At 43.9% G+C, this 144,179-nt stretch overlaps 2 protein-coding genes across 2 annotated transcripts; both read right to left on the bottom strand.

Annotated features, from left to right (window-relative positions):
* Window positions 1-11,451: 11,451 nt before the first annotated feature.
* On the bottom strand, window positions 11,452-25,989 carry ADORA2A (adenosine A2a receptor). The gene is given in 4 exon segments (XM_029921761.1): window positions 11,452-13,240; window positions 19,670-19,998; window positions 20,000-20,251; window positions 20,953-25,989. Coding segments are annotated over 3 exon segments (1,293 nt in total). The 5' UTR covers window positions 20,057-20,251; window positions 20,953-25,989; the 3' UTR covers window positions 11,452-12,333.
* Window positions 25,990-35,072: 9,083 nt separating this feature from the next.
* On the bottom strand, window positions 35,073-129,889 carry SPECC1L (sperm antigen with calponin homology and coiled-coil domains 1 like). The gene is made up of 15 exons (XM_029922174.1): window positions 129,692-129,889; window positions 118,191-118,344; window positions 112,070-113,703; window positions 110,589-110,796; window positions 99,157-99,230; window positions 97,858-98,033; window positions 93,083-93,246; window positions 89,165-89,256; window positions 86,265-86,355; window positions 75,301-75,384; window positions 72,910-73,066; window positions 69,698-69,800; window positions 40,318-40,434; window positions 39,429-39,488; window positions 35,073-37,706 (listed from the first exon to the last, which is right to left on the bottom strand). The coding sequence occupies exons 1-15, from the start codon at window positions 129,842-129,844 to the stop codon at window positions 37,617-37,619; spliced, it is 3,357 nt and encodes a 1,118-aa protein (XP_029778034.1). The 5' UTR covers window positions 129,845-129,889; the 3' UTR covers window positions 35,073-37,616.
* Window positions 129,890-144,179: the final 14,290 nt, after the last annotated feature.

Genomic DNA, 144,179 nt, shown 5'->3' with positions numbered 1-144,179 from the left:
AAGAAGAGATGCAGAGAATGAAGTCTGGGAGGTTCCGAGCTTGAAACTTCTGTGTCATCTCCCCATAGAACCAGGATGAATCACCCTCCTAGCACATCAATGTAGAAACATATGCACTGAAGGGGCGCCTGGGGGGCTCAGTCGGTTAAGCCTCCGACTTCGGCTCAGGTCACGATCTCACGGTTTGTGGGTTCGAGCCCCGCGTCAGGCTCCGTGCTGAGAGCTAGCTCAGAGCCTGGAGCCTGTTTCGGATTCTGTGTCTCCCTCTCTCTCTCTGACCCTCCCCTGCTTACACTGTCTCTCAAAAATAAATAAAAAACATTAAAAATTTTTTTTAAACACACACTGAGTGTTATTAACCAGGGACCCAGAATGTCTTATCCAGTACTCACAGTCACCCAAGCTTTGCTCTAGAGTTTTATTTTTATTGGGCTTTTATTACATAGGCATGTTGAATTCGGTCCCCAGCCTTCTTCCCTCCCTGAAGGTCACACTTAAAGTACCACCACTTTCGAATTGTTGAATAACTATGAATGGCTTCAAAATATAGTTTAATTTGGCTTTCCCTAATTACTAGTGAGATTAAACTTTAAAAAAATTTTTTTAACTTTTATTGAATACATTTGACATGTAATATTGCATAAGTTTAAGGTGTACAGTTACTTAAATACATTAATAAATTATAAAATGATTTCCCATGTGGGGATATTTATCATATCACATAATTATGGTACAATATTATTGTCTATACTTATTACTCTATGCACTAGACCTCTATGGCTTATTTACTACTCGTTACAAGTACAATCATCTCTCCCACCCCCACCCCCACTCCTAGCCCCTGGTAACCACCCTTTTACTTTCTGTTTTTTAAAGGCTTACGTTTTTTAGATTCCACATATAAGTGTTATCATACAGTACTTGTCTCCCTCTGCTTGGCTTGTTTCACTTAAGCGTAAGGTGCTCAAAATCCGTAGCACATTTCCATACACAGACAAGTTTGCTTCTAACCTTTTTATAAAAAATTTGTTAAATGTTTATTTATTAATTTTGAAAGAAAGAGAGCATGAACAGGGGAGGGGCAGGCAGAGAGGGCGAGAGAGAATCCCAAGCAGGCTCCATGCGCTGTCCAAACGAACTGTGAGATCATGACCTGAGCCGAAATCAAGAGTTGGTCGCTTTATAGACTGAGCCATCCAGGCATCCCTGTTCCTCACCTTTATATCCCAATCCCTTTGTCTGTCTGTCTGTTCCTGTACATGCTATTGTCATTACTTGGGCTTTATACTTCAGATATTTGTTAGAGTAAATGTTCACCTTCGTTAGGAAGAAGATTATTGTGGGTTTCCTGACCCTTTTTCTCTTCACAAAATATTTTGGATCCAAATTGTCAAATTTCATAAAAAAATTCTATTGGGATTTCTAAGAGAATTGTACTTGATCTCCAAATTGAAACCTTGTTCTGTGAACAGAATTCATTCCAGAAACATGCTTGTAATGCTTGTAAGAAATAATGGAAACTCAGGTGATGCGTCCCACAACCCAAACATACTCACATAAAAATGATTATAAGACTGTAATGTAATACAAAATAATGAAGAAAATACAAAATGTAGAGAAAATAAACAAATTAGCCTGCACTTAAATTTGAAAACCTTTGTGGCCAGTGAGAGGGAGGCAAGAGAGAGGAGGGTTGGTTACCGTGGAGGCCGACTGTGCCTGTCACTAACGGAATCACTGCTCTCTATTGGTTCAGTGGCGTCTTTTTCTTTTCTTGCAACTTTAACAAAAAACCTATCGCAAAACACTTGCTTTTGCCGCCTTCTGAGGATTTCATGGAAATGTGCCATTGCATTGTCGTTAAACAGGTTCACACTGCACAGCCTTAGTCCAGTAATGCTTTTCTACAAAATGTTGCACTGTTTCCCACATTTTACACATCTTCCTAATCTCATTTGAAGTGAGGGATTCCTCTGCCTTTTTCTCCTCCTCCTACGCAGATGAGATGCAGATGTCGACTTCTCATAAAATCTTGCCATTTCGGCCACTCATATACCTCATTTGTACTTCTTGATGATTTCCTTCTTACCCTCCAATGTAATCATTTCCTTCTTCTTACTGCCTTTCTTTTCAATCTTTTTCTGCATGGGAGCCATTGTATACGCTTACGCAGGTGTCGACTACAGTACAGTATTCATAAACTCTTGTCATACACTGTATTTAACGGAACTGGCAAGAAGGCAGCAGAGGAGAAGGTCTGCATCTGCAGGCAGCCTGACCTAGAATGAAGCAAAGCATTCCTAAGCTTCCTCTTGCACGGAAAAGCAAAGGTGCTTGCAAGTGACAAAAAAATACACTAGTGCCAGTTGCGGGCATCTTCCAACGTTCTGGAAAAACAAACAAACAAACAACACTGATTTCTGCCAAACACCTTGGCCTGAGACCAAGCATCCAAACATGGGAGATGATCACCCACAATCCCACAGAAAGAGAGAGAGAGAGAGAGAGGGAGAGAGAGAGGGAGAGAGGGACAGAGAGAGAGGAACCATTGGCTCAGTTGTGATCGTGTGACATTTGGCATCATGTACTACTCATATTGCAGGACATTGCTCGTTTACCAAGTTAAAATTTATTAGCAATATTTGCTCGTTTTGCAGAATGCTCACAGAACAAGTTACTCCCAATCCAAGGTTTTACTGTAATTGTCTTTTACAATATTGACTCATCCTATCCATAATCATGGCCCATCTTTTCATTGATTGGAGTCTTTTTTGTGTGTATATTTGTTAGATTTATTCCAAGGTACCTTCTAGTTTTTGTTGCTATTACAAATGGTATCTTTTTAAATTACTTCTTACAATAGTTTTTGCTGGCAGATAGAAACACTATTGATTTTTTATATTGATCTTTCCAACAGCCTTGATGAAGTCTCATTAGTTCCATTAATACTCTAAAGAAATTTTTGGGGTTTTTCTATATAGATAGTTAATTCACCTGCAAATAATGTCAATTTATTTCTTTTTCTAGTCTTACATCTTTTCACGTCTTTTTCTGATCTCTAGGACCTTTAATATAGTATTATATAAAATAATGGGGTGCCTGGGTGGCTCAGTCAGTTGAGCGTCCGACATTGGCTCACGTCATGATCTCACAGTTCCTGGGTTCAAGCCCCGTGTCAGGCTCTGTGCTGACAGCTAGCTCAGAGCCTGGAGCTTGTCTTTGGATTCTCTCTGACTTTTTCCTGCTTGCACGCTCTCTCTCTCCTAAAAATAAATAAAACATTAAAAAAATTTAGAATAGTAGGTTTGGTCTTTACTGTCAAGGAAAGCCTTCTAACATTTCACCACTGAGTATGATCTTTGCTGTACAGTTTTGAAAACTATTTATTTTTTATTTTGTTCAATATTTAACTTTGTTGACTTAAAACACTTTTATATTTCTGGTTTGGTAAGAGTTTTCACTGTGAATGAATGTTGATTTTTTTTTAATGGAGTTTTTAATCAAAATCATTTTTGGCATCTATTGTTCTTTAATTTAGTAATATGAATAACATTGATTTGTTATCTACTGTTAAGCCATCCTTGCATTCCTGGGATGAACCCTAAATGGGTCATTATTTATATATTTTCTATACATTACTGGATATGTTTTGCTAATATTGAGCATTTTATATCTATATTCATGAATAATATTGACCTTAAATTTTCCTTTTCATGCTCTTCTTATGTACAAATGTAAATATACTATTTTTTTGAGGATTAGAGTCATTAAAATTAGAAGGAAATTTAAAGAGCATCCAGTTTGATCTCATCACCTTATAGTAGGAAAAACTGGAACTCAGAGAAAGGAAATACCCTTTCTAAAATGATATAGAGGCAGAAACAGAGTTGAGACTAAAGTAGATTTTATAAATTTCAAGTTATTACGCACTCACGATCTCATTTTATCTCCACAATAGCTCTGTAGGAAGGGTATTGCTTATTGCTCCCATTTGTGGATGGACTAACTGAGGTCTGGAGGGATCCCATCATGAGTTATGTGACCCAGCAGAGCTGAGACTAGAGCCAGGCTTCTGACTCCTAGACCTGAGCTCCCTCTCAAATTTCTTTTGTTTTATGTCCAACCCCACTGACAGATCCACTTATCAGCCAGAAATGAAGGAGACCCTGAGAGCTGCATCCAGAATTATGATTTTACAAGAGCCCAGCAACATTTTCACAGACATTTCAAGCAGATGGCCCATCTGCAGATAACCCTCAATAGGCAGGGAGAAGGGCTTCATGGTCCCTAAGGATTGTCTTGGTGGAGGGACACCCTCGAGGCCAGAATAACTCCAAGGTCTCCAAGAATGTCCTCTAATACAGAAATGAGTCCGAAGCCCTTAAATGGAATCTTTGTTACAGGCTCAGACCACAAGGTCCCTAAGGGGGACCCACAGAAAGGGGGCTCCAGGTTTCCTTTCATCCCCCTTCCCCCATCCTCTGGCCACCCCCACCCCCTATGTCTCAGCAAAGTGCTTCCTGCACCAGCGCTTTTGTTTTGCTTGTGCTATTTGTGTCTGCTTCTAACAGCTGGCCCCAGCCTGGCAGCCCCTAGCTCTGAGGATTATCCAATTATCCCATTAGCCCAGCATGTCCTTCCTTCCTCCAGAGCTATTAGCTCCCCATCTCCCTCTCCCTCTCTCCTTCCAAGGGTTGGTCCATAGCCTTCCCTCTTGCTTTCCTAGCCAGGCCTAGGGCTGGGTCGGTCGCCAGTCATATAGGCTCAGAGAATACCAGAGCTGGAAAGGATGCTCGTATCTACCCATCTGCCTCATCATTTTGCAGGGAAGGAAACTTGCCTGCCATACCCAAAGTCACATGACCATCATGACTGCAAAGAACTAAAACCCAGCTCTCTCAGCTTCATGGCTACAGTCTTCGTCACCACATCTGGTCAGCACATCTTATCAAGTGCTCACTATGGTTAGCCCTGGGATGGAGGAGCTACCATTCCCACTCCACTATCTGGGAATCTATGGTTGAAATTAGAATTTATGGTCTAGGCAGGGAGATAGAACATACACTGGTGAAAACTAGCACATTATCCGGGAGCTAAGTCATCCTTCTCAGAAGAAGAGATATTACCAGAAGTAGGGGACAAACTTCTGGTGCGTAGGACAGGCACATAGTGCTACAGGAAGTCAGAAGAAAGAGAAGAGGCTGTTAGCAGAGGGTTCAGAAAGACCTTGTGGAGGAGATGGTTCTTCAGGTGGTCGCTGAAGTATGAGAAGTGTTTAAAGTAGGGGAGGTTCAGAAGGGCAGCACTCCTACCAGAGGCCTCCATGAAAGGGGAGGGACTGGGCTAAGAGGGTGGTGGCTGTTCAGTTTGGGGAGGCAAGGCTGGAGAGTAAAACCATGGCCCCGAGTGCCATACCAGAGTGAGGCTTGATCTGATACACATTTAGGGCCCACTAAACATTCTGGAACAAGGGAGGGACATGACAGAAAGTGTACACTAGGAAGATTAATTGGACTTCGTTGGCTAAATCAATTATGACAAACAGAGAGAAATGCAGAGAAGTCAGTGTGGAGTTTATTCAAGTGGGTGAGAGATGATGAGGCTTCAGCCAATACCATGACTTGGTGGGTGGTTGTTACTAGGCGGTAGAATGGATGGAACAGCTTCAGAAGATGTTTGGAAGAAAAATTAGCAGGATGCAATATTTGGAAAGATAAAGTAAGGACCCCTCCCGCCCACTGATAGGATTAGGGAAGTTAGGAGTGGCGGTGGGAAGTAGGGGGTAGGAAAGAGGAGGTGGGTGAGGACACCCTGTGCTTTACCCTCTGGCACTCACTCTTCGAGTGAGAACGTTTTGTAAGTTTGCTTAACTGTGTGCTGTGTGAAACCATTTCTACCATATCTCCAGGCTCCTCTGGCTTTTCTAGCAGGTGTCACAGGCTGACCCATAAATCACATGTTACTCCCACCAGACAGCAGTGTGCTTCAGCTGGGGTGACACCACTGTCACCACAGGTAGTTCTTGTGGGAGGAATTCAGGACTTGGGTGTTTTCCATTAGTACAACCAGGTAATGGCCTCCCACCTATCTAAACGTAATTCAGGTGATCACTTTATTTTTTTATACTTTGTCATTCTCTCCTTCCAATTGCCTATCATATCCCCCATTCCTGCTTTCAGCTTTCAGGATCCTGAAACTGATGATCCTGGCCAAGAAAATGAGCCATCTTTCCCCAGCCTGTGCCCTCGAGGTTCAGGGGAGCCTCCTCAAGGGCCCGCAAGGATGTCCAGGCCCCTTCTAGGCCAGTGAGCTCTCCAAATGTGCTAAAGACCCAGCCATGCGTCTCCAACTGCTGCAGCTTGAGGGCCTCAGACATGACATGACCCAGGTGTTCCACCAGAGCTTCTGTGAGCCCCGGGACTCCCAGCAGGTTGCTCTAACCAAGTCCAGCCGTGCCCTTCAGGATAGCACGCAGCAAGCTTGTTTCCTCTTCCGGGCCGTTCACCCGCGGCCACAGCACTAAGTCTTCTCCTCCTGTTTTCAGTTTCCAGCTTCCAGACCCTCCCTGTCTCAGTCACCTTCCTTCAGCCACTTGTTAGTTTTGGAAGGTGGAGCTGAGGGACTGCCATCTCATGGTAGGCACAGTCACATGGGGTTTTCAGTCAACAGCCAGCCATGGTATCGAGAAGACGAGTCTTCTGTCGTGAGCTGGGAGTGAGCGCCCTCAGCCTTAGGTCCCTAGGGACTATGATGTGATGCCCCTTGAGGCTATGGTCACCTCTGTCTCAGGCATTTCCCATGGGGCTAGCCAGTGCTGAACTCAGCAGATGAAATGTCAATGTTGTTCTCACACAAACTGATTGATGTCTTCTCCCCACACATTTGCTTTTTCAAACTCCTTGTAGGACTTTACACTGATCTTTGCTCAATTTGATCAGTTCTGGCCCCTTGATGTAATTCTGAATCCTGATTCTGTCAGCCCAGACATTTACTCTATCCCTTCTCCCTTCACCTAACTTTGATAAGCTCCAGTTCCTCTGTATTCAAGACTTTAATAAAAATATGGGGCAGGGTGGGGCTGAAGACAGCAAATGATCCGTAGTCAGTTCCCCCTCCCTTGGTCATTTGCCAGTTCTCACACCTACTTCCTGGGCCTCATGGACACCAGAGGCTGGCTGCCAGGTGCCTGGTTTAAATTCACTCTCACCGCGTTTCTTCAGCTGGCGATGGCTGGGCAAAGTCGGTGAGCAGAGTGTAGAAACCAGGTGAGCAGCCCTCTTCCCCCCCTTCCATCTTTCTTCCCTTCTGGCCTCCTTTCTACTCTAATATCAAGAACACTAGATTCTTGAGGGATTGCTTGCCCTCTTGTGTTTTCTGAACTGAGAATTATTGTACTAATAATAACCCTGGATGTTTATGTCATATCTACCTTCCAGGGCACTTTCACATTCACTGTCATGTTTTATCTGAACAGCTCTGAGTTTTATCTGGCAGCTCAGAGAGGAAGTCAACGTTCTACGGCCACACCACCCTGAACGTGCCGATCTCATCTGATCTCAGAAGCTAAGCAGGGTCGGGCCTGGTTCATACTTGGATGGGAGAGGAAGTCAACCGCAAGGCCAGGGTAGAGGCTGGTACTGAGTCCCCATTAGAGCTTAGCGGAGCAGGGTGGCAGGTGGAAGGAGCGAGCGGAGGGACTATTTGGCATCTCTGACCTAGGCAGAAAAGAGAGTCAAGCTGCAAGACCAAGAGATAGCCTCGGGATGACTGCAGAACTCTTGACCTGCTCTTTCTAATCTCCCTGAAGGCTCTGCAACTGACAGAGCAGTTGTGACATCGCACTCTGGGCTTGAATCTTCCTAAGAGAAAACTAGATCGTTTTTTAAAGTCCCGTGTAACTTTAACCATTCCAAAAATCTCTGAATTTAAACCAGGCTCTGTCCCCCTCACACCCCTTACGAACCCAACTAGAAAATGTGGGTGGATTGAGAAAGAACAGAAAGGAAAGATCAAAACTCTGACAACCCTCTGACAACATTTTAACTTGAAAATTGCCTCTGTGTAGGCAGATGTAAATCAGGCACACATTTTACTCAGCTGCTTCTTGTTCTTATCTCCCACTGAACACCTTGAAACTATGAGCCCTGGAGTTGACTGCTGGCCTTTAAAAGTCCAACTCGATTTCAGCTGCCTGCTTCCCCAGTTGGATGACACTTGCTCCTCCCCTGAACTCTCAGAGCTCAGGTCCTGCTCATGGCCCTTACCTCCTATCGCCCTGACAGGCTGCATCTAGCTTAGTTTCCTTAGTAGGTTGTCGGCTCCCTGTGCACCCCTGGGCCCACCTCCCAGGCTCAGCATTCAGAAGTAGGTGCTCATTAAGTGGTTGAGAAGGGAGCAGAGTCAGGAAATAGGGTTCAAGTTCTAGCTTGCTCTGTCCTAACTGAGCCTCACTGAGAACTTAGCTGGTCATTAGATGCTAGTCTGATGGCTGATTCTGCAAAGTCACGCATGCGCGCGGGCACACACACACACACACACACACACACACACACACACACACACATCTCTTGGGCAAGGCAAAGAATTGTGGATGATTCCATGCAAAGTCTTTTCCATTGGTGGGGGGTAAAAATCCCTCTGTCAGAGGGTCAGTCTTACCTGTCACTTGCCCAGCCTCATGCTGATGACACCCTCCACCTGGCCTCTCTCTGCATCCAGCCCTTCTCCAAGCCTGACTGGTGGGAGGGCAGGGGGCTTATGGGAAGCCCTGCTGAGGTGCTCTTTCTCCTCCTCTGGTAAAAAAAAAGGTCAGAGCGGAGCATCTAGAATGGTGTTTCCCACACTTAGGCTCTGTGTCTGTGTGTCCATCCCTCTCCTTTGAGGTTGTCTGTCATCTGACATTCCCCTGCCCCCTCCTGGCTCTGCAACCTGACAGGGGCTGTCCCAACAGTGACAATTACTGCTAATGATGAGTGACAGCTGCAGTGAGGGGTGCCTGGGGACAGAGGAGGGGCTGGTGTGGGGGGGCGAGGAGAGGTGATAACCGGACACTCTATAGAGCACCCTCCACTTCTCAGAGTAAATAAAGGCCTGGGCGGAGGGGCTTGTCTCACAGCAAACCTCAGCCCCTCCTACGCCTTGCCTGCCCCTTGTCGGCACACCTAGAATTGAGACTCTGCCTCACTTCCCAGGCAGTTCTCTGGAGCCCAGAGCACTTTGTGTGAGGTCTCCCAGAGGAAAGGACTTTAACATAAGTGGGGAGAGCCACAAAGGTAAGGTTTTAAGCAGAGTGGTAAGTGGAGGAAGGAGAACTTTCCAGAGAGCCTGTCTCTCCTGAGGGTCAGTGATGATGAGCCAGAACCCAGCCTGAACCAGGCTTCTGCCCACAGCCCTCCCTGGGATCCCTGGCCACTCCCGCCATGGAAAGGGCTGGGCCGTCACAAAAATAGGTCTGTGTTGGGATCCTTGTGCTCAGGATGGGTCTGAATGAAGCATGCAGGCCACCCCTAGCCCCTCGGGCAGAGCATGGATTAGGCAGAAGGGTCCCCGGACAAAGCCGTAGGGCTCAGCGCAGCCCCGGTAGTGCCGCCAGCAGCCTGGCCCTGGGCAGACGCACATCTGCACTCCTCAGGGCTGGGCCAGGCTTCACACCTGCCTCTGCTACTGCGGGCACCTACTCCGGTTGAAGTAGGCTTTGCCCTTGTGTATGGCCGAATGTGCACACATGTGTTCTCTTATGGTCAGGGAGTGACACGTGTCTGTTCATGTCTCCACATGTGCTCTTATACTCTAGGCATGACTCACGGTGGGAGCCTGCATGGGGCGGTATGGAGGTGGGGTACTGGGCCCCATAGGGACCCGAGAAGGTAAAGTTTTCTGGGCTCTGGGGATCCTTTCCTGAGCCTCTGTACCTGTCCTTCCCCAGCCCCAAAGCCTGCACCTGTGTAGTTCAGCACCCAAAGCTCAGTTCCCAAGAAGCCTCAGTAAAGACAGGAGAGACCATGTTTGTCCTTCTCTACCTTTGTGGTTCTCTTTCTGGCCCCTTCCCACCAGCCGGTCATGAGGACCAATAGCATCCATGCTCTTGGCCTCCTTAGACCCAGCCCAGGCCGCTGCTCCACCTTAGCCCGGAGTCAGCACAGACCAAGGTGCGGAGGAGAGAGGAGGAGGCGGGCACGGACGGGATGGGCTTGTGCATCTACTTCAGTGCTGCTTAGCCCTGGCTGTCCGTGAGATCCTCAGAGAAGTACTGCTGCCTGCATCTGCTCGGTATTTCTGGGGCAAGGGGTCAGGCTTTGGTGCTTTCCAAAGTGCCCTAAGCATCTCTCCTGGGCAGCGAGTCTGGAGGAGCTCTGACTGATGTAACGGTGAATAGCTAAGCAAATCTGTTGGCGCAGGAATACTTGCGTGTGCAGTGTGTACTTATAAAAATATAAAGACATGCAGTGGGATGAAATGAAATCCTGGGAAAAGTAATCGTTTCCAGGTACAGGCAGCAGGGTAATAGAATTGGGAGGGATCAGATGCTTGCATTCTAGTTGTAAGGTTTCATTTCTTGAGCAGAGTGGTGGGAACCTGGTATTATTTCATATTTTTTGCTTTGGTTGAAATAGTTCATCATAAGAGCATGAATTTCATAGTCAAATCTGGGTTTTCAGGTTTATTTCTGCTACTTATTAGCTGTGTGACCTGGAGTACTTAACCTCTCTGTTCAAAGAAGTTGTTTACTCATCTGTATAACGGGGCTCCCGGGGCTGTGTGAGGATTACCTGTGAAATCCTAACACTCCCTAGAGGAGGCGGGGTGACTCCAGGGAAGGCAGTTGAGCCCCAGCCTATGTCTCTTTCCAGATCCCTTTATGGCCTCTCAGCTAAGGGGTGAAGCAGGGCGTGGGGTGAGTAGGGCACTGCTCTCAGAGGGCGAGGGAGGAGCCAGCCCCACACTGAGGGAATGTCTAGGGATAGAGGGGTCATGGCCCGTGGAGGGAGAGCAACTGGGGAAAGAGCCCCTCCTTGCACAGGAACACAGGTCGGGGGGCTGCTCATGGCATTTTTTAAAATGTTTTATTTATTTTTGAGAGAGCAAGACAGCATGAGCAGGGGAGGGTCAGAGAGAGAGGGAGACACAGAATCTGAAGCAGGCTCCAGGCTCTGAGCTAGCTGTCAGCACAGAGCCCGACACGGGGCTCAAACCCACGAACCATGAGATCGTGACCTGAGCTGAAGCCGGGTGCTCAACCGACTGAGGCCCCTGCTCATGGGCATTTAGATTCTGGTGCATGCAGACAGCCTTTTCCCTTGGAAGATGGGAGGCTGTGGAGGCACGCCCTAGCAGGCAGAGTGTCTGTCTGTCTGCACAGATGCACACACTGTCTCACACATGCAATCCACACTCACATGCGTGTGTGCCAGGCCTGGCTATGGAAGGGGGAAAGGAACTCAGACACCATTGTCATTGGACAAGCTTAAAACACAACATGGCTCATTTTTATTTTATCTCAGAAAAAAACATTCCCCTCAGAAGGAAAGGCAGTTAGATAGGGCCTCTAACTGGGCAGCTCTGAGCTCCTCAGGCACACCCCGTGGTGGGCCAGTCCCGCCCCCCCAAGCCCACAGTCGGACACCACTCCATTACCACTCCCTGTCCTTGAGCCCAGCTCGGTGGCCCTAAGAAATGGCCTGGGACTGATGGGGTCAGAAGTGCATGGCAGCTCACGGCAGCCAGTCAGGGCTGCCTGGGACCCCCTGGGCTGACTCCTGACGCCAGGTTAGCAGCAAGACCGACAACAGACCCAGCAACCAGGGAAGGAAGATAAGTTAAAAAAAAAAAAAAGAATTTCTTCATGTTTAACATTTTCTCCTGGAAAAAACAAAAATAAAAACACACCACCTCTGGGCACAGCAGCTCCCGAACCCTTGGAGGGAGAGAGTCTGGAGAGGGTGGTGTGTGTGTGTGTGGTAGGGGTCTGTCAGAGCCACCCCCCAGCCTCAGGGCTAGCCAGCCTGCTCTGCCACAGCTGCTCTGTGAAGTCAGAGTGGTACTTCTAGATGCTTCCAGAGTGGGGGACCGGGCCCTGCCCAGCCAAGATTCTCTGACGCTGTGGCCCTGACCTCATGGAGGCCCCCCAGCATGAAATGTCCACTTCCTCGGACTCCAGACCCTTCCTGCTGGGCCTCATGCTGCGCCAGCCAGGGCTCTCTCCTCTCAGTCCAAAGTGGGAACTGGCCACGAGGAGGGTCTGTGGGCACGTTCACTCTTCTCCCAATGTGACGGGTTCCATCCACCAAAGAGAAAGATTTCCTTCCTGGAGGAAAGGGCAAACTGAGTGGATCATCAGGACACTCCTGCTCCATCCTGGGCCAGGGGTCCCTCAAGCCCAGGGGACTCTGGGCATGCTCCCTTGAGCTCATGGCTGAGGAGCTCCACATCTGGGAGGCCCATGTCCCCGTGGGACTCGGGGGCACTCCCTCCACTCACCAGCCCCAGGGCGTAGCCATTGGGCCGCCGCTCGGGATGGGGGGCGCTGCCATTGGCCCACACCCCAGGAGGATGGCCGTTGAGGCGGAGGCTGATCTGCTCTCCATCACTGCCATGAGTTGCCAAGGCCCGGGCACTGGTGCCGCCTGCCTTGAAGGGCTCCCGCCGCCTCAGGACATGGCTGCGAATGATCTTGCGGAAGGTCTGGCGGAACTCACGGATGCGGTAAGCGTAGATGAAGGGATTCACGACGGAATTGGTGTGGGAGAGGATGATGGTCAGGTACATGAGCCAGGGTGGGGCATGGGGACACTCTGGGCAGAAGAAGGTAAAGCAGTTGATGATGTGCAGGGGAAGCCAGCAGAGGGCAAAGAGCCCCACGATGATGGCCAGCGACTTGGCAGCATGGACCTCCTTCTGCAGCGTAGACCGAGCCCGCTCCCCGGGCAGAGGGTGGCTCTCCATCTGCTTCAGCTGTCGCCGAGCCGCCAGGAAGATCCGCAAGTAGACGCCCAGCATGAGCAGCAGGGGCACCAGGACACAGGCAAAGAAGTTGTAGTACACCATGTAGTTCATGGGGACCACATCCTCAAAGAGACAGGCCACCTGGCCCTCCCCGCAGCTCTGTGAGTCATTTCTGCCCTCCTTCGGCTGGCTGCAGTTGTTCCAGCCCAGCATGGGGGTCAAGCCAATGGCAAACGACAGCACCCAGCAGACCGCAATGATGCCTTTGGCCCTTGTGCCAGTCACCAAGCCATTGTACCTGGGGGAAGGAGACCAGCGTCAGAAGTCTGAGAAACCAAGACAAGGGGAGCCTAAGAGTCAGAAACCCAGAGAGACACCCGGGCCTGATCTGCTGGCTGTAAGGTTTTGGCCCACTTGCTTCCTGCCTCCTAGACTCAGAATCCTCCTCTGCTCAGCAGAGGCCCAAGCCCTTGCCTCTTCCCACGGCGGGTAATGGGAGAGCCGGCCTCCCGGAAAGGAAACCACTGCACAGGCATTCAGACGGTTACCAAACAGTATGACAAATAGTCCTGGGACTCAGTTAGTTCTGTCTGAGGGAATTAGTTAAGTGAGAGAACCTATCACCTTCATGCTGGTCTTAGTTGATGCCAGAGTAAGTTTCCCTTAAAAGTGGGAATCAGCCTGGAGGGTCCCTTCACTGGCCAGGGGTAGAACCAGCCGGATCACACAGGCGATTCATGTCTCTTGTATTCCATGCTCATCCTTCCCCACTTGACGTAGGATCTCCAGAAGCCCCCAAGGAGAGGTGGTGCAGAGGGGAGATGGGAAGTGGTGAAGGTTCTGGGTCCAGGATCCTCTCTCCCTTCCGGAGTCACCCACAGCCCCATGGAGAGCCCTGAGATTGGTGTGTGTTAACATTTAAGAGGAAAGAATTGCATGAGGTACCGAGGTCCACGGGGGAGTGTAATCTACCTGAAATCACTAGAGAGCCAGACTGAGTCCTAGACTCTGAGCGTGACCAGAACTGCCAGCCACGAAGCTGGCCCCAAGCCCATAGAAAAGGTGGCAGAGATTTTTTTTTTGACACACACACACACACACACCCCAAGCTGGGGAGGGGCAGAAGGGGAGAGAGAGAATCTTAAGTAGGCTCCACACTCAGTGCGAGGTCTTGCCCTGAGCCAAAATCAAGAGTCAGACACTCAACCAACTGAGCCAACCAGGTGTCCCTGTGGCATAGATTTTATTCAAAGAATGGGCAATCAAAAAATTCTCTCTCTGACTGAAGAAGGTGACCTCAGTGATCTCTGAGGGACAACCATCTGTTTAATGGTTTTGATTCTGGTAACACCAGACTGCCCTTCCCTCTACCTGGCAAACCCTATCCATCCTTCACGTTCAGGCTAGATATCTTGCCAGAGAGGTTTCCTACCCAAGTGCAGCAGATCCCTACTCCATCTGGGCCCCTTCGGGGCAGGGCTTTCCTGCACCCATCTCTGCACTGCCAGCACCAAGAAAGCAACACACAGCAGGTGCCAAGGAAAAAATGTGCTTTCCTTAATGTCCAGAGTTGGAAGCATCCACAGAAACTAGTCCCTGGGTGGCAAACATAGGCCTACAGGTAAGAATGTGGGAGGCAGGCCGGCAGGGCATTTACTCCGGGTGTAAGAGACAGTGGACCCCGCTCAGCCCCTCGCCGCCCATGCGCAATTGCTTCCAGTGCTGCCAGGCCTCAGGAGGAGCGGGGGAGCTGATTTTCTGGGTAAAATTGCCCGTGGTTGAAATTTTGTCAACAAATTCAAATAAAGCGGGAAAACCTGGTGGCCTCTGACTTCTTATAATCCAACTGCCTCATTTTATAGATGGGAAAACTGAAGCCTAAGGAAAGGAATGGACTTGGCTTGAATATTTCAGGAGGCAACTCGGGCCAAGGAAAGTCTGTCAAATTCTGAATCTATGTCTGTTTGGAATCCCAAGAGCCACTGGGCAGGGCCACTCCCAGGAGCCCCTCAGCCCCTTTTAACAGGGGCTTGGGCACTGCCACAGGAGGCTCATGGACTTGCCCGTTTCACCCACGGAGAGCCCGCAAACACAAAGTCTTGGGCTTTTTATTTTCTTTCTTTCTTTTTCCATTTGATACTTACACAACACTTGCCGTGTGCTAGGTACTGTTTTTAGTACTCTACTAATTATAATTTATATAATTTCATTGAACAAAAGGCTGTTCTAATGTGGTTGTTTTTCCTGAGAAAAGGGTATCCCTCCTCGAGTGCCAGGGCCAGTGTGCTCCTGTTTCGCCATGTCCTGTCACCCTGCACTTCTGAGACTCAGTTTCCTCATTTGCAAAATGGGATTAAGAACCCAGGGCCTGTGAGCACAGACCAGTGAGGGCAGAATGTAAAATCCCTGGGTGGGGATTACGGGGCGGGGGACTGTGAGTCAGGGTAAGAACTCGGCTAAGCTGTTCACACAGGAAATGGGCTGCCCCAGGCAGAGTGAGCTTCCTATCATTTGAGGCAACCAAGCAGAAGCAGATGGCGTAGAGATGGTGTAGAGGACCCTGGCGGCCACCTGCTGTGGGGGTTTTCAAACTGTCCTCCACCAGCCGACCTCCTTGCCCGCATTCCCAGGCAATCACAGGAGGAGACTGCTGAGGAGGAAGGCAGCTTAACATTCACTGACTGAAGGAGCTGGTGGGGACACCAGGGCCCAACCCAAAGGCTTCTGGGGACAGTTTGAAAATCCCTGGTCTGTCCAGTTGTCTGCTTTGATGGCCAAGGAAACCCAAGAGGGGAAGTCTGGCACTGCGTTTTAAAAAGAAAGCCCCGTGTGGGGACAGAAACAAACACATACTAATAGCACTTGCCTTTGCCTGTAAAGAATACCTCTGGGCAGATTCCCAGCACCGCCTTCCAGCAAGGTAACTGAAGGTAGAGTGGGGACGAAAGGGACAGTCCTTCACCAGATTCCCTGTCGTTCTTTTTTAATGTTTTAGTATGTGCAGTTAATAACTTATTTTAAACACACACACATGGAAACATCAAATAGATTAATTTTATTATTCATAAGAAAAGCCCTTAGGCTGAGCTCCCTGGACCCAGGCCCCTGGGGAACCGGAACAGCATTAGGGTCCAAATGGAGCAACAGCCAAGCCACAGCTTGGCTCAGGGGCATCCCCTGGGCTGCGTCTCTGACTTACAGCAGTCATGTCTTGGCCTCCCGGGGCCCAGACACAGACCGTCCAGTGGAAGGGGTGCCAGAGGTGTCACAAGAAGTGGGTGCCGGAGCACTGCCCACATTTGGAGGTGCCTCTGCATCCTGCATCTTTCAGCTCACAGGCTGCGCCTTCCCGGGGACTTCCTAGTACCCATGTTAGGGACCCACTCTCTGATCCAAGGATACCACCCACAATTCTAAGCGGGGCTTCCTGTGCATTTTCCTTTTACACAGAGAAGGCAGCGCTTTCCTAAGTTGTCTAAAGGGGCCAGTGATCTACAAATTGAACAGCCGTTGACCCATGGATGAAACCCAAACTTCCTTCTGAGCACAGGCGGGCCTGAATCAGCCTCACGCCTGCCCTGCCCTCCCGTTCTGCTGTCTCTGTCACCTGTCCGGGCCCAAAGCCCACATGTTCCTTCCTTCCTCGGGGCCTGTGTCTAGGCTTGGCCTACTCATACCCATCCTGCAAGACCCATGCAGAGTTACCCTCCCTCCTGATCCTATCTCCCTTAGAAGCCAGGGCTGTTTTTTGTCCCCAGGCGGTGATTCACCACATACACTTCAGGTCTTTGCATCAACTACTGCCCCATATGTAGCCTGTTTCCCAAGGAGAGTGAGCGCTCACCAAGGGCTCATAATGTGAGAGGCAGGAGACAAGGGACGCCAAAGTCCCCTAGCATATGAAAACCTTTGTCTCTCACCCTGAGCTTTCTGTCCTCCTCCAGAAACACCAAGAGCTCCCATGTCTGTCTCTGGCCAGCTGCTTCTCACTGGCTTCCTGACTAGGTCCTGCCCTAGCCCACCACCAGGGTCCTGCACTTGTGAAGGAGCACAGATTTTTCTGAAACTGAATTCTTATAAAAAAAAAAAAAACCAGAGAGAGAGAGAGATGGGGAGAAAGGAAAGGAAGAGGGAAAGAAGGAGAGAGAAGGAAATTAATGGTGAGTGATGCAGGCCTGAGGCTAGGCATCCGGGGCAGCAGTCAGGGGACAGACACCTCGGAGCGGCCACATGGGCCTCCTGAGTAGAGCGGGAAGCAGCCTGCACAGGCAGGAGACCCCCAGCTGGTAGGGGACATGAGGGAGGCAGGAAGGGGCAGCCTGACTCAGGCAATGGCTTCAGATCTGCCAGGAGCTCTGGGTTCTCATTTGCCTTCACCTCATTTCCCCCTGTGCACATCTTGATCTCAGGAGCCCCTGTCTGGATACCTTTGTGCACCTTGTCCTCCCCCAGCCCAGGGCCCTTAAGGAACAGGAAAGTGGGAAGACGGAAGGGAGGCTGGAACTTTGTGAAGGGCCTGATGTCCCGCAACTCATGAGACACCTTTCCTTCTCCTGCTGTAGCCTCCTCATGAGTAACACAGGGTCGTCATATCCGCCCTGGCCACAGTGCTGGGCTGTGAGGATCAGAGGAGAAACTGCTCTAACATCCTTAGGCAACCGTGAAGCCCTCTGCCTGAGGTAGGAGATGAGCATCATCATCCTCATCCCTAATGGCTCTCAGATGCAAGAGATCCAGGCTGACCCCGCCGAAGCGTTATTAAGCATTGCTCAAACAGCCAAGGTCTCAGTGGAACTAGGTCCTCCTTTGGTGATACGGATGGGGTGGGGCAGGGCCCAGATCCTTTCTGAATCTGCTGCAGCTCACGAATGGGCTGAAGCCCCACTTGCTCCATTCCACCAACCTTCCCCCCAGGCCTTATCACGGCCATCTACCCATGGGACCCTCACAACATCCTTATGAGCTCAGAAGGACAGAAAAACCTATCCTCGATGAGGAAATGGGCCCAGGGAGGGACAGCTGACTTTTTATGGTCACATAGCATGTCCCATCCTCCTACATCAGGAATCATTCTCTTGACTGTTAGCAAAGAGAGAGATAAAAAAAGGAGTCAAGACTTTTGCAACTGAGCCCTGATATCTCCTTACAATGCCGCTGCCCGTTGAATCAGGGAAGGAGTGAAAACGAGGTCTCTGCTTCCCCACGGAATGTCCCCCCTAGGACTGGCCCAGGCCGGCCATCCTCAGCTTGGCCCCTTAAGTAGACACTAGTTCTCTGCCTTCTAGTCCACCTGGTACCCTGTGTTCCGAGCTGTTCCTCAGGGAGCCAGGACTCTGGACCCTGCTCTGCACCAGGAGGCTAGTCCCCTATTAAGACTGGCCAGAGTCTCCTCTTTGACAAGAGTCCTAAGTTCTCCTGTGACTAGAGCATCCTACAGGGCCACATGTGGCCTGGGCACCTCCCTTCACCAGAGCAGCATGATGAGGGTGCCTTCTCCCCGCTTAAAGCCCAGGTGACAGGAGTGGCCGCCTACTGCAGGTCTGGGAGACCGGGGCTGCTCTGTTCCCTAAACACTGGAGTCACAGTGGGTGACAGGCCACATTTCTTCCTAGGCCTAGTCCCAACTGTGCTACCAACTCATTGCGTGGCCCTGAGGGCTGGCTCCCTTCTCTGAGCCATCCAGAAGATGAGAGGAAATGACCTCCAAGGGCCCCTTGGTTGACACTCTAAATTTCCATTTGCTCACTGAGCCTGCTCCTCCTCCCAGCCAGGGTGCACTCCAGCCAGCAGTGGGCTGCCGAGGCCTATTCTGGAGCAGACACTTCACTTGTTGGGAGGAATTCACCACAGGGCCAGGTACCCTGGTCCTCTGAGACCTTCCTCAGGGTCTGCAGCCACCCAGGCTGTGGAACCCAGCTCCCAGATAGAGGGTCAAGGAGGTCCCCCGCCCCTCATCACCACCCCCCACCTCTGGGGGAGGAGAAAGGGAGGGCTCTACATCCTAGTTTCGTCAGTGGTAGGTGGGGGCCACGTTAAATAAACTCAGCCTCGGGGAAAGTCTTCATTTACACAACACAAGGCTGAAGTCATTTCACAAAAAACCCCTTCCATTAGCTGAGCACACAGGCTCTAAGACCATCAGTACTTGCTGACCCAAGGAGCACAGAATTTGCATATAGGTCTAAGTGACTCACTGTGGCATTCAGCCAAGTCACTTCCCCTCTCTGGGTCATTTTCCTAATGTGCACACTGTGTGGCTGGCCCAGAGGCACTGGGGCAGGCAGGCAGGCGGATTTCGGGTTCTTCTGAGGCCCGATGGTTTCCCCTGTGGCCCCGCCCCGCCCCAGCATCACGCTGTGTGAGAAAATGGCCCAGATGCACCGTCCAGGCCTGGGTCACACACATCTGCCAAGTCAAAGGGCAGCAGACTCAACCAAATAGGCTGGGGAAGACCGGGGAGGGCCAGGGTGTCTTGTGCCCACAGAGATCAGCTAGATTGGCATGATTGCTGGCCATGTGCCAAGCCCTGGGCAGCCCCAGACTGAGCCCAAGGACCCTGTCCTCAGCTCGACACACAGACATCACAGACTAAATCCTGACCCCAGGTTCACCCTGACCCTGGCTGGGCATAGGCCAGACCCTGGCACAGACAGCCTTTTCACAGATGGGAACCCCAGCACGAGGGAAGAGAGTATGGGCAGCCCACCGCCCACAGCCCCCAGCTCACCGGAGTGGGATGCGGATGGCGATGTAGCGGTCAATGGCGATGGCCAGGAGACTGAAGATGGAGCTCTGTGTGAGGACCAGGACAAAGCAGGCGAAGAAGAGGCAATTGTGGCAGGCAGCACAGAACCCTATGCTGATGGTGATGGCGAAGGGGATGGCGAGGACTCCCACAGCAATGTCGGCTGCTGCCAGCGACACCACAAAGAAGTTGGTGACGTTCTGCAGGTTGCTGTTCAGCCACACAGCCCAGCACACCAGCACATTGCCCAGGATGGCCAGCACAGCAATTGCCAGCTCCACCATGATGTACACCCAGGAGCCCATGGTGGACATGGCCGCAGACAGGCAGGGTCAGCAAGGACGCGGGCCAGGCCAGCTCACGGTCCATAGCTGCAGTGCAGCTGGCCCTGCCCAGGCCCCTGAGCCCCTTCTTCACAGGAGCCAAGAGCGTCCTTACTGGCAATGGGGAGGGGGGCTCCCCAAGGGCTGTTTCAGAGCCAACTCTGAGTCTCCGGAAACCAGGCCCTCTTCAGGGGCTCCGGCAGCATCTTGGCTCAGCTCGGCTTCACAGTCCCTGAGGCACCTGCCAAGGGAGAAGCCTTGTGAGGAGCTGGACCATGGGCAGAGAGGGCGAAGCTGAAGATTCCCATAGGTAGCCCTCAGCCCCAGCTTACCAGTGCCCTCCCTGCAGGCCAGGCAGCAGCCTGAGAACAGCCCACCGGGCCCTCCCGCTCCTACCCTGGACACAGAGGGCTGGTGGCCAGCCTCAGCCCTTGTTTTTTTCTAGGGGAGCCAGGAGTGTTTTAAAGTCAAGTCACTCATGTTGCCTGCACCCCCACCCTACGCTCAGCTTCTCAAGCCCTTTGTGGTAGCCCTGCCAGTCTCCTGGGTCCCTGAGCTCACTGCCACCCCCAGGATCCTTTCCGAAAGGCCCTCTCACCCCCTTGGGCTGTCCCAGGCCCACCTACCTTCTCTCTCAGCCAGCCTCAGTCTTCTCCATCCCCTAAGAGCTCTCCCTGGGAACCACCAGCACCTGCCTAAGCTGCTGGGTTAAGGAGCAGGCCTAGAGCTCCAATCCGGAAGGACCTGGACGGCCCGTCTGGTCCTGTCTCCCACGGCTGGCAGGTGAGCCCCTTGCCCTTGCTGGTGACGCCGCACAGTGTGGAGGAGCAGTCACAAAGGGAGCCCGCTCCTCAGCAGCCCCTGCCAGCTGACTGCACATCTGGGCGGGGGAACCGCCTCACCTCCCCCCGCCCCTCCCTCCTCCCACGTCCGCTCCCCAACCTGCTCCTCTGCCTGGCTGGTGCCAGGACAGACTGAATTCAGTGTGGTGCTGTGCAGAAAGCAGGGTGCTCAGCCACGACTTCCCGGGGAGCTGCAGGCAAGGATGTTTTTTTCTTTTCTAGCCTCAGTTTCCTCATTGATACAGTGAGGCAATTGGACCCCAGATAGCCTCTGGGGATCATTTCAGCTCTCACTCATGATTCTATGAGAAGGAAATAAACAGATCTTAAAGAGCTCCCCAGAGTGAAAATGTCATAGAGATGTGAGGAATTGCTGACCGCCCCCCCCGAAGCACAAGCAGAAGCAGAGGCCTTGATCTCCCCCAGCCCAAATCTCTCGTGTTCACCCTTGAGCTTGTGAAATGGTCTCCACATGCCCTACCAGCCTGGGGGCCCCTCCCATGGCTCTTGTCACACTCACACGTGCTGCCCAGCGGCGTCCCCTCACGCCAAATCCACCCCCCGCTCCAGGCCTGGGCCCTCACGGGGCCCCAGGTGCACATGGGCAGCAGCTGCCCAAAGCTGCCTTTCCGCTTCCCACACTTGGGCTCAGGAAACTGCATCGGCCCTCACCTCCTCCAGGACACAAGGGATAGATCAGGGCTGGTAACCTTGAGAGAAGGTCACTCGTGATCCCTGGCCATCTATTGCCAGGCTGCAGGAGATGGACACCAAGCTTCCTTCCTTCTAACTCCAGTGTGCCTCGGGCAGCTGCAACTACTTCCCAGGGGCCTTCCCCAGCCCACTAGCAGGCCCCACTGGAGCGCCCAACACCAGGAGGCAGGACAGAGAAAAAGGCAAAATCCTTGAAAAATGGAGGGGTTCCTGGAGCCCGCGGCCAGCCCAGGGGCTTCTCTCAGGCCTGGCAGGGGCCACCACCAAGGGACTAGGCAGAAACTCAACCATTCTGCACACGGGTATTTGCCAGTCAGCTGCTCACGAAGCATGTCACTAGCAGAGGAGGACCAGACCGTGTCCCCTTGTGCTCCTGGCCTATAGTCCAAGACAGCATTCACCCCTCACCCCCAACCCCAAGCTGCAGAAGCCGTGTGTCTAGGGTCTTGTTTTTATTCTCCAGAAGGGAAGTGACAGGGCCCGAACTACTTCCCGCCGAGGGGCCTCCCAGGCCCAGCACTAGCAGCAGGCTACTGTCCAGGCCAAGGAAGCCTCGGGAGACCCTGCCTCCCCCTATCAGTGAGCCTCCTGCCCTCCTAGCCCCCTAACCATCACCTGCCACCTCCTTCTTACCCAAACTTCAGCCTCTCCAGGGAAATTTGGATTGAGAGGCACTACAGCCTCTGTCAATAGCCTAGAAGCCTGCCTTGGCCCCAGACCATTGTCCAGATTCAGAGGGCACCTGGCCTGGGGGAAGTCAAGGTAGAACTACCAACGATCCGCCTGACCCAAATACGTACCACATTTCTGTGGAGCGGGGCTGTCCTACCCAGATGCCCCGAGCCCTACTGATGGGGTCACCTCCATGAGCCAGGATGCCTGGAATGGAAGGGCCTTCAAGAGGCCTACCCCAGCCCTCTGTTTGGTGAGGCTCTCTGGGCAGCCCCAGGCACCTGCCTGCAGACGCCCAGTCCTCAGGGTTTCCCGACCACCCTCTGTGCTACGGACTCTCACATTGAACATCACCTGGTACCAATACTCTTCCTGACTAAACCGAAGCTACCTTTCTACCATCCACCATGCCTGGGCACCCTCCCAATCTCCCTAGATGCAAGGGATCTCAGTGGTCACCGATCCTCCTGCCCCATGTCCTACTGCCACATCAGCCTGCGAGGGGCTAAAGACACACTAATGCCTCTGAGTCCTAAAAGGCTGCCGCCTTGCACATCTGGTTCCCCGTCTGACCTTCCTACAGTATTCCTGCAGGCTCTTCTAGCTGCCGCCAGAACATTCTGGGGTGAGACCAGCCTGGCCCCAAAGAAAACCTGGGCATCTGTCAAACCAGAGTGCTGGCCCCAGGCAGCTTAGCTGCTGCTCTCAACCCTCACTGAGCTGCTCTGTGGGAAGGTTGGGAGCTTCCCAGCCATAGGTGGGCAAATCAGTCTGGGAGGTGGGGGCACCCTGACTTGTGGCCTTACCAGACATTCACGTATAAATGCTCCCAGCACGGGCAATTTCAAGCTACTAATGTATGTATCACTGACAGGAAATGGGAATTAACACACAGCTCGAGACAGCTGTGCCACTGGGTTCCGGCCACCACCAAGCCACCACACCCTGTGCTCTCCCTGGATGCTGGGACTCTACGCCAGACCCTCAGCTCATGCAGCCTGCTTGGGAGCTCATGGTGTGAGGGCATGGGGGCACTGTGGTCATCTATGTTCTCACTGGCCCCATGAGCTCCATTTTGCAGATGAGGAAGCTAAGTCCCAAAGAGGTTAAGGATCTCTCCCAGCCTTACTGATACCAAGAGCATAAAAGGGTAAAATAGAGCTGAGGGAAATGCCCCTAGAAAACACAGCAGCAGGAAGATTTCTTGCCAGGAGACCCCTCTCTGCTTCCCTCCCTTCAGAGGCCTCTGAGAGCGACAGGAAGGTTGGAGGCCCAAGGGGAGGGGGCCAGGGGCGGAGCCAGGCTCTGGCAATTTCCTATCCCTCTCTGCTGGCTCTATCTAATTAATTCTTGAGTCATCTGTTGCTAGCCAGGAGGGGAAATTAAATGTTAATAATGTAATATTTCCCTGTGATTATCCCTTGTTGGGGACAGGGCAAAGGGCAGAAGCTGTCCCATACAAACTAGAGACACATGTTGGGAAACGTGCATAAGCCTTGAAAGGACAGCCCCATAGCATTCCCAGCAGTCAGACTCAAAACTGCTGCTGCTTCTGGTCTTCCTCCTTAACCCCACCGACCTGGCCACTTTAATTAAAACTCCACTTAATCAAAACCCACATACTTCCTGGCCCACTTCTGGCTCCTTGTAAGTCAGACTAGCGAGGCTTTCTGTACACATGCCCAGATGGTGGCTCCCCCGCCCAGAGCCAGCCTTCCAGGCAGGACCCTGCACCTCTGCCTCTGGGTGCCGCTAAAAGCAACAAAGCAAGCGCTGTGTAGGGACTCAGACCTCGCATAACCATGCTTGGCCCATTCCAGGGCCTGGAATCCTGGCCTGAGACTCTTCCACTGCTTTCTCATAGCAAATGTTATACAAATGCCTACTCTGTGCCGCGCAGCATCCCAGCTGCCAGGTAGGGGACAGGGAGCTCTGTGCCACATGCCGCTGAGCCTGGCCTTAGCAAGGTTCCGAGCTGATAGCAGGGGACTTTGAAGGAGGAGCTGTCCCAGGAGACTGCTGAGAGCCAGCTGCTGCCCTAGTGTGCAGGTCACTCCCTGTCTCCAGGGCCTCTGTTCCCACTTAAGATGACCCTGTAAGCCACCATTTCAAAGCACAGGAGAAAAACTCAAGCTAAGAAAGATAAAGCAGCAGCACCCAAAATATGGAGATTCATATGAATGATGAAGGTCATAATCTAATAATGCTTTTCAAAGACATTAGGATCTTCAAAGAGATGAAAAAAGGAATAGCACCATAAACAAGAAAGAGAACTTATGGCTTGTCTGGTAGAAATGGAACAAGAACAGCTGAATGAATAAGAGCAAGAAAGAATATAGAGTCCCCGAAATGAAAAGTCAAGGGAACGAGAAAGAGAACACAGTCAACACAATGCGCTTCAGGCGTGCACACAATTGAAGGGACAACTGGGAATCTGAGGAATGATCAGCCCTGAAGAATTATCTCAGAAACTTTACAAAGCCCAGCAGGAGATACAGGTGAGAGACACAGAAGGTGGACTGAAAAGAAGTATGGACTTCTGTCTAATGGGAGCTCAGTCAGTGCGCACAGGGCAACAAGAAGAAATAGCTAGACAGGCAGCTTTAGCTTCTGCTCCCAACCACACACCCTCCACTAGCTCTGCCATGACTGGTGTTTGGAGTGGCCCAGACCTGGGCACAAGCCTCCCAGAACCCCAGGGCCCTGGGACCTACAAAGCCCCATCAATTGGAGCAGGACAGGTGTCTTCTTGGGCTGCCTGGAGGTAAGCAGCCATGGACCACAGGTGCCTCTTGCCTCCCCACTTCAGGAACATGGTGCAGGCTGGGCTCAAAGTACCAGGCAGGCATCCAGTTGTACCCCCTCCCCCACTGCCCCTCCATGCGGCTGCTGTTCTCAGCTCCAGGAGGGCAGGATGTGGGCAGGAACCAGCAGGGTGGAGAGCCAGCTCCCTGCACTGAGTCTGGCCCCCCTAGAGCAGCCTCCACAACACCAGCCCCTGGGGCCACAGGGCCCTTGCCACATCTCCTTTCTCCCCACAGGGGGCCCAGAGTCCATCTCCCAGCCAGGCCAGGTACTGGAAAGTCTACATCCTCTCAGCGTGAGGTGGCCATTTACCCTCTCACTGGCCACTGCATCTGATGGCCTCCCTCCAAGAGGTCACCCCACACACAAGGTGCTGGGTGCCCACTCTATGGTGGAAGGAACTCAGGAGGGATCCCACTTCTGTTCCATTCACATTCCCTGAGATCCTGAGTAAGAGTCTTCCCTTCTATACCCTCCTGTGAGACAGCAACCCGGGAAGTGCTTAGCACCCACATCTCCCTGAAATGAACCCTCTAATGGTAGGAAGACAGGCACTATCATGCCAGAAAGAGATGTAGGGTGGGGGTGAAGGGGGCGGGGAGGTTCCTAGATGGCCCTAGTGGGCCCGGAGTGGAGCCCTGGGAGAAGGCCCCAGAAGGTAGAGGGTGGGAGGGAGGCAGACCCACTTCTGGGGTCCCTGGGAAGAAGGCATGATGATTCAGCCCTGGAGACTGAAGGAAGAGGGTAAACCAACTGCAGCATGGCCTGTGGGCTGGCCCAGATGCCACACGGCTCTGCCACTGCTCCTCATTCCACGAGGCATCTCCCCTCCCTCCCCCCGTACCTGGCTCACAATTTTCAAAGGTCACCAAGGGGCCAGATGTGAATGCCCCTGTGATGGATGGGCAGACCGAGACCATCAGCCCAGATACCAGGAGAGGCACCAGAGTGGTGCTACCCACCTTTCCCTGGTGCATGAAGGCAACCTTTCCTCCCAAGTGATAGCTGGGCTGGCGGGGGTAGCAGCAGCAGAAGTGGGGGACGGCACCTGTCCCTGCCCAGCAACTTCTGAAACAGGCCTGTCCTGCAGAAGAAGGTATGGGCCCAAAGCACTGTGGATGGTTTCCCAGAGGAGGGGCCATTTGGGCAGACTTGGACAGCAGGGAAGTGAGGGGGCGTGGAGGGGAGAAAGTCCAGGCAAAGACAACAGACTCTATGAGGCTCAGAGGCCCGAGGAAGTCCTAGAAAACTGGAGCACCCAGCTCCCACCTGCCCCCCAGCTGGAGTGACAGGCAGCTGGTCTTCCCCTGCACCCAGACCTTGCCGTCCCCGGCAGGATCTCATGGACTCCACAATTCAGGGGCCCTTTTCATGATTCTGTAGGCAAGGGCTGGGGGACCTTTGCCACTAAATGGCCCCTTCCTACCACCTAGAACTCCCAGGGCCTGTCCAGAAGATGAGCAGTGTCTTGGGGTGTGTGGGGGGTGCTCTCTGCATCCCAGGCCCAAGTTCCTGTCCATGCTGCACTTCCTCTCCCCATCTGACCCCAGCCCAGATCTCCAGGGTTCTGCCTTCGGGCACCACAACCCAATTACTCCCTCCGACCTCCAGACCATGAGGAAACCCCTCCCTTCTGTGACTGCCAGTGCTTCCCTGGGCCCGGGCTCCTTCCCTGAGGGTTCAGACTCGTTCCTTTTGCCTGCTCACCACCCGACTCCGTCAGTCTCCTCAGTAGCCCCTGACACACACACCCAGCCCCCTTCTCAGTATATACTTCATGCCATAGCCATCTCTCTGGTCATCCTGCCCTTAGCTTTCCGTGTACACATCTTTCGGTGCCCAGTTTGAGTTGCGGCAGATAAGACAAATGCCACAAGAAGGTTGGGATGGCTACTCCAGCTCACTGGGGTAAGGTAGCTCAGGAATGCAGTTGGATGCTTGCAGGGTGTGATGCCCTGAAACCAAGTGCTTGCTCCAAGCCAACTCCAATCCACGTGTCCGGCTGCCAACAGTGATCCCCTGTGGTGCCTCCAACCCCACCTCAAGGCCAACAGCCTCCCTCTGTTCCCTAACTAAAGCACAGACCCCAACCTGTCCTCTGGTCTGCCCTGCCTCTCTCTCATGCTCATCTCTTATTTACTCTCCACAACCCTGTACATCAAGCATTGTTCGTTCCATCATGCCTGTTATACAAATAAGGCAGATTCACAGGGGGCAGTGACTTGCCCAAGGCTGCCCAGCAAGTGCACCGAAGAGGCAAGAGCAGAGCCCAGGTCTGAGCATCGAAATCTGTGGTCCATTGGGCACCTTGAAGGCAACCTCTCTTGGGCCATGGGCTCCAAGGGAGCAAGACCACGGCGTTGTTGGGGGCCTATACTTCACAGACCAACATGAGGGAGGGCAACATGGAATCCCCCAAAGGTTGGCCAGGGCAGGCCTGGACCAAAGCCTCTTTCCTCCCAGCCATACCTGGGCTGTCCTCAGCTTCTCTGAGGTTATGAACAGGGAAGGTGGCTTAGCCCAGAACCTGATCTGCACTGAGGGGATTGGGATGGAGGGGCAGTGGCTGGAGGGAAACTAGAACCTGGGAGAGCCACAGACACCCTAAAGGACAAGGACAGAGCAAGGAGATGTTGACAACACTACCTGTGGACAAGCCACAGTGAGGAGGTCCTGTCAAAGACCTGCTGAGACCTGAAATGGTCCACAGGGCAGAGCCTTCCCAGCCCACCCAAGGCCTCCAGGACCAGCCACAACAGGACTAAGGAGGGGGCCCCTGACCCCACAACACCCTGCCTGGCCCACTGCGTTCCAGAGAGCTCCCCATCATGGCCCCCAGCGCAGGACAACCAGAAGCAACCATGGCGGGGAATGGAGGCAACATGGAGCCTTCTGGAGGGTGCTGAAGCTGGCAGTCCAGGCAGCTGGACAGCAGAGACCAAAGGGAGTGCAGCCTGAGCTCTGGGCAGGAGGCGAGCACGGGCCCTGTGGGTGGAAACAGGCCTGGGTGCTCCCTACGATGGTGAGGGACAGCTGACCAAAGGGACAGCCTACTCCTTCCCCAGGGGCCAGCCACAACTCCAGTCCTGGGGGATGGGGAGACCTGCCCTCCAGCTGCTTCTCCCCCAACAGATCCCTCGGCCTCCACCGTCTTCCCATTTTACAATATGAAAAATTAAAATCTAAAACGGCCTGGCAGTGCCAAAACTCAGAGATCTCTGCTCCGCGGGCCCGCGGCCCCCTCGTTGATCTTTTGGGCCGTCCTGCGCCAAATCCCTCGAGGGCCGCCACCATTCCCGCCATTCCTACCTCCGCTCAGGGCAGCCCGGCGGACGGCCAGGACCAGTCCGAGGCGTGTACCCACCCTGCCCGTCCTCCGGCCTCCCCTGGGTCCCTTAAGTCCCGGTCCCGCCACCAACTGTTCCCGGAACGCGCCTGCCTCGGCCCAGCGTTCCAGACTCTCCTCGCCGCGCCCCAGGCGTTCAGGATGCCAAGCGTCTACACTCGCCGTTCCTCCCCGGAATGCCGTCCCCGCCCCAGGCTGCTCCACCTGCGGAAGCCCCCTCTCACCCCCGGGGGGTCCAACCCGCCCTCCTTCAGGCCGCACCTCTGCGCCCCCAGCCCATCCCAGCTGGCCGCGTCCGACAGGTTCGCCGAGTGCCCTGGGGGCGACCAGCGGCGCCTGGACGGACCGACGGATGTTCTCCGCATGTCACCTGCGGATCCAGACGCCTGCCCCCCACGCCCCGCCGCCGGGGCCGCCTCACTCTCGGGCCCCCTCCCCTCCCCGCCTACCCGTGCGCACCTTCCGGTCCAGTTTGGGGCGGCCCGTTTGGTCCACACACCGCCCCTCGACCGAGTTTAGGACGTGCGCCCGCGCCTGAGCCGCCCCTGCACCCGCCATTCCAGCCCCCGTTACGGGGCAGGGCTCGGACCCCAGCTCTGTGAACTCGCTCTCGGGGCAGCGGGAAGAGAGGATCAGAGCGGCGGGGTACCCTGAGGGGAGGGGCCCCGAGCCACCCGTCCCTCCCCACCCCGCAGCCTCCGACGGCCCCCTGCCGCCCGCTTGCCCACCCGGGACCCTCGGGACCCCAGACCAGAGAGACCCCGCCTGACCTGCAGCTCGCGCGCCGGCTCCCGCTGTCTCCGCCGCGTCCCGGGCTAGGGCTCCGGCCGCGCCGCTCACGGGCGCCCCCTGCAGGCGGCTTTGAGACCCGCGCTGTCCCCGCCCCGCCCCGGCGTGCAGGGAAACCGAGGCCCAGAGTGCTCCCGGGGATCCGAGGAGCGGCCTACGAAACCCGTCGATGCCCGCGGTAGGACCAGGCCGCGACCGGCTGGACCGTACCGCATCCCCGTCCGCGGCCCTCGGCGAGCTCTTCCCTGCTCGTGACCGTCGGGCCACCTCCAGCGCCACACCCCCTCCTCCCCTTCCATGATGAGCCTCTGGCCCCAGTCTTTCTTCCCGCCAGGTGAAGCCCATTGGCCCCCTGGCCCGCACTCCCTCCAATAAAACTTGAGGGCTGCCCCAGCCGTTCTAGTCCTCCCAGAGCTGTGCTGCCCTTATCATTGAAGCTGAGATGGGTCAGTGCCCGCCTGTGTCATCCCTCTCCAGTGTCCAACTGTGACCCGGGAAGTACCCGTGCCAGCCCCTCCTCAAGTCTTTCCATGGCTTCACTGTTCCTGATAAAGCCCAGCCTCCTTCCCTTGGCATTCAAGGCTTTCAGCGATGAGGTCCTGCCTCGTCTCCAGCTTTTCCCTCCCTTCCTGAGTCCTGCCCCAACCTGGGGGTAAGGGCGGGCAGCAGTACCTCAGCTCAAAGGATGCATTTAGGAAGCTGGCCCCAATATCCAGTGACCCATCTGACTGCCCCAGCACAGATTCTGTGCCAGGGCCCCTCCTGTTCTTATAGCCTCTGGGGGCCCAGTTGGGACATGTCCCCCCACCTTCACTTCTCTGAGCAAAGTCTTGGGGAGTCACCTTAAGTGCCATACACCAACCTGGGATTTTAGTCCCTTGGGCTGGGAGTTCATCCTCCCCTCATCCCAACCCCACGGTTTATAGACTTCAAATTGGGAATGACCTCACAATGGCCTTAGCCCAGCCATACAACGGGACCCGTCTTCTACCCTTGTATCAGAACAGAGTAATTCCAATTCTGTGCACAGCAGGATGAATTGCATCAGAAGGCCAGGGACAGGACACTGGTGGCCAAGGGCTTGTGGGATTGCTTCTTAAACCTCCTGGGGCCGGCATAGTCACAGGGAAAAGCCCAGGAAAGGGGCTTGCCCAGGGCCAGACTGGACCCTAGAGCTGAGGCCCTGGCAGGAGCATGAGGTCTCCCACAGGAGGAGAGGGCAGGTAGGAGGTGGGAGTCCAGGCACAGCCGAGGAACTAGAAATCAAGGCCCATCACTTGCCTGGATTCAGCCTCCAATGCCTGGCAGCTTCTTCCAGCTCTTTCCCAAGCCTGGGCTCCTGTCCCCTTTCAGACAGCTCGGCTCTCCAGGGTCCTGTTTCCCCTCATATCCAGTATTAGGATAGGCCATCGGGGGCAGAGGAGGGTGGGCTGGGAGGGGTCAGGACCCCAATACAACTCCAGAAAACCCAAGACCTCATTGTGAGGCACTTAAGAGACTTTTCAAATTGGGAACAGGTTCTGGATGCCTTTTCAACCTCCAGCTCTGCCCTGTCTCTTCCTTGGCCCCCTGCTCCCCACGTTAGGCCTTTGTAGCCCAGCCCTCTTCCCACTCACCTCCTGTGAGGGGTAATGGGGGACCAAAGGAAGGAGCTCCCCCACCAGGCAGGGACCCTTCTGCTGGGACCGCACTGGTGCTGTTTTCCCTCAAGTCTTGAGGTTCTTCCCATAGCCTCACCTGTAAAATGGGAGTTTTGTTTCTGCCCTGCCACCTTCTGAGCCAGAGTCAAACTATGAGGTACCAGCTGGGGGCACTGCCTGGCCAGGGATCCTCCCCCATGCCCCCAGCTTCCCACCCTTGCTTCTGTGCCATCTCATGGGATAAACTACTCCTACAGTGGAGACGAAACCCTTCTGTGCACACCTGTTGGACCCATATTCATTCAAGGCCTCACACAACAAACCCGCAAGGCACAGCTTGCCTGCAGCCACCTTTGAGCCTAGAAGGGAGTATGCGGGTTCGTGGGGCAGAGACCAACATTCAGCCAACCCCAGGGATCACTCTTGTCCCTCTAGCCCCCAGCACGGGTCCTTGTGAATCTCTCCCCTGCCATTTCCATTCTGGGGCCCAGTACCCTTCCCACCCTGACCTCGCCACATGTGACCTGACCGTGCACACACCTGTCTCCACACCAGTCAGGCCCCATGCCCAGGGACTAAAGGCTTCATTTCTGTAGCTGGTCCTTAGGGCCAGAATGCCAAAGCCCTCAGAGTTCACCCCTGGGGCCCACTGGGCAACCCCCAACTCCTCAGTGTGGGTGCCCCAGGCCTGGGGTAGCTGTGTCTCTAAGCCAGAGGTGATTAGGCAAGACTTGGTTCCCCCACAGAGCCAGCTCTCTGGGGCCCCTGGGACTTGCCCACCATAGAATCATCACCAGGTCCCCAGCCTTGCCCTCCAGCAGTCCTTCCCCAGCCTGTTAGAGGCAGAGGGAGCCACTCCTATGGTCCTGTGTCATCTGTCATGTGCTTCTGTCCAGGTCTTCTGTGAAGTCATCGCCTAGACAGCAGACACCCAAAACCCTCCAGTTCAGTAGTGTCAGGGAAGCAAGCATGTGGGAGGGCTGTTCACAAACCCTGTCTCCCCACTGAGCAGACATGCTCATGGTTGACCCACAACTCCTCCGGGACTTCCAACATCCGGGGCCTGTGCTCCTGGCACCACCACAGTATTGGCCTTGTGCTCGCATCAGTGCTATGCCCTCCTCAGCCTAGAGGACACGCCTCAGGTGTCATGTCCACAGGGGAGGCCCTGGTCGGGATGCCCCAGGGAGTTCTGAGGGTGGGGCACAGGCCTGCTGCTCCTCAGGTATGGGGATGCCCTTGCCAGGCTCCACTTTCTACTTCTGAGCCTTGGTGTCCCTGCCCAGGTCCAAGCCAGGCTTTGAAGGCTATGGGAGCCCACCCTTCCTTCCGTCCACGTCTGGGCTCCTCAAGCCAGGCAGTGAGGCCAGCCGGGCTCTCTCCTGCTCCAGATTTCTGGTCTCAGACCGCTCACCCCCACCCCACCCCCACCAGCTTTGTTCCTATCCAGGATGCACCTGGGTGGCCTCTGGCCCCTGATTGTTTGCTTGGAGACCAGCTGGGCCACATCAGGGGAAAAGAAACGCCAGACCCAGGACAAAGCACCCGGTGGGTGCTGGAGCCAGCGTCCCTGTGAACAAGCCAGGCCACCCTGAAATACTCACCAACTTCTCTTTCAAATGGGAGGGGCACTGCACACTTCCTTGGGCTCTGGAATTGAGGAAGTGGGGGACGTTGCAGGGTTCCTGTCTATGCTTAAAGTGGGCCCCAAGAAGACAGAATCATGCCAGAGAAAACTCCCTGAGCTACCTGTAGGCGTGGCAGCCACAAGAGCAGTGCTTCGATCCTCCAGCCCAGTCCCCAGAAAGATGCCCCAGCCCACATTGGTTTCTGGGTAGCAGTAAGCAATCCCACCAGGAACTCCGTGCATCTGAGCTGATCTGGGCAGATCCATGTCATTGTGGGAACTGAGGTCAAGATAGGAGTGGGACTTCGTCCTGGGCTACATGGTGGACAGGGACCACATGCATGCAAGAGCGTGTCACTCATCACCCTAAGAATGGCCCTAAGCCAGGAGCCCAGGCACTGGCACGCAGGAGCTGCCAGACTATCAAACCAGTTGCCCTCTCCCCACATTTCCTGCATCCTTATCTCCATGCCCTGCCAGGCAATTCCCTACCCTGCTTCACAAAGAGCAGGGTGAATGACAGGAGGGACAAGGAGGGGCCTTTTTGGGGGGTCATCACTATGCAGAGGTAAGAAGAGCCCCAGTCTGTCACAAGTTGGTGCTACACCAGAGGGTGGAGGGAACCCAGATGTCCCAAGTCCCACTTAGTGCAATCTGCTTCCTGCCCAATGGTTCTCTGCTCTTCCCCAGCCCTCCTCTTAGGACTGCAACCCCCTTCCTAAGGACTCACACTCAATAATAAAGACATCCTCCAGGGACTTCTGGGGCCTTTCTTTGCTCTGGGTCTGGCTCTGATCAGGTGGCAGAGATGGCAGGCTGTGCCCAGTCACTCTCCATCCCTCTGACCTACCCTCACAGCCCCGTAGCTCCCAGCCCTATCTCCACACTCAGCCTGTTCTCCCACAGTGCAAGCCAGGCCCAGGGAGTGTGGAGCCCTGTTCTCCCAGACCCTCACCCTGCCTCCTGCACAGATGAACTAGCTGTGGCCCAGCAGAGTCCTGACCCGGCAGGCTCAGAGCTCCTGTCTAGTGCTTTCCCAGTGGCCCGAGGCAGGCCCTGACTGGAATCCACCCCTTATCTACCTGGTGCAGAGCACAAGACCTCTTATTATCTGCCCCATCCTCCACTTAAAGGACAACCTAAAACAACTCAGGGTAAACCAAGGGTGGGGGAAGGGCACCCCTGCAAGGATAGGGCCAAAGAACTGGCCACTGTGTGTCACCAGGGCATGGCCACCCACAGTCCAGGACCCCAGTCCTGTGAGGTTGTGGATGGATCTCTCCCCTTCCAGAGAAACTTGTTTTCCTGCTTCTCCCCATCAAAGCACCCCCCACCCCGCCCCAGAGGTTCTAGAAACTTCCCTTAAGTCAAAGTGGAAACAATCTCCCTGTCCCAGGGACAGGAAAAACAAGCGCTAAGTCTAGGGAAGCAGAGGCCTTGGGCTTAGCCCCACTGGGAGCCACCAGGCTCTGAGTAGGTTAGGAAGTTGGGTTACAAATGGACCCCTCTATGGTCCGCCTCAGTCTGCTCCTGAGGCAGCTGGCATGACAGGCAGGAGGGATGTTTGGGGGAGGGCAGCCCCCACACCTAAGGGGTAGCAGCTAAGGGAGCCCATGCTGTTCCTGTTGCCCAGGAGTCCTAGGTGGGGTCACCCCTCCTACTGATCACAGAACCACCAGAGCAAAACATACAAGCTCACCCTGGGCCCCACAGCTGGGGAGTGGGGAGAAGCTACAAACACACCCAGCTCAGTCCTGCATTCTGGAAGCTGGGCCCCAATGGACACTCATGGCTATAGCACTGTTTGGGGGACTCTCGAGCACTCACAGGACACATCTCAATTCAGACCATGGGCTCTGGGACTCCCCAGGTGTGCGTTCAGTTACTGGACAGATGCTGACCCTGGAGAGGGGGCGGTCTCGGGCTCAGGAAGGGCCCCCTAGGTCACCGAGTCCGCAGCAGGAGGCAGCCCCACAGGCCCCTCTGCATGTGACATATTACATGTGCAATGTGACTAGACCCGGTGTTGTTCTGGGCTGCACTCTGTGGATTCATCATCATTCTACACAAGATGCACAGGGAAAAAAAGCTTCACTGGTTTGGTTGCCTCTGAGTGGTATAATTATCGATTTTTTGTTTCTCTATAATTTTATATATTCTGAAAATTATCTCCAAGAAGATGGATTGCTTAAAAACAAAATCTCCCCAAACCAAGGCACCCCACCCCCACTCTGTTCCCAGAACAGCACGTCTGGGCGACAGCTTGGGAATGCTAGGGCTTCTCAGCCTGTAGGGTAACTTAGGCTGTGCTTCTGGGGTCTTGGTATCCTCACACAACCTCAGTGGTCCCAGGGCCACCGGACTCAGGCCCAGGTATTTGGCCATGCCTGGTGGCTGGCTCAGCAGCCTAGGGTGGGACCTATCAGACACCCTTCCCACATCCCTAAGGTCCTTCCCCACCCCCCACCCAGCTCCTGCAATGTTTCTGGCTTGTGAGCTGAAGGGGAGGAGCCTGGGCTCTGGTGCCCTCCTCTTGCCAAAAGCCAGTCCCAGGAGGCTTCGAGGGTCCTGCTCACACATGTCAGAGAATCAGGTGGAAGTGTTGAGCTAGAAAAGCCCAAGACTGATGTGTTTGAGCAATTTTAATACATTTGAGAATATGTCAAAGAACAAAATAAAAAAGTATGGTCAGTCAGCAGAAGCCCATGGTTGAGGGATACAGAAATGTAACTGGCCCTTTTGCAGTAAAGCTTGTGCTTGAAGGGCAAAGAGGCAAAATGACTACCTGGAGGCTTTGCATCAAGTGCCACTAAACTAAAAGCACCTCGCAGCAGCACTTTCAGGTATGTTATGACCACCTAGAATTATCCCATAAAGCCAACTTTGTTAAAAAGGATCCTATTAAAAAAAACAAGTCACGCTTCTAGAATCTTCTCACCTGTGGACCCACGTGCAAATGTGGGCGGCCCAGCCAAGCACCCCAGTACAGCTTCTTGTCAGAGAGGCAGAGATGGGTCCTTAAACAGGTGGGCCTTGTCCAGGCACTCCCTGCGGCCACCCTCTGCCCTGTCACTGACCCCACTGGCAGCACTGTGAGCAGAGCCCCACACCTACCAGCATGAGCTGCCAGAGCTGGCTTGCTTGGATAGGAAGGGACAGGTGTGTGAACTGCAGATCCAGGAAAATCTTTTCCTTCACACACACAAAAAAGTGCCCCCAACACAATAAATAAACAAAAGCATGGCCGCAGATTGGACACACTAGATCCAGAGAGCGGCACAGGCTTCCATGAGGGCGAATGAGAACAATAAGTGGGACTTAGAAAGACCAAGAAGAAAGGTATTTTAAAACAATTAGTTCTCACCTAGCAGTCCCTCATGTGACAGTACAGGGCAACCGTCAACAGAGCAACAGAAACCACAAGAGAAGCTTATTGGGGAGAATGGGCCAGGTGTCTCCCAGGCTCCTCCAGCGCGCCCCGGGCTGGACTCTGCTGACCTCTCCCTCTTTAGCTGAGAATGGGCATTTCACAAAGCCTCCAGGTGGGGCAGCAGCCAGAGCTGCCAGGTTAGCACATCTGGGCAGGGCTGGTGGGCACTTGCCAGCCACCTGGTGACTAGAGGCCAGCAGGCCACATGCACACACACACACAGCCCATTTCACAATAACCACATTCTAGGCTACAGATACATCAAATCCTAGTCTAGAGCACCACGCTCAAATGCACAGCCCTCGGCCCACGTGCTGGCTGTCAGCCTTCTCCGCATCCTGTGGCCGGGGCAGCAGTCCTCTTCCACCGGTGGCAACTCTTCCTCACGCTTCTTCGCAGGTGCCAAACACAGTTCTAGAAGCAATAGGTCTTGATGCTGTTCAAACCAACAGCTACTGTGTTAGGCACACACAAGACGTGGGGTCCCTGTTCCAAAGAAGGGCTGAGTCCCAGCCTGAGGGTCATCTCAACAGGACACCTCATAATAAGGCTTTGGTTCCACTGCACAGAAAAGGTGCCGGTGCAGCCGCCTGTCACTTGGAACTGGGAACAGGGTGTGGCAGGGGACCGACTCCATCCCTGGGCTGCATGTCATGGGCCCTGAAGACATCTGCTGTAGCTGTGGATGCAGTGGCCTCCAAGACCCTCCTTGCGAGGAGAGCTTAAGGCACTTCCTTAAATTCTTGCCTAGGAGGGTTCTGTCTGAGTGACACTGAGTGACTTTAAATTACACCATCTGGGCTCCCTCCAGCTGGGTAGCTTCTTCTCTTGAATCTTCCAACTTCATTTCTGGCTTTCACCACACTAATGTCCAGATTTTGTGTTTTAGCTCTATGTTCACTAAACAATTTCACTTTGGTACTAATAAAACAGGAGCTATTTCCCCCCAATATTGCTGTTAACAAAAAAAATTTTTTTTAAACCAGAACTCCTTCTAATTTTTTTGCCTAGAAACCTAATGACAGAGCTGGGTCTCCAAGGCCCTTTAAGGCTCAAGGACAGAGGCGCAACAAGGGGGACCCAGCAGCAAAACCAACCATTCAGCAGCAACAGACCCTTAGAGCTGGGAACTTAAGTTGTGATCAGCTGTTAGCTCAAATTGCAAACACTTAAATCACACTGGCCAGGATAGCCCTGTCACACGGCAGTGATGGCCATCCCACTGCCATGGTGATGCGCTCCTTAAAACCAAGCCCACATCCAGGGCTGTGGCCTGCTTGCCCAGGCACCTCTGCCAGGTGCCGACTTCCCTGCCCGCTTCTCCTGGTGTGCCAGACCTTGCACTTGCAAGGAGTCCAGAAGAGCTGCAGCTAAAGTTTTCACGAATGCCCTGTGAGCCTCCTACATCACTTCGCCCCCTTCCCCAAGTTTAGCTGTGCGGGAGCCGGTTTTTACACCCCGCAGCACTAATGTAGTTCAATATTCTCTTCAGAAAAAAACTCCGCAGCAAACAGCGTGTGTGGTGTGCGTTGAGCCGACACCGACCTCTGACCAGACAGGTCGTGTGCAAGGAGCCCAGTGTGAGCCGTAGGCCACAGACGCCTGAGTTCTCCCAATTCAGAGGCCCCGGCTGAAGGCTCACACACTGCGGGGCAGCCCAGAGAGTCGCTGAAAGCTTTACGGGGTGCATAGCTAATGGCGTTGGTGTCACTTGGTAATGGGGAGAGTCCTTCTGGTGTCCTCAGGTTTCAAAGTACTTGTAGATTGCTGTCACATAAAGCATCACGCTTTGCCAATCAGGCCGCTCAGTCCGGACCATTTCATTAATGTCCTGGCAGAGAAGGAAGAAACCTGGTTAGAATCCCAGGTCACCTCCCAGCTCATCCCAACAGTTCCATGGGCCCTTGCCCTGGGCAGGGCCTTGGACTTTGGGCTAAGCCTGATCACACCCAACAAAGGCCTGGCCAAGATGCCTGCTCCATCGCTACCCAAGGTGCCTGTGAAGTGTCCGCATGGTCCCTGAGCTGTCTGTCTGTGCCCGAGCCCTACCCCAGAGTCCCATACTGGGGTGCCCCTGCTCCTGGCCACAGCTGTCCAAGGCTGGCTTTGATCTTCCCTGGGGTCTTGTTCCCTGCCTACCTCTCTTAAACCCCTCCACATGGTGACTTCTGAGAGCCCTTCTCACCCGAGTCTCTGTCCTTAGAGTCTCTGTGGGCCCAGGGCTCCCAGAACTCAACTTTCCAATGTCCTTCACCATGACAACCATCTGAGATTATCAAAGACACTGTTCTCTAACTGTATCCTGCGGAATACCAGTGATCTGTGAGATGCCAGCTGATGAAACCCAGGACTTGGATACATGACTGGGAGGCCCCAAAAGAGATCCACTGTTGCTGAATAACATCTATGACTTTCCTAGGGAGTTGTGCTCAGGAGCACTGCTCTGAGAGGTTCCATGGGTGAGGGACATGGAACATGCTGCCACAGCCAGCACGACAGAATGGGCCACCCACTGGTGACTTGGAATAGAAAAAAGAAAGTACATTTGTTCAATGTAAGATCTTGACTAAAAGCTCTTTAGGGTGGGGAAACAGTCCTCTTTCTATAGTTAGAACTTTACATGTGATGTAAAATACCCAGATAATGGGAAACATTTCAGTAATGGGAACTTCTCTTTCTCTCTGTACAGATGAATGGAGGACACCCTAAACAAGCATATTTTTGTCAATTCAGAAAATATAACTTCTGGGACTTTACACGAACACTCCTGTGGGGTATATATGAATGTAAACACTTCTTCAAAGCCATCCAACTGTTACAAGTGAGGGTAAAGGGTGCCCTTGAGTCCCTGACCTAGTCCCACAGGACTCTTTGCAGAAATCTCTGAGGTGGATGCCCTAGACAACACCTCAGCAGAGTTTATATGATGAAAGGGTCTCTCGGTGTGGAAGGACTGGCTTTGCATCTGGACACAGTATTTTCTTCAGAAAGTCAGACAAGGCAAGAGCTCTGACAGAAAGAAGCATCTCTGTTTTGGGCTACTGCAGGCACTGAGCCTAGTGACCCTAAAACGTGGATTTTCTACATCTAATTTCTCACACTGTGAGTGGCATTTGCCACAGCACTTGTGAAGCGTGGCACATCTGCTCCACCTCTAAAGCCTCCTTCCTCGACTCGCACTTGCCTCCTCTCGCCCTAGTTTGACAAGAGGCAGACAAACCCACAGGAATGCACCTCTCACAGAGACATGTTATAAACCTGTTAGCATTTTCTTCTGAACCTAGAGATTTACCTGAAAAAGTAGGTGAAGTCAAAGTCACTGGGGCTGTGGTCAAGATGACTCCACCCACCTCAGGCACTTCCTCAGGATGCACAAAGCACCCACAGGACTGAGGTGACACCCTTGCCAGGGCCCCTCTGGTGAGATGCTTGCTCGGCCAGCCAGGGCCTGTGTGAACCCCTTTCTCACCAGGAACTCTCTTAATAAGACGGAACTCTCTTAATAAGACGGGAGCTCTTCCCAACAAAAAGAAGTGGCTTGCCAGTGACTCACCAGTGTGGATTTGATGCCGACGCTCTCAGCTGCCTGGAAGGCCAGGGTGAAGTTCCTTCGCTGTAAAAGAAACTGTGTGACTGGAGTGGACAAGTGAGGCCAGGAGGAAGATGACCTGTACTACCCATGCTGCTGGGGAAGATGGACAGCCCCCTCCATTTGGCACCAGAACAAACCTACACTGGAGCCCCTGAAGTGCCCAATGGGCCCGATTGCCCCTCCACAGGGCCCACCTGCTCCTCTTGTGACCGGCCGTAGAGCAATCTCCACAGGCCTGTTCTTTCCTCACTGTAGAAAAGGGATGCCTATGACACATCAGCCCTGAGCTGCCTGGACCCCGACCCCAAAAACTGATCAGAAACACCTATCAAATGAGCTTCTTCCCCAGGGGAAAATCTTCAAGGGTTACCTGAGGGGAGGAGGAGACCAGAGGAAGGCTTGGGCCTGAGACCTCTCCTAGTGCCCATCTGGACAAGGAATGTCCCCAACCTGTCCCCAGGCACCTTCCTGAGTGGGACGCCTGGACTGCACAGGGCTGGTGGGAGGCTGGCCTGGTGTGAAGAGAGCCCTGCCCAGACTGCTCATGCCTTGAGCAGTTCTCCATGGCCAGTTCTTGGTAAAACCCTCAATCCTAAATGTCCTCACCCAGGAAGGCTGACAGCTCCCACAGGGTGTGTTGTCACTTGGGGAATTCTGAACCCACCAAATGTCCTAGAAAGGCTGGTCAGGGACTGGCTGGCTCAGCACAAATAACTCAATCCCAGAGTAAGAGCCAGCTGGGATAGGGCCACTAGGAGCCAGCACTGTGACTTGGGCCCTGCCAGTGGAAGGCTCTGCCCCTCCCATGCAGTAAGGACTCCAGGAGCTGGCTGTCCCACAGCCGGCTTACCTTATCTTGGCTGTTCAGCTCTTGATATGGAATGTGGGCCGGAAGGTACGTATGCAGGAGAGCACAGAAGGCCAGCCCGTCATTCCAGCTGCTGCTGAAGTTTGTAATGTCAATATTCTGATGGAAAAGAAGAAAAACACGTAAGTAACGGACATCATGATCTTCTCAGGAGGACGGTGAGGAGGGTGAAGGTGGCCTCAGACGCCATATGGCCTCCAAACCCCAGGCAGGGGGAACCTGGAGAAAGCACAGTGTGCTAGGGGCCATGTCCCAACACCAGCAGATGTCAGTGACTGGCCTTGTAACAGTTCCCTACCCCATCCTGCCCACCACCTACAGATCACTGCCACCTTGGCAGGACGATCTGAGCCACCTCCCCCTCACATGAAGAACAGTGGACACAGGGAGCTGGTCTGGCAGTTCTGCAGCATCATGGGGCCCCGGGAAGCCGAGTTCTACGTTGAGAAGTTATGATTCAGCCTGACCTCCCTTATTAGGGTTCTAGGCACAGATTTATAGCACATAAAAACCTCTGGTTCTGAAGACGTCAACAGCTGCCATCTTGCATTAGGAGACATTGGGAACTGATTCACGCTGGGGCTATATGCTTCCCTACAGCATTTCTCCCAGATCACCTCAGCTTTCTTGTAGGATGCACCTCATCCATATTCATAATATAATTATTTGCAAATATAAAGGTAACATATTCAGAATAGTTGACTATATGATAACACAATTTGGCTAATATGTAGTCTTTACCTTTACTTGCAAGAATTTTTTTTTGAGAGAGACTTGGGGTGGGGAGCAGAGGGACAGGGAGAGGGAGAGAAAGAGAGAGGGAGAGAGAAAGAAAGAGGAATCTTGAGCAGGTACCACACTCAGCATGGAACCCGACTTAGGTCATGACCTGAGCTGAAATCAAGAGTCTGCCACTTAACCTTCTGAGCTACCCAGGCACTCCACAAGAATCCTTCTGAAAGTGAAACTCCACTATTAAATTCTGGAAATCCACATACTTTATATAAATGCTACAAACTGAAAAACAGAGCACCTCCCAAACACCTCTTGTTTAGGGTCATGCTATTCTTTCACAAAGACTTCAACTGCATCAAGAGTTAGCTCTTAAGGGGCTGGGAAAGCCCATATTTTATCACTGAAGGCAAACCACTGGTTCCTGGATACAGGTTCTTACTCCTTCCAGGGACAAGTGATCACACAACAATATGAATACTTTATGTATGCATACAGAGTATTACACACTTTGCCATTCCTGATCCTGGTTTATAGACTGTTAGGTCCTCACACCGAGTAGGGGAGCTGGGGCTCATGGATGAGGGGCAGGTGGGGAGGTCAGGACCAGGCCTGGCAACTGGCCCTTCGGGGAAGACAGTCTTAGTCCAGACTCAGCAGCTCTCAGACGCTTCCTTATAGAAGCAGCAAGCTGTGTGGAAGAGCACGGAGCTGAACTTTTCATAAGCTTTCAACATTCAAGTGAATTTGGGCCCTCAAATGCAGACATCCAGAATGCTGCCCTCTGGGGGTGGGGGTAGGGGTGGGGGCTTCTACTCAAACACAAGCTTTCAAAAAGGCAGCAGCTCTGTGGACAATTATTCCAGAGGTCATTTCCCCTCTGTTACCTAATTATCTGGGGCAGCCAGTCTCGCTGATCTGGCCTGAAATCATTGTTCATAAACTGTGGTGAGAAAAATTACCAGATTAAAGCACAAAAGGATATAAACTCTGCCAAGAGTCAAAGGGAAGGTCGCAATAAGCTTTCAGGGCCATCAGACCTGGCCTCAAAGAGTGAACTCGCCAACCCTCCCCCAGTGACTGGGGCCTGGCAGGTCCTCCCTGCCTCGGTGCTGCAGTCCCCACACTTCCTGGCCACAAAGACACAGTCCAAATAAGCATTCCTGTCCGGTTCCTGACCCCCCCCACCCCCCACCAGGGGACAATAACAGTCACCAACTCCTTTGAGGGCGCAGAACAACCAGTGGTGTCTGACAGTTACTGCTGAGGCGCCACAGCAAACCTGCCTCTTTCATCTCATGGGAATCTCAGGAAGCAGCCAGCTGAGGGGCGCCAGCGCCATCTGGGAGGAAACTGGAACGAGGGAAGGGAAATGACCTGTCCAAGGTGCTGGGCTGGTAGCAGGGAGAACTGAGTGTCATTTTAATTCTAGGATCGCCAGGAGGAGTTTTAGGTAAGGACGCTGAGACTCAAGGAGACCCAGGTCCCAGAGTTGATCTATGTGGTTATTCAAACTCAGGCCTGTCCAAAGCCCAGCCACACCCCAGAAATCCGACTAGATCTCATGACCAGTGCCCTGATCAAGGACCCAAGGGCACGGAATATCACATGGACAGGTGGTGAGAAGCTTCTTAATGACTGTCCAAGCCCTGTGGAAGGCCAACGGCAACATGTGGCTGTGAAGGACTCCCAACCCTTGTCCCCAGAGGTCACATTCATTTCTGGAGGAAAACAAATCTCCACTTCCTGCCGCCACAGCCCCCTCTCCAGCTCTTGAAAGGCAGGCGTCTGGCAGAGCTGCCTACGTGCCTGGCCTCCCAGCGCCTCATGGCAATAGCTCCTATACCAGAGGAAACTGCTGCGCCCCAGCTCCCCAGCTGTGGGAACCCTAGACTTCCCCAGCTTCCTCAACACAAACCCAATCTCAAACCTGGAACCTCCAGGCAGAGCAGTCACTTCATTAACAAAACATGCCAAAGAAATTTATCTATTTACTTATTTATTTATTATTTATTTATTTTTCTAATTTATTGTCAAATTGGTTTCCATATTCCAACAAGTGCTCTCCTCCATGCCCATCACCCCCCTTCCCTTCTCCCCCACCCCCGTCAGCACTCAGTTTGTTCTCAGTATTTAAGAGTCTCTTATGGTTTGTCTCCTTCCCTCTTCTTAACTATTTTTTCCCCTTCCCCTCCCCCATGGTCCTCTGTTAAGTTTCTCCTGTTCCACATGAGTGAAAACATATGGTATCTTTCTCTGCCTGACTTATTTCACTTAGCATAACACCCTCGAGTTCCATCCACTTTGCTACAGATGGCCATTTTTCATTCTTTCTCATTGCCATGTAGCATTCCATTGTATATATAAACCACATCTTCTTGATCCATTCGTCAATTGATGGCAAAGAAATTTAAACAATGAGGAAACAACAGCTTCTTGAGTTCCAGGGTAGGGGGAGTTAACTTTGAAGTACCTGACTACCAAACTTCCAAATCAAAACAAAGTCCAAACTCAGGGAGGTTGGCAGGTGTCACTGCCCACGCCCACCCTACCCCAGCTGGAGTGGAGCCAGATTAGACGCTGTACCCAGCAGGGGACAGTGAAGCCTATACCCAGGAAACCCAAGTGAGACCTTCAAATGCCCTGTCCCCCATCCTTCTATCTCCTACCCTCTCCAGAGAGACCCTGGGGGAAATGAGGCCAGTGCTTCAAAGGAAGTGGAGAAAAGCCTAAAATCTGAGAAAGCAAGCCCCAGACAAGGCTGCACCACCCCATGCCACCACAGCAGTACTGGGCCTGCTGCTCCCCTCTGCTCCCCATATCACTGCTTGTTCACTTTTTAAAATGTTTTTTAATTCTTTTAGTGTTTATTTATATTTGAGAGAGAGACAGAGACAGAACGTGAGCAGGGGAGGGGCAGAGAGAGAGGGAGACACAAAATCTGAAGTAGGCTGAGCTGTCAGCACAGAGCCTGATGCAGGGCTTGAACCCACGAACTGTGAGATCATGATCTGAGCCAAAGACAGATGGCCAACTGACTGAGCCACTCAGGTGCCCCAAAATGAACTATTCTTAAAGCCCAAAACACGAGGTTTGAAGGACTATGCATACTAGTGCTCTACTTACTGCTCACTATTCACAGCACTGATGCTAATAAACTCTCTAAGAAGGAAACAGGTATCTTTTTCTTTTCAAAAAATTTTTTATTTTTTATTTTAGAGACAGAGAGAGCACCAGTGGTAGAGAGAGGCAGAGGGAGAGAAAGAGAATCTCAAGCTGGGACTTGATCCCACGACCCTGGGATCAAGACTTGAGCCAAAATCAAGAGTTGGACACACAACTAACTGAGCCACCCAGGTGCTTCCAATTTTGTTTTTAAAATAGAGACATGGTACACAGTAGTAATTATAATGCAAGTTTTCTTTTTTAAATTATAATGTTTATTCATTTTTTAATGAAAAAAATTTTTTATGTTTATTTTTTGAGAGAGATCACAAGCAAGGGAGCGGCAGAGAGAGAGGGAGACACAGAATCTGAAGCAAGTTCCAGGCTCTCAGCTGTCAGCACAGAGCCTGACACGGGCTCAAACCCATGAACCGTGAGATCATGACCTGAGCTGAAGTTGGATGCTTAACCAACTGAACCACCCAGGTGCCCCAATGTTTATTTGTTTTTAAGAGACAGAGGGAGAAAGCAAGCAGAGAAGGGGAGAGAGAGGGAGACACAAAATCGGAAGCAGGCTCCAGGCTCGGAGCTGTGAGCACAAGGCCCGGAGCTGTCAGCACAAAGCCCGACTCAGGGCTCAAACCCACAATGAGATTACGACCTGAGCCAAAGTTGAACACTCAACCACTGAGCCATGCAGGTGCCCCTATAATGCAAGTTTCTAATTAATGAATTCATTTTGCATTTAGTTTTCAGGTCAATTCAGGACTTTTCTACTCTTTGAGATAAGTCTCTGTTTGGAATAGGTGGACCAAAAACAAGACACTTTTGATTATTAGAATAAAAGTTCAAGAAAGCATTCAGCACAGACTCAAATGAGGCACTTTGTCACATTTTCTCCCACAGGCGCATGTCCTCCCACCCAGGAAATGTCCACTAAGAGATCTGACGGGGCAGATGGACGTGACCTGCTTCACAGGCCCATCAGCTACCTTTTTCACTACCATAAAAATTCAGACCTAGACACCTGAGAACTTCACACCCCTTCATAGGACTGGCTGGGCGCTTCTCACTCATTCAGTTCTTAACCTGGGCCAGAAGCCGTCTTTTGCTCCTGTGACTTAGATATGATACTTTCCTTTATGGCCTTTAGGTAGCCCCACTTTGGTGTGCCTTTGTATACACTGAGAGTTGAGGGGTGGGGTAAGAGAGCGAAAAAATTACACCAAGTCTCCACAGAAAAAAAATTGAAAGTGTTATAAAACATCTTAAAATGTTTTACTCTGTCTGAAGTTTAATTAAGGGCCACAAAATATACCCCCAAGTTCTACATATTCCTTTAATAGTTATTAAGGTTCTCATCTATTTAAGGAAATGCCACTTTTATGGGCATAGGGCAAGAAGCCAAACACCATGATTCATCTCTCCGCTCACACCAATTTCCGTATGCCCATCTAAACTGTGGAAGAGTGTGATCACAGCCAAACACAGGCTGAGAGACAGGGTCCTTCCTGTGACTGAAGATACTGGGAATGCTACCTGCTGGGAGATACAAGTGAATTACAAACAAAATCCTGCCCAAGGTGCCTCAGCCCCAGGCCATGGGGCAAGTTCTGGAGGGAGTCTGGAGATCTGAGAGAGGCAGGCAAGGGTACCTTTTAGTGTGTGCTATGGTGGTGGGGGGGGTGATGTCTAAAAGAGAAGAAAGGGGTGCCTGGCTGGCTCAGCGTGTATAGCATGCAGCTCTTGATCTTGGGGTTGTGAGTTCAAGCCCCCACACTGTGTGTCGAGATTATTTAAAAATAAAAACTTAAATAAAATAGAGGAGGAAAAAACAAGAGACAGTATTTACCAGTGCTGGTAATGTTAAACATGAAAGGCCCCAAGAAGACCCTGTATGTAACCAGCAAAAACCTGCCTGGTGCCCAGAGCTGCCACAGTGTGAACTGGCAGGCCCACTCTGGCTGCAGATCTAAGGGTGGTGTCCTAGGGACTCTAGTGCTTCCTCCTTTTTGAAGTTTAGCCAAGCTCTGTTCCAGGTCAAAGAAGGGGGTGGGAGGAGGCAGCACATATCCATGAGGCTCACTCACCGTGAAGTCCAGGTGTTGGGACTATCTGGTAAAGAGGGAGGAGGGAAGGAACCCAGCAGCCCTAAAGACAGGGCCCTGTATCTCGTGCCCCTTGTTGGGGAGGGAGATCTAAAAAGGACCTTTGATCTTCACTGTGCATCACAATCACCTGCAAAGCCTTTTGAAGGCTACATGCTCAGCTCTACCCCAGAGAGGCTGACCCAGTTGTCTGGACGTTATTTTTCTTGAAGGTCCCCACATAACCACTGATCTATAAAGACCGACAGCGGGTAGAAGTGCAGCAGATGGAAATATTTAAAAGGTTAAATCTGGGAGTTCATGATGATGCTCACAGAAGCACACCCACATTCACAGTCCTGAGGGCTCGGAAATCAAGGGAGAGGATCAAGAACCGGATGGAACTTTCCTGACCAAACTGGATGTCAAAGAAATTAAACAGCTGATGAAGGAGTTCGTGAAGAGGAATTCTAATGAAGCAGGAGTGATTGACAGAAATGGAATGGTACCATTTGGCAACAGTGATGATGAGTGGCCAGTGCCATCTCAGAAACAGAGAGCCAGTCCTGCTCTGCTCTACCTTGAGACATGGACACAACTCCACAACTGAGGTGTTTCTGCCAAAATCTGGAACTGGAATCAGATCTAACATCTAGTTCTGTTTTCCAGCTTATACTAGGGAGAAAAGCACAGGAATATAATCAGCAAAACCTAAAATGTAGAACTCTATAGGATACATGATCCAGTTCCCTCAAGAGGACAAACTGAAAGGGGGGGAAAAAAAGGAAAGGGGGATTTTACAATTAAAATAGACTTAAAAAGATATATTATCCAAATGCAATGTGAACCTTATCTGGATCTTACTTCTAACAAATCAACTAAAAAAAGACATGATTCAATTGGGAAGTTTAAACTAAATGTGAGAGAACATTAAATGACCGGGAGTTGTTCTAGAAACCTCCAGGTGAGGGTGGAGAATACAAGGACCCTGTGCAATGACTTGTGTCCAGGGTGCATGTGCACAGGATCACTTTGCCAGTCTCATTATTTTAGTGGGTATTTGAAAATTTCCACAAAATCTAACCTACAACTCAACAACTCAACTAAAAGATAATTAACCCAACTGCCCAATTAATTGCAAAATGAGCAAAGGATGTGAAAAGATATTTACCCAAAGAAGACAGATGAATGGCCAACAACACCTAAGAAGACAATCAACTTCGTCAGCCAGGAGGGAAATGCAAATCAAAACTACCAAGAGCTACCGCTTCATACCCAATAGGATACATGTTATTTTACAATAAGTCGGCTGGGCATCCAATCTTGGTTTCAGCTTAGGTCATGATCTCATGGTTTCATGGGTTCAGGCCCTGCATGAGACTCTGTACTGGCAGCATGGAGACTGCTTTGGGTTCTTTTTCCCTTCCCCAGTCACAGTGTCTCTATCTCTCTCAAAATAAATAAACTTAAAAAAAAATGAAGTAAGAAGTGCAGGTGAGGATGTAAAGAAATGAGAATTGTACATTGCTGATGGGAATGGAAAATGATGTAGTTGCTGTGGTAGTTCCTCAATAAGGTACACACAGAATTACCCAGATGACTTGGCAGTTCCACTCTAGGTATTGACATAAAAGAAGTGAAAACGAATATGGAAATTAATACCTGCCCAGAAATGTTCATAGCAGCATTATTCACAATAGCCAAAATGTGGAAACAACCAACCAACAAAAGTCTACCAATGAAAAAAAACAGATAAACACAATGTGGAATATCCATGCACTGGAAATTTTTGAGTCATAAAAAAATGAAGTACTGGGGCGCCTGGGTGGCTCAGTCAGTTAAGTGTCTGACTTCAGCTCAGGTTATGATGTTGCGTCTGTGGGTTCAAGCCCCACATCAGGTTCTGTGCTGACAGCTCAGAGCCTGGAGCCTGCTTTGGATTCTGTGTCTCCCTCTCTATTCCTCTCCCACTCGCACTCTGTCTCTCTCTCAAAATTAAGATAAAAAAACCAAATAATCCAGGGAAGAAATGGGCTAAAGACATGAACAGACACTTCTCCAAAGAAGACTTCCAGATGGCCAACAGACACAGGAAATGATGCTCAACATAACTCATCATCAGGGAAATACATATCAAAACCACAATAAGATACCACTTCACACTGTCGGAATGGCTAACATTAACAACTCAGGCAACAACAGATGCTGGTGAGAATGCGGAGAAAGAGGATCTCTTTTGCACTGCTGGTGGGAATGCAAACTGGTGCAGCCAGTCTGGAATACAGTATGGAGGTTCCTCAAAAATTAAAAATAGAACTACCCTACGACCTAGCAACTGCACTACTAGGTATTTGTCCAAGGGATACAGGTATGTGTGCTGTTTCAAAGGGACACGTGCATCCCAATTTTTATAGCAGCACTATCAACAACAGCCCAAGTATGGAAAGAGCCCAAATGTTCATTGACTGATGAACGGATCAAGAAGATGTAGTGGAGTATTACTCAGCAATCAAAAAGAATGAAATCTTAACCATTTGCAGCTACATGGATGAACTAGAGGGTATTATGCTAAGTGAATTAGTCAGAGAAAGACAAATATCATATGACTTCACTCATATGAGGACTTTAAGATACAAAACAGATGAACATAAGGGAAGGGAAGCAAATATAATATAAAAACAGGGAGGGGGGACAAAAACATAAGAGACTCTTAAATATGGAGAACACACAGAGGGTTACCAGAGGGTTGTGGGAAGGAGGATGGGTTAAATGGGTAAGGGGCATTAATGAATCTACTCCTGAAAACACTGTTGCACTATATGCTAACTTGGATGTATATTTTAAACAATTTTTTAGTAATTTAAATCATGAAGTACTGACACATTACAACATGGATAAATCTTGACACATTCTGCTAGGTGAAAGCTAGACACAAAGACCACATATTGTAGGACCCCATTTATACTCAATATCCAACCTATTGAGGTTCAGAGAAAGCAGATTAGTGGTTGTCAGGGCCTGTGAATGTACTTAATGCCCCTGAACTGTGGACTTAAAAATCGCTGGAGGGGCTGCCTGGGTGGCTCAGTAGGTTGAGCATCCAGCTTCGGCTCAGGTCATGATCTCATGGTTTGTGGGTTCGAGCCCCACGTCGGGCTCTATGCTGACAGCTAGCTCAGAGCCTGGAGCTGGTCTTCGGATTCTGTGTCTCCCCCTCTCTCTGACCCTCCCCTGCTCATGCTGTCTCTTCTCTCAAAAATAAATTTTAAAAAAAATCCTTAAAAAATGTTTTTAAATTTACCTTTAAAAAAATTGCTGGAATGGGAAAATTTTAGGTTATGTCTGCCCCCCTCTGCAAACTGGCAGATGGTCTGAAGTAGTTCATGCTCAATAAACTCTATACACCAAATAGATCTCAGAAGCAACTAACTTAACCTAGAGCAGTCACTGAGAAGTTATGTTGCTTAAACGTAATAATTCACAAGTATGTTTTATGGGACTTTTTGTAGCTTTATTAAAAAATTTTTTCTTAAAAAGAAACAAGTAGTTGAACATAGGTATCAATCTGTTCCCTTCACCACCAGGATAAATGAGCGACTATGGTGACTAGAAAGGAGGCTAATCTATCATTCTCTGTGTATGGCTATTCCGAAACTGCCATGATTCTGTGGGTGAGACAGCTACATTTAACCACAATGATGTTTCTCAAAGTAGCAAGCACACTTCTAGGATACAGTTCCAACTATATCTAAACGTCATAAAAACAAAATCTAGTCTAATAACAACATTTTGGGTTTATAAGGTGCTATAAATTGTTTCAGTCAAATGAACCTACTTTGGGGGAACAATTCAGAATAAGTTAGCAAATGTCATCCTAAGAGATGGGAGTAATGTCCCCACATTTCCCATAAACTCTTTCAAAGAGAGACTTTTTGGGGAGAACACATAGGAACCAAGATGCCTGCTTTTTGAAAATTCAAGAAAACTGCCACTAGGAAGGGATGGTAGGCAAGAGCTGCTGACCAGGTCATACTTGTCCTGGGCATATTGTGAGCAGTCTTATGAGCAGCCTAGAAATTAGTTCTGCCTTTTCTAGATTTAGTTTATCTAGTGAGTGTTATTACTCACTAAAATGCAATTTGAACTAAAGGAGACACAGAAATCCTCAAGCAACATGTACCATGGCATGTGCTCTGGGGAAGGGCTTGTTTGGCAAAGCAGAGAAGTTTCATCTCCTCGTCCTAAACTTCCCAACAGCTTCCCTGAGAATACTTGTGTTTGAGAGGAAGGAAAATAGGCATCCCATAACATCTTTGAGATGGACTCCTTTAGTTTATCCGTAGGACAAATGCTACCAATTTTATACTCAGGCTCTGGACGAGACAGATACAGGGCAATCTGGGTAGTTAAAGCTCCCAATATAAGAAGCCATGGCTCACACCAAAACCCTGTTCGAATGCCTTCCCTGTGAAAAGGCTCTTCAGACTCTTCCGGTGACAAGAAGGAAGCTCTTTACCTTGCCAGGCTGACTGCTCCTCCTGTTTAAGTCTTAGAAAATTCTTTACACTGATTTGAAAGACACAGCTCTTATAGATCATCATTTGAAAAGCAGAGTGGTGTGACAGAGGTACCATGGGTTTTAGAGTCTCGCAGACCCGGGCTTTCAATGTTGGGGCCACTCCCTACTAGCTCGCTCCAAGTCTATGGGGGCATAATTTACCTCAGAGAGTCTCCATTCTCTCATACACAAAATGGGAAAGATACACAATTATGAGGATTTAAGAAGACAGAGTCTTACGAGGTACATAAAACAGCTCCTTCAGCTAGAGCTTGACATATCCTGTCCCCTTCTCCCACCTCCCCCAAGATGGTGCTGACTTCACCTTCTAAACCACAAATAAGCGTAAGACAAGAGACTCTGTCCCCACCCTGGGAAAAGCCCCGAAGTACCAGAAGCCAGCCATGCTGGTTCCAAGTCCCTCTCTTCTAGTTCACACCCTGGAACTTCAGACACCTGCCATCTGGGCCAGGGAAGATCTGCTGGCTCTGTGACAATCAAATGGACTTCTGTCATACGTCTTCCCTGTGCCTACAGTGAACAGATAGCACTTATATGACTTTGTTTCCCTTTCTCAGGTGTGTTCTTTGCCAAGCACTGAACTGAAAACCTAGCACCCTCTTCAGGCACTCCACAAAGGTTTGCTGAATAAATACCATGTTTGTTTAAGAAAACTCTGAAGGGGGGGTGGGGGAGCAAAAAAGAAAACTCTGAGGAAAAGTAGAGAAATTCAGGGGAAAAAAGGTCCAGAGGATCTGAAAGCTTCAATATAGAGGCAGGTCTTTAAAAAAACAATGCTGGGGCGCCTGGGTGGCTCAGTTGGTTAAGTGTCTGACTTCGGCTCAGGTCATGATCTCATGGTTCGTGAGTTTGAGCCCTATGTCTGGCTCTGTGCTGACAGCTCAGAGCCTGGAACTTGCTTCAGATTCTGTGTCTCCGTCTCTCTCTGCCCCTTCCCTACTTGCACTCTGTCTCTCTCCCAAATAAACATTAAAAAAATTTTTTTCAACGCTTCAGGGGTGCTTGGGTGGCTCAGTCAGTTGATCATCCAATCTTGATTTTGGCTCAGGTCATGATTCTAGGACTGTGGGATCGAGCTCACATGGGGCTCTGAGTGCAGAGCCTGCTTAAGGTCTCTCTCTCTCTCTCTCTCTCCCCCCACCCCCCCGCGCCTACTCCCCTCTGTCCCTTTCCTCATGCTCTCTCTCAGGAAAGAAAAAAGAAGCTTCAGCTTGTAAACATGAAGAGTGCTAGAAGACAGCACTTATAAACGATAGACATGAAGTATACCCAGAGTCATCCAAATATTTTAAACTGGAAAAATGTAATTTATGCAAAAAAAAAAAAAAAAAAAAAGGTATACTACTTCACAGAGACTACAGGATACTGTTAATTCAATAAAGAGCAAAGATTTAGACCACTGCATTCACGGCAGGCCCCAGCTAGTAAGATGCCCATCTGGGTACCCTGTTATCCTCCTGGTACTCATGTTTGAGGGGTACAACCCCCTGCCCCTCAGAACACCTTCCGATGCATGCCCAAACAGAACGGGAGGCTAGGACTACGGGGCTTCCTCAGCATGGCGCTTCCCTTTCTGAAATCATAGGGAAGAATATATCTGGTCTGACCCAGAACACCAAAGCACAGGGCAGCCTGGATGTGAAGTGGCTATGGTAGTGCAGCAGCTTGGGAAGGAAATGATCTCAGGAAAGAATTGCTCAATATAGTGTGCTCACCTTAAGATGAACTTATTGTTTACGTCAGGAAAGGTTCTTCTAAATCTGTCAAGGACTTCTTTCAACATCTATAAGGTACCATTTCGGCAGAGGGAAAATGGCAAAACATCCAAAACAGGTATCACACCTGTGGAACTACCCTTTTGTAACCCTAACTCAATGGTTTACCTACCTTCCCATTGGTGCAGTAAATGTGAAGGGAAATGGTGAAACACTTTACACAATGGACCAAATATAACCAGATACCACCAGTGGGAGAAAATGACAGTGCTGTCACAGGGAACGGGATGAGCCTGCATCACACTGGGACCCTGTGCATGGCACTTTACTCCTGACTCCATACTTATTTTTCTGGTTTTGTTTTGAATGCAAGTTGGTTACAGGTACTTTTTGTTGGTGTCTTGGTATAAAACACATGAGGATGCGGCCAAACAGAGAGGGTTGAGAGTCCTAAGGAGAGATACGATGCAGCAGAAGTATAAAGGCCACTCAAAACTGGATTCTACAAAAAACAGTTATGAATGCTTACGATTATAAATCTGAGTCATAAAAAAGTTACATTATGCCCAGGAAAAGACATATTTTTAAAAGGCCTGGAAATATTATGTCTTAGAAATAATTTTGAATGTTCCTTGAGGGTAAAGGTCATGCTCTAGACTGCATCATATCCTTCTTTGTATTAAAAAATTTTTTAACACTAATTTATTTTTGAGAGATATAGAGAGACAGATTATGAGCAGGGAAGGGGCAGAGAGAGAGGGACACACAGAATCGGAAACAGGCTCCAGGCTCTGTGCTCACAGAGGCTCAAACCCCCGAACCATGAGATCATGACCTGAGCCGAAGTTGGATGCTCAAACGACTGAGCCATGTAGGTGCTCCGCCTTTATTTAATGAGCATTCCGGTTGTGCCAGGGGAACATCACTGAAGAAGACACATGGATGGCAAATAAGCACACAGAAAGATGCTCAACAATACTGGTTCCCAGGCAATAGGAAAATTAAAACCATGAGGAGATACCACCACACAGTTATCAGAATAGCTGGAGGCTGACCACACACAGTCTCAATGAAGATGTAAAAGAACTGGAACTCTTAGGGCGCCTGGGTGGCTCAGTCGGTTGAGCCTCTGACTTCGGCTCAGGTCAGATCTCACGGTCGTGGGTTCGAGCCCCGCGTCGGGCTCTGTGCTGACAGCTAGCTCAGAGCCTGGAGCCTGCTTCTGGTTCTGTGTCTCCTTCTCTCTCTGACCCTCCCCCTCTTATGCTCTGTCTCTTCTGTATCAAAAATAAATAAAACATTAAAAAAAAAAAAAAAGAACTGGAACTCTTGTGAACTGATGGTGCAGCCACTTTGGAAGACAGTCTGGCAGCTTCTTAAAAAGTGGCACTGGGGCTCCTGGATGGCTCAGTTGGTTGAGCGTCCGATTTCAACTCGGGTCATGATCTCACAGTTTGTGAATTCAAGACCCACATCGGGTTCACTGCTGTCAGTGCAAAGCCCACTTCAGATCCTCTGTTCCCCCTCTCTGCCTCTCTCCCACTCTCTATCAAAAATAAACAAACATTAAAAAAAAAAGTGACACCCATACCTACCACATGACCCAGACAACCCACTTTCAGATGTCTACACAAAGACCCGCACATGAACGCTCACAGGAGCTTTACTTATAAGCAACAGCTGGAAACAACCCAATAGCTGGCAACAGCTGAACAGATAAACAAATGGTCCTATGTCCATAAAACGAACTTGCTCTTCAGAACAAAGAAGGGGAAGGGAATTGTTGATATACACAGTATGAATAAATTTCATAATCATTATGCTAATGATAATGCTAAGTGAAAGAAGCCAGAACCCTCCCCAAATTGTGCACACTGTGATCGCTTTTATACAAAATTATAAAATAATGCAAACACTACACAGTGACAACAGATCGCAGTGGCCTGGGGATGGTGGCAGAGGTGGGGAAAGGCAGGCAGGACCAAGGGGACACAAAGAGGCATAAGGAATCTTCTGTGGAGATCGATATGCTTACCATGTGTGGGGATGGTTTCACAGGCATAGGTATGTCAAAACTCATCAAACTGTAAAGTTTAAATATGTGCAATTTATTATGTGTCAATTCTACCCCAATGCATCTGGGTTGGTTGTTTTTTTTTTTAATGTGTATTTTTAAGAGAGAGAGTGAGAGAAAGCACCAGCAGGGGAGAGGCAGAGACAGAGGGAGAAAGAAAGAATCCTGAGCAGGCTCCATGCTGACAGTGCAGAGCCGGCCCGATGTGGGGCTCTACCTCACCAACTGTGACAAGATCATGATCTGAGCCAAAATCAAGAGGTGGGCACTTAACTGACTGAAGCACCCAGGCGCCCCAATGCATCTGTTTTTTTTTAAAGTGATCCCAGGGCCACAAACACATTTAGGTGCCGCCTAGGTTCTCTCCATTTTTAAGCTTTTTATTTATCCCCAGTGTTTCAGAGTGCTGTCACTGAACATAATCTAGGGTTAAACCACTGTAGGACCAGATACAATCCAAGTGACTCTGCTAGAAGAGACCCTGGGCGGGCTCTGTGAAGGCAGAGTCGTGTCCTTTAGTTCTCAGGGCTCTAGGTAATTTGCTACACATGATTGTAGAGACAAATGCAACCCAGCTTTCATAAGGTACTTCTTTGCCAGACTGTCACTACTTTACCCAGGTTCCCTCTTACCTATGAGGCAATGTTTTTAAAAAGACTACAATAGGGACACCTGGGTAGCTCAGCTGGTTAAGCATTCAACTCTTGATTTCAGCTCAGGTCATGACCTTATGGTTCATGGGTTCGAGCCCCACATCAGGCTCTGTGCTGACAGCACAGAAGCTTGCTTGGAATTCTCTGTCTCTCTCTCTCCCTCACTCTCTTTCTCACATTCTCTCTCAAAATAAAAAGTAAATAAAACATTAAAAAATCATTTTAAGGTTCTGCCAGGTTAGTGTCACATTATTAGCTTCTCTAAATAAAAGACAACAGTCTCTATGGCAGATTGGGTTTTTTAAAAAAGGCCATAGCAATATAACTGGCCCTAGATCTTCTCTAGAACTTTACTGCATCCCATCAAGGGGTGGATTCTATCTCCCTTCCCCTTGCAACCGGGCAGGGCTTTGTAACTGCCTCAACAAACAGTATGTGGCAGAAGAGATGCTACATGACTCCCAAGGCTAGGTCATAAAAGACAAGGGGACTTCTGCCCATCTCTCTCTTGGGACATTTACCCTGAAACACAGCCATAGGCTGTGAAGAAGCCTAGTCCACATGGAGAGGCTGCCTGTGGGCTTCCAGTCCTGGCCCAGGGAAAATCACAGCCACCGTCAGCCACCAGATAATGGTGGGAGCCTCAGATGAAGCTGAAGAGAGCAGATGAGCTGTGCCCACTAAGCCCCACCCAAACTGTAGATTTATGAGCTAAATAAATGTCATTGTTAATTTAAGCTATTAACTTTTGGGGTACTGATTGTTATATAGCAGTAGGTTACCAGACGATCCTCCTTTCTCCTACATCTAAAGAGCCTATTTGGAAAGCAAACTAGTTTGTCTTTTCCTCCTCCTTCCAGTATCTAATGGTTAATTACCCTTTCCATAATTATATATCGTGAGGCAACAATAGAACATCTTTACAAATTACCTGCTTCTACAAACAGAGAGGTCACCCTAAATTTCCTGAATAACCTCAGGCTAAACTCATTTGTGAAAAGCCAGAGCATCATGTATATAATAAAATTAACCTGTCAAATTTCAACTCCCCTATAAACTTCATATTGTTATGTTGGCATCTCATCCAAAGCAAATGAAACACATGCGCACACACACACACGCATGCACACATACACACAATTTCTCATGATGTAAGGCAGTAAAGGACTGTGTGTGCTGAGATGATAAAGAGTATTTGACCCAGATAATTTAATGACTCTGCTTTTAGCAAAATAATTAAATAGCTCTTGAAAACGTTACTAATTTCTCCTTTATTTCTCAACATTCCTCATAATAAAAACACCCGTTTACCAGAATCTTAGTGAAGAGCCAGGGACCCTGCTGGGGAGGCAGGATAGTCAGTGGAAAGAGGCTAGGGCTGGGTGTTTGGAGGCCCAGGTGTATGATCTCAGGCAAGTCTGCCACTTCTCTGATGTGCAGTTTTCTCACCTGAGAAGTAGAACCTTCCGTCTGCATGATTCCTAGGGGTCATCTCAAGTACAATGTTCTCCAACTTCTGAGAGTGTAATTCTGGGTGCTCATTCAGATTAAGTACTTCAACTTTTATCTAAGCAAACAAACTCCTGAGACAATTACATTATAGCTAACCAAAAGCACTGGCAATCAAACCATGTTCCTACATCTAGCAGGTTTCCGCTATGGATCGGAGTTAAATGGAGAAAGGATGAGGGGAAGAGAACAGAACCCTGAGTTACGGAGAACAGGCCTCTAGGGTTCTGTTCGAACTCCTCAGGTCCCTCTGGCCTCTAGCACTCCCAGTCCCATTTTGTTGATGAAGTCATAACAGGTACACATGAGGGGGCTGTCAGCCAGCTGGGGTGGGAGTGGGGGGGAATATGATTGGGTAGTGTCACCTACTGTGCACGAAAACATTGATCAAACTAATGTATCACAACGGTATTAAGCAATAATTAAAAAAAAATACAGCCTTGACATTTCTGGAAATAGATGTTAACAGTTGCCGTCAAATTATGTTTAAACAGAATGCAAGAAGTACATTGTGATTCTGGGGAAACTTTGTTTCCCAGTTGCTATGTTTGGCATTAAAAGGAATCCCCTGAAAACAGGAAGCCATTCTTTCACTCCACTGTGACCATGAGGCCACTCGCCTAACCTCGGCTGTGTGCAGCAGAGGACACAGGCCTGCGAAGAACTCAGAGATGTGAGCTCTTTGTAGACATGTGGACTTCATACCGGGCTACCAGGAGCTTTCTGGACATGAGGGCAGAGAATGACCAGGCTGTGGCACTGTCCATGGCTTCACTGGAGAGAACGGGTGAGTATATGAACCCACATGAAGACCGGGTAGGACTACAAATCTGCCATTCCTTTTCCCTTTGTTCAAGTATTTTTAACCCCTGGAACACAGCGATATATTTACAAACAATAAGATTTCTGTATGGAAACTCAGCTTCCATCCAAACTGACAATGTCAAACAGAAAAAAAATTTAGACTTTCAACCTAGATTCAATTCAGATCAAAACTCTTATCTGCTGCCTGCACCTTTCTTATTTTTTAACTCTGGGAAGTCATTCCTGTGACCTAAGATTCCAGTTATAGAAGAGGAAATGAAACCATCTAAGCTTTGCTTTGACACTCAAGAATTCCAAATGTATTATTTTAACTGCACTCTATCTACTGGCAGTACTCCCAGCTTTCCTGACCTCTCCCATCCCGCCCTCCGCTGCCTCAGTCCTAACTGGAATCATGAAGAGAGGATGCTAGGAAAGTGGAAAGGGAAGACAGGGAAGAAGGACTGGGGAAAGAGGCACTCCATAATGTTGCTGCATGAGAGATTAGAGACCTCTCTGAAAAGAAGGGGAGTATCAGTGGACATACCATTCCACCCTCAGCGCTGGACAGACAAGGGGAAGGGGAAATCATGTGTGCAGGGGACGCTTCTCTATTCCTGCCCCAGGATGTGCTGAACAAGAAGAAAAATCACATTTAGGGCCAGCATCTTTGAGGAAAGCTGCCTTCATCCAGAAAATTCACTCACCCCTCAAGTTTCAGAGTGTTGGAAATGCACAGTGGCCCAAGGGAAGGTGACAAATGCCAGGTGCCTGGGCTACCCAGATAGACACTAGCAAGTATCATATGAATACTTCATAAATCAAGAGAACTCTGTTTTCTCATACTTGTCTCTAAGCAATCTATATTTCAAAGGAAGCTATGGGGGGACTGAGCTATTTTTACCTGTCCATTAGTTCTTATTCTACCTAATTCTTCAATCCATGAGGACACACAATTCTAGGAGAATAAAGGGTAAGTACTCCGTTGTTATTGTTGCTTAGTGAAAGAGAGTTGAGGGGAAAAGAAATCCAAAAAGGAAGCATGTGAGGAAACTTCCAGGTATGGTGAGGCAGAGGTTGACAATTCCTCTGTCTAAAAAACAAATATAAAACTGGACAAAATCATCAAAAATAATTTCAGGGCTCTGGAAATGAATCAAAGGCAAATAATTTCAGGTAAGAACAGTGGAAGTCTGTAGCCCTCATGCCTAACACTGCTCTCATCTGTTTCCCTCTTTTAATTAGAAAAATAATAATAACAACAATGAACAAAGCAACAATGACAGCACTGCACTACTGGGTTTATAACACAAATAAACAGAATATATACGGCAAAAGCAGCACAAAGGAAGAGTGAAGAAAAGAACCTATATCAGAGCAAAGTTACTATATTTTACCATATTACGTATGAAAAACCTTAAACCAACTGGGATAAGATGTATTATAATCCCTAGAATAATCATTAGAAAAATAACTATTTTAGGGGCACTTGGGTGGCTCAGTAGGTTAAGCATCTGACTTTAACTCAGGTGATGATCCCATAGCTCGTGAGTTCAAGCCCCGCATCTGGCTCTGTGCCAACAGTGAAGAGCCTCATGTGGGGCTCAAACTCAAAAACCATGAGATCATGACCTGAGCCTAAATTGGATGCTTAACCAACTGGGCCTCCCAGATGCCCCTAGAAAAATAACTTTATATGGTAATACTTGATTATGTGCTACCTGCGAGAAGTGGACACACTGGGGAAATAGATCTCACACTAAAGATAATCAAGAGAAAGACAGAGTGGCTATATTAATATAAAACAAGGATTTCACACCATAGAATGTTACTAGAGATAAAGAAAGTCATTTCATAATGGCAGAGATAAATTTCTCAATTTCCTATTATGTACCTAGCAACAGTTTTAAAATACATTGTTAAAACTACAAGGAGAAACAGAAATCTACAACTATAATCAAAAGACTGCAGTATTCTTTGCTCATAAATCGATAGAAGAGGTAGACAGAAAATAGATACAGATGATATGGACAATGCTCAATGAATGGGATCTAACCAACATTTATAGAACTTTCTCCAACAACAGCATACTAGGATTTTCTTAAACTATATACCATACATAACTCTGCTCCACAAAACGTCTCAATACATTAAAAGGGTCCAAGTCACATAAAGTACATTCTCTGACCACAATCAAATTAAGTTAAAAATCAGTAACAGAAAGATCTCTGAAAAATCCCAAAGAATTTGGAAACTACATGAAATACTTCTCAATAGTCCATGGATCAAAGAAGAAACCAAAAGAGAGAAGTATTCTGAACTAAAAATGAATCAAAATAAAAATTTACTGAATGCCACTAAAGTGGTACTGAGGGGAAAAACTTCTAACAAGAAGTGCCCATAGTAGAAAAGAAAAACTTCAAATGAGGAAACTAAAGAATAAGAGCAGATAAAACCCAAAGTAAGCAGAATAAGGGAAATAATAAAGACCAGAGCAAAAATCAATGAAACAGAAAAACAAAAATAATAAAGAAAATAGAAAAAAATTGGTTCATTGTGAAGATAAATAGGGGCACCTGGGTGGCTCAGTCAGTTAAGCATCCGCCTCTTGATTTTGGCTTAGGTCATGATCTCATACTTCAGGAGTTTGAGCCCTCCGTCAGGCTCTGCGCTGACAGCATGGAGTCTGCTTGGGATTCTCTCTCTCCATCTCTCTTTGTCCCTCCCCTGCTTGCATGCTCTTTCTCTCTCTCTCTCTCAAAATATATAAATAAACTTTATTAAAAAAGAAGATAACTTTTATAAACCTCTAGCTAGATTAATAAGGCAAAAAGAATACACATTGTTTTTTGAATTATCAGGAATGAGAACAGAGACAACACTTCAGATTCTACAGATATCTAAAAGAAGGGAATATTATGAACATTATGCCAATAAACTATTATAACTCAGAAAAAATGAACAGATTCCTTGAAAGATACAACAAACCAAACCTTCCTCCAGAAGAAACATAGTCTGAATAGCCCTATATCTGGTTAAACACACACACACACACACACACAAACAAAAAACCTGGATTTGTAATTTAAAAATTTCCCACAAAGAGAATCAGACCAAGTGACTTCATTGGGGAATTCTACCAATTATTTAAGAAGGAAGTAATGCTGACTGTGCATAAACTTTTCTAGAAAGCTGAAGAAGAAAGAATTCTTACCAACTCACTCTATGGTCAACATTACAGATACCAAATCCCAGTAAAGAAATCATTAACAAAGCAAACTTCAGGCCAATATTCCACAGAGACATAGATGCAAAAATTCTATATAAAATTTTAGCAAGTTGAATTTGACTTGCTAAAAAGGAAAATACATCATAACTGAATATAATTTGTCCCGGGAATGTAAGGTTGGTTTACCACTCAAAATAAATTATCTTTAACAAACAACAGATCAAAGAAAAAAATCACAAGGGAAATTAAAAAATAACTGGAGACAAAGGTAAAGGAAAACACAACATATCAAATGTATGGGATACAGAGAAAGCAGTTCAGAGGGAAATGTATAGGAATAAACGCTTATACCTTAAAAAATAAGAGGGGCACCTAGGTGTCTCAGTCAGTTAAGCATCTGATTTGGCTCAGGTCATGATCTTGTGGTTCATAGGCTCGAACCCCACATCAGGCTTTGTGCTGACAGCTCAGAGTCTGGAGCCTGCTTCTGATTCCCTGTCTCCCTCTCTCTCTGCCCCTCCCCCACTCACTCTCTGTTTCAGTCTCTCTCAAAACAAACATTAAAAAAAAGTTTTTTAAATAAGAAAGACTTCAAGTCAACAAACCAATTATAAAACTTAAGGAACTAGGAAAATAAAAACTAAAACCAAAGCTTGTAGAAGAAAGTAAATAATAAAGATTAGAGAAGAGGTAAACAAAAGAGAATAGACAAATAACAGGGGAAAAAATCAATGTAATAAAAAAATTGGTTCACTAAACGGTCAACAAAACTGACAAACCTTTAGACAGACTAAGGAAAAAAGAAGCCTCAAATTCCTAAAACCAGAAACAAAACTGAGAATTACTATTGATTCTACAGAAATGAAAAAGGATAGTAACAGAATATTATGAACAACTGTCTGCCAACAAATTGGATTACCTAGATGAAATGGACAAATGCCTAGAAACACAAAACTCATCAAGACTGAATTACAAAGAAGAGAAACATCTGAATAGGTGTTTAACTAGTAAGATGACTGAATCAGTAACCAGAAAATCTTCCAGTAAAGAAAAGCCCTTGACCTGATGGTTTCATTGGTGGATTCTACATAATAGTTAAAGAGCTAATCCTAATTCTCCCGAAACTTCTCCAAAAATTGAAGAGGAGGTAACACTTTCTACCTCATTCCATGAAACCAGTATCACTCTGATACCAAAGCCAGATAAGGACATTATCAGAGAACATTGCTTGAGACCAATACTGATGCAAAAATCCTCAACAGAACACTAGCAAACCAAATTCAGCAGCACATTAAAAGGATTACACACAATGACCAAGTGGCACTTATTCCTGGAATGCAAGGATAATTCACAACGTACACAAATCAATTAGTATTATATACTAACCACACGTACAGAATGAAGGGGAAAAACCCACATGATCATCACAGTTGATACAGAAAAGCACTTGACAAAATTCAACAAACTTTCATGATGAAAACACTTGAAAAACAGCAATAGAAAGAAATGATCTCCACACTATAAAAAGTTATATATGAAAAACCCACAACAAGCATCACACTCAATGGTGAAAGACTGAAAGCTTTTTTCTAAGATGAGGAAGAACACGCCAACGACGTCCATTTCTGCCATTTGTAGTCGACCCAGTTCTGGAGTCCTAGCCAGGGCAGCCAGGCAAGAGAGAGGAACAAAAGGCATCCATATTGGAAAGAGAACAAGTAAAATCATCTGCAGATGATACGATCTTCTCTGTAGAAAACCCTAAAAACTCCTCACACACACAAACTGTTAGATCTAATAACTTAATTCGGCAAAGTAGCAGGATAAAGGTCAATGTACAAAAATCAGCTGCATTTCTATACAGTAACAATGGACCTAAAAAGGAAATTATAAAATAATTCCATTTACAAGAGCACCAGAAAGGATAAAACAAATAGGAACCAACTAAATCCAGGAGGTAAAAGACTTGTACAATAAAACCTACAAAATTCTGCTGAAATAAACTAAAGACACCTCATATTCATGGAGTGGAATACTTAATACTGTTATGACATTATATTATTACCCAAAGTGATCTACACTTGCAGTGCAGTCCCTAACAATGCCTCAGTGACTTTTTTTTTTTTTTAAACCCTCCTAAAATCTGTAAGGAATCTCAAGGGAGCCTGAGTAGTCAAAACACAATCTTATAAAAGTAAGAACAAAGCTAGGGGCGCCTGGGTAGCTCAGTCGGTTAAGCCTCCGACTTCAGCTCAGGTCAGATCTCACGTTCGTGGGTTCGAGCCCCCCATCAGGCTCTGTGCTGACAGCTAGCTCAGAGCCTGGAGCCTGCTTCGGGTTCTATGTCTCCTTCTCTCTCTGCCCCTCCCCCTCTCATGCTATGTCTCTCTCTGTATCAAAAATAAATTTAAAAAAAAGAACAAAGCTTAGAGGACTCACACTTCCTGATTTCAAAACTTACTGCATAGCTACAGCGATGAAAATCCTATAGTACTGGCATAGACAGACCTACATACCAATGGAAGAAAATAAAAAGACCAGAGATAAGCCATGAGGTTTTAAACAGTCAAGGAATTAGGGATGCCTGGGTGGCTCAGTCCATTGGGTGGTGGATTTCAGTTCAGGTCATGATCTTACTGCTCGTGGGTTTGATCCCCGCAATGGGCTCTGTGCTGACTGCTTAGAGCCTGGAGCCTGCTTCAGATTCTGTCTCCCTCTCTCTCTCTGACCCTCCCCTGCTCACACTGTCTCTCTCTCTCTCTCAAAAATAAACACTAAAAAAAATGTAAACAGTCAAGGAAATAAGTAAATAAACCATGAATATAGTCAATGAATTTTGAGAAGGATGCCAAGACCTTTCAATGAGGGGGAGTTGCTTTTTCAATAAAATGAAGTTGTTATTCTACTGGCCACAGCTTCTACAGTTTCTCTACACCCGCCTCTGCACACCTTAGGGTATGACAAACAGCCCTTTGAGGGCAAAAGCTAAATCAAACATCGAGCTCATTACTCCAGGATTTTCTTTTCCCTGAAATTTAGGATCCTCAAATCTTGACTGTCCTTGTTACCTCCTTGTAGCTCAAATTTTAGCATCCCTACTTGGAGATTCTGAAGCAAGCTCTGGACCACTGCTTTCTGTTTGGTCTCTGCCCCATGCCAGGAGTTGGCAAATACTCCAACGGTTTAAAAAAAGCAGGGGTAAATACAGGGTTCAACTCAGTATGTTTTCTTTCTGCAATTTTGGCTCCTGCCAAACTGGTCTTAGCTGCCTAGGTTAGTCCCCAGTGCCTTCAAACACATTTTGAAACAAGATAGTAATTCTCAGTAGTCTGGTCTGATATTCTTACCTAAAAAGAAGTTCTAATTAGTTTTAATTCTTGATGTGTATTTTACTGACTAGTCCATAAGCTTCCTGAGAATACAAACTCTTTTTATTTCCGGATTCTGCTTTACCCACAACACTATCTGGCACAGACTTTAGTATGTATTTGGTAAGTTAATTTTTATATCAGGAAAAATTCCTAGAGAGCAAGTAAAAGACAGCATATAAAAATATCACTTCCAACCATTCAAGTCCATCAATTCTTCTGTTTCCACTAATCCCCACTAAGACATGTACAATCTTTTGTTCTTCAGTCCAAGCAACAATGAGCAAATACGTCAATATTACTGTGTATTCTTAATGCTTATTTGAGATTAAATTACCTCAGGCAGTTCTAAAAGCTTATTTTCATTCATTTAAAACTATTCCATACTAGATTAAGTAATTTCATTATCCTTTGGATTAACTAATCCACTTCTAGGTGTGGCATTTTATCAGAAAACAAAGATCTTTCATCCAAAGTAAAGCTCTCTTAAATTAACCTTTACAGTCTCCTTCATTGTATTCAGTTAGGTTTTTTCAGAACAAGAAAAAATGGTACACCAGAGGCTGCTAAATATAAAATTTAGAATCAAAGAAAACATACTGAAAGTACAAATTATTTTCTCAGTTATCTTATCAATCTGATATTATCAATCTCTAACCAAACACAGCCAGAAGAACTGAAAGTTGTTGCCTCTGGGAAGGAGAAATTATAGACGTTATGAAATAGGGCAATATATTAGCACTTTTCCCTATAAGCACTTAAAAATTATTAATGTTAGGGGCGCCTGGGTGGGTTAAGCTTCTGACTTCAGTTCAGGTCATGATCTCATGGTTTGTGGGTTCGAGCCCACATCAGACTCTGTGCTGACAGCTCAAAGCCTGCAGCCTGCTTCAGATTCTGTGTCTCCTTCTCTCTGTCCCTCCCCTACTTGTTCTCTCTTTCTCTCTCAAAAATAAATATTAAAAAAAAGAATTATTAATGTCAGGGGTGCCTGGGTGGCTCAGTTGATTAAGTGTCCAACTCTTGGTTTCCGCTCAGGTCATGATCTTGTAGTTTGTGAGTTCGAGCCCCATGTCAGGCTCCGCGTTGACAGTGTAGAGCCTGCTTGGGACTCTTGCTCTCTGCCCCTCCTGCACACATTCTCTCTCTCTCAAAATAAATAAACTTAAAAAAAGAATTATTAATGTTAAGTGCGTATTTAAATTAAATTAAAAAACTGTAGAAAAATAAATAAACACAATGTGTACAAAATGAAGCACTAATTTTAAAAGCTAGGAAGATTTAATCCTTAAAGCAGTAGGGCTAAAGGTTGTTAGTATGATGCCATGGACTCATGATACAGCTTTGAGGCTGTCATTTGTCCTGTGGGGGTTTTCAGTCCCACATTTGTAAACCTGACAGTAACTCAGAATGCGAAGGCCCTTTCAACAGTAATAATTCTAGTATTCTAAAGCTTCAGTGAACAATAGTGGCAGGACACACTTTAAAAGAGAACGTGTATTTGTTAGATAAAAGGCAAACTCAGAAGGGCTTGTTTTATAATGGATGGTTAATGAAGTTACAGTGATTAGCACAATTATTTTAGGATGACTCTTAAGAGAGCTAAAGGAAGATGATATGGTATTAGGGAATCTATCTCCGTTGATTAGACAGCTCCCACGACATAAAGCATGCATGGTCCAAGCATTAATAATGCATTTGGGGCCTGAGAGAGCGGTATGTGCCGAGTGTCACGTAACAGCTCCTGCTCTAGTGAGCTAGTCAAATGTCACAACCTGCCCTTTTCTGTGGACTGTCCGTAGTCAGAGACCGCCCCCCCCCCAAAAAAAAAAAAAAAACAAAAAAACAAAAAAAAAAACCAATCCCAAACTGCTGGCTCCAAAGGATGGCCACGCTCACCCATACTTACAGCTAGACACCGGAAGGGCTCTGGCACTTCTTAAATGGCTATTGACAAATTAAGAGCTTTATCAGATGTATCTTTCAGTTTACAAAGGTTTTGCATTTCAGACTGTTCAATTTTAACTCACAGACTTTGAAATAAAAGAACGAGCATCTTATCTACTTTTAAACAGCAAGACTAGAGATCTGTCTCACAGGAAACAAAAGTAAGACAAACAAAAAAGCTATACAGATGTATCATTACAGAAGTGCCCATAGGAGGTAAAGAAAGGGGAAATCGGATTTGCAGCACAAGACCGTCTAGTGTACAGAAGAGTTTTCTTTATATATGTTAATTATTCTAGTTTGCATTATATTTCCTCCTGTGCTGTAAGTACCCACTCAATGAAAAAAACTTAAATTTATTAATTGAAGTTTTTAAGTTTTTGAGTTGATATGTATATATTTTTTAAACAGTTGGAGCACTTCAGTAATAAAGATTTCCTTACAAGAGCAGTGATATGGATGGGTGTCTGTGTAATGTCTACTCAACACCACAGAAGAATAAGACAAAATGTTTGGTACGCCTACTTCCAAAAGTCTTAATGAAGGGAACCATCTGGAACCAGATGCATGACAAATCCCATGTTCACTGGAGCCTCCAATGTTTCCTCATGGGTACAAGCATGGACAGATGCCAACAGGGAATGAGTTTCCCACACTGCAAACTCCTAAGCAGGGCATCCAATTCAGTGTCTCCTGTGGCTTTCCTCAAAACACTCTGGGATTAGCCCTGCTTTTCTCCCCCAGTCCTCTCCCCCTTCACTTCCCACAAATCTGTGGGGTTTTTTTTTTTTTTTCAACCAAACCAATGTACCTTAGGATTATAATTAGAGAATTTAAGTGGGAAGGAATCAAGGGACATTAGTTAAATCACTGACTTAAGGCTTGAATCATCTCAATTTGATTATTTAACTTTTTTAAAGTTTATCTTATTTATTTACTCATTTATTGAGAGAGAGAGAATGCAAGCTGACAAGGGGCAGAGAGAGAGTAGAGAGAAAATCCCAGCAGGCTCCATGCTAGCTGTGCTGGAATACTAAATCTTTTGGCTGGAGCTTCCTGTCTGGTTCTTTCACAAAGCATATTTTCTAAGTTCATTCATGTTGTAGCATGTATCAAAACTTCCAATCCATGAACATGGGATGTCTTTCCATTTATTTAGATTTTAATTTCTTTCAGCAATGTTTTATAGTTTTTAGTATAAAAGCCTTGTTCCCACTCCTTCTTGGGTTAAATTTATTTCTAAGTACTTTATTCTTTTTTATCTTATTGTAAATGGAAGTGTTGTTTTAATTTCATTTTTAGAGTTTCCATTACTAGTGTATTGAAACGCAAGTGATTTTAGTATCCTGACCTTGTATCCTACAATTTAGCTGAATGTTTATTAGCTCTAACAGTTTGTATGTTAATCCTTTAAGATTTTCTAGATATAAATCATGTCATCTGCAAACAGACATGGTTTTACTTCTTCCTTTTCAATAACTTATTTTTTTCTCTTACCCAATTGCTCTAGCTAGAATTTCAGGAAAATACCAAATAGAAGTGGTAAGAGTAGACATCCTTTTTTGTTCTTGATCTTAGAGGGAAAGCTTTCAGAGTCTTTCACCATGAAGTATGCTGTGAGCTACGGGTTTTTCACATATGCTCTTTAACAGACTGAAAAAGCTCCCTTCTATTCCCAATTTTTTTTTAATCATAAATGGGGTTTAAATTTTGTCAACTATTCTTTCTATGCCTACTTTATTCTCCATTGGTTAATTATCATATGTTGAACCAACCTTGCATTCCAGGGATAAAGACCAACTTGGTCATGGTGTAGGATTCTTTTTATTTGCTTCCGGATTGTTTGTCAGCATTTTGTTGAGAGTTTTTGCATAAGGAATACTGATCCATGGTTTTCTTACAATGTTTTTTTCTGGGTTGGTTATCAGGGTAAATTGGCCTCAGGGAGTAAGTTAGTAAGTGTAAGTGTTCTCTCTTCTGATTTTGGAAGAGTTTGAGAAAGACAGGTGCTAATTCTTATAAACATTTGGTAGAATTCACCAATGAAGCTATCTGGTCTTGAGCTTTTCTCTGTTGGAAGTGTTCTGATTAGTAATTCATCTCTTTCATTGCTTTCAGATTTTCTGTCTTCTTAAGTCACAATTGATAGTTTGTGTATTTCTAAAAATATGCCCTTTCATATCTAGGTTACCTAATTTATTAGCATACAATTGTTCATAGTATCCCATTTTAAGTATTCCTATTATTATTTACTAAGTAAATAAGTATATCTTATTTCTGTGAAGTCACTAGTAATGTCCCCTCTTTTATTCCTGATTTTTGTCATTTTAGTGTGCTCTCTTTTTTCCTTTGTCTACTTAGCTAAAAGTCTGTCAATTTGTTGATCTTTTTTCAAAGGACCAACTTTGGTTTCATTAATATTCTGTATGGTTTTGTCTGCTCTAATTTTTATTTCTTTCCTTCTGATTGCTTTTGGTTCAGATTGCTCTTCTTTTTCTACTTTCTTAAAGTGAAAGGTTAGGGTATTGATTTGAGATTTTTCTTCATTTTAAAGGTGATTATGGCTATAAATTTCCCTGAAAGAGCTGCTTTCAATGCCTCCCATTAAGTTTTGATATGTTGTATTTCCACTTTCATTCTTATTTTCCAATTTCCCTTGTGATTTATCCTTTGCCCACTGATTATTTAGAAATTGTGTTTAGTTTCCACTTAGTTGTGAATTCTCCTTCTGTTACACACTTCTAATTTCATTCCACTATAGTTAGACAACATACACAATACAATCTCAATCTTTGTTCAGATTTATTGAGACCCAAATTTATTGGGTTTTATGACCCAACATATACCCTAACCTGTGATGTTCTATGTGCACCTGAGAAGAATGTGTATTCTGTTGTTGGGTGAAAGTCTCTGAACCTAGATAGTATATAACTCATTTATCTATATATATCTGTACAGAAATATAGATATACTATCTATGCCTATATATATAACTATATATAACTATATATACATATATATAGTATCTAGATATATGTATCTAGTATATAGTTCAGGTCTTGTATGTCCTTGTTGATTTTCTATCTATTTATATCCCATTCATTTACTTTTACTTTTTTGCTAAATAATTTTTTATTGTAGTAAAATATGTAACATAAAATTTATAATTTTAACCATTAATGAAAATATTAATTTAAAGTGAAATAAATATATTTTCACTCTTAAACCCGATGAGACGTCAGTGAAGGCAGTTAACAGGAAATAGTTAAGAAAGCATTATAATAGCTAAATAAAAGTACTGGAAAGATTAGCTATTCTGGTATGGTATAAAACATGCCATCCAAGTGACACTCAGCCAAGTTTGGGGTACATTTTGTGTTGAATGTGTTCCTGAAATTCAGCAAAAATTCCCCATTTTAATGTGAGGTGCCTAGCAAGCTCTAACACTCTACACCTGGTTTGGCCCTTGCTCATGTGGGAGAAAGGAACCATATGAATACCTGATATCCTTCTGTTTTCTTCTGACACCACTTCAGCAAGGCATTCCTCTTTGATCCTCCATATTCTCTCGCCAATGCTGACAGAGGGTCTTTCCTTTCTTCCCTAAGTGAAAATAAGGAATCTAAAGTTAAAATAATTTTTTATTTGAGCACATTACAAACCAGAAATCCCACAAAGAAGAGTTGGTTTGCATTTTTGAACCGGATGATTGCACATACTAAGGCATCTAATGGCAAGATGTAGGCTTTCATTCAATTGATTTTACTTATCAATTTTTCTGCTATCTGAAGGAAGGGACTCTATTCATTACCCACATCGAAACTGGCAAAGAAATAGTATGGTATGCATTCACAATTAATGGAATGCATTCCAGAATGGTCAGAAGGGGGAAAAACAACCTGACACTGGCTGCATCTGAAATCTGTTATGGCCATCTTTTACTCAATATCTTGCCCTTCCATAATCTTTATGCTTTAGTTTTATTTTACTAGTTTTTGTTTCCAATCTTTTACATCCTCATCATTTCATCATTTTTAAAAAATAAATCACTTATTGTAAATACAAAGGGCAAGATTATGCAAGGTGAAGGATTATAAGGCATAGTTCTACCTTCAAGATGCTTACAATTAGGGGAAGCAGGTAAGGCAAGAAATGGCAACACACATTAAAATACCCAAAAAATGTCTCAAATGTGTTCATTGTGAAGATATACATTCTTTATTGACTATAGGTAATTAGAATTTTATCTTGCATAGAAAATGGGATTTTTGTGTAAACTCACTCACTTGTTCAACACCTCCTTATGGAACACCATTTTGCCAGGCAATGGGCAATGGGTAGTGAACAACACAAGGTTCCTGCCCCCTCAAGAAACTTCAAAGTTTACTATAAAGTAGACATACCACAGGAGTTCAAAAAATAAAAGAAAAGGAAAAGGAAAACAACAACAATGGCTACTTATAATTTCTATCTTAAAATTATATGTAGGGTACCTTTTGGACACTGTCAATTTCCTTGGAGACAGAATAAATATCCTGCTCTAGACAAGGCAATGAATCAAAAAAGACTTTGTGATCACTCTGGTGATGAAGCAAGTAAGGAATACAATCCTACATATCCTGGACCAAATCCTGCCTGTTAGTAACTACTTGAGGAATACCTGGAGAGAGGTGCTTCTAAAATGACCTGCTCTTTGACAAGTGGCATACCCTTAAAAGCTTGTTCTATTTTTTAAATGATCACTTTATGAATAAAGCAGAGATGCTACTCCACACCCCATAAACTTAGCCCAATAAGAATCCTAAAGCTTACTATTACAAGTGGCTTAGTATTCTTCAGTGCATTGATTCTGTCTGTATTCACCCTTCAAACTGTGTCAGAAAATCAAAGAGTACACATTTATAACTGAAGCTTTTACAATTAAGAAGTGTGCTGAAGAAGCACTGGTTTGATTTATCTTAGAACCAGAAGTAAAATACAAAATTTCCAACAAGGAGTTAAGACTGCTGCCTTGAAGAAATATACTTTTATGTTTGCATGCCAGCCCACCAGACTTCTGCTTTGGTTTAAAAAGTTCATTCAAAGAAGTGTGTTATAATACCATTGAAAACAGGAAAAGAGAATGAGGATAAAGTTAAGATAATGAAATGTGAACACAAAAACAAACTAAATCAATAAATGAATGAATGAATAAATAAATCCCCATCATGCTTAAAATAAAACTACTATAATCAATGTGAAAGGTTTACTCTGGCTCACACTAGGTCTGCTTGTTTACAGAAATAGCTTAAAATTAAAGCAACAAAGAAGAGTAACTTCTTAGACTACAACGGGACGCATCCCAGAGCTGGAAGGTCATCTCTCATAACCTCTTCATTATAAGACAAAGACATCTTCCAGAAGATGCCTTGTTGAAGATCACAGCCTCTGAGTAGGGGAGCCAGGAAGAGTGGGTACACTTCCCACAGGCATACTACAGGTACGGCCTACCACCCAGGACAGAGACAGGTGTGAGCAGTGCTCTCCCCTGCATAAGCCTAGGCAGACTGTGAGCTGCCCTCATCACTGCACCCATACTCGCTCTGATGGCGCACAGCTTATAGAGCCGCATTCTAAGAGGATTTGAGTTTGAGAGGTCAAACGTTCCATTTTATTCTTATGCCTACACATCAATATACGGCTAAAGTCCTGAAATCCTCTCCTATCCCTCCTTTAACTCTTTCAAATACCTTGACAGTTTTCCTCATCTGTATAAACAACATACACTATATTTTTGAAATCTGTCTTCTTCCTCTAAATTATAACTACTTCTTAGTCCCAAATGGATTCTGACATAAGAGAAATATGAATAAAATGTATTATGTTTTCAGGTACTATTTACCAAAGATAGTGTGGCACCATGTTCCCACTTTCCAGTCTAGAACAATTAGAGGCGTCTTTGGTGGTTCTCATTCTTCCATTCCTTTTCTAGAAATCTGTTGCCAAAACCAATCATCTTTCCCTCTGAAAAGCCTCCTGACTCCCACCCTCCCTTCCTCATTTCCACTGCTGTCATCCTGATCTGGACTCAGCATCTTTGTCCCGACATCATGTCATTTCAGTTGTGTTTCCCGATTTCTGTCCACAATGGAAGAATCCTTGAATCACCTCCTCGCACTGACTGACTGACCTCACTTTATAGCTCCTACTACATCAAAGTGATTCAATTTGATTGTACGGACGTTCAGTGCCTGGCCACACCCTACACTGTCAATCTTTTCTTCCACTGCCCCCAGATATGGTGGGTCCACACCTTCCTCTGGTCCTCTGTGCCTGTCCTCTCTGCATGTGCAGAACCACCTACCCATAGCTCCCCCAAACCTTAGTTACTCACCCTTCTGTACATTCACTCCTGTCTCTGACCTTGCTGACAATGCCAGCCCACCCTCCCTACCCAGACACCACTCCTCTAGGAATTTCCCCCTAACTCTCCTCCCATGCCCTGTATCATAATTCTACAATGCTTAGGAGGAAAGGAACCACCTCTTTTACTTTGCCTTGCTTTTTACTTCTATACCATCTTACCCAATTTGGGGCATAAAAGAGATGAGAAAACAACCCACAAAGAAAAAAAAAATCATTGCTTGACTGCCATTATTTTACAGACTGATCACAGATCTCCAAAGGCCAGGAGAGGTATGTATGAAATACATCAGTATTAACGGTTCTCTACCTTATCCGACTTCGAGTGGTAGGGGTGACGGACGCTGTGGGAGAGGAGGACAGGGAAAGCTGTGGAGACGTGGTTCCCATAGCCATAAGAGAGGCCGGCGATGCTCCCTCGGCTGCAGTGATGTCTCGTTTCATCTCTTCACTACTTCGTCTAGACACTGATTGTGAAAAATAGTCATTATGCATATCATAATGTAGAAAGTTACTTTTATAAAATACTTCTAAATTCAGTTCTTGAGACCTTTTCTTCAGCAGCTCTTCCCAAAAGAGCAGAAATTACCATATATGAGAAAAACTAACATTTTCTTCTATTGATAACAAAAAGATTTATTTCTTTCATTAAGAAACCTGTAAAAAAGATGCAGTAGTTGAGATAAGCACTGAACCCCACATTCCCTGAAGGTATGGAGAGTATCTTATCCATCACCATAACAATCACAGAACATACTACCCACTCTCAACTAAAATAAACACAGTCCTTCTAAACTTAGCCAAAACACCACTTAAGGAGAAAAAAGGAAAAATACATCATCACTCAATTCTGGATCAGGTATGTTTTAAAAAACAAAAACCAATGAGACAAACAGAAAACCAAAAGGTGTCAAGTACTTGAGAGATAAGATCAATCAGAAAAGTTCTATTTTGAACAGCTAGCACAGTAAGGCATCACACCTTGTTAGAATTACAGAAAGTTCTAAGAATTGCAAAGTGAAAGTAGCCCCTGCTTCAGCCGTTAGTAACAGAGCCACAACAAAAGCAGCTTTCTAGCAAGGAGGCACTGAGTTGGCACAGGTGCTCAAGGCCCTGGGCTGATGGCGGGAAGAAGTGAAATATGAGACCAAGTTCCTGACCTCGGACATGTGCTCTCTCACATCAGAAGATGCTGGATATGCAGGCGCCCCGAGCTGGCTGTAATCAATGCTATACATCAGCAATTCTTCCCTGATTACTGAAACTGTCCCTGCTTTTATTGACTGAAATTTTCTTGGTGATTGTAGGATAGCTACAAGCAGAATATAACTCTGCGTTAGTGAAGTGATGTCTGTAAAGATCCAAAGGAGAGAGATGCTTTCTCCCAGTATATGATCTTATTAAGTGCTATATTTATAAATATTTCTGACAAAATTTTGTGATTATTCTTGTTTTCCTTTCAATGCCAAGTCTTCATAAGACTTAAAGCAGCAGTTTCTTTTAAGTGTGTACTAGGAAATTGGATGAGAACACCTTTCATAATATTATATGATATAGAGGAAACTGAGGGTGCACCTGGGTGGCTCACTCAGTTAAGTATCTGATTTTAGCTCAGGCCTTGATCTTGCAGTTCGTGGGTTCAAGCTCCATGTTAGGCTCTGTGCTGACAGCTTGGAGCCTGGAGCCTGCTTCAGATTCTGTGTCTCCCTCTCTCTCTACCCCTCCCCTACTTGTGCTCTGTCTCTCAAAAATAAACATTAAAATTTTTTTAAAAATAAAAGAAACTGAAAAAGAATCAGAAGAACTCTATGATAGGAAAAGGCTTTAGGGGCACCTGGATGGCTCAGTCAGCATCTGACTTCGGCTCAGGTCATATGGCTCATGAGTATAAGCCCTGCATCGAGTTCTGTGTTGACAGGGTGGAACCTGCTTGGGATTTTCTCTCTCCCTGTCCCTCCGCCCCCCATAAATAAATAAACTTAAAAAAATTTTTTTAAAGAAAAGGCTTTAGAATCTGAGTTTTGGGATCATAATTTTGGCTGGACTTCCCACTATAAAGACCTGGCTATAATGTATAAAAACTGTACTAACTTAAATCCCTATACAAGTAGAAGGTTAACTATATGAGGTAGAGTTATAGGAATTTCTCCTTTCCTGGTCCAATTTCTAGTTGTTGAGTTATTAACGGTAAATAAGGACCACAAAGGGAAAATAATGTAAGCAACTGATAAACTGGAATTAGCTCTACAAGACAAAGTAAGCTTGTCAAATTAATCACTATAGGATGGCTTTTTCAATACTGGAAAAATCTGGCTTCCAGAGAATTTTTGGTGGGCTCTGAAATAAGAGTCACAACACACCTTGGGATTAATACTCGAATCTTTCACAACTATACCAACTTTGTATCAAGTTGTATTTTTGCCAAGATATCTAGCCCACTCTAGGTACTTCATAAATACTTGTTAAATAAATGGAATGATCTAGTTTTGGGGGGTTTTGTTTTATTTTGAAATCAGGACCATGAAATGTGATTTCTAGAGAATCTGTAAGGTACAACAGGGGAAATTCAGAGTAAAAATACTCAACTCAAGAACAAAAGAGGCAAGAAAACTTAGATAAGTCTAAAGAGAAAATAATCAGTACCATCACTAAGACTTCTGGAAGAGTCTTTCTAAGGGAAATTCCAAATAAAAGTCATCACCTGAGATGGTCTTGGCATTTTCCATGGCAGGTACTCTTGGAAGAGAAGCAGGTCGGCTGGTTGAAGATGTTCTTAATAGATGCTCTGCACAAAATGGGGAGGGTCAAAATAAAGGCATCAGACATTGAACTCTGAAGTAACAAAGGCAGCAGGAAGGTGAGCTCTTCTCCTCTCCCGCTGGAAGCTCACCCTTCTTTCTCTATCCTGGACACTCTAACAATTCCCTAGGGAGTCCATGTCTACAAAAGAGCTTCCTCAGACAAGGACTATGGGAAAACATTTCATTCAATGTTTTATTTCTAGGGATAAGATTTGACACAGATGAATGCTTCTAAATCACTGTTACTACTTTGACGCAATTTAGCTAAAATTCAAAGATCCCCTACTGTATGTAGGGACAAGCTAAAATCAAAGCCTTGCCCCTCTGTGCCTACTGGTAGTGGAAAAAGCATACCTACACACAAGCAGAGACAAGTCAAGATAGGACAAGGATAGGACAATTAGAATAATAGAAAGACAAAGTAGTATCAAACCACAGAGAGAGAATCCATTCACTTTGATTTCAGGCAGCAGGGAGGTCTTCAACAACATAGTGATGTTAAGCTGAGCTTTACTAGTAGAGAAGAAGGGTGGGAACAGTATTCCAGCCAGACAACAATGAGAACAAAGGTAAAAGTGCATTCAAGTTACAGAACAATAAAATCCCAGTGGCTTCAACATGGAGCATATGGAAATCAGAAAGGATGGCAAAGAAAGGGGCTTTAAAGGGAAGATGAGACTGACTAACAAACACCTTCATTACTTAGTATGTGGACTTTAGTTTGAGGGCAACAAGGAAGCAACAGACATTTCTGAAATTCAAGGAAGGACACAGAGAGAGAGAGTGCCTCCGCTGTCCAGTTTGCAGCCGTGCCCTGTTCTACTCCTCCCTTGCTCTCTAAACACAAGCCATCTTGCAAGTTTTTGGAGTTCCTCAAACACTGGCAAAAGCTGTTCCCCTCCCTCCAATTCTCCTCCATTCCCTCTGTAGCCTGGCTACTTTTGTCACCTTTCTGGTCTAGCTTCAACATCACTTCCTCACTACCTGCGTCCCCCAAGTGGGAGCCCCCAAACACTGACCAGCACATTTCTTACCTAAGGCTACAAGCCTAACAAGGCTGTTGTGGGGCCAGGATGACAAGCACAAGGACAGAGTTGATGTGTGGTGCCTGGCTGCCATGTGCTAAGGACATGTGATGAGCATGAGGGAAAACACCAGCCCTACACTTAATGAAGACTATTAGCCTCACCGTCCACAAATGGCCCTACAGCAAATACATTTTAACAAGGGAAAAGACAAGATTTACTGTACGTTAGTCCAACAGGCCATTCACCACTTTTTTTAAGAACTGACAATTAAAAAAAAATAGTTCCTCTCAGAATGTCATGATGTCAAAAGTAATGGCACATGGTACCTTTCAAGGACAGCACCTCTGTTATTCCAAAATTTATTTTCTAAGTGTATAAAGAACATTTGGTTGTAATTAAACACAACCTTGAGAAGGATTAACTTACTTTCTTAATGAAGACAGGACTTACATAACCTACAGTCGCTACATCTTCCCAATCCTGAACAAACATCACCTCTGTACGAAGAGCCTATAAGCAAGCATCAATCAGAATTCTGACCCCTGTCAGCAGATGGCATTCATCCTCACAGGAAAAGCATATTATGCACAAAGTCTGACAGAAAAAACACAGTTAGTAGAACATGGAAATAGTAGGAAACAGAAATCAACATCTTTAATTTAATCAAAATTTCCATTTTACAATTGTGCAGCTAGTCATTTCCCTAAATTCTTAATCTCCCAAAGAACACAGCAAATGAAGCAAGTGAAAACAAAGATTATACAGATAAATGAATCCAAACAAGGAGCATGTTGGCCAAGGCAAGAAGTCCTTGCCATTTCCACCAGGGAAAGTGCTCCTAAATTACCCAATTTCTCTTTTACACTGCATACCACAGCCACACAACTGAAACAAAGATCATGATTCCTTTTGCTCAATGCTGGCTAAGTAGTTCCTTGCTGCAGGTCTAAGGATCCAAGTGTGTCTCAACTTGGCAGGTGGTGCCCTGCCACAGACCAACACCTACTTTCTGAAAATGTACAATTTTACTGAAGGCCCCAGTATGGTTATTCTTTTCAAAATTATTTGTAGTAAACTTCAATAGGCATGACACAGTCTATAGCCATTCCATGAAGTATTTTCACTGTGAGACTCAAATTTGCTCAGAGGCACTCGCCCCAATGGAAGCACATATTCACTGACTCCTGAGGTAGACAGCTGGGTTCCATCTCCATGGAGTACTGTCTGTTTATCTCTCTTCAGGAAATAAGATTAGTGTATTACAGTCAAGTGTGGCAAGCAGGAGAGATTATATTTTACAGTAATAGAGCCTATTCTATTGGCATATGGAGCTTTTCTTATCTCTAATCCATTCATTAAACAAAAATCCCTTAGATGTCCACTACTTGCTAGGCACTGGGCTTGGTGCAAAGGTCAGAGAAAAGAAGAGAGGAGGCAAGATATGGGACTCAGAATCTAGAGCAAAAGCCAGACATTTAAAAAATCTTTACTTACAAGTGAGGGATCTTTACTTACAAGTGAGGGAAAGAACAAGTACTTGGGGTTCTGGAAACACAACAGGGGACGTGATCTCTTGAGGGGAGGTCCGGAAAAGCCTCCTCAGGAAATGACATCTCAGTTCAGACAAGAAGGGTAATTAATAGCTTTTACACAAAGAGAGATTGGAGGACAGAGAGTGTTCCCAGCTGAGTGTCAGTACATACCAAAACAACTCTGGGGTGGCGATGGTGAGAAGATGGTGGGGGAGCAGGAAAAGCAGAGGAGGCAGCAAAGCAGGCTGGGAGGGCCAGAGCAGGCAAGGGCTAGCATGCAGGTGATGCAGGCCAAATTAAGGAGTGTGGACTTTACCATGCTGGCAGTGGGGAGCCAATGAAGATTTTATTAGGAAAGCATCCTTGTGGCTGCAGCGGAGTGGAGGAGCAACAGTGTACTCAGGATAAGAAGTTAAACTTTTTTTTTTAATGTTTTATTTATTTTGATACAAAGAGAGACAGAGCATGAGAGGGGGAGGGGCAGAGAGAGAGAAGGAAACACAGAACTGGAAGCAGGCTCCAGGCTCTGAGCTAGCTGTCAGCATAGAGCCTGATGTGGGGCTCGAACCCACAAACATGAGATCTGACCTGAGCCGAAGTCGGAGGCTTAACCAACTGAGCCACCCAGGCGCTCCCAGGATAAGAAGTTAAGACTATACAGAGGAGGGATGAGAATGGCTTGGACTTGGGTCATGCCGGGGGATGAGAGAAGTGAACAGCTTCAAGGGCTCTTCAATGAGGCAGAATCAACAGACTTGCTGACCTCTGAAAATCATAGCAGATTCTAAGGAGTTGAATTAAGGATAAAATAACTCAACAGGTATTTCAGGTGAAGGGAAAGAGGTTGGATGGAGTTTGAGGTAAGCCAAGCTAACTGCTTGCTATCAAAATCCAATTTTATACATAGGAACAATACAGAAAACAATCTCTACAATGTGTGAATCACACCACCCAGGACACAATCCAAAATTACTGGACATACACAGAAAGAGAAAAAATGGGCCTATACTCAAAAATGGAAACCTACACAAAGATGACCCATGTGTTTAATTAGCAGAAAAGAATTTTAAAGCAGCTATTATTATAAATATGCTCAGTGTAATAAAAGAAAATATGTTCTCAACAAATGAACAAATAAGACATCTGAGCTGAAAGCACTATAAGAGTATGAGACCAGCCTTTGCTAAGATGCAATGCAAAGGCAGCCTAAAGCTGAATTTGGAGCAGACACTGAAAAACCCCCTCCCAAACACCAGCTCCCCTCTAAACACAAGGATTACTGGAGTAACTGGAAGGCTGCTGTACACTGAGAACATCATAGCAACTTAATAAAACTCAAACCCAACCCAGCTCCTGCACAGATTACCTCAAACTCCTACACTAAACAACTAGTGGAGAGGTGTGACTGTGTCAGGGCAAAAAACCAATCTACTGCCCTATACAAGATGTCCAGCTTTCAATAAAGAATTCTAAAATATACAGAAAGCAAGGGGAAAAAAAGAAACAGTAAATCCAGTTCACTATGTCAAGGCACAAAGTAATCAGTAAAACCAGACTTAGATATGGAGGAGATGTTGGAACTACTGATCAGGGCATTTGAAGTACTATGACGAATATGTTAAAGCCTCTGATGGAAAGAGTAGACAAATCTATAAGATCAGCTAGGTTTTCCTATTTTTTTTACCTTATGGTTTCTATGTCTCTGCTGTTAAAACAAACAGAACTGTGAGACCATGTCTCTGGCGCTCAGCTGAAGGTAATTTTGCCAATATACCACTGTTTTGAGGTATTTTTCCTTGTCACAACTGGAGAAATGGAGTGCTTTCCACCTAATGGGTAGAGACCAGGGATGCTGCTAAACACCCTACACCCTACTGGTGGAGACTTTAGGAGGTAAGACAACTAAATCCAAAGTGGGGCCTGGGATTTGATCCTGGAATAAAAAATAGGCATCAGGGGAAAAATTGGTGAAACCCAAACAAATTCTATAGTTTAGGTCATAACATTTTAATGATATGGATTTCTTATTTTTGATAACTGCTCTATGACTGTACAGGATGCTCACGTTAGGGAAGCTGTAAGAGAGCTCTGTAGTATTTTTGCATCTCTTCTGTAAGGCTAAAATTATCTCAAGAGTTTAAAGGCTAAGAGAACACCATAAATAAATAGTGCAATGCATGCTCAAATATACCGTCTGCAACTTACCTTGAAAAGCATCTAAAAGGGAAAAAAAGAGGCATTAAAAAAATATGGACTGAAGGAAGGATAGACGAATGGATAAATATGATAAAGTGAACATACCAAAATGCTATAACATCTAGGTAGTAAGTTGTGGATTTCCACTATACAATTTCTTCCAACTTTTCTGTATGTTGAAAATTTCCATAATATGTTGGGGAAAAAATAGGAGCCTAGATATTCTGGCTTATCAAAACAAATACCAAGAACTACAGAGAAAAAGATGGAAAGGGTGGGGACAGAGGAGAGAAATGTTCAAAGTGAATAGGTAGATACTCACTAGACTATAAATACAAGAGGGTAGTGGTATGTCTGACTGAATTTTCTCTAGGAATTGCGCCACTAAGGCTGGATCTAGGGCTGTCCCAAAATCTATCCTCTGGAGAATGAAAATTGCTGTGAAACTTTGTAAACAGAAAGCTCTTTTGACTTTACTTATATTAACTTAAAAGAGACTGTAACTTTTAACAAAGATTTGGCTTTCTAGTAAAACCTCCTTTGTATTACATTTATTATATGTACCCTTACCATAAATTAATGTTTTCAAAGTACTGGATTTTGAAAAGTGTTTACATCTCTAGATTCAAGCAATACAATTTAAACAGATGACAAGAGTAGGAATTTCCTGGGGTGCCTGGGTGGCTCAGTCAGTTAAGTATCTAACTCGTGATTTCAGCTCAGGTCACGGTCTCACGGTGATAGGATGGAGCTCCATGTGGGGCTCTGTACTGACAACATGAAGCCTGCTTGGGGTTCTGTCTCTCTCTCTCTCTCTCTCTCTCTCAAAACAAACAAACAAACATTAAGAAAATAGTATAAATTTCTTTGGAGTACCTGGGTGGCTTAGTTGGTTGATTTTGACTCTTGATTTTGGCTCAGGTCATGACCCCAGGTCAGGATCGAGCCCTGTGGCAGGCTCTGCACTAAGCACGGAGGCTGCTTAAGACTCACTCTCACTCTCTCTCACTTCTGTCTCTCTCCCTTCCTCTGCCTCCCTCCTCCGCTCATACTTGCTCTAAAATTTAAAAAAAATTTTTTTGTGAAGAATTTCTTTACAGAGCATAACTACACTTGGATTAATCAACTTTCCCAGATACCAAATATCTGAGCCATGACACAGACAGCACACGTACCAAGTAACCCTGATACTGAGCAAAACTAGGTTCCCCAACCATCTGCAACATCCAGCTGAGGTCTTTTGCTTAACACTTTGGACCTTATAAGATCACTATACAAGTGGAGGCGGTAAACACCTTTTCAACCACCTGTATCCATGTATCTGATTAGCAGATGTATCCTTTCCTGCTTATTAGACCATAAACACTAATTCACATCCTACCTACAGAGAGTCACTGAGGGGACACAATCATGACCCTAATCAACAATACCAACAAGAGAGCATCTGATTAGTCCATTTATAATAAGATTTCTCCACTCTGAAACATTTTCCTGCAACTGACACATAAGCATGATGCTAAAATAGAACAAACAAAAAACCCCCATACCTGTTATAATATACTTAACTGGAAGAAATATCAAAGTCTCTAACTTAAGGGTAGTAGAACAAAAGGCAGCACCTTTTAAAATTTTGGTAATGAAGCCACTAACGTTTTCAAAATGAAAATTATAGACTGTTCTTTGATTTATGCCATAATAAAAGAAACCATCAAGGAAAAAAAAACACTTTGAGACAGAGTCTAGAAATCCCACTCTCTTATCATAGTTTGGATAACCATGGTGGCTTTTTATAACCAAGAATCATTTGGTTGTTCTTAGTTGCTTTTTTTTTTTTTAAAGATATTTTGAGAGAGATTGAGAGGAAAAGTGAGCAGGGGAGGGGCAGAGAACAAGGGAAAGAATCCCAAGCAGGTTCCATGCTGTCAGTGTAGAGCCCAATGTAGAGCCTCAATCCCACAAACCACGAGACCATGACCAGAACTGAAGTCAAGAGTCAGATGCTTAGCCAACTGAGCCACCCAGGCACCCTAGTTGTTCTTTGTTTTATACATGGTTTCCTTCCTAATGACTGCTTAAAAAAAATTTCACACTATCAACAAATTCTCAAATAAAAATTCACATAAGTAAAGCGGTGCCTGGGGGGCTCAGTCAGTTGAGTTTCTGACTTTGGCTCAGGTCACGATCTCACAGGCTTGTGAGTTCAAGCCCCTGCTCAGGCTCGATGTTAGCACGGGAGCCCGCTTCAGATCCTCTGTTCCCCTCTCTCTCTGCCCATTCCCTGCTCATGTTCTCTCTCTCTCCAAAAATAAACATTAAAAAGAAAATTCACCTAGACATGTTGCCCACTTTCTCTTGTATCTGCACTGTTTCAGCTAAGCCCCATGAAGGCACAGACTAAATTGGAGGAGACCTGAATTAACAGACTGACCACACACCTCCATACCCCAATAGCATTACCATTTGATACATTACCAGATAATAAAATGAGGAGAACCAGGTAAATGTTTCATTCAGCAGAGCCCTGGAGACATTTAATACATTTACTCTGTGTCAATAACCTTGGCCTACCAACCTTCCAAAACCCCCACTCTGAAATTAAAAAAAAACCAAACAAACAAACAAAAAAAACAAAAAAAACCCCACTCTGTAGCCACAAAAGCCAAGGTAATAGGAAAAATTAAATAATATTCTTTGTACAATTTCCCCAATTTGTCCTTTCCCAGGATTACTTGAGGTGCTTATGAAAATGAAGCTTCCAAGCTCCCTTTCCTAGATCTGAGGTGAGGCCCAGGATTCTCTATTTTACAAAATAACTCAGGTAAGTCTTATAAACAGGTTAAGTTCAAAAAACACTGCCAGTGCTGGCTTTCCCCAGTAAATCTTGCCTTGTCTTGAGACAATCAAGAAAAGCCTGGAAGGTAGTTGTTAAAAGGGGAGAAGGCTCCAAGGGTCAGTGTCAGTGTGGCCTTCAGAAGTTTGGAAGGCCCTGAGTCATTTCTCACTGGAGGGGCATGCTGTCAGTGTAGAGCCCAATGGGGCATCCCCATCTTCCTCGGAAACCAACTGTGGCAGGGGGCCTCAGTTTTCGCTGGTGTCCAAGGATCACGTCAAGGTGCTAAAGACAGGGGTCTCTTCCATAGGGCTGTCACAGGCCCAGGGTTATACATATTCTCAAAGGCTGTAGCTTCATGGCTCCTGGCTCCAATTGTACTTGGTGCTGACTACAGACTTTATTGACAGAACTGGAGCACATGCAACAGAGAGCTGAGTGGAAGTGCTCCTGAACCCTTGGCTTCCATCTTTGTTCTTCGTGCCTACAGCTTGTAGATGCCCAGAACATAACGTGTAGTGATGCTTTCTCACAACCACCTGTCGGCAGCTAAGCAAAATCCTGCAGACCCTGGTTTCCTCAGAATGAACTAAACTGAACTGACTGAACTAAAATCTGATAATAAAGAGCCATCCTTCTCAGCCACTTGTGCTATAAGGTTCACATATAATAATAATAAAATCTAACAGTAAGTATTTACTGTGGACTAAAATCTGTGCTAAGCCTTTTGCAGGCTTTAACTTCATTCACTTATCTTACAATTTATTATCAAGAGCCCAGTACTTTATGACAGGTGCTGAGATACCTCAGTGAACCAAACAGACATAAATCCCGGAAATCACAGACTTCCTGGTCTAGGGAGGAGACGAACAACAAAAGTTACAGACAAGTCAACTATGTAGTCTGCCCAAAGGGATAGGTACTAAGATAAAGTTTTTTAAAGGGAAGAGGGGTCCTGGAAAGGGGCATGTGGAGGAGAGTGTGGTTTATAATTTTAAGTATGGCACTCAGGGTCCAGCTGAGGTGAGACTACAGTACAACCTTAAAGGAAGGCGAAAGTGGTCTGTCTGGACCCACGGCAGAGCCCTCCAGCAGCAGACATGCCAGCCCAAGGCTCCTCAGTCAGGAGTGTGCCTGAGTGCCCAGGGAGCACAAGGAAGCCCATGCGGCTGAGCAGAGTGACCGAGAGAGAAACAAGGTGAAGCCAGAAAGGAAATCAAGGCCATACTGGGAGGGCCTGGAGACCACTAAGAGAACTCTAGCTTTTCTTCTGAGAAAAATGGGGAGCTAGTGGAAGGTTTTGAGTAGAATGGCATGTTACAATTTCTATTTTTCAAAATTACGCTGGCTGTAGGGTTAAGAATAGACTGTGAGGGGGGATTAAGAATCTTTTGCCAGAAATCTTGTGAGAAATGATGGTGGCTTGACCAGGGAGGTCGTGGTAGAGGGAAGAGTAATGCTTTGAATTTGGATGTAGAGCTTCCTACAGAATGAAACAGTTTTGTAACTTTGTATGGTGACAGATGGTATCTAGTAGTAACTAGACTTATTGTGGTGATCATTCTGTAAGTTATGCAAATACTGAATTGCTGTGTTGTATACCTAAAACTAACAATGTTTTATGTCAGTTATACTTCAATTAAAAAATGGATTTGGTCATAAAAAAAGCTAAGCAGTTCTCACATATAGGGTCTAAGATAAAGAATGGGGTTAAGGATGACTCCAAGGTTTCTGGAGGATAAAACTGCCATTAACTGAGCTGGAGAAGACAGATTACAGGTGGTACAAGTTTAGAAAATCCAAGAATCTTGTACTGGACACACTCAGTCTGAGATCATTAAATATCAAAATGGAGATGTTGAGTAGGCAACTGGAGAGATGTGTCTAGAGTCAGAGGAGAGAAACAGACTGGAGATACCCATTTGACAAGTAACAGTTAGAGTCATGAGAAAGAATACAGTTACAGCGTGAGTACAGAGAGAAAAGAGAGGCCCAGGGACTAAGCCCAGAGGCACACCACAATTTTACAGGGAAGGGATGGGGAAGAAGCCCAGGAGATGGATGACCAGCCAGAGAGAGAGAGACAGAGAGAGACAGAGAGAGACAGAGAGAGAGAGAGAGAGAGAGAAGACACAGAAGCGTGGCATCATGGAAAGCAAAAAGAACATCTCAGAAAAGGGAGTGCTCAACAAGGCCATAGGCTGCCTACAGTGCACAGCAGATGAGGACTTGAGAGGTTAGGGCACATAATCACGGACAACCTTGAAAGAAGCAACTTCGGTGGAATGCTAAGGGTGAAAGCCTGGCTGCAGGATTTAAGAGCCTAGGAAGAGAGGGATTTAAAAAGTTTGTGATTATTCCCAATTCACAGATGCGGAGATAGACTCAAAGAAGTCAACAACCAAGACCTGTTAGGCCAATGATATATGCACTCTACACATACATAATCCTTAATGGATTCATCTGGGAGGCAAGGGTAAGGACAAGATGTAAAGAGAGACTTGATACCTTCTACACTTTTTTCCCTTAATAAAAGGACTTTCTGAGAGAAGAAAAAAAACCTCAAATCATGATTGATGAAGGCACCAGAACGAAGAAGTAGTGGTAGAAGGCAAGCCTTTGCATAGGGAACGTAGCAGCAGCATCTTATGTTCCATGTCCCTAAATGTATATACAACCAGTTCATCTGAACATTCAACACTGGCTGTAAAGGGCCAATCCCACTGCCAAAAGGAATGCCTCCTGCACAGGTGCTCCATGGAGCCCATAGAGCATCCTATGGGTTCTCTAAGGGGTTAATTCTCTCAAGTCTGCTTATTTCTTCCCCACACCTGCTGAAACTTTGTAGTCTCACCCTTGGAGGCTACCTGCCACAACCGAGGAAATGTGCAGAGAAACACATGGAGAGACAGCATGCATCAATGAGAAGAGCCCCAGGCTCCTGAGGGATGTACACCCCTGAGCACGTCCACGCTTAACCCAAATGAAGTCCGACATCTGCATCTCACAGTATCACACCCCAATGCCACAAACCATTTTTCCACTGCACTTCAGCACCACGCAGGAAGAGGCAGTGTGGCTAAGAGAAGGAGCTCTGACTTCCCAAGGCAGGAGATGTGGGTTCTGTTACTGGCTCTACCACAAATAGCTGTGTGAAAATGGCCAAGCCCCTTACCAGCGCGCAAAAGAATGACCTTACCTGGACCTCATGTTTCAGAGTCTCAGTTTTCTCTTATGGATAATAATACAGAGCACAGAGGTTGACATGTTAGATATACCTTGAACAGGGATCTCCCCATAGTTTGGTCTCTTATCTGACAGCGCTGTCAGGGGTTTGGATGTAGAGATTGGTCCACTTATAGAATGTCTCTGAAATCATAAGATAAACAGTATCAAAGTTAGCTTAAATCTAGAGCTAAGACTCACAAATAAAGTCAATGTTGTAGAGAGTAAATATTTAGTTATGAATTTGCATAATTATTTCCATATGATTATAATAAGACTAAACCACACACATGCTTATTTTAAATACACTATTTTAAAAATTCACAGAAATATCCCATGTGCCCATTACTCAGTTTATCCCAATGGTAACATGTACAGTATAATATCACAACCAGGATACTGACATTGATACACACAAGATAGAGAACATTTGCATCACCACAAGGATGCCTCCTATGACCCTTTTACAGTCATACTTTTCTTCCCCTTCCCCACATCACTATCCCCTGGCAACCACTGGTATTTTGAGTGTGATCTCATTATTGGTTAAAGAAAAATCTTTTTGTTTGTTTGTTTGTTTATTTATTTTTGAGAGAGAGAGACAGAGTGTTGAGTGGGGGAGGGCAGAGAGAGAGGGAGACACAGAATTGGAAGCAGGCTCCAGGCTCTGAGATGTTAGCACAGAGCCCGATGCGAGGCTTGAACTCATGGATCGTGAGATCATGGCCTGAGCCAAAGTCAGACACTTAACCGACTGAGCCACTCAGGTGCCCCATAAAGAAAATTCTTAAATATTACATACCAATCAGCAAAATATGAAATGTGCTCCTACAACTGCCCCAGTACAACCTGCCATCTTGATCCAGCACCACTGCAATGGTTTTGTCACTGGCTTCCCCGCCTCTGATCTTATACCCTCTCCTCTGCTTCATCTCCTGCCACCTCTATGTATTGCTCAAATCCCACCAAACTACTCATTTCCACACAGACCAAGGTGTTTACACCTCTGTCCTTTCTGTCATGCATATTTCCTCAGCTCTTTCCCAGCCCATTTTTTATCTAGTGAGCATCGAACTACTCATTTCATATTCCCAGGAGAAAAATAGGCAAGGCTCAGCTTCTCCATGTCCTTATCAACAATTGATACTGTCTTTTAATTTTAGTCATCTGAAAGGGTACATAATGGGATCTTACTGTAAATTTAATTTATACTTTCCAGTGACTACTGATGTTGAGCATCTTTTCATGTGTTTACTGGCCATTTGTGTACCTTCTCTTAGGAAGGGACTTTTAAAATCTTTTATCCACGGGACACCTGGGTGGCTCAGTCAGTTAAGCATCTGACTTCGGCTCAGGTCACGATCTTGTGGTTCATGAATTCGAGCCCCTCCCCCCTGTTGGGCTCTGTGCAGACAGCTCAGAGTCTGGATCCTGCTTCAGATTCTGTGTCTTCTCTCTCTGCTCCTTCCCTGCTTTTACTCACTCTTTCACTCTCTCTCTCTCTCTCTCAAAAATAAACAATTTTTTTTAAAAAAGCATTAAATCTGTACATAGGATATGGAATTCCCTTGCCTTCCTTGTAAGTTGAGAGCATAACACCTTCTATATACATGCAAATACAGAGCCACTAACTTGGCAGCATCACAAATGCATAAGGAGTGCACTTCTACCCTAAACTTCACACAGGAAAAAGTTAAAACGTTCAAAGAAAAAAAATGGTTCATTTGCAAAATACATGGCCAATAGTTAACACAGCACAAAAGTCTCCACTCACAAATAAAATGTTCCCAACCCCTATTAGAGTTTTAGGGAAGAGGTATGGCCAAGGCTACCCTATATCACAGGGTACTAGGTTTAAGGCCATTTCTTATTTGGCTATTCTCACCTAAGTGGAAAAACTCCACCAGAGCCGTTCTTTCTGGAAGTGGCTAGCCAACAAGGGCACAATGCAAGGGCTTCTCAGGCACTACAGAGCAACAGCCATCTGCCTTGCTTCTGGTCTGCATTTGCACAGTGGCTGAACAGCAACTTCGGAGACTTGTCTATAATGGATTAGCAATGCCCTTGTGCTGGCAATGCCCCTGTTCTATAAAATGGCCCACAATGAACCACACTTCTCTAAATTCTTGACTTGTGCAGAATCCTCCCACTCTGAATCTGTGCTAGCCTTATGACTTGGTTGGACCAAAATAATGGGATAGAAGTAACACTGTCCAAGTTCCAAGACTAGGTCTTAAGGGGATTTGCTAAGTTCCACGTTCATCTTCATGGAGTTTGAAATACAGCACCATGAAGGAATCTGAGGGAAAAGATCATATGGAGAAAGTGACCCAGCCATCCCTGCTGACCCCAGGCCCCAGCCCACCCTGTGGCTAAGTGCAGCTACAGGAATGAGCCCATGCCAAACAAGCAAAGAACCGCCTGGTCAACAGTGAAATGTGAAAAATAATACAATTGCTGTTTTAAGCCATTAAGTTTTGAAGTGATTTGTTATACAGCAGAGGCTGAGACATGCCAACTACTGCTTCTACTCAGAGAGATGGTCCGTGGGATTTGAAAATCCCAATTCTATTACCTCGTCATTGTATGATCCTCAGCAAGCTGCTTAACTTTCTAGGCCTCAATTTCCACATGTGAAAATTAGGGGTAAGAACAGTACCTAATACCCAATAGAGCTGTTGTGAGGATTAAATGTATTCACATTATAAAGCATTTGGAACAGTGTAGAACACACCTGTTAGCTATTGCTGTTATTAGAGACTTTCAGAAGAGTAATACAATTGACCTTTATATAATTTACCGTAATGTAAGGATATTTATAGTATTTTACAATTCCAACTACATCCCTCACGAGGTTGTCATTGCCCCCCCCCCCCCAACATAACTGTAAATGACTGTAGAGAGGACTTTCAGGTGCTGAGGTCCCAAAGCCTCCATGGTCACAGACACTTACCTGCATAGGGGAGACAGCTGCCGCAGGAGGGGTTTTCATAGGACTTGGACTCAGAGGGGTTCGAGGAATTGCAGCTGCAGCAGGGTTTGGTACTATAAAAACAAATACAGAATGTATCACACTACAGTGGAAGCTTTCATAACGGGTGTCCCCTGAACGGTTCTCCAGATTATCCAACGCTCTGGCTCCCCATGGAAACCATCGTGACGCCTAACTTCCACAATTCATGCACAGTTGTGCCTAGCAGGTGGTGCTTCTCTTGCCACTACTAGGTGGACTGCCTGTTCCCTAGAGTCTTTGCCTTGATTCCCAACCCTAGTTATACCAGTTACTTCACTTTTACCATTTAATTAACTTATGTAGTTAAAGAGCTCCATAAGCCAATGAAATTCAAGTTCAAAAAGCACAAGAGGAGCATTTCTGTAACTGCATCACATGAGAAGCCTGACCCACAATGGATGCACATTCAATGAAGGAACACTGGAAAACAAAAACAAAAAACAAAGGAACACTGGGCTACTATTCATCTCTTCTTCACAACTATTTTCTGGTCTGCATTTAATGCATGAATGTGTAGTGATTCACTTGCATGTCAATGTCCCTCCCTGAACTATTCAAAAGTAGGACTCATAATTTATTCACTTCTAGATACTTGAGCTTGGTACAGATTCTGGTAGAGGGTGCATAAAGAATGGTTATTCACTTGAAGCTAAATTCAAATAAAAAAGGACAAACTGATGAAACCAGGCATACCACACACAGTAGGAAAAGACGAAGAAGCAGATCACTGTAGATCACTTTTTATGCAGCCAAGCACTTATATATTTAAATTGTTACTACTTTTTAAGTTTATTTATTTTGAGAGAGAGAGAGAGAGAGAGACGGAGAGGGAGAAGGAGAGAGAGACCGAGACAGAAGAAGGAGGGAAGGAGGGGAGGGCAGAGAGGATCCCAGGCAGTTTCTGCACTGTTGGCTCAGAGCCTGATGCAGGGCTCAATGTCATGACCCATGAATGAGATTATGACTTGAACCAAAATCAAGAGTTGGACATTTAACCAACTTAGCCAGCCACCCCTTAAACAGCTATTTTTACATGCATTTTTTATGAAGATAAAATTCACATAATAGGAAGTAATTTTAAAATATATAGCTCAATGGTATTTAGTATATTCAAAATATTGTATAACTATCATCACTTCTACCTAGTTCTAAAACATCTTCATTATCCCAAAAGGAACCTCAGTACTTATTAAGCAATCACTTCCCACTGATCTCTCCCTGAGCCCCCGGCAACTGTGAAAATGCTTTGTCTCTACAGATTTACCTATTCTGCATATTTCATATAAATGGAATCTTATAATCTGTGGTCTTTTGTGTCTGGCTGCTTTCACTTAGCATGTTTTCCACATGGCAATATGTATCAGTATTTCTTTTATTCCTTCTTAAGGCTGAATAATATTCTATCAGACAGATACACCATATTTTGTTTATCCATTCAATGGTTAATGGACTTTGGGTTGTTTCTATATTTTGGCTATTGTGAACAGTGCTGCTGTGAACACTCGTGTACAACTATCTGAATACTTGTACAAACTTGTTTTGCACATATAATTAAGCAGTGAAACTGCAGAGTCATTTGGATATATTTTATTCCAAAATATTGTGTTTTTTTTAAAGATCAGTATAGAAGCAGATTTATCATCTTTTTGTATTGGAGCTCATTTCATCAATATTTTGAATAACTGCATGACTTTTAGTGTAGACATTCCATTATTATTTCATTTTAGAAGTATAGATTTTTGTAGTCTTTCTTTCATCATCATATTACCCAGAAGTAGCCACTAACAAGAGTTCTAAGTGCATCTTCCCTCACTTTTAATGCAAAAATCTATGTATATAAGAAACAAAATGAGACTACAGTATATAACACTAGCTGCAACTTATTATAAAGGATTGCAGGCATATTTTAACATCAGTGTTTGAGATTGACCTCATCTTTATTAAAAAATGCATAGTATTCTATTGTACTAATGGGTCATAACTGACTTAATCCTTTAGATTGGCACATAAGCAATATCCAGGTTTCCATTTTTCAAACAATGCTACACTGAAAACTCTGTGTGTATACCTATAACTATAATCTTTAATATAAAGTTGTGCCAGTATCACGTGTGAGAACTTCAAGGTCTCTGAATATGGCATTTCAAATTGGAAGATATTGTCTTCCGAACATCTGTGCCAACAGTGTGTATGCGTATATAATGACTTTTGCTCTGAATTTAAGTCAAAGAACACTGATTTGTGTGTAGTCACAGAATATAGTTGATAGAAACTCTACTATTATTAGAGTAAATTAGAATAAAGCCTATTATGAAGTTTACAGAATTTTTAGAAGAAAATATAAATTTTACGACACTTAGTTGGGTTTTTTTTTCAGATTTTACTTTTTTAAATGTTTATTTTGAGAGAGAGAGTATGTGCACAAGCACATGTGACTAAGTGGGAAAGGGGCAGAAAGAGAGAGAGAGAGAATCCCACACTCAGCACAGAGCCCAATGTGGGACTCAATCTCACCGCCACAAGACCACAACCTCAGCAGGTATCAGGAGCTGGACACTCAACAGACTGAGCCACCCAGGCGCCCTAAGATTTTATTTTTAAGTAATCTCCATACACAACACAGGGCTCAAACTCACAACCCTGAGATCAAGAGTCACATGCTCTACCAACTAAGCCAGCCAGGTGCCGCCATTTAGTTGTTTTTAAAAACTACATCCCTCGGGTGCCTGGGTGGTTCAGTCAGTTAAGCATCTGACTCTTCATTTCAGCTTAGGTCATGCTCTCATGGTTTGTAAGACAGAGCCCTGCGTCAGGCTAATGCTGACATTAGGTGCAGAACCTGCTTGGGATTTTCTTTTTCTCTCCTCTTTCTGCCCTTTCCCCTGCTCGAGCTCACTCTCTTTTTCAAAATAAATAAATAAACAAACAAACCAAATAAACAAACATAAAAACGACATCTCTTTCCCTTTCCCAGAGCTGAGGCTTAGAGAGATTAAAGGAGGCAGCCATCTGAAGGTAGAAAGAATGAGCTTCCAGGTACAGAAGAGCCCATGTGACATAGAGCCTGGCTTGTTTCATGACTGAAGTCCAGTGAGGTAAGAGTATAGAGGGCAGGGGGAAAGTGGTCCAACTGAGGCAAGATGAAGGGAGGGTCAGACCATGTAGGTATCTGGGGATCTGAATTTCATTCCAACTATAATAAAGCAGCTAACTGAGTTTAAACAAGAAAAGATCTTTCTGTCATGAAATGAAATGGAGAGAACTGAAATCAGAAGATATGATGATTGGTACTAGCAGTTGATTGTGCTGCTAGAGATAGAAGTAGACAGAGCAAAGATGTTACTGCTAGAGGCTGGACTGACATGCGGATGTGAGAAAGAAAAAGGATTTAAGGAAGGAGGATTCCTGGATTTCTGGCTTAATTAACTGGGTAGAACGATGCTGACACTTACATGGAGAAAGACTGAAGGTCAGGGACAAGAGTACAGTTTTGGACAGAAGATGTGTAGGAGACACCTGAGTGTCAATGTCAAATAGGCCTTTGGATTTATAGATATAGGAATTTAGAGGAAGGGAAAGGGCTGAATTCATACATCCAGAAGATTTTAGGCACAGAGAAGACATTCGAAGTCCCAGGACTATGTGAAGACACGTTTCTTCAAGGGCAGACCAAGATCTCTGAAGCTGAATACATTCCAGTCTTCTGTTAAAATTCACCTGACTGTAAGACTAACTCATTAATACTACATTAAATTTGATGAGGCTCAGAGAGTAGGATGGTAAGATGAAACCAGGCCAGAAAACTGATGGTAAGTACACAATGACTGCCTGCCCGTGGCATAGGGTATAAGAAATTACCTTGCGATGCACTGTCGAAGGATTTGATGAGGGTTTTTACCGTAGGGGTTGGCTCAGAGGAAGTTGAGGACCTTCTACTCAGTCCCATCCCTTGCCTTAAGGCTGCCAAATCTCTCTCAACAGCATTCATGTAGTTGTACACCCGGCCTCGCTCTTCCTCTTGCCTGAAAACAATATTGAAATCAGGGAGTTTTTACATATACTAGCAAATACACATTTCCCCCTCTCTACTGAAAAGCACTAAAAAGTATCAATTTTAAAAAGACGTTATCAATAGGGGCGCCTGGGTGGCTCAGTCGGTTGGGCCTCCGACTTCAGCTCAGGTCAGATCTCACGTTCGTGGGTTCGAGTCCCACGTCGGGCTCTGTGCTGACAGCTAGCTCACAGCCTGGAGCCTGCTTCTGGTTCTGTGTCTCCTTCTCTCTCTGCCCCTCCCCCTCTCATGCCCCGTCTCTGTCTGTATCAAAAATAAATAAAACACTAAAAAAAAAAAAGACATTATCAATAGAGCTGAGTAAATTACCTAGTCTAATATTCTCATTTTCTTGGTAAATTCCAGGAAATGATATTAAAATTTTTATATCAGGTTATACTAAATAGGTTAAGTAACCATCAGAATCCATTTTCATCTGAGTAAGTGTAAGGTGAGGACATCAGTAATCAATTAGCAGTAAAATGTAAAGTGGATTGGCCAAAGATCTTACTGGGGATCTCAAGGTTCTATCGTGATTTGAAAAGTCTAGGAATTCACCAGTAGTATGAATTACCTGTACTAGCAGGATCTAATATGCCATGCATTGACATGGAAATGCAAAGAAATGAAATCAAAGCTCATATTTTTTAAAACAAACCAAACCTGCTACAGTCTCCAAATAGATTTCTACAAAGGGGGGGAAAAAAAGCTTAGGCCCATATTAGTAACATGAGTCTCCAAGATGCTAAGTATGATGGATCATGAGTCATCTAAAAAAATCAATTACACTTTATTTCTGGCCAGCTCTAATTCACTGAGCTGACAGAAGCTTTCATCTGGAATGAGATTTCAGTTGCAGAGTTTGTGCATGTCATAAAACTATCAAGTATGTTTATAGGTAGACAAAAACAAAGCCAGACCTTAGGAAATTACGGTAGCCATTTGGCTCTTCTGACAGTTGTTTTCCTCCAGATGTACCAGAGGGTCTCGTGCTCAGAAGGTTTAACAAGGAATCTGTAACAGTGATTATCAAACTTTCTGGTCTTGGAGCCCCTTTCCACCCTGAAAAATTACTGAGGATCCCAAAAAGCTTTTCTTTATGTGGCTTATATCTATTGACATTTATCATAATGGAAATTTAAACTAAAACATATTTAAAATACTTAATTCAACTAAAAATAAAAATAAACCCAGGACTTATCAATACATATTATTATAAAAAATGACTATTTTTAAAACTAAAAAAAGGGAAAAAGAAGAAGAACAGCAGCGTTTTTACACTTCTCCACATCTCTTTAATATCTTACTTAACAGAAGACTGCTAGGGGCACCTGAGTGGCTCAGTCAGTTAAACATCCAACTCTTGATTTCAGCTCAGGTCATGGTCTCACAGTCTCACAGTTGTGGGATCGAGCCCTGTGTTGAGTTGCATGCTTACAGTGTGGAGCCTGCCTGGGATTCTCTCCTTCCCCATCTCTGCCCCTCCCCACTCACTTGTGCACATGTTCTCTCTCTCAAAAAATAAACTTAAAATAGAAGACTGCTAGATTCTCATTTCTTCTGTATTCAATCTACTGCAAAATAAAAAAGAACAGGTCTCACAGTAGTTGGAAAAGATTATTTTAATGATACTAAAACAGATAACTGTAGCTTTTTAGACAACTAAGATTATTTTTCCTTGATACTATACCGAAATGTAGTAAGTGGTAGTTACTTTTTTTTTAATGCTTATTTATTTTTGAAACAGAGAGAGACAGAATGTGAGCAGGGGAAAGGAAGAGAGAGAGGGAGACACAGAATCTGAAAGAGTCTCCAGGCTCTGAGCTGTTAGCACAGAGCCTGATGCGGGGCTCAAACCTACAGATCATGAGATCATGCCCTGAGCTGAGCTTGGATGGTTAACTGACTGAGCCACCCAGGTGCCCCAGGTGGTAGTTGCTTAAAAGTTAGTTGCAATGTGGAATTTGAAACCATGTGAATAAACTTTTCCTATTGTGTCCATTAAAAACTTCCTAGTCTAATGTGAAGAAAGAGCAACCCTTTTGCATTGCTGGTGGGAATGCAAACTGGTGCACCCACTCTGAAAAACAGTATGAAGGTTCCTCAAAAAATTAAAAATAGAACTACTTTACGACCCAGCAATTGCACTACCAGGCATTTATCCAAAGGACACAGGTGTGCTGTCTCAAAGGGACACATGCACCCCAATGTTTATGCAGTACTACTGACAATAGCCAAAGTATGAAAAGAGCCCAAATATCCATTGACAGATGAATGGGTAAGATGTGGTGTGTGTGTGTATACACATTTACATACACACACACACACATTTACATACACACACAATGGAGCATTACTCAGCAATCAAAAAGAATGAAATCTTGCCATTTGCAACAACTTAGAACTAGAGTGTACTATGCTAAGAGAAATTTGTTAGTCAGAGAAAGACAAATATCATATGACTGCACTCATGTAGAATTTAAGATACAAAATGAACATAAGGAAGGGAAGCAAAAATAATATAAAAACAGGGAAGGGGGACAAAATATAAGAGACTCTTACATATACAGAACAAACTGAGGGTTGCTGGAAGGTTGTGGGTAGTGGCATGGGCTAAATGGGCAAGGGGCCTTAAGGAGGATAACTGGGATGAGCACTGGGTATTATATGTAGGGGATGAATCCCTGGATTCTACTCCTGAAATCACTATTGCACTATATGTTAACTAACTTGGATGTAAATTAAAAGATAATATAAATAAAATTAAAAAAAAATTAAAATCTCCTGGTCTATCTTACACTGTAGATGGATTTTTTTACCCATATGTGACTGTAAGATCATGTATTGGTCATACTCAGTGTTCACTAAGTTACCTGAATTTTCCAAATGTTGATGTTTATAATCATAGGATTTATTTCTTAAAAGTCACATTTGTTTATATCCCCAGCAATCTCATCAGGAAACTCTCTAAATATGGGAAGCTTCCAAGCTTGCAATGGTGGATACAAGTTTCCCAAAATCCTAATATTCACCTGAAAGCCCACATTTTAGCACTGGCAACAAATATGGTCCGTTGTTTTGCTTGAAATGACACGGACAATCTCTCTTAATTCATCTTTAAGAAATATCCACCAAAATCTGAATATCCATAGTTTGTCAGTCAGAAAAAAACTAAAACTAAAACCATCACAGAAAGTTTTCCTGGGGACAACCTTGTACTTGGGTATACAGCAGACAAAGTACAAGTGCTTTATATATACCTCCCATTCATCACGTGGGAAGTACACATGGGATGTTACATGGGATGTTCAAAAGAATATACTCAAGGACCAAGAGTTGGTGAAATTATTATATCAAGGACATCTTTAGGACCCAAAAGAATGATTCTATAAGAGCAGAATTTCAGTTACTCAGGTTAGCTTTAGAATAAAACATTTCTGATACACCATTCATTTAACAGTATACAGAAAAAAGATATGGTAATAGGAGTTTTACACCAATAGAGAAACAATAATCTTCCACATCATTCCACATCCTGCTTAAGGAAGCCAAAAAAATGGTTTAGTAATACTTTTCTCTGGGCCATATACTAGAGCTAGGCAACAATAAGACAAGAAAGCTTTTCAATGATAGCCTGTAAATATTTTTCTAAGTTTTTTTTCTTCTGTCTACATAAGTAATACATAATCAAATTCTTTTTTTTTTTTCCAGTAAACTCTATGCCCAATGGAGGGTTCAAACTCACAACCCTGAGATGAAGAATCACATCCTCTACTGATTCAGCCAGCCATTATAAAATTCTTAATAATATCCTCAAACCAAAAACTACTGTCCCCCACCAACTCATCAGATGGAGTCTCACTGAGGAACTCAGAGCACATCACAAATGTCATCTCATCTAATACTTTACATGGGTTTCCAATAATCTCTATATTAGGTGGGAAAAAATACTACTATGAAGATTCAGGTGGTTATTAACATAAAACAAGTGAAAACTCCTCAAGCTGAATGATGGAGAGAAACTCACTTTGCATTCTTTACTTGAATCTCTAATAATATTAAAGTATACTCATAATTGCCCTGAGACTGTACAGACAGGTCTCCCTTAAGGCTTACAGCAATACTGCAACCAGCATTTCTGTCTCCATTTTAAGGATGAGCAAACTGAGGCTTGGGGAAGTTAAGTACCCTGACCAAGAACACATAGCCAGTAAGAGGCAGAACTGGACAGGAGCCAAGCCTATCTGCCTTCAGAGTATATATATCCTTAATCAGAGGCTATTAATCTAAAGAAAAGTAACAGCACTAGAGTGTGTGGATATAAGAAAGGAGAGACCACAGGTACCACATTCTGGCTCCTCCAGAGCCTGTTGATTATAGACACTGCCAGCAACTCTGAAAGATCCATATAGACTGTGTTATGTAAAATGAGGCCAGGAAAGCTGGGTAACTTCCACTAGGATCCATACTTAGTCACACTAGTGTCAACCCCCACATTCTTTCCATAATTCCACACTGCAAAATTGAGATTTAAGTGTTCTCTATTAAAGCATAAGTGCGTAACTGGCTTCTTAAAACATACTTGCGTGACTTTATTTCCTCCAATTCTTTTGTGAGTTTCTCATTTTTTTCTTGAGCCTCATGTAACCGGCGCTTCAGATCACCAATCTCCTCTTGGGCTTCAGATTTAATGTCATTTGCAATGACCACAGCAGTCTGGAGATCAGCTTGAAACTGCCGCCACTCCGCAGATTCTTCCTACATTAAAAAACTAAATTTTTATTTTCAAAAGAAATAAAAACTTACTGAAAGACAATAAAATGTGTTTAATATTTAGACTGTAATGCATTGTCCCAAATGATGATTAATTTCCTTTAAATCCCAGAGAATTGCTATTACCATTTCTAACAGGCAACAGGTAATACAATTATTAGTAGTAAACTTAATGGGAAGATTTTCTAATTGATCTGTCTGCTGAAGTATCAAGCATGAGTGCTCAATCAATATTAATGACAATAATGTCAACCCTCCCTCCCTTATGCAAGTTTATAAGTCTTATGAAAATAAACACATGATTTGGAATTTATAGCATGTTATCTCTGAAAAGCTGAAGAAAGTAGATAAACGGTGGGTGAACCATACTGAAAGATTTTACCTGAAAAACTATAAATATCCTGACATCAAAAACTAATAGGAAAAAAAAATCAAAAGTAAAGGAAAAGGAAGAGGAAGCCAGAAGAAAAACACAAAACTCAACCAGACAGACAAAATCATACAAAGAAAGGAGCTAAGGAACTATGCAATCTGCTGCTTCCCACAGTCATGGAGGATGCGGGTGTGGCTGGGTGAGCAAGCCCCCCACTCCCCAGGGCGTCTCCACCACCAGAGCCACAGCTGTCTGCTCTAGGCCCAGCATCCACCACCCCAACACAATTTTCTGACACCATGAATACAGCCTGAGTAAGTGAGGCAGGACCCAAACTATGAGATGAGCTTCCCCAATCTGCATCAGGGTGGCACTGCTATTGGCAAGCTGGTCAAATCCGCAGAAGACAGAAAACCCAAATGGAAACAACTTGGTTTGGGACACTTTCTAATCAAGAGCTTATAAACGTTCTTTCCAAAATATAACACTTGCTTTCTAAATCCATCTTTTAAAAATTACCACTCGAAAATTACTAGTAGATTCTTCTATCCCGACTCTAGCACTGATCCCAACTTGAAATGTTGCCATTTGCTCCCTGCCCAAAGCCCAGTGGGATCAGTATTTTAACCATTTCTGAAACTTAAGATGAATGCTAACACGGTCACAGACTACATGGTACTCCACTTTCAGAAGCCTAGGTTTTCTAATGAGATAATACATGAAGATTTATCCTACCCGAAGTCTCCTGTGGAGTGTCTTGATTTCTCTTTCCATGTCATGTTTTTGGTCCTGGAGTTTTTTAACTGTATCTGAAAAGAGCAAAGAAGTTTAAATATTTATTCTTAAAGCTGTGTTCAAAAGGAATAATAAAAAGGGAGGAGGAATTTAAATATAACATTAAAAAAAAAGGTCATCCTGCCCAAAGACTTTTTATTTTTAACACAAAGCTTTAAAAGAAAAAAAAAAGAATGCTGAATCCAAGTGTTAACCAATATTACTTTCTAAATAAAATACCAAGTTTAAGTCACAATTTCTGGATTGCTTCCTTCCTCAGTGTCTTAATTCTGAAACAAAAAGTTAAGTAAAGTCAATTGTTAGAAACACGCACGCTGTTGGCTCATAACCAATCAAAAGAACACTGACTACTATTAAAGTGCGAACTTTTAATTAAAAGGGTTACTAAAGTAAACTCTTTATGGAAGCAAAACTTACTTTACACACTGGGAGAAATTCTAAGAAAAGCGGTGAATTAGAAAAATTTTTACCAACTTCATTAGTTATCTGTATAATACGCTGGAGAGCTGCTATTTACATGAATTCTATGGAAAGTCTTTTTATAAAATAAGTGATATATTCATAAAATAAATCAATATTCCTCAAATTATTTTTTGCATAATGTGAATTTCCTTCAACTAATTCATATTCACTGTAAACACTTAATGAGTCCGCTAATATGCAGAGTACCATTCTAGATCAGTGGGAATACAAATATGAAGGCACAGTCAAGACCACTGTCCCTGGAACCAGAAACGTATGGGAAATCACATTCTATTTGGAGGTTCTGCTCAGAAATCCGTGCTTAAGAGGATATGCTTTAGGAGGTGCCACACTGGTAAATGCCACCCAGGAAGTCTATCACAGTTGGTTTCTTTGACAGCTCAGGGACTGAGCACTTTTTCTTGGCTTAAGCACTAGAAAAGGCACAGACATCTGGTGACAAATACTCTAACTTTACCAGCGGCCCCCCACTCCAGGAGAGCCCTATCCTTTCTGTGTTCCAACTGTGTGACTGTTGGTGCCAACGCTATTACATTTTTTTTACACATCTGTCTCGACCACTAGACTGAAAACACTTCAAAGTCAGAAGTTATGTGGTGACTTGATAGCCCCGACACCTGGCACATGGTAGGACTGTAAAACGGAACAAATATATAAGTATGCAAGCTAAGGGAGGGAGAAAGAGAAAGCAATATTAAAATCATAATCTATGGAGTTTTAAAAAATATTCTGACAGAACTTACCTTCTTTTTTCATTTTTTTATTTTAGAGAGAGAGGGCACATGAGCAGGGGAGAGGGCAGAGGGAGAGAGAGAAAATCTTAAGCAATCTCCTTGTTCGGCACAGAGCTTGATCCCATGACCCTGGGATCATGACCTGAGCTGAAATCAAGAGTCAGACCCTTAACTGACTGAGCCACCCAGGTGCTCCTGAACTCTTTATTATCAGGGACATCATCAATATAGACATTGGTGTTTTGGGTAAACATTCTCTCCTATTCATTACTTTGTAGTAGGAACCTAGGCATAGTGAACACCTGCATGCAGTGTCACATGTAATAAAAAACTTTTTCTTAAGGGGCACCTGGCTGGCTCAGTTGGTAGAGCATGCAACTTTTGATCTCAGGGTTGTAGGTTCAAGCCCCAGATTGGGTACAGAGAATACTCAAAAATAAAATCTTAAAAAAAAAATCTTGGGGCACCTGGGTGGCTCAGTCATTTAAGTGTTCAACTGTTGGTTTTGGCTCAGGTCATGATCTTGTAATTCATGGGTTGAAGCCCCAGCTCAGGTTCCACACTGTCAGCACAGAGCCTGCTTGAGATTCTTTCTTTCTCTCTCTCTCTGCCCCTCCCCCACTGATGAGTGTCCTCTCCCTCTCAAAATAAATACTAAGGAAATAAAAGAAAAATAAAAAACTAAATCAACCAATCTTGGAGCACCTAATTAGATTAGCCAGTAAAGTATGCAACTTTTGATCTCAAAGTTGTGGATCTGAGCCCCACACTGGGTGTAAAATCTTAGGAAAAAAAAAATCTCCCTTAAGCTAACAAATTATTAGCTTTTTTTTAATGCTTATTTATTTTTGAGAGAAAGTGTGTACACAGAGAGGACACAGAGAGGCAGAGAGCGGGGGAGGGGAAGAGAGGAAGACAGAGGATCTGAATCAATTTCCCATGCTGACAGCAGCAAGCCTGATGAGGGGCCCAAACTCACAAGCGCACAAGATCATGACCTGAGCCAAAGTTGGACGTTCAACAGACTAAGCCACCCAGGTGCTCCACAAATTATTAGCTTTTAATCAACACTCAGAAGTAGGAGTACAGGGTGCCTGGGTGGCTCAGTTGGTTAAGTGTTGGCTTTGGCTCAGGTCGTGATCTCATGGTTTGTGGGTTTGAGCCCCACATTGGGTTCTGTACTGACAGCTAGCTCAGAGCCTGCTTCAGATTCTGTATCTTCCTCTCTCTCTGACCCTCCCCTGCTCGCACTCTCTCTCTCAAAAATAAATTAAAAAGTGATGATGTCTTTTCTTAGACTGCTCATCTTTCCCCTCCCATTTCTATCAGAAACTGTTCTGTTGTAACCTGTGTGACTGATACCTTTAATTCAACATTGATACATTTGTGTTCAGATATTTTTAAACGGCATGAATTCACTTCAGTAACAACATACAAGCCTACAATATTTATAACAATTATATGTGTAATAGTTATTATACATATATAATGATATATTTTCTAAAGCTGGAAAAAAAATAAATGAGTAAAACATGGGGGGGGGGCGGGGGAACTGGTCAATTTTGGTAGCCAGTAGTTAACTCCCTCCCACTCATTACCAAAAATTGTTCAATCAAGTTGAGTCCTCTGAAATAAAAAGGGTTCAAAATTTACATTAATTCAACAAACATCTCATAAGTATGTACTTTGTGTGAGGCTTTCTTCTAGATGCTTAAGATACAAGGGAAAGGGAAAAAAGATATAGCCCCTACCCTCCTAGGGACAGAAAAGAGGATGTTTTTATAATGAAAAAAATTAAACTTTAAAAGTCTGTCTCTGTACAAGCTGCCTCAGACCACATTTAACCTGGTAACAGAGTCAAAAAGGGCTATTCAATTTGGTTAAGGGTAAAGTGGACACCGTTGAGTGAGTCCAATACCGTGATCCGTATCTCTAGAAGCAAGGACAACTCCAGAACCAGCATGGGACCTCAGCTCCCTATGACCTATATGTAGACAAATTCAAGGTCTTGGTGATATAATCAGACACAGATAAGAAAGACAGAGCTGAAGTATTTCTAGTGTACACTTTTCATTTACACTGTATTTAAATGCAAAAAATAATTAAAATAGGCAAGCAAATAAAAAATGTTTTGGAATTTCTCCTCCTCTGCTAAAAACCATTTTCCTTTTCTTCTGGTCACCAAAGACATATCTACCCATCTTTATATATAATGCCCACTAGACAAATGACAGCAAACCTTAGTACTGCTCACTTTTAATATCGTGTCTGGGTTCTCAGGTGATATCTGAAGTCACCTGGCCATCTTAGACTGACCATAAAATCCCAAATTTCATTCATTTCTTTTGTTCTTATCCTTCTCTCTTTACCAGCCACATAATCACTCCTCTTAAAATGACATTCTTCCACACTCAGCACTATGTATTTATTATCGTCATGTCTTATTAATCCTTTTAAATAGAAAGGAAGCTGGCAGCAAATGGATATATTTAGGCAGAATAAAGTATACTACAAGTGTCTCCAGGGAATTTAATTTAAACTTCATGAATCTTAACTGTATTTTCACTTTGTAACATAAAGTATTAAAAATGACAACAGGCTTTTTCTCCTTAGATACAAAGGAGTCTGTACTTATGCTCCTGTTTCAAAGACGATCTTAGCAAAATTGCCATCTGCCCCCAATTAATGGTTACATGGAAGGGTACTGTTAGTCTTTAACTCTGGAGCCTGGAAAAGCAGTTTCTTTCCTCTTCCAAGTTTTTCTAGAATGAGGGACACTGCCATCTACAGTCTTCAACTCAAAAACAACATTCAATTCTATCAAAGAACAAAAGTACTACTATGATCTCATTTTTAATTGCAAATTACAACTCAATTTTACAATGTTATTTTTATTCTAGAGATCAAGAAAATTGCTATTCTCACTGTAATTAGACCAAGTTTGCTCTGAACAATTCTGGGCACTGCTCTGCCCATTTAATAATGGGGTTCATAATCTTTTTACCACCAAGAACTCTCATCCCTGTCAAACAAGGAACAATCAACCGGGCCTTCGTTCTGGCTCCAGTTATATGCCCATCACACATGCAGATGTTACCAGGCAACTACCATGGGCACAGGCTCAACCTATGACTCCTGAGGGTAGAAAATAAAGTTCAATCCTCTGGATACTCATATCCCAGTGCCATCAGACCCTTACATCCTCTCAAGCACCTCCAACTAACATCAGGTGCAATTACTAGAGGAAGAGAAATGGCAAGAGTAACCAGTTAAAATACCATGCCTTAAGAGAAGGGAGAGGCAAGCAGTACATCCAGCCACCAGGCCACAGCTTTACCCCGAAACCAGAATTCCTGATGCTGAAAGAGGTCATAGGTAAGTTTCTTTTTTTTTTCACATTTTATTTTTTTATAATAGTTTATTGTCAAATTGGTTTCCACATAGATGAGTTTCAAATAAACCATTTACTACTTTATTTTTTTTATTTTATTCATTTTATCGCCCCTTCCCCGCCCCCCCCCCGACAAAAATAGGTATAACTTTTCCCTTCAACTCTCAAAGTAATGCATGCTCATAATAAAGAATCTAGAAAAGAGAAAAATAAGATTACTTGGCATATATCCTTCCAGATTTCATATGTCTGTAATTTTCTTAAAAATGGGATAACATTATTTATACTTCTTCAAAAGCTTTGTACTTAGCAGTGGATAATAGACATCTATCAATCAGTTCAGATCTACCGCACATATGATGGCTGTTAGTATTCCATCCGTTGTATATATGGTTTCAGCAACTTCCTATTAACAAACAGAATGGTTCCACAATTTTTGTCATAAACACGATGATACTTGTAGACATTACTTGTAGATATTACTTGTAGACATATTTCTAAAGCAGGAAGAAGTAATGAAGGACAACTCAGAACTATCAACAGGATCCAAGTCAGTCCATTAGAAGGATCCAGCTCAAGAATGCAGAAATTTCTTTTGAGAAGTCACCAAGTTATAAAATTTATTGTATAGAATACACTAAATCAGTATTTCTTAAGGAACATCATTATGTGTGGTCACTATTTTAGTGTAATGTTGTATTTAAAACTTGTATTTTTTTTTTTTAATTACAGAAGTAATACACTGTCCCATTATCTGCTTTATTCCATCTATGGCTGTACACACAGACCTGTCTAATTTATTCTCACTGATGAAACGGCAGCCAGAGATACACTGTGCACATGGGTTATTACCTAGATCTCAACTTCCAAGTTTTTGTAGTAACCAGCAATTCTGCAATGAATATATCTAAGCTTGTATTTGCAAACTTGTAAGAATGTTTCTCAACATTGTTGCTAAAGTACTGTTGTACTTTAAAATCTGATCAATACCCTGAAAAAGGTTGTAGCAATCTATACTCCTTTTGACTGTACGTAAGAGGTCCCTTTTCTTCTCTCTCCTACATACTATCAACTTTTTCACTTTTCATACCTGCCAAGTGAAAACTGACATCTTGTTTTAGAGTTTCTTTGTTTTATTAGTGAAGTCAAGCATCTTTTCGCACCTTTTCTACCTTATCCATACACTTTTTTTTGATTATCCTAATGCCACTGTTATACAGAATCTCCTTATATATCTGATATGTGTTACAAATATTTCTCTCAATGTCCTTTATTTATGGTACTTTTGTTTTGCTGAACTGAAAATTTCAATAATACATAGTTAAAGAGGAGACTTTCCTTTACGACTCCCAGTATTCTTGAAAAAGGCTTTTCCCATCACAGAATTATACAACTCTCTTCCATTTCCTTCTGCTACTTCTCTAATCTCAAGCCACATTTGCTCACCACAGTCACTAGTGTTCCATGTAAAAGGGAAAGATCTGTGTTAGATGTTAAGCCCTAACCCCGAATCTCACAAACTACAGAAGGCAGGAAAGGAGCTGGACATAAATGTAAGCACACAGTGAGCATTACTACACAAATACTAAGTGGTTAATAAAGTCACTGTAACTGATGGGCACACTGCTTGAGCCATACCTGAGACCTCATTCGCGCCACTCCCTTCAACACTGATCAGCTTTGATTTGCTGGACTAGTGGTGAAGTCATCAACTTTATTTCTTTGGGCTCAGTTGAGTTGCTTCTTTCTGATATTTCTCTTTTAAGAAAATAAATGTCCAGTAAGTTCTGGCTGGCCTTTCTTACTTATAAAGGACAAGGATAACTGATATTAGCGACTTCCACACGTCTCTCAACAATTGTAGAAGTCACTGTTGTAACCACAGGCCTCTCACTTCAATTCAACGACCGGATAAAGGCTCTAGAGTGACGACCTATGCCTACAGGAGGCCCTCTTCTGGAGGTAGAAGGACATACAGGGGGGCAGCTTCAACCAAGGAAATAGGTGTGTGTGTGTGTGTGTGTGTGTGTGTGTGTGTCCCCATTTCACTGGAGGGCCAAACTGCCTTTCCTTACGTATGGTCTTCATTTCAAGACAACATGGTAGCCTGCTGTTACTTCAGGCACGGCTTTACTTCTCTGATACTGAAGTCATGGCAGGAGCTCCTGGCACCACATTCCCCACCTTATTTAGAAAAAGAATTTGAGAGGTGCCTAGGTGTTTCAGTTGGTTGAGCGTATGAATCTTGAGTTCGGTTCAGGTCATGATCCCAGTGTTGTAGGATTGAGCCTTGCATCAGGCTCTGTGCTAAGCATGTAGCCTGCTTAAGATTCTCTCTCTCCCTCCACCCTTCTCCCCAACTCAAGCTCTCTCTCTTAAAAAAAAAAAAAATTTGAGCCTGGGGCAAACACCACAGCCAGCACCCTACGGCGGAGAGAGTGGTACAACTTCTGACAATCCTCTATGCCACAGCCTGAAACTGCTGCTGGTCCCAGACCCTATGACCCCTGAGGAGGAGGTTTTAATATGCCACCCCCAAGTTTGGCTGGGAACATCATTACTCAGAGCCTCAGGTTCTCCTAGACTGTAGGTTTTTTCTGTTCTGTTTGATTTTTCCGTATCTCCAATTCCATCTGCCTTATGTTATTCAGAAGTTTACTCAAAATTGTTGATCTACAGATGAGACCCCTCACCTATTTTCCATCTTTGGTTTAGTTTCATTGTAAATTTTTTAAAAATTTAATGTTTTTATTTTATTTTTGAGAGAGAAAGATACAAAGCGCAAGCAGGGGAAGGGCAGAGAGAGAGAGGGAGACACAGAATCTGAAGCAGGCTCCAGACTCTGAGCTGTCAGCACAGAGCGTGACCCAGGGCTTCAATTCATGAACTGTGAGTTCATGACATGAGCAAAAGTCGGACGCTCAACCGATAAGCCACTCAGGCATCCATTAGTTCACTATAATTTTTATATTACATGGCAAGACCACGTTCCTAGGACTTTGGGAGAAAGAGGAAGTATATGTGTGGCCTCAGGCCATCATCTTAAACCAGAATTAACAGTATTTACTGAATGAATTTTACAACAGATCTTTCTAAGGTCTGGATGTTGAATTCAAACACTACTAAAAAGTACTGCAGGCCAAGTCTAAGCAGTATGGCACTGATGTTATCTGGAAAGACAGCTGGGATTCCAACTACATGTTATGCCTTATGATACTGTCCCATACTCACTGATGCTGTAGTTAGTTTTTTCAATCTTTTTTTTCCCCGCCCTGTCCTTCAGATTGGATAGTGCCTACTGACTGATCCTCAAGTTCACTGGCTCTTCTATATTTTTAATTTGCTGTTTAAAGATTTACTAAGTTGCCCGGGTGGTTCAGTCAGTTAGGCATCTGACTCTTGGTTTCAGCTCAGGTCATGATCTCACAGTTTCGTGAGTTCAAACCCTGCATTGAGCTCTACACTAGGAGCCTAGAGTCTGTTTGGGATTCTCATTCTTTCTCTCTCTCTGCTCCCCTCAACTTACACTGTCTCTCTCTCAAAATAAACTTAAAAAATATTTAATGATTTAGTAAACTTTTTAAAATAGCTGTTAAATTTCTCAGCTCTACGATATATATTATGTTCTTTTTTTAACAGTTTTAATTTCTCTCCTGATACTTGCAATTTGTTCATTCATTACTGGCGGATTTCCCTCAATACTCTGAGTACAGTTACAACAGCTGCTTTAAAATCCTGGCCACTAATTCAAAGTCAGGATCATTTTAGGGTAAATGTAACTACTAATGGGTACAGTTTCTATTTAGGATGATAAAAAGTTCTAAAACTGAGTATGTTAATGGTTGCTAAAATATTCCACAAAAGAAAAGCTCAATTTCTTAGGGCACCTGTCTGGCTCGGCTGGTGGAGTATGCGACTCTTGATCTCAGGGTTGTGAATTCAAGCCCCATGTTGGGTGCAGAAATTACTTAAAAAGAAAATCCTTAAAAGAAAATGTCAATTTCTCAATTAACAGCATTCCCTGTTATCAAGTCCCCTATACCAAGTGATGACTTAGCATTAATCCCAAGTGCTAGAATTCACTAAGAAATAAATTAACTCCTGTCAGACTATGAAAACACAACCAGGATCCTGGTTCCTAAGAAACTGTTAAATGTCATTTTTGCAACAGCTGAGAAAATCTGAATATGGGAAAATTATAAGAAATTATGCCAAATTTACTAGATATGATTATGAGGAAAATAGGAGTTGCATGACACCAAAATATTAAGTGTCTCATGGGGGGCTACAACCTACTGCCAGTTGGTTCAATTAAACACGCACATATACAGATACACACATGGAAGGTGAATATTACAAAACATTAGCAACTGTCAAATCTAGGCAATGGTTGCTATCTATACCATGTCTGCACTATTTCTGTATATATAAACTTTTCATTTAAAAAAATTGGAAGGAGAAGGTACCAGGCTAAAAAACATTTAATCAGGATCTTCAGCCACTTCATAATAAAAATCACATAAGGTTTATATAATTTTTATTTTGGCAATCATTTTTCATTCCAAGAGTCCTTATCAGCTAACATTTTCTAGCTACTACCCCAATTACCACTAGGTGTCACTCTTTCTGTGTTCAAATCAAAAGCCTAGCAAGGGAAAAAGGTTAATCAGTACTAAATGGAAAATGCAATCAATTTCCAAGTTAATCTGAAAAACTTTAGAACTTTTTACATTTAGGAATACAGTTAGATAAATCCTCTCAGTTCAGAAATGTTAAACTCAAAGTTTTTCACAATTTCAGATGAGAAAGTTGTATCTGCAGGACTATCACTCTCTCCAAGAAAACAGTCCCACAGTCAGCTACTTCAGGAGCCAAATGACTCAAAATGTTCTGAATAACCCTGGGGTCAGTCCATAGATGCCGAGCCAACTAGCCAGAGCTCAGAACTGGCACAAGACACGTTTAGGACTCCTGCAAATGACCCGCTCTCTCCTGGAATTACCTCAAACACCCTGGCCTCTACACCCATAGCACGAGGGATCTGGCCCAACGCTGTATTTGTCTATTGATCCTCTGTCAAGGAATAACACAGAGCCCAAAGGATCGGTATTAAGAACCACAAGGCTGGAAAGCTTTAACCAATGTATTTGAAATGGTTACTGACATTCTCCTTGTCCCCACCTGGCTACCATTAAAGTGTACTGCAACTTAAAAATTTGTTAACATTTGAGGAATCTGGATGAAGAATACATAAGAATTTTTAAGATGTATTATTTGGAAATAACTTCAAATTTACAAAAACCAGTACAAAAAGCACCCATATGACCATTTTATGCAGATCTGTCTATGTTAATTATTTACCCATCTTTTTCATCATTTGCCTTCTTGTATCCCTATCTATCTGTCTCTATCTATCCCTGATGTTTTCCTTGAACCCTTTAGATATACATCAGGATACACATCCTGGTCCGCTACCCCTAGATATTCAGTGTGTGGTTCCTAAGAACAGGGACATAAGCAGTAACATAAACAGTGTAGTTATCAACTTCATAAACTGATATGGTTACATATGTTTATCTATAATCCACTTTTGTCCTATCTGGTCATCACAATTTTTTTAAAGTTCCAGTTCTGTCAGAACACCCATTATAGCATTTCCCCAAAGTATTAGATGCAGTCTAGGCACAGATATTGCATTGTCATGCCTCCTCAGGCCCCTTTAATCTAGCTATAGCCTTTGTCTCTTATGACACTGGCAGTTTTGAGGAATACGGCACCACCCATTCTTGTGTTTTTAGTAAAACATTCATTTTTTGTCAATTTAATGTTTCTTTTCTTGTTGTTTGTTTATTTATATTTTGAGAGGGAGAGAGAATCCCAAGCAGGCTCCACACTGTCAGCATGGAGCCTGACACAGGGCTTGAACCCACAAACTGTGAGATCATGACACTTAACTGACTGAGCCACCCAAGCACCCCTACTTAATGTTATTTTATGAGTCATTACAGTTAGGCTAGAGCCAGAATATGGCCCAGCTGATATTGAGTCCAATTCTGTATGCCTCTGTCATTTACACATTCACCAGGTAAAAGTGTTGCCCAATTTTTCCACTGTATAATTTCTGGTTGTTTCTTCCTCCTCACTTGCAACATAATAAATGGTCTCTGGGAAGACATTTTAAGATCACCCAAATTTTTGCCCCTCATCAAACTGTCAACACAGAAATGCTTTGTACTATTTTTGTGATTATTTTATAGATCTGAAATAATTAAGTAATTTCAAAAAACTTAAAGTAACTTAAAATCAGAGTTTCAATTCTACCAGATCATAAAATCTCTATGGAAGGGAAGAAAGTCAGACAAATAAAGAAAAACCTGTATTTTAGACATAAGATTATGCAGGATGACTGATTTTTGTCTCAGTATACCTGCAATCACTCTAACAATAAATGGCTTTTCCTAACATCTAAAAAAAGGTAACAATCAGTTTTTCCCCAAATGATTTTCTGTAACTAACACAGTTTTGAAGCAATGCTTCCTCTTAAAAGTTCTTCCTTATGAACAAAACACAGCAGCCTAAAGACTATTGGCTAATGTGTGAAATATGCTTTGCCATATGCATATTTCTGCAGGCCACTGTCTACTGTGCCTGGACCACTGCAGCAGTGAAAGTGACTAATTTTCATTTTGTTACTGAATGCAAACTGCCCCTACTCGTTAACATGGGTAAGACAAAAGGAATGAAAAAACTCCCCGATCACTTACTCTCTAAATCAGAAATAATGAGGTTGTCATGAAGTTTCACAGCTCGGTGTTGTTCTACTTCATCTTCAAGTTCAAAAATGGTTTCTTTCATGTCACTCCTCTCTGTCTCTTTTTCTTCCAGCTCTGATCTTAGTTTCTCTAATGTCATATTCAAATCTTCTATTTGTTTCTTGGCTTCTTCTTGGAAGGCTCGGTATTCATCTTCTACCTATATAGAACCAATGGTGCAGATTAGAAAACTAAAGAGTTGTTCTAAGATAAATTCTACAATGGAAGTATACACTATTTCAAAGGAAGTGATGCATGAGTTCCTACGTATGAACTAAAACTACCTCTGTCGTAATTGTGTGAACCTATGAAAAAACACTCTACAATATGCTTAAACATAATTTGTTGCAACAACACTGACAAATTATATTGACATATCACTGAACTTAACTAGATTATTTATGAAAAAATTTTAAAAATTCTCCCCGGGCGCCTGGGTGGGTCAGTCAGTTAAGCATCTGGCTTCGGCTCAGGTCATGATCTCATGGTTCGTGGGTTCGAGCCCCACATTGGGCTCTGTGCTGACAAGTAGCTCAGAGCCTGGAGCTGTATCTCCCTCTCTCTCTGACCCTCCCTTGATTGCACTGTCTCTCTCTCTCTCTCTCTCTCAAAAATAAATAAAAAGCATTAAAAAATTAAAAAAAAATTCTCCCTTCTCCAAAGTATGGACCAAAGACATGCAATTGATTAATAATTAACATCCCTCTCCCATCCAGTCCCCCCCAAAAAAATCTGATTTGTGAAAGTTTCATCATCAAATTAAAAATGGAAACAAATTCTCAAATACTGTCATTGAAAAAGTATTAGCTCAGAGAGCCCTCCAACATATATGTTCCAACAAATAATACAACCTCTAACTTGTATCTCTAAACATCATCACTAAAAACATTACGATCTAAATTATTTAAATTTTGGCCGAAGATATACTAATGTTTCTTACCTTAAAAACCATTGCCCTAAAATAGGAAATCAAATGTAAGACAGGATAATTGGGTAACTCATGCAAATAAACACTGCAACAGCAATGACATCGGGCAGACCCCTGGCCAGAGTGCCAGCAACCCTGGGCTATAGGTCTGCATGAGTACTCACACTACATGTAAAACATCTTTCTTATGCCCAAATACATCAGAGATAAGGATGTAAAACTGCATGACACAGTCCCCTGGGTGCACACAGACTAGGGACAAATTCTGTTATAATTCTAGTCCCATCGTCTCACAGGAGGGAGATTATAAAGTGAAAGTGACGTTATTTCAAGAATACATTTTACTGTATCTCAATAAAGGAAAGTCATTCTCAAGCTTTAAAACAAAATCAGCCTACAAAAAGTGAATGACACATCACAGAAGTGATACCGGCTTTCAGGAAGCATGGTGTGTACTGCAGCTGCATAATGCTGATCCAGAACATTTCGTCTACTTAAACAGTACCTTTGCAATGGCGTCCTGCAATCTATTGGCATCATTTCGGGTGTGAGCCAAATCTTCCTGCAGACTACTAGCCAAAGTCTCTGCCTTTTCTTTGTCCAGCCTGACACTCTCCAGGAGATCTTGAATATCAGACTTGTCTCCAGAGTTATGGATGGAATACAGCTCTGCCACTTTCTGCTTCTCGTTCTCCAGCTGGGCCTTCAAGCGATTCATCTCTATCTGATCACTGGCCACTGTGGCCTTGTACTCCTCTAATGTAGCTGCCAAGGCTGCTTTACCCTTCTGCTCAGACTCAATGATACGCTCCATATGGTGATTGCGTTCTTTGAGCGCTCCTATCATTTCTTGAGCTTCCTTGTTGTCTTGTTCTGCCATCTTCAAAGTATTGCTTAAATGCTGCTGGACACCAAGAAGCTGCTCTCGTTCAAAACGGGCATTCTCCGCTAGATCCATGTAACGTTGCTCCAATTCCATATAGCGACCACTTTTTACATCTTCATCTATGACATAAGAAATGTGATGCTCATCAAGAAGGGAGCGGAAATATTCAATCTGTCGGCTGAAGTGTTCCAACTTATCACTCTGCTGACATAAGGACTCCATAAGAATAACCTTCTCTTCTCCAAGCCTTTCATTTTCACTATTCAGTTCTTGGGTTATCTGCTGCAAATCAGCTAGCTCTTGCAGAGTTGCCTGAAGCTCCTCACTTGTGCTATGTTGGTTCTCTTCCATCTGGTGTATCCTTTCTGTCAAGCAAGCGACGGACACTTCACTTGCGTTGCCACTGCTCCCCTTTCGGGAGCGCTCTATGCTTGGAATGCCTTCGGACTCTGAGGACGATGGCGCATCCAGGGCGTCGTCACTCGATGTGAGGGGCTGGTACACCTCACTGCACTCACTATCTAGATTGTCCATTGAGTTGCTGTGCTGATGGTCCATAAGGGTGTTCTCGTCCTGACTCAAGAGATCCTCCACAGATCCAGGGGCAGAGCCTTCCACCGAAGAGGTCAGGGTCCCTCCTCCATCACTCTGATTGCCAGGGGCGATTTCTGGGCTCAAGGACTGATAACCAAATAATTTTTCAGAATTATCTAGTCTCTGCTCTAGGGAAAAGCCCAGAGCATTCAACCTGTCCTTTAACATTCTGTTCTCATTTTTTAGCTGGTTCAGTTCTTCGCGGATGGCGGTATTCTGTTCCTGCAACTGCAACAAGGTGGACTCAACATCGGTTGGCTGGTGAACAATGACGGCTTCCTTCTCCTCAGACTTTTCATCACCCTCCAAATGATCTTCATTAATGCCCAGCTGGGCCCGCATGTCTCGGAGTTCATTTCTCAAATGTAAGATTTCCACATCCTTGGTTTTTGCCAGCGTGAGCAGCTCTTTCACTTTGGCTTCCAAAGCAGCTTTGTCACTGATCTGATTGTCCGACTTAGACTTGCTCATGCGAACATCACATTCCACCGCGGTGCGACTGCGGGAACGCTTGGCCAACGCCACATCACTGGTGCCTTGCCCCGCAGAAGGTAGTTTTTTGCTCTGGTTTAGTCGCGTACGTTCACGTAATCTTTCTCGAGTAGAACTGGATTCTTTATTACCTATAGAAGTGCTCCGCTTGGTTGAAGAATTTGTGCCTAAATGTTTACAACAAAGAATGTAAGGAAAGATATTAGCAACAAAGGCACATAGGTTATGCCCTAGGTCTAATGAGATGAAATCTAGAGGCGCACATTGATTTTGACTGACATTAATCTTGCTTTAGATTCTAGTCACTATAAAATTCAGTTTACTCAAACTAGATCACTTATTTTTTATCTATGAAAAAGAAGTTATACTATACACTTTAAATGGGTGAATTTTACAAAATGAGAATTATATCTCAATAAAGCTATTACATTAAAAAAGTTACCCATCAACTTGAATCCTAAACCATGAACTTAAACAGGTGGCCAGGGGCATAATATTCTAGGGCAAGCTAGATGAAGCAGACTCCAGAAGTCAGGTAGCAAACTAACTGTAGAAGCAGATGGTAAAGAACAATGAGTAAGAAGGGAAAGGCAGCCTTTGGACAAACCAAAAATCTAAGATACCTATTAAAAGAAAAGTATGATCAAAGAAAGTGCAAAAAGTTTTTCATATCACAGAATGACACACAAATAGTACCAATAACATTAATTATGATATAGCTAACATGTACCTAGTGCTTATTTTACACACACACACTTTATATACATTAATTTATACAAGCCTCATTATTATTAGGACGAAGAAACACACACAGAGATGTTAAATAATTTGCCAATATCCCACATGCAACATGTGGGTGAGCAAAGATTCAAAAGCACACAGGTAGTCTGGTTCCAGAATCTACAACTTACGTAATACACTGTGCTGCCTCTCTTAATGTTAGAAAACAGGGGCACCTGGGTGGCTCAGTTGGTTAAGCAACTGACTCTTGGTCTCAACTCAGGTCATCTCATGGTTCATGGGTTCAAGCCCCACACTGAGCTCTGCTGAGAGCACACAGTCTGCCTGGGATTCTGTCTCTCTCTCTGCCCCTCCTCCCCTCACTTTCTCTCTTTCAAAAAACATTCTCTCAAAAAATATTATAAAAATAAATGTTAGGGGCACCTGGGTGGCTTAACCTGTTGAGAGTCCGATTTTGGCTTGGGTCATGATTGCATGGTTTGTAGGTTCGAGCCCTGAGTTGGGACTCTCTGCTGTCAGCGCAGAGCCCACTTTGGATCCTTTGTCTCCCTCTCTTTCTGCCCCTCCCCCGCTCTCTCACACTCTCAAAAAGAAAAAAGAACATACAAAAATTTAAAAAATGTTTGAGAATAATAATGCATTAATGTGAATGATGGTACATTATCAATTATGCCACACAAACCACTATTACTGATTGCTAAAATTTTAAACCTGTGAAAACAATGGACATGATGTGTTAATACAGAAAGAACAGAAAGATATTTTCCATTCTCTCTCTCCCTCTCTTTCTGCCTCTGCCCCACACTCGTGCTTTCTCTCTCAAAATAAACATTTTTTTAAATAAGGAAAGAAAAGGGGCACCTGGGTGGCTCAGTCGGTTAGGCATCCAACTTCAGCTCAGGTCATAATTTCATGATTCATGAGTTTGAGCCCTGCATCAGGCTCTCTGCTTTGGATTCTTGTGTCTCCCCCCTCTCTCTGCCCCTCCCTCGCTCACACTCTGTCTGTCTCTGTCTCTCTCAAAAATAAATAAACATTAAAACATTTTAAATAAATAAATAAAAAAGGAAAGAAAAATAAGATCTATACCTAATCAGTATTTGGTAAAAACCTGCTAGTTCTTTACGTGGCAGGCACCAGGCTGCAGAGGTAAGAGGAAGCAAAAGATCTACATGATACAGGAAGACAGCCACTAAGTCTGCCAGGGATTTGGTGTAGAGCAGGGGAGGCCATAGGACAGAACAAAGAAGCAGAAGTGAACAGGACACACGGAAAGGAAAAGTAAAGTCACACAATTAATGAAAACAGCAGGGGAAGTTTCTACAGGGCCCTGAATATCAGGGAAAATTTAGTGAGTCACAGCAGTGAATGTTCAAGAAGTGTTCTGGAGCAGGGAAGATACACAGGAAAGTATTTTTATGAAAACTAATCTAGAGGCTAAGTGAAACATATGAGAAAGAGTAGAAAAAAGAATGTGGGCAGGCAGAGAAGTAAAAGTAAAGGAGGGCCTACATTTGGGGAGTGAGATCTGGATCTCTGAAAGGACAGAGAAAGGATAATACATCTGTAACATATTTACAGGGTAGAAGTAATAAGATGAGAAGAAACAATTGCAAACCAAACCAAAATCTGGGGTAAGAAAGAAAAGATCCGGGCTTGCCTGAAAGCCAAAGAGGAAAGGAGCCAGTAATGAGGGAAGGGGTTGACAATGCCCCAAAAGAAAAGGAGAGGGAAAGAAACAAGAGAGGAGGAGACAACATGAAAAAGAAAAGCTCCCTTTCTGGGATTATTGTGACCAGTGAGTAGATGGAAAAAGCTGAGTTACAGACAAGCGAACTGGTCTTAGAGAAGTCATGGAGAGTAAATAAACAAAGAGTAGACGAACTGAAGAAGTAAGAATGTTGTTATAGGCTGAACTGTGTCCTGCAAATTCATATGTTGAGACCATAACCCCTAGTACCTCAGAAAGTGACTGCATTTTGAAAAAGAGTAATAACTTAAAGAGGTACTTATGTTAACATAGCTTTATTAGGGTGGGCCCTAATCCAATCTAACTGGTATCTATTTTTAACTTTTTTTAAACATTTATTTATTTTTGAGAGACAGAACATGAGCAGGGGAGGGGCAAAGAGAGGACGACACAAAGAATCAGAAGCAGGTTCCAGGCTCTGAGCTGCCAGCACAGAGCCTGATGTGGGGGCTCGAACCCATGAGCTGTGAGATCATGACCTGAGCCGAAGTCAGACGCTCAACTGACTGACCCGCCCAGGCGTCCCTCTAACTGATATCTTTATAAGAAGAGGATAAGGGGACACAGACACAAAGTGAAGGACCACCACGTGAGGATACAATGAGAAGATAGCCATCTATAAGGAGAGAGGCCTCAGAAGAAACCAAACTGGCTGATACTTTGATCTCAGACTTCCAGCCAATTTAGTGAGAAACTAAATGTCTGTGTTTGAGCCACCCAGGCTGTGCATTTTGTTACGAGTGCCCTAGCAAACTAATACAGATGCACAAAGCTGCCTCCAGTAGGGGCAATAGATCCAGGGAAGTGATAAATGAATTTAGCCTTATGAGGGCAGATGTCAGTAGGGAACGAGGCTCCAAATGCAAGGGATCTTTCCCAGTAAATTCTAAAACCTGGAAACATGAAGAGATATAGATGGTATTAGAGTACTTAATTTCCTTCTTACGACACAAGCTGGACTGTTAAATGTGATGACCTCACATTTAGAGAATAAAAGCCCTAAGGTGCAGCCCTTGCTCCACTACAAGCTTTGTGGTCCAGTACAAAGCGGGTACCCAATAAATATTTCCTGAGCAAACAAATGCAAGGCCTTAGGCAAGATACTTAAACTTTAAGCATAGCTCTTACATCTCTAAAATGAGGATAATAATAGCCTCTACCTCATAGGGCTGTAGTGAGTATAAAAAGGAATGATGCCTTAGTATAATGCCTTCCATGTTTCCTCCTCGTGACCATACCACATGACTATTCTAAGCAGCAGGAGCGGGTAATCTGGGATGGAAGGAAGAATCCACAGAAGGTCAAAGCAAAAGAGAGGACAGTAGGTAAACCTGGGCTAGGAAAAAGTCTAATACATACAAGAGGGGCTAACAGCCTACAGAAGGATGATGAAGAAGGTCTGCTATAATTTTTACTAATGTGCTTTCATCGGCTATATCACAAACACATGGTCTTGTGTTTATTGGAAGACTTAAAAGTTTTTCTGTAAGTGTAAAAAGTAAAATATGATACCATGACTCCTTGGACTGCACAATGAGTTAATTTATGGACGTTATCAAATCTGTGCTAATAGCTCAGAGCCTGGAGCCTGCTTCAGATTCTGTGTCTCCCTCTCTCTCTGCCTCTCCCCCACTCACACTGTCTCTCTCACTCTCTTGAAAATAAACAAACATTAAAAGGAGTTTTTTTAAAAAAGAAAAAAGACTTAAGAGACACATCATCAATTATTATATATGGACCTTAAGTGAACCCTTATCCATACAGATAGTAAATATACATATGCAATATTTATTAAAGAGTTATAAAGTTGAATAGGTATTTCTTTGTATTTATGATTTGAGGAATGATTATTAATTCTTTTAAGGACTGATAATGCCATTATGATTTTATTTTTAGAAGAATCCTTATCTTTCAAAGATAATTTATATATTTGTGGAAGAAATTACATGACACCTGAAATTTGCTTCAAAATAATGAGAGGAGAAAGTGGACGTCAAAGAATTCAGACTGGCCATCAGTTGATAAGGGTGATGAGTATATGGGGTTGAAATACAAATACATGTCTGACATTTCCTATAATTAGTGAAACCCCTGAAATACCACTGCACTCTGCTATTCAAACAAAAAAAGCAGTTTAACTCTTATTCTGAATGGCACCTATACCTGTGCTGATCTTGGATTTATTCTCCACGGTGGTCATGGCAGGGGCCGATGCTGAAGATGCAGCAGAAGGGCAGGTGCTTTTCTTTCCTTTAACACCATTAGTCACTGTCACCCCTCCAGCCATTCCAGCTAAGAGGTCATCACTGCTCTTGGTCTAGAAGCAACAGAAAATAAAAACAAACTGATTAGATCAAGCAAGAGTAAATAACATTTTGAGACTAAACAAAGCTCTTGAGTTTTATATTGAATTCAAGAGCCACACAATGACTTTCTGACAGTTACCAAGCAATGCATCATACTGTACTATGAAAAGAGAATTCTTTATTGGGTTTATAAAAAAAATCACATTTCTGGGGCACCTGGGTGGCTCAGTTGGTTGAGCGTCCAACTTCAGCTCAGGTCATGATCTCGTGGCTCATGGGTTCAAGCCCTGCATCACGTTTTGTGCTGACAGCTCAGAACTGGAGCCTGTTTCAGATTCTGTGTCTTCCTCTCTCTCTGCCCCTCCCCTACTTGTGCTCCGGCTCTCTCTGTCTCAAAATAAACTATATAGGGGCGCATGGGTGGCTCAGTCAGTTAAGCGTCCAACTTCAGCTCAGGTCATGATCTCACAGTTTGTGAGTTCCAGCCCCGTGTCGGGCTCTGTGCTGACAACTCAGAGCCTGGAGCCTGCTTCAGATTCTGTGTCTCTCTCTCTCTCTCTTACCCTCTTTGCTTGTGCTCAGTCTCTCTCTGTCTCTCAAAAATAAATAAATGTAAAAATAAAAATAAAAATAAACTATATTAAAAAAATTTTTAATCACACATTTCTTTTTAAAATACAAAATTCTGGGTGCCTGGGTGGCTCAGCTGTTTAAGTGTCCGACTGGCTCAGGTCATGACCTCACAGTTTGTGAGTTCTAGCCCCACATCAGGCTCTGTGCTGACAGCTCAGAGCTTGCAGTCTGCTTTATATTCTGTGTCTCGCTCTTTTCTCTTCCTCTCCCCCACTCACGTTCTCTCTCTCTCTCCTTCTCTCTCCCTGTCTCAAAACTAAAGATTAAAAAAATTTAATAAAAATAAAAATAAAATACAAAAATACAGGGTGCATGCGTGGCTTAGTCAGTTGAGCATCCAACCCTTGATTTCAGCTCAGGTTGTGATCCCCAGGGGTATGGATTGAGCCTGTGTCCGACTCCACATGGTGAGCATGGACCCTGCTTGAGATTCTCTCTCTCCCTCTGCCCCCTCTCCAGCTCACACACTCTCTCAAAAAAAGTTAAAAAATAAAGGACACCTGGGTGGCTCAGTTGGCTAAGTATCTGACTTTGGCTCAGGTCATGATCTCACAGTTTGTGAGTCTGAGCACCATATCAGGCTCTGTGCTGACAGCTCAGAGCCCGGAGTCCCCTTCAGATTCTGTATCTCTCTCTCTCTCTGCTCCTCCCCTGCTCATACTCTGTCTCTCTCAAAAATAAAAATAAACATTAAATATTTTAAAAAGTAAATAAAAATAAGAAATTTAAAAAATAAAAATAAAATTTAATTTAATTTAAAACTTATATATGTAACCAAAAACTTTATGGAAGCCTACTGTGCGCCCACATGTGCCAGAGCCAGTGAGGGATTCGAAAAAGTAAAGACATTCTCTTTGTTACTTTCAGGTAAGACATGACTTATGAACAGGGATCATCTGAGCCCTGGCTCTCAGTAAAGTTCTATAATACCCCTGAAAATGCCAACCTGCAATTTCTAGAGAGAAATACCACTGAGAATCAGAAATAATATTCATTACTTTATAGTAAATCACAGATGTAAAGTGATAGAACCATTATTTTGGAATTTAGTTTTCTTATCTGATCTAATTTTTCGTAGTCTAATTTAGGACAAAATTGATTTTTTTAAAGCCTAGGTAATATATAAACAAAAAATAACTAGAGTTTATGGTTAGAGTGAGGGTTAGTCAGCCTAAATGATCATACTGCTTGAGAAAGACCCATAGTATTTATTTTTTATAAATATGATTGAAAAAAATTTGAGCTTTTTTAAAAAGAAAACAAGCATAAACTATACTTCAATTAAAAAAATAAGCACTCTGGATAATGAGATTGGGTATAAAATTATTACTTAAAGAAAAAGAATGAAGAAAACTTTATTTCTAGAAATGAAAGAACATAGAAGAGTTAAAAATCTGTGAAAAAAGAAAAACTACTTTTTAATAAAAGAACCAAAAGTTTTGTGCCATTAAGTTTGTAAAAGCACAAGTTAACCAACTAATTTAATATTATTGTCTATCTGGAGCCAAGCTTATTCTTAGACAATCATAAATTAATTTCAATAAATTAAAATGGCCCATAAATTATTAATCTCTAAAGTCTCTTCCTGTTCTAAATGTTAGTGGAGTAGGTTCTGTTCTCATGATTCAATTATAAAAGTTACAATGTAATACCATTAGGTAGGTCAATCTGTCTCACTAAAAAGCACTAAAAAAGAAGCAGAAAAGGATTAATGTTTTAAATAAATTAAACTAATGAAGCTTTAGTAATTTAGAGTTGTCACATTATGAAAAATCTGGTTACATAACAAGAAAGGAGGATACTACATTAATCATAAAGGATTGCTCATATTCTTTAAGACTAGTTCCTGCTTATGAAATTGGTCATCAACTATGATCCAAAAAAATCTGCAAATTAAGTTATACTTCCTTCCTGTCAATTTGCCCCTCATCCATTAGTCAGTATATAAACTCAACATACTCTTATGTTTTCAAATCACCTTTTATATTCTGTTAATAAATGTTAAATTATCTTTGAGGTAATTTTTCTTTCTCCATAAGTTAAATGTTTTCTTTCATAAAAATTACATCTGAAGACCACCCTACATAGTCATGTGAAAAGTGGTTTAATCATCACACTTCTGTTTACTTTTTGTCTTTCATTAATGGCAGAGTTAAACATACCTCAGAGCACCAAGTCAAAAACTCTGCGATTGATTATCACAGTAACTATAATAGAGTACTGGCCCATGAATAAACCAGTGGAACACAAAAGAATTCCAGAAACTGCTTACATAGACACCTATGACCAAAGAAACAGTAGAGAAAAAAAAATGGGATTTTCAAAAATGGTACGAGGTCAATTGTATATTCACAAAAAAAAGCCCCACAAAAATGAATAAGCCCTATATCACACCATATCAAAAATAAGTCCCAAGGTTTTCTAACCATGATTCAAAATCTTCAATGATAAAACAAAGAATTGATAAATTTAACTATATAAAAATCAAAATCTTAAAAAATAATCCTGTGCATGATACAGAAATATCATTGTAAGAAAAGTTTTAAAAATTCAGAAACTGGGAGAGTATATTTGCAATATCTTACAAATAAACAGCTAATATACTTAACACACAAAGAACTCTTAGCAATAAAGGGGTAAAGGCGTAGAAAGGTGAGCAAAATGAACAATCATATACAATCAATCCACACACAATACAAAAGATATAACCAGTTTAACTCAGAATAGGAGAAATGAAAATTAAACATTAAGATACCACATCTCACCTAAGAGATTGGCAAAAATGAAAAGTTATGTCACGTTCCTTTGGGAAGGATGTGGGGAAACAGGCACTCATAGGTTGCTGGTGAGAACGCAGCTGGATGTGGCCTTATAAAAGGAACCCAGCAATGTCCAACACAACTACATATGCATTTACCTTGTGCCCAGCAATCCTACCTCTAGGAATTTCTCCTGAAGACATACCTCCAGTTATAAAAAAAAAAATACATACACATAAGGTCAATGCAGCATTATTTTTAACTGCAAAATACTGGTAAGACTCTGTATGTCTGTGGATAGGATAGTAGCTGGATAAACTATAGTACATCCATATAACAGAACATTAAACAGAACGAGAAAGACTGCCATAAACTGGTGTCAAGAGATTTCTAGAATACATTAGGTGAAAAAAAGCAAAATGCAGAAGTAGATCTAATTATGGCAACTTTTGGGTAACAAAGGGGAAATAAAAAATAAATATACATGTATCTGATGATCATTTGTGCCAAAAGAAACACACAAAGGATAAACACAAAAACCCAAGTAGACTCTTTACCTCCTAGGGACAGGTGGGGACAAGAGTAAGAAGGAATTGGGGAGGAGAGGGACACTCCTTACATCTTGTCCTAGTTCTCATGTGTAGAACTAAACTGTGGTAGTGTTTCACATGCTGACAGTAAATAAAAATTAAATAAAGAAGGGTTTAGGGTTTCCCCTAAAATGGAACACAGTATGAACAAATAGACCAAACTGTGTTTCAAATAAATAACATAGCCACATGGGATGGGGGGCAGGGGAATGATCCAAATATCTTCTGAAAACAGTACTTTGTCCATTAATCCTCAAACTCTCAAGCTAAACACTAAATCAGTATACATTTTGAACTCTAGCTGGTAGATTTGTTTTGGGCAGTGGCATGGGTGAGCAATTCTCTAACTATTGCCTGTATATTCTAAAACTGAGAAAATAGGTGAATATATTATAGATAATGAAAACCAGGTTTCTCACTGTGAAGAGCTTGGAATTACGATTACAGAAAGTGAAAAGGCTCCTCTAAACATTGTATGTATGTCAGCTGGATTTGGAAGTAACAGTGTGAGCTCACAGGCTTTTTTTTTTTTTTCATGTTTATTTTTGAGAGAGAGAGAGTGTGTGAGCGAGCAGGGGAGGGGCAGAGAGGGAGACACAGAATCAGAAGTAGGCACCAGACTCGGAACTGTCAACACAGAGCCAGACACAGGGCTCAAACGCATGGACCACAAGATCAGGACCTGAGGCAAAGTCGGCCACCCAACCAACTGGGCCACCCGGGCACCCCTCATAGGTTTCAATATATGGAGAGAAACAGACATAGAAATGGATAGGTGTGTGTGGGGGGGGGGGGGTGTTTCTGCTCTTGTCTGCAAAGCAGGCTTAAAAACATACACTCAAAAGCAAAGAGCACACCTAGTTCCCAAAGGCTTTAAGTTCCATTCTCCACTAAAAGGAACAAGACCTCTGAAGAAAAAGCTGACTGACACTAGGGCTGGGGCTGGAGAAGTAGAAAACTTACCATGTCAGAAATTAAGAGGCTGTTCAAAAAAGAACAGGAAGATGTTGAAAGAACACAGTATCCAGCTTGAAGGGGCTCCCACTTTAAGCCAGCTTGAAGTGGACAATCTGAGCCTCAAAATAAATCATGCTAACCATTGACAGCCCACTGAATAAAAAGTCCATTATTCCACACTAATATCCAACTACTAAATGTAAAAAGAATGACAGAATTTTTTAAAAACTACCACTTGGCAAAAAATGATACTAATAACAGATTCTGGAAAGAATTACCAAAAATTGCTAGTTAGGGTGTGAAAGTTTGATGACAAAGAGGGATTTACAAAATCTCCCAAGTGTTTTTGACAAGATACTTATTAATTAACAAAAGGAAACATGGTAATCTGCTAGTGGATAAAAATAGCACCACCCTAACCAAATTATTAAGTTAATATCACCAGGAATGGAACAGACTGACAGCATATACTTCTGGAAATGCTGGGCCAAGGACATGTGGCTTCTGTAGGACTTCTGCCAAAGTGCATATCCTCAACCTAATCACAAGGAAACACTGAGAAACCTAAATTTAGAGGGTAGTCTACCAAACAAACTGGCCTACATTCTTTTGTAATGTCAAGGTCATAAAAGACAAAGAACTATTCCAAATTTAAGAAGAATGAACAGCAGGACAACTAACTCTAATTCACTGTCCTAGATTGAAAGTTGGATCAAAAAAAAAAATGTTCTTCTTTTTTGCTATAATGGGACATTGGCACAACTGATGAAATTTAATTAAAGTCGTAGATGAGATACCAGCATTTTATCAATGTTCACGTCCAGATTTGGTAACTGTACTCTGGTTATAAAAGAGAATATCCTTGTTCTTTTCAGAAATGCACACTGAAAAAATATTCAGCAGAAAAAACGCATCATCTCTACAATTTACACTCTCGAGTTCAAGAAAAAATTACATACATATGTAGGACACATGCAAAGGAAAAATGACTAGCCATTGATATAAGGTTAACATGTAGAGGGCACCTGGGTGGCTCAGTAGTTAAGCATCTGACTCTCGATTTTGGCTCAGGTTATGATCCCACAGTTTGTGAGTTCAAGCCCCACCTTGGGTTCTGTGCTGAAGGTGGAGAGCCTACTTGGGATTCTCTCTCTCCCTCTCTCTCTCCACCCCGCTCCTGCTCATGTACACATGTGCATAGTCTCTCTCCTTCTCTCTCAAAATCAATTAAAATAATAATAATAATGATAATAATAGCACTCTTGAAAAAAAATATAGGAGACTCTCTTCCTGACCTTGGGATGGGGAAACATTTCATACACACACACACACACACACACACACACACACACACACACACTGCACATCCCTAACTATAAAGAAAAAATTAACAAACTAGATGATATTAAAATTAATAACTTCCATTTGTCAAAAGATATCATTAAAGAAGGAGAAAGAAAAGGCATAGAGTGGGAGAACATATGTGCAAGACATATACATGATAAAGGGCTCACATCTAGAATAGGCAAAGAACTATAAATCAGTACAAAAAAAAAAGACATACTACACCACTTCGTACCCATTTCGGTGGTTACTATCAAAAGAAAAAAAAGTGTAGGAGGACATGGAAAAATTAAAACACTTGATGGGAAGAGAATTCTTGATGGGAATGTAAAATGGTAGAGCTGCGGTAGAAAACAGTATGGAGGCTACTCAAAAAGTTAAAAATAGAATTACCATATGACCTAGAAATTCCACTTCTGAATATATACCTAAAAACTGAAAGCAGGGCCTCTAAGAGATATTTTCACATACAATTTTGCAGCTATTACTGAGCCACCAGGAGTGTAAACTGGGAAATTATCTGGCCTTATATCTATGAAAGCTGAACACTATGCAACCTATGACCTCATAGTTTCATTCCTAGTTACAGAGCCAACAGAAATGGCTGTACATGTGGACTAAAAGATATGAATAAGAATGCTCCTGGGGCACCTGGGTGGCTCAGTTGATGAGGTGTCTGACATCGGCTCAGTCATATGTCACAGGTTGTGAGTTCAAGCTCTGCACTGGGCTCCGTGCTGACAGCTCAGACCCTGAAGCCTGCTTCGGGTTCTGTGTCTCCCTTTCTCTCTCTGCCCTCCCCTCATTCACATGCTGTCTCTCTCAAAAATAAACATTAAAAAAAAAGTTTTTAAAAGAATGTTCCTAACAATACTATTCTCAGTAGCCACAAAAGGGAAACTCCAGGATGTCCATCAACAACAGCAGAGATGAGTGACATAGTCATTCCATGGATTAGTAATCTGCAATGAAGACTGAAATGCTGTTGTAAGACAACAATATGGGCAAGCATCATGACCCTAACACTGAGTTAAGGAAACCATACAGACATAGAAAAGAATAGAGTATACAATTATATCTATATAAAGATCAAAAATTAGCAAAATTGGGGCACCTGGTTGGCATAGTTGGTGGAGTATGCAACTCTCAGTCTCAGGGTTTTAAGTTCGAGCTCCATGCTTGAGTGTAGAGCTTACTTAAAAACAAAATCTTTTAAAAAATTAGCAAAATTAATCTCTGGGAACTGGAAGTTAGGATGGTACTTACTTCTGGAAAGGGCAGAAATTAAGAAAGGGTAGTTACTTCTGGAGAGCTACTGTGGTGCAAGTGTGCTCTGTTCTTTGACCTGGGTGGTGGCTACAGAATATGTTCACTTTGTGGTGATTCACTACGCCGAACACAAGTGCTTTGTGAACTGTTCTAGGTGTATACTTGATCAAAAAATTTTAAATGGGGATGCCTGGTTGGCTCAGTCAGAAGAGCATGCAACACTTGGTCTCAGGGTTGTGAGCTTGAGCCCTATGTTTGGTGTAGAGATTACTAAAAAAAAAATAAATTAAATAAATAAATAAATTTAAAAAATTAAAAAACAAAACAAATAACTCTACTTTCCAACTTCCTTTTACATGAAGCTACTGGCAGGCTGATATTTTTCCCTATTTCATTTTGTTACTACAACTCTGCAAACACATGTGCATTTCTACATGTAAACTCCTCCCCCCGATTAACAATAGGCCAAAAAATGAACTAGATGGAGGGAAGAAATTTTTATCCTACTTTTAAATAACAGATGCAAAAAAAATCATTTGGTAAAAAACTTCTGGATACAGGCACACCTGGCTGGTTCCATTGGTTAGAGCATCCAACTCTTGATCTCAGGCACATGAGTTTGAGCCTCATGTTGGATTATAGAGATTACTTAATTTTAAAAAATGTTTTTAAAAAATAATGTTTAAAGAAAAACCCTTCTAGATACAAATAATGAAATAATGCAACTAAAGTATAAGTTCTTCTCTAGGTAAAATCCAAGTTTCATCACCAACTCAAAATTTAGGGTTAGTGTTTAAATTTTGCCTTTCAGGCAGAGACAGATTGTTCAATAAGATGGTTAACTAATTTTTAAGCTAAAAAGGTATATGATCACAAATAATCATTGAAAGTCATGAATTATTTAGATAGATTCTGACTGAAGCAATTGCAATTTACTAATTCTCATATATTAACCTTTAGAAAACTGTATTCCTGGGACAATGAAAAAGAATATTACTTCTACAAGGATTACCCATGAATACCTGAGCAGTGTGTGAAAGTTGGAAAGTACAGGTACATAGGAGACCACCTCCATGTGGCAAATAATCCTCTCTGCTCACTGTGACAAAGAATCAGCCACACAAAGGCTCCAAACCAGATGTCATAGCCACTCATAAGAATGGGAATAATTGCCTCAGAAATAGGAACAGCAGGGGCACTTGGGTGGCTCAGTCAGTTAAGGGTCTGACTTTGGCTCAGGTCATGATCTCAGTTTGTGAATTCAAGCCCCATGTCAGGCTCTGTGCTGACACCTCAGAGGCTGGATCCTACTTCAGATTCTGTCTCTCCCTCACTCTCTGCCCCTACCCCAGTCACTCTCTGTCTCTCAAAAAAAGAAAAAAATTTTTTAAAAAAACCTACGAACAGCAGTAGTGCTGTATTTTATATTTACAAAAGTTCCAATCAGCAGTGAGGTACTCTGGTCAAAAAAGGTCCTTTCTCCTACACCTTAACTAAATCTAGCCTCAAACAATATTTGAAATGAGAGAGGTAAAGAAATGCATGTCCCCAAGCCCTGCCACTATAAGAAAAGTGTTGAATACTGTGCACTGACAGACACATATGTGGGTGCCCATGAGTGGGTAAGTACATGTACATGGTGTCTGTATGATCAAAAGCCAAAGGCTTCATTTATCTGGTTAATCATCAATGCTCCATCACAGTTAGAGGAATTCAAGTTGTGGGGAGCATACAAAATGCTACAGAAGAACAGTGAAATATGAAAAATTAGGAAAATAAAATAACACTTAAGTTTGTGGGGTCTCCAAGCCCTTTTGATCTTTTCAATTTTTCTGTTCATTTTCACTATTTCCTTCTTTTCCTTCTGTGTCTTCTTCAATTTCTATTCAGTGACATTTTTCTTCTCCTTTCTTAAGTAAAAGCAACTGCTTCGGTCTGGATAAAGTGTTCCCAAAGAGTTTCACCTCTTCTAAGACCCTTCCCACTCCACACACATCTCTATTAAATGAGCCAATAAAGGAGAGCCACAGCTATGGACAGCTGGCACGTGCTGGCACACAGCAGGTATACAGCTGTTCTTATAATGAAAAAGTACTCACTACTCAAAACCAAACTACCATCAACTATAGCTACAGACCTCAGAAAATCTGACGTGCCTCCTCAGGGCACACTCCACAGTAAACCTTCAAAGACTCTGCTTGTCACTGACGGGGAGGCAACAGAAGGACAGCAGTAGAACACATCCAATGTTTCAACCTGTTCTTCCAGTAACAGGTCACCCAGTCACAAACCCTGCTCTGAAGACAGCCCTAGCAACTGTGTAACCAGTTATGTCAGAAAATGCCAGCTATCTTACACAAAAGAATGACAGCACTGTCACCAAGGAAGTAATTCAAGGTATTGATTCAGACTAACGGAAGTAGGGCAAAGGTCTATTCCTGGTCGCCATACGATGACATCCAGCAGCTCATCACAGCTGTAGCAAGGAAAAAATCGGGGGGCAGATGGAGTACATTTGGGTTTAAGTTCTGACAACCTGAGAACAGAAAAACCAGCATTTCCAGCTAGATCTTTCAATACATATAGGAAGTCCCTCATCTGCTGTTCCATGAGATGCTTCTTAAAATAATTAAGCCACAATCTATCAAAGCCCTGCCTGGACAAAAGGCTTTTGAATGGATCATGTTTCAAGCAGTGCTTGGTTTCTTCCTATCAGACTAGCAGAAACCCTCTCCAGGTTTTCTCCATAAAGTCGAAGTTTCTACTCAAAACGCAAAATTCCCAGAACAATTAAGCAGATTCTGCACTAAGAAAGACTAGAAGACTGTGTAGATCTCTTTGCAATGTATCTAAGATTTGACCAGCAAAAAAATGGTCTGGAGTCATCTTGTCCCTTGGACGGTCCAAATCAACACAGATACTGAGACCACCCACAGAAGACTATTATTTTCAGGAATCGGTACTGAGCTGGTAAAAATTTCTAGAAACAATCAATAAAAATGCTACTACTTGTCATCTACAAAGCACTTGTCATATGCCAGACTCTGTGCTAACCACTTCCATACATTCCTCATTTCATCCGGCCCATGATGATGCTGTGAAGCACATACATACAAAACCTAGGTCTGTCTGCTCCTGAAGCCCACAGCCACTATCCCATACCAACAGGAACTAAACCAGCCTCAAAAAGAATGTCAGAAAAACTAGTTATGCTTTAACTAACTTAATATTACTCAATTCTAATGGGATTAATACAGGATCAGCTGTCAGAAAAAGAATAATAGTTTATGGTGTGCAAGGGGGTGGGAGTAGGAATAAAAAACCCGATTGAGGGGTTTTAGGAATGTTATTCCTAGTCATCCTTTAAGACCTAGCACACATATTCTTTTTGTAAAATCTTGGGCTAGAAACAATGTTTTTCCTGAAATGCTTACACTGCTTTCCCGCTCTCCCAGGGCATCTGACTTTTTTGCATGCATTTTAGTTATGCGTGTATATGACAACCTCCACTGGCTACACCACAAGCTCCCTGAAGGCAGACTCTACCTCCAGCTCACACCAGCACAAGAACCTTGCACAAGGCACGTGCTAAGTGATTTGTTTCACAAATAAGCCTACTATTTGGTTGCATTCATAGAGTCAGACCAAACACACCAAGTATACCACACCATGAACTCTTCAGAGGCTGTGTGTTCCCAGCACCACCAGAGGGCGAACCCTAAATAATGTTTATTTAATAAAGCAAGCATACTAAGCTTCACTCCTCTTAAAATCCATCATATATTCAAACACTGCCACATTAATACCTTTGACAATGATGCTGTTGTTCCAGGTTTTATGAGTTTGCCTCCTGTAGATGCTGAAGAGCTGTTTTCAGGTTTAGTTTTTTCTACTGTTTGCGTTTTGCTTATCCCAGACACTTTAGGCACTGAGCCAACACTCCTGCTTGCTTTCTTCATTCTGGGCTGCCTCTTTATGAAGCATTTACAAACAAATCTGTGAAAAGAAATGGCATTATACTGAGAACACAACTGGAAGAAAGCTCTTTAGAAATTTGTTTCTGAAAAATTTTACTATGAGATAAATAAATCTGTTTGAAAGCGAGAAGTTGATACAGAAAATAAAAAGCTGAAAAGGTCTTAGACTTGTTAATCAGAATGTACCCCATGTTTAAGGCCTCCTCCTTGAATATTACTAACTTGAAACTATTTTCTGCATTTCAGTTCAGTCATTAAAAAGAATATCCTAGATCTCTAATGGAACTGGCTAACTGCAACACAGCATACATTATCTTTGGCAGTTAATGAAGCAATTATCATCCTGCCACTTGAGAATTAGCCACTTTGTAGGTATTTAAGGGTGATCGCATTTTTCAAATTATCCAACTTAGTCTTAATTTCAAATATTTGCTATGATAGCCTCATAGAAGCCAGGAGAACTTCTCAGAAACTCCAACATTCAGTATCTAGCTAGATACATTTCTTTGCTTCTCTCTTTTTCCACAGGTAGCATCAAAATTTCTTAGGGCGGGGGGGCAGGGCGTGCCTGGGTGGTTCAGTCAGTTAAGCATCCAACTTCAGCTGAGGTCATGATCTCGAGGTTCATGAGTTCGGGACCCACATCAGGTTCTGTGCTGACAACTCAGAGGCTGGAGCCTACTTTGGATACTGTATCTCCATATTTATCTTGCCTTGACATAATACAAACTGTACCAACTGGTTTGGTGGCAGCAACAGTGAGGCAGGGTGAAGGGGCTCTGCTCCACCCTCAACCGGATAAGGCCTTTGAGCAAAAAAGAGCACTGTTATTAACAGCAACCAAAACACAGCAAAACCTCAGAGACTCTGCGTCTAGCCTTCCTCCAACTTCCTGGTTATTCCTTACAGAAATATTGTATACAGTAATGATCAAATTACCCACCTATTTTTAACAGTTTAGCTTTCTACTTTCCTACTCCATTTGAGTAATCTGCCCATTGGAAGTACTCCCTCCAATTCAGCTCCACCATCTATTTCCTACACTTTCCCAGAGGATACTGAAACTGACCAAGATAGATTCAAGTAGCTTGCCCCCACCAACCAGCAAGAAGTAATACTGGATCCATCGCTAATTCAAGGTACTGTGGGAAAAAAATCAAGTCCCCAAGAGGCTTCCCTTCAACTTTTCTCTTTCCCTTATTTACCTGTTTTTTGTTTGTTTGTTTGTTTGTTTTCTGAGAGACAGAGATAGCAGGAGTGGGTAGGGGCGGAGGGAAAGAGACAGAGAGAATCCTAAGAAGGCTCCAAGCGGCATCACAGGGCCTGATGCAGGGCTCAAACCCATAAAGCCAGGAGATCCTGGCATGAGCCAAAACTAAGAGCCAGACACTTAACCAACTGAGCCACCCAGGCGCCCCTTACCTGCTTTTTTTTTTAAGTCACATATCTTGCAGATGGCTCCCAGGAATTTTGTTCTTTTCTCCAAATTCCATGCCTGCACCCCTTTCTACACCACTCAGACCCTCTGCCATTCTCTGCTTACTTGTCCAGCTCCTATCAAATTAACTTTTCCTAGACAGGCACCACCCAATAGAACTTAATTGCAGCAATGAAAATGTTCCATGTGTATCTGTCTGGTCCATCATAGTAACCACTAGCCACTTGTGGCTACTGAGCACTTGAAACGTGGCTAGTGTGATTGAGGAACTTAATTTTAAATTTTATTTTAACCAATTTAAACTTAAAGGTACATGGTAGCTACCGAAATGGACAATGTAATAGACTGTCCCTTTCCTGCTACTACCACCTAAAACCTAATGAATTACCAACTTCTGACCCACTAGGGTGGCTATAGTCAAAAGACAGATGGTAACAAATGTTGGAAAGAATGTGCAGTAATTAAAACCCTCACATGCAGCATAAAATGATGCAGCTGCTTTGGAAAACAGTCTAGCAGTTCCATTTCAAATGGTTAAACACAGAGTTACCATATGATCCAGCAATTCTACTCTTGGGTTTATGCCCAAGAAAAATGAAAACATTTGTCCACATACAAACTTACGTATAAATGTCTATAGAAAGATTATTCATAATAGCCACAAACTGAAACAACCCAAACAACCTCAAAAAATTCTCCCAAATTACACTGTAACAGAGCATTTAGATTACTTTTCATTATGAGCAGCTATTTGTTACTGGATATATATTACTATCACTTAGTTCTATTTACTTACATGCTTTCTGCATACAAAGTAACTTTTTGTTTCAATTCCAAATGTCTATCAATTGGTTAATGGATAAATAAAATGTGGCATACCTATCAAATGGGAGTATTATTTCAGCAGAAAAAAGAAAGAAACTACCACTACTAGGGTGCCTGGGTGGCTCAGGCAGCTGAGCATTTGACTACTCGTTTTAGCTCAAGTCATGATGTCATGGTTCTTGGGTTCGAGCCCTGCATCAGGCTCCATGCTATCAGCAGAGTCTGCTTGGGATTCTCTCTTTCTGACCCTCCCCCACTCGTTCTCCCTTTCTCTCAAAAATAAATAAATAAAACTTAAAAAAAAATGAACTACCAACAGAAATTATAACACGGATGAACCCTGAAAACATTACACCAGTTAAAGGAAACCAGACACAAAGAATCATGTGTATATGATTCCATTTATACAAATTGTCTAGAATAGGCAAATTCATAGAGACAGAAAATAGCTAATAGGTTGTCAGAGGCTAGGGTAGCAGAAATGGATACTGATTGCTAATGGACGCAGAGTTCCTTTTTGGGGACAAAGCATTCTAGAATTAGATTGTGATGATGGTAGTAAACCCTGTGAATACACTGAAAACCACTGAGTTTTAGGCTTTAAATGGGTGAATTATATGGAAATATGAATTATATCTCAATAAAACTGTTATAAAAACAAAACAAAACAAAACCTGGGGCCCCTGGCTAGCTCAGTCAGAAGAGCATGAGACTTTTATGTTGGGGTTCTGAGTTCAAGCCCCACATTGGGTGTAGTGACTACTTAAAAATAAAATCTTTAAAAGATTTTTAAACCTAATGAACATCAAACAAGGACTTCTAGAAAGTAAATCCTAACACTAAAAAATGCCCAATAAGATAAAGAAAAGGACTACAGTCTTGCAAAGATCTGAAAGGAGACAAGCAGCATAGCCGAAAGATTTAAAGATGCTGAGATACATAACTGGTCCAGGAACCTGGCAGCTTGAAATCTTAGGAGATCTTAGACTAGTGGTTCTCACCCACATTGGACCCAAAGCTCCTTTTCTATAACAGGTATGTATATACCGTTTCCTACAGAGGTAAAATCCAAAGCTAACATACATACAAGTACTTTCTAAAAATATATGTGGCAACTAAAACTTTTATAAAACATAAAAAAACAGAAGTATTCTGTAATAAAATAAAAGTGAATTTCAACATGTGAGTGTTCAAGCAATACTATACTAGGAACAAAGAGTCAGAAATCCACACCCCTAAGTTAAGTCACTGAATTTGACAACTGCAAATAGTCTTGACTTGAGCACATGGTGGTACTACAACTGAGATACCATGCCATCTACCATGCATGCTATTAATAATATGATTTTCAGGGCACTGGGTGGCTTAATTGGTTGGGCATCTGACTTTGCCTCAGGTCATAATCTCACAGTCCATGGGGGTTTGAGCCCTGAGTCTGTGCTGACAGCTCAGAGCCTGAAGCCTACGTTGGATTCTGTGTCTCCCTCTCTCTCTCTCTCTCTGCACCTAGGGTCCCCACCCCCACTCTCAAAAATAAACAAACATTAAAAACAACAACAATAATAATGTGATTTGTCTAAAAGAATGAACCACATTTGGTGTGATGGTTAATTTTATATGCCAACTTGACTGCACCACAGAGTGCACAGACTTTTGGTCAAATTATTCTGGGTATAAGGATGTTTCTGAATGAGATTAACATTTAAATTCAGTTTCCTAACACCCTGAGTTGGGATCTCGATCTTTCCTGTCTTTGGACTCCAAATTGAAAAACTGGCTCTTCTTGGCTCTCAAGCCCACCAACTTTCAGACTAGAATTTACACCATCAGCTCTCTTGGTTCTCAGGTCTTCTTCAGACTTGGGCTGGAACTTGTACACTGCTGGCTCTCCTAGGTCTCCAGCTTGCTGACTGCAGATCCTGGTACTTCTCAGCTTCCATGATCATGTGAGCCAACTCCTTAGAGTAAATCTGTTTTTGTGGCGACCTGGGGTGGCTCAGTCAGTTGAGCGTCCAACTTCAGCTCAGGTCATGCTCTCATGGTTTGTGAGTTCGAGTCCCACATCAGACTTGCTGCTGTCAGGGCAGAGACAGCTTACAATCCTCTGTCCCTCTCAAACTGCCTCTCCCCCACTCATATTCACTCTCTCAAAAATCAATAAAACATTTTTTAAAACTTTTTTAAAAATCTATGTATGCATGTGTGCATGTGTGTGTATGTATAGATCTGACTGGTTCTTTTCCTCTGGAGAACCCTAATAAACTTGGTAAAGCTGAGAACAAAACAATTTCTCCTCAATGTCTACAATAACTGCATTCCTGGAAAATTCCATCTATATCAAAACTACGCTTAAAAAATGCCTTCTTTGTATAAAATGCAATTTGATTCTAGGCTCAGTCATAAGCAGTTTTTTTCTATGTAAATTATTCAATAAGATATTCCAAAGTTTTGGCAGATCACAGGAAAAGTTTTGATTCTACAGAATTTACACTTACATTAAGTCTAGAATTCCCTGGCCTCTATCAACTAAATTTCAACAGCAACCACCAACCATTGAAACAACTAAAAAAGCTTCCATGATTTTCTAAAACAACCCCTATCTAAGGACAAAGGTCTTCAAAAACAGATTATATATAACTCAGATCTTGGTCCCTACCTGGTTAAGAAGGGAATCACTAACCCTTTCTAGAGAGTCTCTGGAGTCCCCTGAACATAGGAGAAATTACAGAGTGGAGGGAAAGGACCAGCACAGTTCACAGCACTTCAAGTGCCTGGAAGTTTAAAAAAGGGGTGGTGGGGCGCCTGGGTGGCTCAGTCAGTTAAGCGTCTGGCTTTGGCTCAGGTCATGATCTCACAGTTTGTGGGTTCGAGCCCTGCGTCGGGCTCTGTGCTGACAGCTGGCTCAGAGCCTGGAGCCTGCTTCAGATTCTGTATCTCCCTCTCTCTCTGACCCTCCCCTGCTTGTGCTGTCTCTGTCTCTCAAAAATAAATAAAAAACATTAAAAAACTTTAATAAAAAAGGGGTGGTGTGGTGTATGTAAAAACCTGCTAACCCTTCCCAATCCTGCTCAGGGCTGTCATGTCAGCACCCAACTCCCATCCAGAGAAGTCAAGGTTCGGGGTGGCGATAAAAAGCAGCTTACTCATAGTAATAGTATGGATCCTGTGTCTCTATATATACTAAGAATAATCTCAAACTATAATAAATCCATAAAGTATGTTAGATGTATTTCTCAAATAATATTTCTTCAAAACATCAAAACTGATGCACTGCTCCCAAAATAGGGCAAGGCACTGAAGACCCTGAGCCCACCCCATGGGTCAGGCATCATGTTCCAGCTGTGGGGTACCCAGTACAGTTCACTGAATCTTCAAAAGAGCCCACACAGGCATTGACAGGGACTCAGAGAGTGTAAGTAACTCTCCCTGGGTCAACTATTCTTAATCTGAATCCAAACCCCACACCCTGCCCACCACCCCATATGGCCCCCAGTGCAACCATACCCAAGAACTTCATCAGGAATGTACAGGTTTGTTTTTTTAACTTTTATTCATTTTTGAGAGACAGAGATAGAGCAAGCACAAGGGGAGTGTGGGGCAAAGAGAGAAGGAGACACGGAATCTGAAGCAGGCTCCAGGGTCTGAGCTGTCAGCACAGGCCTAGGGCTCCAACTCATGAACTGAGAGATCATGACCTGAGTAGAAGTTGGACACTTAATCAACTGGGCCACCCAGGCACCCAGGAATGTACAATTTTGATCTGAGCAAATATTTCACAAAATATGAACAAAATGTAACAACACTAAAACTATACTGCTCAATCTGCCCCTTCTAGATTTATCTACTTGTCCTATGGGTCAGTGTTGGTATTCCTGACCACATTTTTTTTTTCATTTTGAAGGTACTGTCATGTTATTTAATATAAAATCTATCTTTTTTAGAGCAGAAAATTTATCACCAGTTCTAAATCAGTATTATTAAGTTACAGCTATACCAGTAAAATTCTTAGCTGCTACTTTTTCATTTAAAATAATTACTTGTTAGCCAAGGTCAGAGACACAACTGCCCTCATTTTTTCGGAAATAACTGCATTTAGAGGGCTGCTGTCTGGGTGGCCAGAACTCTCATCAGCATGTCCTAGTACTTGGGCTCCCCAGGACAGGATTTACAGCTCCAGGAGCCCTGCCTAAAGCTAATTACACATCCACAGCCACACAGGAAGCTTGAGCTTCCTTTACATCTACGAGATCACATAATTAAAACCTACTGAGGAAACCAAATAAAGGACCATGTCTTACCTGCCAGATATGGTAGATAAAATACTACTTAAAAATCAAACCACAGGGGCACCTGGCTGGCTCAGTCAGTAAAGCATCTAACTCTTGATCTCAGGGTCAGGAGTTCGAGCCCCAATTTAGGTATAGAGATTAACTTAAAGAAAAAATCAAACCATAGACTCTTAAAACTGGAAAATATCTTGGAGGCCATTTATAGAAAATCCTGCATGAAGCATCACTGACAAAAAAATCTACTAGGTACAAGCATCTACTGTTGGAGGAGACTGACTACTAAAAGTTATGAAGCAAGTCATTGTTTACTCAACATTCACTGAATACTTTCTTTGTGCCATGGGAAATGCCAATTCTCTGGGACACTAGTCAGACAAGGCATAAATACATGGACACATAAAGATAACTAAGACAAAAATACCCACTTTCAAGGAGCTCACAGTTTAGTGGAAGAAACAAGATACATAAGCAGTGAAGACCCCATCTTTCATAAATATTCCTGAAAAAACAAGGTACATATATATACAAGGCAAAATGGCAGTAAAAAGAGCTAGTTCTCGGTTCTGTCTCTGGGGAACCGGGTGAGAAGCACACCTCCCAGAGGTGTAAGAAAGCTTGGGCTCACCTGAGGGACTCTTTATAACTGGGCATGGCTAGAATACCAAAATATCAAAATGAGGACTGATGGGGAAGGGCCCAGTGGGCCTGTCAAGCCCTGGCCTTCATCTGACACAGAAGGGCAAACCGCAAACAGAGTAAAGTCAGTGCAGCCCTAAGTCAAATTTGTTAGTTCCTAAGACAAACCTGGCGCTGTTGTGGAGGAGGAACTGAGGGGTATAACACTATGGCAGGGCTTAGGCAAGAGAAAACCTGATCGGCATCTCTAACTCCCTTTCTCTGACCTGGCTCCAAGCTCTCCACTCAAAACAAAAGTACACTCTCACCCCACAGCTCTCCCAGGAGTTGAAGACCACCACTGCATTTCTCTATGCTGCCTTTCTCCCACATCAGTCCCATGAATCTCCAGCTACTCCAGATTCAGAATCATCTGTGTCCGTCCGCAACATGGTGCATGCGCCCCTCAGAACTGGGCACAGATGCTACACAGATCTGGTCTGACAAGCAGAGCTCCTCTTAACTTAAAGAAAAAAAAAACCTGTTTTTCTAGGAGCTACCAGAGGCACATACTGAGTTCATGGTTATCTAATACTCACATTGGTAACCTAATACTCTTTTTCACACAAATGGCCACTACACTGTTTTTCTTCCCCCCACCTCAACATTTCATTATGAAAATTTTCAAACACACAGAAATGTTGAAGTATAAACACTTCACTTTTTTCTTTTTCCTAGCTATGTAATTTATATTCTGAAAAAAAATTTATACCTGGATCTGATAAAATTTTCATCTGGTCAGATTCAGCTCAAGGCTGAATAGGATATCTTAAAATTCTGACTTTGACTTGAAACTCGCAATTCTCCCTCAAACAAGTGCTATCTTCAACCTAAGTCACATGCCCCTTCAGGATCCTTATCTACAATACAAGGAGGTTGGATTCTAAGGAATCTCAAAGGTACCTTCCAACTCCAAAAAACTTCTAACTTAGTAAAATTCGCAGTACTGATGACAATGTTACATAAGACAGAGTAATGACAAAGCTCTGGGTCTCAAAACAGTAGCAGAGTACTGAACTAAAATCAGGAGAGGTGGGTGCAACTGTTTCCTCTCCTATAAGAGGAGCTGATAACTAACTACAGAGTTCTTCTACAAAATAACAGGTATAGATGAAGAACAGAAATCCTGACATACTTATTCCAGGAGAATTTACTTCACCAGCACCTTCTTAAAGGTCAGAAAAAAATGCAACAATCCAAGATCAGGGATGGCACTTAATCTCAGTGGTTCAGAAACCCTATCCTCCCAGGGCACCTGGGTGGCTCAGTCAGTTAAGCATCCAACTCTTGATTTTGACTCAGGTCATGAGTTTGAGCCCCATGTCAAGATCCATGCTGAGCATGGAGCCTGCTTAAAACTCACTCACTCTCTCTCTCTCTCTCTCTCTCTCTCTCTCTCTCTCTCACTGCCCCTCCTCCCCTTAAAATAAATGAATAAACATTAAAAAAAAAAGTAACTTCATCCTCCCCAACCACCCACCTATGAAGAACACACCAATCAAGTTTCAGAAATAATGTCAAAAAATCTTAAAAATTTATCTTAACTGTCATGATTATTACATCATGAAGGATCCATCCTGCATGGAGAACACAGACTGTCTTGGGAACCACCAGAGAGCTGAGGACCATCCCTCACTGAGAAGCACCTTCAGCCCTGGCAGAGTGAGGGAAAGGAACCCTTGAAGGCAACTACCATTAGTTTAGGCATGCCCTAACTCTACATTCTATAGTCACACCTGGATCTTGATACTGTCACAATTTTTTCCTTTGAACTCCTCCTATTCACCTCCAATTAGAACCCATTTTTCCTGTTACGCAAAATGTATTACTATTTAAAACTATTCAAATTTAATTATTATTTAATTGATATTTTTAAATCTATTGTGCTCCTTTAAAACAATCAGTATTCCAGAGACTGCCCTATCTTGCAAGAACAAATCTATAGCCCTGGGCAAATTACTCCACCTCTCTGAAATCTCAGTTTCCTCATATGTAAAATGGGCTGCTAATGCTACCAACCTTACAAGGATGTTAAGAGGATTCAATGAAGTAATGAACCTAAAGTGCTTAGCAGGGTTGACAGCCCACAGTAAAGATGGATAAATGTGGGCTATCATAACATATAAGAACACACTGCATGCCCCAAGTATGACTAATGCCTTATTAAAATAAAAGCAGCAATTCAAAAGACACTTTGTAAGAGAAGCCCTTTATAAGGAATGACTAAAGACTGTTTTTACTCACTACTTACATTAAATTATACACTACTGTGCATAGATGTCAACAAACAACACTTGCTTCTGGTTCTTTCCCACTGAAAATTATATATCAGTAAATACTGAAAATATATGGTAGGAGTTCACTGGAATGAGAATCAAGAGACCTGGATTGTGGTTGCAAGCCTGACAAGTCTGCATGACCTTGATAAGTCATGCTACCTCTGGGAGCCTTGTTTATAAGGCAAGGAGGATGAATTAGGACCTTTCATAAATTCAAAAATTCTATTCCGTAACAGTATCATTCAGAACCAGGAACTAAAACTACTTTTGAAAAGGAAACTGCTGGGCGCCTGGGTGGCTGAGTCGGTTAAGCATCTGACTTAAACTCAGGTCGTGATCTCACATACATGTGAGCTCGAGCCCTGATTTGGGTGAGCCCTGCTTCTTTCTCTTTCTCTCCACATCCCCTCCCCTGCAGCCCCTTGCTCACTTGTGCCCTATAAATAAATAAATAAATAAATAAATAAATAAATAAAAAGGAAACTGCTTATTAGTTATGATTTTTTATTCCTATCACTATCCCACTAAAAATCCAAAAAGGGTTTCAACCAAAACAATCTAGGGGCGCCTAGTAGCTCAGTCGGTTAAGCGTCCAACTTCGGCTCAGGACATGATCTTGCAGTATGTGAGTTCGAGCTCCCCATCAGGTTCTCTGCTGACAGCTCAGAGCCTGGAGCCTGCTTCAGATTCTGTCTCCCTTTCTCTGTGCCCTCCCCCCACACTCACACTGTCTCTGTCACTCTCACAAATAAACATTAAAAAAAATTTTAAACAATCTAAATATATATCTTTCTTATTTCACAAACTCCATATTTGAAATGTAGGGATCACATTAAAATTGTAAATTAAGAACAGACTTAAAATCCTGAGGAGAAGGAATCACACAGTCAAGGGAAATTTAGGAAACTAACCACACTGGAGTCTGTAACTACACATTACTAAATGAACCAAAACCAACAACCAATCTTATCAAAGCAGTGTACTACAAAAATCAAACAAAACACTGAAAAGAAATTCAGTAAGAAATGTTTTAGATAAATCATAATGCAACAGACTGATCCGATACTGAATTTCTCAACACATACATGTTTCTAACCCTTCTTTTGTGAACTGACACACAATCAGAGAAGTGCATTTAAAGACAAACTTGGAGTGAGGCATCTGGGTGGCTTAGTCAGTTGGGCATCCAACTTTGGCCTAGGTCATGATTTCACCATTCCTGAGTTCAAGCCCCAAGTCAGGCTCTGTGCTGACAGCTTGGAGCCTGGAGCTTGTTTCAGATTCTGTGTCTCCATCTCTCTCTCTCTGCCCTTCCTCTACTCTTGCTCTGTCTCTCTCTCTCTCTCAAAAAAAATTTAAAACAAAAGACATACTTGGAACAAGACTCCATTGAAAAAGTCAAGACTTACTCAGAGGAAAAGCGTGAGTCCTGTCATGTCAAAAAAACTGCACATGTGCAAATGGGTGTATATACAAGATGCACAAAACAGGGACAGGAAGGAGACAGAAGTCAAAGTAAAATATCTTTGGATGTATAATTCTCTGCTTAGTCTGGATCCACAAACAAAAGTCCATTACTGCCCCCAAATACTTCAATGCTTACTGACTAAGGAGCTTACTAACAATTATAATGCTTACTGACAATTTTCAAATGTTTATTTTTATTGTCAATGTAATACCTTCTCTCTTTTATTTGAGAAAGAGACAACATGCATACATGCAATCTGGGGAGAGAGACAGAGAGAGAGAGAATCTTAATCAGGCTCCAAGCTCAGCGAGGAGGTCAACGCATGGCTTGATCCCATGATCCTGCAATCGTGACCAGAGCCAAAATCAAGAATTGAACACTCAACCAATTGGGCCAACCAGGCACCCCCTTCTCATTTTTAACACCAATTTTTTTTAGTATATTTACTTATTTAAGTAATCACTATACCCAACATGGGGCTCGAACTCACCACCCGAGATCAAGAATCCCATGTTCTCCTGACTGAGCCAGCCAGGCACTCCAATACCGATTTTATTTCATATCTAAAATCAAGGTTTGATTATAAATTAATGTGCACATTGAATATGGTAGTTTGTCTTGTTATGATACTGTTTCCAGAAATCAATGATCCACATTATGACTTAGTGAGAAAAGGTGGCATTAAGATCCACCTATCCTCCACTTTCACCTCCCAGCCCTGAGAAGGAAGTAACTTCACTCCTATGTCCTCTTCCTTACCCTAGGGGTACACTGCCCTTAAACACCCTCATGGTCACAGAAGAAAACATAGCTTCCTCTCCAATTTCCCCCACTCTCCCTCTCAGCTTCCTCCTTTCTGTTTCTGGCCTCGCTCTATGAATGGAGCATCAACAGGAGAAAGGCCACATTGACCGGCCATGCCCAACTGGACACTGAAGTTAGCAGTAAGGAGCTAATGGTGAGCAGAGCCAGCACAGCCCCAAGAGGAAGGTCAGGGGCCAAGTCAGACTGTAGTGGAATGGGATAAAAAGCTGAGTAGATGAAGGATAAAAACCTTTTCAAAACTTTGGCTTTGTTAAGGGGAGAATGTCAGAGAGTCATGAGGACGTAGAGACACTTTGCTGGTGTTGCTGTTGTTGCCTGGAGACTGTCAGCCGGCCAGTGAGAAAGGTCAGTGCTGCACCAGCACACCTGATTCTCATCATCGCCCTACGTGCTGGAAAGGAGGAAGAAACTGGAGTTAAAGAGGTAAACAGCTTGCCCAAAGTCTGAGCTCTTTCCACTAAACCATGACTGATAACGATGCTAAGGAAAGGAGTGAATTATCAACATAGAAACTCAAAAGCACAACTCTGTATCCATTTTTTTTTTTTTTGGCCAGAGAGAGGCCCACTCATATTAATTTATGATTTCTATTACTCTACAAGACTTAACACAAGGAAATCATTAGAAACAAGAAGCTCCCTGAATTTTTCAAACTTAGAACCATAAATTTTCATCTTAATGCTTTCCAAATAATAACAAAAAAACTAATCTTCTTTATTTTCACTCAAATTCCAGTTAGTTACCACCGTAATCTTAGTTGCAGGCATACAATACAGTGACTTGGCACTTCCATTCCTCACCCTGTGCTCATCACACTCCTTAATCCCCATCACCTCTTCAGCCCATCCTCTGGCCCACCTTCCCTCTCTCCGGTAACCATCAGTTTGTTCCCTATAGTTAAGCATGTTTTTCTTGGTCTGTCTCTTTGTCTCTTTTCAAAAAACCTAATCTCATACCAAGACCTCTTCAGATCCATTTCTGGAGATCTCTTTTTTTCATTTAAGCGGCTGAAAGGCCGTTAAACTGACAATACTTAACATTCCAGACAAGTGACAAGGCTGAAAGAGGACAGCCTGAAAGAATTTCTGGCTACATTACACAAATGATTTTTCCAGATTTAGTCCAAAACAAATTGGTTTCCAAAACTCAAACTCCCAGAATGCAAGAAATTCTGAGTCTTCTCTGGCCATTCCCTCCTAAGCCAAGGTTTGTGAATATTTATTTACAAAAAGAAAACGTTTATTCAGGACCCCTTCAAACCATGGCTTTATGTTCAGAGTTTTGGCAGACAGTTACACACTTGCACAATGCTGTATTCATAAAATAAACTGTCAGCCATATTTTTAATTAAAAACACCAATTTGATATGTTTCTACATTTATAACGAACTCTGATCTGTAACACAAAATGAAATATTTTCTTTGCATTTCACTAATCATTCTATGCAACAATGTAAAAAATCCTTTAAAAATAAGCTTGGGGCGCCTGGGTGGCTCAGTTAGTTAAAGCGTCCAACTTCAGCTCAGGTCACGATCTCATGATTCATGAGTTCAAGTTCTGCATCAGGCTCTCTGCTGTCAGCATGCAACCCCCTTCAGATACTCCAACTCCCTTTTTCTTCTGCCCATCCCCTGCATGCTCTCTCTCTCTCTATCTCTCTCAAAAATAAATATTTTAAAGAATAAGCTTAAGGGGAGCCTGGCTGGCTCAGTCAGTAGAGAATGTGATTTTTTTTTTCATTTTTAAATGTTTATTTATTTTTGAAAGACCGAGAGAGAGAGTGTGTGAGCAGGAGAGAGACAGAGAGGGAGACCCAGAATCTGAAGCAGGCTGCAGGCTCTGAGCTGTTAGCACAGAGATGTACACAGGGCTCACACCCACAAACAGTGAGATGATGACCTGAGCCAAAGTTGGAGGCCCGAACAAACTGAGCCACCCAGGCAATTCAAATGACTCTTGATCTTGGAATTAGGAGTTCTAGCCCCATACTGGGCATAGAGCCTACTTAAAAAATTTTTTTTATAAATTAAAATAAATAAATAATACAAAGAAGCTTAAAATTTTAGATTTGAACCGCTTCACTAGAACAGGCAAAATGAGAAACAGAAGTGTCTGTGAGGACAGGGACACCTGGAACTCACACACTGTAAAACTTAATGCTACTCTGGAAAACATTTTAGCAGTTTCTCATAAATGTAAAACATTCTTACCATATAACCCAGTAATTCCAACCCTAGGTATTTATCCAAAAGAAATTAAAATTTATATACACACAAAGACATACACAAATGTTCACAGCAGCTTTTAAAAATAATGCATACAGGGGTGCCTAGGTGACTCAGTCGGTTGAGCATCTGACTCTTGACTTTGGCTCAGGTCTTGATCCCAGGGTAATGGGGGGTCATGATCTTACTATCTGTGAGTTTGAGCCCCACATCCGGCTCTGTGCTGACACCTCAGAGCCTGGAGCCTGCTTCCCATTCTGTGTCTCCTACCCCTCTCTCTGCCCCTCCCCTGC

The sequence above is a fragment of the Suricata suricatta genome, chromosome 14, assembly GCF_006229205.1.
Source record: "Suricata suricatta isolate VVHF042 chromosome 14, meerkat_22Aug2017_6uvM2_HiC, whole genome shotgun sequence".
Classification (NCBI taxonomy): domain Eukaryota; kingdom Metazoa; phylum Chordata; class Mammalia; order Carnivora; family Herpestidae; genus Suricata; species Suricata suricatta.
The sequence above is the reverse complement of the archived record's forward strand: the minus strand, read 5'-3'. Positions and strand labels throughout refer to the sequence as shown.

Excerpts from the sequence above, each read along its gene's own strand:
- SPECC1L (XM_029922174.1), bottom strand. The coding sequence starts at position 129,844 with ATGAAGAAAGCAAGCAGGAGTGTTGGCTCAGTGCCTAAAGTGTCTGGG. Across the intron at positions 118,345-129,691 it reads CAACAGCATCATTGTCAAAG|ACCAAGAGCAGTGATGACCT; the intron begins GTATTAATGTGG and ends TGTTGCTTCTAG. Across the intron at positions 110,797-112,069 it reads TGCAGGACGCCATTGCAAAG|GTAGAAGATGAATACCGAGC; the intron begins GTACTGTTTAAG and ends GGTTCTATATAG.